The 144,179-nt window shown below is 36.1% G+C and overlaps 1 pseudogene; it reads right to left on the bottom strand.

The window, feature by feature from the left end:
- Nucleotides 1–97,344: 97,344 nt before the first annotated feature.
- Nucleotides 97,345–98,543, bottom strand: LOC105499287 (N-acetyllactosaminide beta-1,3-N-acetylglucosaminyltransferase 2-like; annotated as a pseudogene).
- Between the last annotated feature and the right edge of the window lie 45,636 nt (nucleotides 98,544–144,179).

The raw sequence follows: 144,179 nt of genomic DNA, 5'->3' as shown, positions 1-144,179 counted from the left end.
AGAAATTAAAGACACAAATAAATGGAAAGACACCCCATGAACATGGATTGGAAGATATAGTATTGTTAATATGCCCATACTGCCCAAAGTGAGCTACATATTCAATGCAATCCCTATCAAAATCTCCATGACAATTATTACAGACATAGAAAAAAGCAATGCTAAAATGTAAATGAAACCCAAAAAGACACCAAATAGTCAAAACTATATTGAGAAGGAAGATCAAAGAGGGAGACCAAACCACAGTTCCTGATTTTAAAACATATTACAAACCCACAGTAAGAAAAACAGTATGGTACTGGCATAAAGACAGACACAGAGGCCAATAAAACAGAATACAGAACCCACAAATAAAACTACACATATATGGTCCACTTGTCTTTAACTTCAGTGCCAAGGAAACACAATAGGGAAAGGACAGTCTCTTTAGCAAGTGGTTCTGAGAACACTGGGCTACCACATGCAAAAGAATAAAATTGTACCCATAGTTTCAGTCTGTACACAAAAATCAATTCAAAATATAGGTTTAAATGTAATAACTGAATCTGTAAAACTGCTAGGTGAAAATATAGGGGAAAAGCTTTCTGACACTGGATTGACAGTGATTTGTTAGATATGGCATCATGAGCACAGGAAACAAAAGCAAAAATCTAAATAAATGGGACTACATCAAACTAAAAATTTCTGAACAGAAAAGGAAACAATCAAAAGAATGAAAAGCCAAATTATAAAATGGAAGGCAATATTACAAACCATATGTATGATAAGGAGTTAATATTACAAATACATAAACAACACATACGACTTTATGGCACAAAAACAAATAAACTGATTTAAAATAGGCAAAGGACTTGAATTTGCATTTCCCCAAAGAAGACATACAAATGCATGACAGGTATATGGTACATGAAAAGATGCTCAATACCATTAAATGATCAGGGAAATGCAAATAAAAACCACAATAAGATATCACTTCCCACCTGTTAGTACGACCATTTAAAAAATAGAAATAAAGAAAACAGAAATGAAATGTTGATGAGGATGTGGAGAAATTGGAGCCCTTGCACACTGTTTGTTGGAATGTAAAATTGTGTAGTCACTACAGAAAACAGTATGGTGATTCCTCAAAGAATTAAAATTAGAATAAAGAGATGATCCAGTAACCTCACTTCTGGGTATATATCTAAAAGAATTGCAATCAAGTTCTTAGAGATATTTGCCCTGTAACAATTTGAAACAACCACAGGTTTTTTTGAGGTAATAATACAGTTGCAGAGTACATTAAAGCATTAATCACAATAGTCAAACAGTAAAACAACTTAAAAGTCCATTGATTGGTGAATAGACAAAGAAAATTTGATATATATGTACAATGGACTAGGCAGCCATAAAAAGAAGAAAACCTTGTCTTATATTACAACATGTATAAACCTTAAGGACATTAGGCTAAATAAAATAAGTCAGTCTCAAAAGGACAAGTACCACACGATTCCATTCATAATGAGATATATAATGTAGTAAAACTTATGACAGCAAAAAGTAGAATAGTGATTTGCAGAAGCTGGGGGAGGGGAAAATTGAGAGTTAGCGTCCAATGGATATCAAGTTTCAATCATGCAAGTTAAAAGAGTTCTAGGGAGCTTCTGTGAAACATCGTGTGAATAGTTATCAACACTTTACACTTAAAAATTTATGAAGAAGGTATATATTACTTTTATCACAACGGAAATGTCTACAAATAAAGACACAGAGGCAATAAATACAATTTAAAAGATTGAATTATATAGCCTACAGCTAATTAATCTTCCTTTCAAACATTCATGCAGTAAGTTTTGAAACTGAAACTATACAAAATCCAAAAGAAAATTTTGTTGAGTTCAAGAAAGTACAAAATGATCAAGCCATATTAAGTATCTCTCTCCAAAAAAAACTAATGAATAAAAGAAAAAAAATTTAAAAATGCAACGGCCGGGCGCGGTGGCTCAAGCCTGTAATCCCAGCACTTTGGGAGGCCAAGACGGGCGGATCACGAGGTCAGGAGATCGAGACCATCCTGGCTAACACGGTGAAACCCCGTCTCTACTACAAAACACACAAAAAAAACTAGCCGGGCAAGGTGGCGGGCGCCTGTAGTCCCAGCTACTCGGCAGGCTGAGGCAGGAGAATGGTGTGAACCCGGGAGGCGGAGCTTGCAGTGAGCTGAGATCCGGCCACTGCACTCCAGCCTGGGCGACAGAGCGAGACTCCATCTCAAAAAAAAAAAAATAAAAATAAAAATAAAAATAAAAAAAAAAAATAAAAATGCAACTACAACTAATCTAGAAAATCAGAATGCTATGAAGCAAAACGTATATGATAGATCCAAAGTGTTATTCAGAAGTATATTCATATATTTAAATGCATTAAATATTAAACAAAAAAGAATAAAGATAAATAAAATAACCCTTCACTGAGGAAGATAGAAAAACAAAATCATAGAAAGGTGTCAAACTCATTAATAAATCCAAATCCAGTTCTCCAAAAAGATGAGAGAAGAAAGGAGTAGAGGAAGGCAGAGAGGGAGGAAGAGGGGGAGGGAAGGAAGGAAGAGGAATGGAAGGGAAGAGAAGGGAACAAAAGGGAAGGGAAAGGAAGGGAAGGGAAGGGAAAGGAAGGAAAGGGAAGGGAGAAGGGGGAGAAGGTAGGGAGTGAGGGAAGGGGAGAGTAAAATAGATAATCTCTGGTAAATTCATTAGGAAAATATTAGATAATTTGCACACAGACAAAATCAGAAATGAGTAAAGGAGTTCATCAACTGACACAAAGAATATTAATAACTTCTAACAAACAAATTAGCTAATACTAATAATTTTGCGGGGGGCAGCAAGATGGCAGAATAGGAACAGCTCCAGCCTCCAGCTCCCAGTGCGAGCGACACAGAAGATGGGCGATTTCTGCATTTTCAACTGAGGTACCGGGTTCATCTCACTGGGGAGTGCTGCACAATCAGTGCTGGTGCAGTCTGATCAGTGAGAGCTGAAACAGGGCGAGGCATCGCCTCACCTGGGAAGCGCAAGGGGGGAGGTAATCCCTTTTCCTAGCCAAGGGAAACTGAGACACACAACACCTGGAAAATCGGGTAACTCCCACCCTAATACTGTGCTTTACTAAGGGTCTTAGCAAACGGCACACCAGGGGATTATATCGCACCCCTGGCCTGGAGGGTCCCACACCCACGGAGCCTCCCTCATTGCTAGCACAGCAGTCTGAGATCTAACTGCAAGGCAGCAGTGAGACTGGAGGAGGGGTGCCCACCATTGCTGAGGCTTAAGTAGGTAAACAAAGCCTCAGGGAAGCTTGAACTGGGTGGAGCCCACCACAGCTCCACTTCTGGGTGAAGTCTGACAGCTGTCTGACAGCTTTGAAGAGAGCAGTGGATCTCCCGGCATGGAGGTTGAGGTCTGAGAACGGACAGACTGCCTGCTCAAGTGGGTCCCTGACCCCTGAGTAGCCTCACTGGGAGACATCCCCCACTAGGTGCAGACTGACACTTCACACAGTGGGGTACACCCCTGAGATGAAGCTTCCAGAGCAAGAATCAGAGAGCAGCACTCGCTGTTCAGCAATATTCTATCTTCTGCAGCCTCTGCTGCTGATACCCAGGCAAACAGGGTCTGGAGGGAACCTCAAGCAATCTCTAACAGACCTACAGCTGAGGGTCCTGAATGTTAGAAGGAAAACTAAGAAACAGAATGGACACCCACACCAAAACCCCATCAGTACATCACCATCATCAAAGACCAAAGGCAGATAAAACAACAAAGATGGGGAAAAAGCAAGACAGAAAAGCTGGAAATTCAAAAAATAAGAGCACATTTCCCTCTCCAAAGGAATGCAGCTCATCACCAGCAATGGAACAAAGCTAGACAGAGAATGACTTTGACGAGTTGAGAGAAGAAGGCTTCAGTCGATCAAACTTCTCAGAGCTAAAGGAGGAATTACGTAACCAGCGCAAAGAAACTAAAAACCTTGAAAAAAGAATGAATGAATGGATAACTAGAATAATCAATGCAGAGAAGACCTTAAAAGAACTGATAGAGATGAAAACCATAACATGAGAACTACGTGACAAATGCACAAGCTTCAGTAACTGACTCGATCAACTGGAAGAAAGAGTATCAGCAATTGAAGATCAAATGAATGAAATGAAGTGAGAAGAGAAGTGTAGAGAAAAAAGAGGAAAAAGAAATGAACAAAGTCTCCAAGAAATATGGGATTATGTGAAAAGACCAAATCTACGTCTGATTGGTGTGCCTGAAAGTGATGGGGAAAATGGAACGAAGTTGGAAAACACTCTGCAGGATATCATCCAGGAGAACTTCCCCAACCTAGTAAGGCAGGCCAACACTCAAATTCAGGAAATACAGAGACCACCACAAAGATACTCCTCGAGAAGAGCAACTCCAAGACACATAATTGTCAGATTCACCAAAGTTGAAATGAAGGGAAAAATGTTAAGGGCAGCCAGAGAGAAAGGTTGGGTTACACACAAAGGGAAGCCCATCAGACTAACAGCAGATCTCTCGGCAGAAACTCTACAAGCCAGAAGAGAGTGGGGGCCAATATTCAATATTCTTAAAGAAAAGAAATTTCAACCCAGAATTTCATATCCAGCCAAACTAAGTTTCATAGTCTCCCAAAGTCTTAACTCATTTCAGCATTAACTCAAAAGTCCCAAGTCCAAAGTCTTATCTGGAGATGAATTCCTTCCACCTTTGAGCCTGTAAAATTAAAGCAAATTATTTACTCCCAAGATACAATGGGGATACAGGCATTGGAAAAATTCCCATTCTAAAAGGGAGAAATTAGCTAAAAGAAACCAGTAACATGCCCCAATCCAATCTACAACCCAGGAGGACAGTCATTAAATCTCACAGCTCGAAAATAATCTCCTTTGACTATGTTATCCCACATCCAGGGAACTCTGGTGTGAGTGGTGGGCTCCCAAGGTCTCTGGCAGCTCTGCCCCTATAGCTTTGCAGGGTACAAATACTGAGACTGCTTTCAGAGTTGAGTTTCTGCAGCTTTTCTAGATGGAGGATGTAAGCTGTTTATGTACCTACCATTCTGGGGTCTGGAAGACAGTGGGACACTTCTTACATCTTGACTAGGCAGTACCCCAGTGGGGAGTGTGTGTTGGGTCTTTAACCCCACATTTCTCCTTCATACTGCCCTAGTTGAAGCTCTCTGTGAGGACTCCACGCCTGCAGCAGGCTTCTGTCTGGGCACCTGGCTTTCTCATATATCATCTGAAATCTAGGTGGAGAGTGCTAAGCCTCCTAAACAGTTGCACTTTGCACACCTACAGGATTAACATCACATAGCAGCCACAAAGGCTCATGGCTTTTGACCTCTGTTACAGCATCCCGAGCTATATCTGAGGCCCTCTGAGCTGAGGTTGGAGTTGGAGCAGCCTGAATGCAGGGAGCAGTGTCCAGAGTCTGTGCAGAGCAATAGGGCCCAGGGCCTTGCCCACAAAACTATTCTTTTCTTCTAGTCCTCTGCACCTGTGGTGGGAAGGGCTGCCTTGAAGATCACTGAAATGTCTTCAGGGCCTTTTCTCATTGTCTTGGACAATAGCACTTGCCTCCCTCCAAATCACGCTAATATCTCTAGCAAGTTGTTGCTCCACAGCCCACTTGAATTCTGCTCTTGATAATGCTTTTTCTTTCTCTGCCATGTGGCAAAGTTGCAAATTTTCCAAACTTTTGCACTCTGCTTCTCTTTTAATTATACATTCCAACTTTAATTCATTTATTTGCTCCCACATTGGAGAATAGGTTGTTAGAAGCAGCCAGGCACAATCTTGAACACTTACCTGATTAGACATTTTTTCTGCCAGATAGCTTCAGTCATCATGCTTAAGTCCAAAGTTCTATGGAACACTAGGGCATGAACACAATAAAGCCAAGTTCTTTGCTAAGGCATACAAAGGGTGACCTTTGCTCCAGTTCCTAAAAACTGTCTTATTTTCATCTGAGACCTTGTCAGCCAGGACTTCACTGTGCATATCACTATCAGCATTTCGGTCACAACCATTTAACCAGTCTCTGAGAAGTTCCAAACTTTCCCTCATGTTTATGTCTTCTTCTGAGCCCTCCAAACTTTTCAAACCTCTGCTCATTACACAGTTCCAAAGTTATTTCCACATTTTCAGAAATCTTTATAGCAATACTCCATTCCCAGTACCAATTTTCTGTGTCAGACAATTTTTGCATTGCTGTAAAGGAATACCTGAGACTAGGTAATTTATAAAGAAAGGAAATTTATGATTTATAGCAGGTTGTATGGAAAGCATAAGGCCGTTATGTGCTCACCTTCTCAGGAAGCCTCAGGGAGCATTTATTCATGGCATAAGGCAAAGCAGGAGCAGGAAAATCACATGGTGAGAGCAGGAGCAAGTGGGTGGGGGTCCTACATGCTTTTAAACAGCAGATCTCATGATAACTCACTCAATATAATAAGAACAGCACCAAGCCATGAGGGATCCAATCCCATGACCCAAACACCTCCAACCAGGCCCCACTTCCAACATTGAGGGTTACATTTTAATGTGTGGGAGGACAAGTATCCAAACCATATAACTCAAATTCTACATTTCAGTTGGTTACGGGAGGTTTATAGGGCACTATTGTCACTCAGTGATTACACAATTTTATGACTTTATGGTTTTCAAATCCTATGACTTTGAAATCCTAAGGTAAAAGGACCTTCTGTATTCAACATTACATTAGCTCTGATTCTAACATGCTCTGATAGTATGGTGATCAGATTTTAACTCTTTCTGTGATCCATGACATTGGCTAGAACAGTGCTTTGAGGAAATAAACTGCTGGATGAATAAAAAGATGTACTTATTTGAATATGGAATAAACTATAGTCAAATAAAAAAGAGTAAAAAGAGGCAAGTAAATGACTGACTGGGAACAATATTTGCTGCAAAAAAGATATGCAAAAAGTGTTTCACTTGTTTCACTTACATTTTTTATCTTAGAATATGATTTTAAGAACAATTTAAATATAAAAATACTATCACCTCAGCTTATAAAAGAGTGAAAGACATGAACAAATAATTCACAAAGTTAGAAACACAATTTATTATCTCTAGTGTCCTAAATTTCTATAATGTGATTGCATTACTACATAACGTGATTTTAAATATTAAAATAAAGAAAAAACAACTGGAAGAACAAATATTAAATTACTGATTTGATGTATGGTTTAAGCTTCAAGGCTTTTGTTGCTGTTGTTGTTTGGGATCATGAATACATTTGTAGAATACCAAGTCTACCACAAAATAAATTTTTAATTATTTTCCCATTAACATATTATTCCCTTGCCAAATTATATCACTTGACATTTTTAAAAAAGTATTTACTTATAACTACACTGCATTTTAAAATATTTAAGTCTTTTTATAACATAAATATATACAATATCATGTTCTAAAAATGAATCGTGCATGAGGAATAAGGAAATAGGCAGTTCAAATAACAGGAATATCTACTCTGAGGGTACAACAGAAAAATAAATAATCAGGATTATCACTGCTATACTGAATCCCAAGTTTACTTTTAAACTCAGAAATCAAAGTGAAAATTGAGCTCTTGATCATTATCAGAAAGAAAGGACAGTTCATGGAATAGCCTCTCAAAGACATTCTTGATTGTGTTTTCTCAGTGGGACAAAATAAGTGATGTGGCAGACAATGCTGTCAAAAGTATTGCTACAGAAAATGCACTAAGTGGATAAACAGAGCTTTTATTTACATCAGGTTGGAGAAATGTTGGGAAGAAGGGTTACTGTTTTATTTTATCTGAAGAAAAGCTGAAATAATAACATACACTGTAGGCAACTCTGTGCAGAGTTGCAGCAATATGGTCAACATATGGGGGATTTCTGATGGTCTTCCTGAATTGATTTGACCTTAGACCCACTGAATACTGAGAAAACTAGATTGACTTAATGTCCTTTACAGAAGCATTACTTCTCTCCTGCAGCCTTCCACTTGATCTCCAGCAATTCATTATTTAAACATCTTAGTTTGTGACTGGGACACAGTGCTGGTTTCATCAAGTCATTGTGAGCCCCTTGTTATCCTCCCTCTACAACTCTCAACCTACTAATCAGCTGGATAAGCTACTGATCATCCTAGTACTCAGGATGCCTCTAACTGCAGGTGTTTCACTGATGACAGCTCTTCTTTCCCCATTTCTTACTCACCAGCTCTATTAGGACAGATGCCTACTAAAAATGTTCCAAAAATCAAAGAAATTAGCCATGTTAAACAGTATTTGCATTCCTTCTTATTAGTCTTCTTATTAGTCTATAGCAGCTCTCCAGAATGTTTTAGTTCAAAGTGTTATTCTCATTCACGTGCTTAAAGAAACTCTAGATCATGGAGAACACCCACACAGAGCCCAGCTCATCACTGGCCTATTAGGGATAGTACACAAACTGTAAGCTATGAAACTCTGTCTTGCTGAGGAACTTGAATGATGCAGGATGTGATCTAAAGGTGCACTTCAACATGACAAAAATACATTTTAAAATGTCATTGGCATATTATATCAACTACAACAATACACATATTTAGACTTCAAGATGTATGATGTACGTCTCAGGATTTCAATTTCAAGTCTTGGAGCCCCTTTCTAGTTCTTATGGAATAGTGTGGTTAGTCTCTCCAATTATCAGCTAAACTGACCTACCATCTTATTAAAGCCAGTAGCAATTCACAGCACTTTCTATTTGCTTAAACAAAACAAAACAAACTTACCAAAAGATTTATTGACTGGGCAAGACGATGTCAGCAATCTATTTGAACATGTCTGTCAAACCTATCACTGGAGCTAGCTATTTAATATCTAACTGTGTCCATCTATCTAATTTTCTGTCACTAATCTATTTTTTAAAAAGCAAAAAAGGCAGTTCTTCAAAATTAAATAAATGAGTGCTTTGCTTTCTGAATGCATGGCAAAAGATCATGCTTTCTTTTTATCCCTCACAGCACCTGGCATAGAACATGGCATGTAGCGAATTCTCAAAAATAAAGCCATACTATATTTTATATTGTCATAGTTTCAAAATGCATCAAATCATTTTCCAACTTTATCATTGTTGTTGCTATTTTTAGTAACAACATATTACAGTTAATTCCTATTTTATTCAAAGGGTAGAGGGGGTGATTAATTGCCCAAATTCAAATGACTGTCATGGCTGGATCATTAGACAGCCTGGATGAATATCATGACTGTCTGACTTCTAATGCAGTGTTCTCTTTAGAATAAAACCTCTTCAGCATTTTAAAAACCAACAATTCAAGCATTCATGTATAAAATAAATATTTATTGGGCACCTTCCATGCATGAGACAGTGAAGATGATACAAAGACAGATGTGAATGTGATGTTTGAATATTATTTATATTGCAAGCAGAGTATATATAATACCATATAACTTTGGAGGACAGTAGGGTGATAATGACTTTATACCAGTTCTCTGACTAAATTGCCTTTACTGACCATGGAATCAACAGGCAAAATTCTCATGAGAGTTGCTTTGTAGTCATTACTCTGTCCTGAGAACCTTAGAAAAGATCTTAGTCTTTCTTACAATCCAAGATCCAGATCCCACTCTTCCATTTCATCTCTACTTCTCAGCTGCTAGAACAACAAAGCCATGAATATTTGATTGTTTCTTAACAGCTTGAGTACTTTGCTATAAAATTTCTCAAGATTCAATGGCTTCACAAAAGGTAGATATATTTTCTTAACTAAAAGTGAATATACCCAAAAGAGGGCAGTTATTATCATGCATCCATACATATTCAGCATATGTAATAATATTTTTAAAGCCCAAGTTAAAACACAATTGTTCTCACCTTTTGAGGCCATGTTGAGGGAAAAAAAAACACATAAAGTTTACCATCTTGACCATTTTAAATATACAGTTCAGTGGTGTTAAGTATATTCATATTGCTATAAAACAGATCTCTAGAACTTTTTCATTTTGCAAATCTGAAACCCTATATTAATCAAACAACTGTCCTTTTTCTTCTCCCCAAAGGGAGAGGCAACCACTTTACTTTCTGTTTCTATGAATCTGACTACTTTAGATATCTCATATAAGTAGAATCATACAGTATTTTTCTTTGTGTGACAGGCTTATTTAATCGATCACAATATTCTCAAGGTTCATCTATATTCTAGTATCTGTCCATCTGTCAGGGTTTCTTTTCTTTTTGAGGTTGAATGATATCCCATTGTATGTACATACCACAATTTGTTTATCCATTCGCCCATGGATGGACACGTGGGTTGCTTACATATCGTTGCTTTTGTGAACAGTGCTGCTATGAACATGGGTACACAAATTTCTCTTTAATATCCTGCTTTCAATTCTTTTGATATAAACTCATAAGCAGGATTACTGTATCAAAGGATAGTTCCATTTTTTATTGTTTTAGGAACCTCCATAAGGTTTTCCATAGCAGTTGCACCATTTCACCCTTCCATCAACAGTGCATAAAGATTACAACTACTCCACACCCTCATCACTATTTGTTACTTTCTGGAATTTTTTAATAGTAGCCACCTTGATAGATGTGAGGTGATATCACATTGGTTTTGATTTGCATTTACTCCAGTGATGTTGAGGATCTTTTAATATGCTTATTGGTCATTTGCATATCATCCTTGGAGATATATTTATACAAGTCCTTTACACATTTAAAAATAAAGATATTTAAAATTTTTTGCTATTGAGTTGTAAGAGCTCTTTATATTCTGGATATTAATTTTTACCAGATTTATGATTTGCAAACATTTTCTCCCATTTTGTAGGTTGCTTTTTCAATCTGTTGATTGTTTCCTTTCCTATGCAGAATATTTTTAGTTTGAGGTAGTCCTACTTGTCTATTTTTGTTTTTGTTGCTTGTGCTTTTGGTATCATATCAAAGAAATCATTATCAAATCCAATGTTATGAAACTGTCTTCTATGTTTTCTTTTAGGAGTTTTGTAGTTTCAGATCTTACATTTAAGTATTTAATCCATTTTGAGTTAATTTTTATGTGTAAAAATAAGAGTCCAGCTGCATTCTTTAGCATGTGGATACCCAGTGTTTTCAACATCACTTTTTGAAGAGATTGTCATTTCTCCATTGACTGGTCTTGGTATCCTCATGGAAGATCATTTGTTTGTTGTCTATTTGATTCCCATGGCCTTGGCCTGGGTGGTATTCTCCTAGTGACACACCGTTTTGTTACTATAGCTTTGTTATATGTTTTGAAATTGCAAAGTGTGAGTCCTTTAACTTTGTTCATCTTTTTCAAAATTGTTTTGGTTCCTTGCGTTCCCTTGAGATTCCTCCTGAATGTCCATGGGAATTCTTTTCTCTTACCAAGAAAATAAATTAATTTGACATTATTTTTTTCTTTGAAGTAATCTATTTCATTTAATTTTTAGGGAATTTTAGACAGTGTCTTGTTCCTTGCCTAACTGACTATCCATTTATATGTTGTATATGAAACACTCCAGATTCTCTACCGTGCAGAATGTTTGCTTGTGAAGAAGAGCAATAGAGAAGCATAGATAATGCTTCATCAATGAGGCCTATAAAAATTGAGATTTTTACAAATTGCTGATCTCCCAAAATTTAGGACAGGGCTGGACATGTTGTAAATTGTCAAAATATATATCAAAAGAATAAATGAAGGCTGAAGACAACAATATGGTGTGAAAGATACTAACCTAGAAGTTACCAGATGCACCCTCCTATGTGTGTTTATTTATAAATTGTTATCAGCATAATCCATGTACATATTTTTTTTGAATATTTATAAAAGGCTTATAATAAAAAGCAATGTACCCTACTCCACCTCTCTCCATCCTGTATTCCCTCTCCCAGAGGGAACAACTGTCTATTCTTTTAGCTGTGTCTTCCGGCATGTATTACTATACTTCTTTTTTGTTTGGTTTATGCATATTTATCATTTAACTCACACAGTGGGACCCATATCAAAATTAAAGACTGCTTTTCCAAATTATTTCTTTAATAATTACATCTTTTTAGATTCAGGGGATACATGTGCAGGTTCATTACCTGGGTACATTGCATGATGCTGAGGATTGGGGTATAATTGATCCAGTCACCCAGGTAGTGAGCATATTACACAACAGTCAGTTTTTGAACCCCTGACTCCTCTTCTTCCTTTACACTCTGGCAATTCTCAGTGTCTATTGTTGCCAACTTTATGTCCGTAAGTACTTATTTTTACCTCCAACTTAAAGGTGGGAGCACAGGATATTTACTTTTCTGTTCCTGCATTAAACGGCCTAGGATAATGACTCTCAGCTGCATTCATGTTATTGTAAAGGACAATATTTCATTCATTTTTATGGCTACATGGTATTCCATGGTGTATTTACACCACATTTCTTTTATTCAGTTAACCATTGATGGGCAACTAGGTTGATTCCATGTCTTTGCAATTGTGAATAGGGCTGCAATGAACATGTGAGTTCATGTGTCTTTTTAGTAAAACAATTTGTTTTCTTTTATATGTAAACCCAGTAATGGGATTGCTTGATTGAATAGTAGTTCTGTTTTAGGTTCTTTGAGAAATTTTCAAACTGCTTTCCAAAGTGGTTGAACTAATATACATTCCCAACAATAGTGTATAACCATTCCGTTTTCTTCACAGCTTGGCTAGCATCTGTTATTTCTGGAATTTTTAGTAATAGCCATTCTGACTGGTGTGAGATGGTATGTCATCGTGGTTGTGATTTGTATTTCTCTGATGATGAGTGTTGTTTGTTGGCCACTTGTATTTTTTCTTTTGAGAAATGTGTGGTCATGTCTTTTGCCCATTTTTAATTTTTTTAATTCCTTGTTCAATTGTTTACATGACTTACAGATTCTGGATATTAGACCTTTGTCAGCTACATGGATTGCAAATATTGGATTGCAAATATTTTCTACCATTGTGTAGTTTGTCTGTTTACTCTTTTGGTAGTTTATTTTGCTGTGCAGAAAGTCTTTAGTTTAATTAGGTCCCAGTTGTCAAATTTTGCTTTTGTTGCAATTGTTTTTGAGGATGTAAGTGATAAATTGTTTCCCAAGACTAATATCCAGAATGGTGTCTCCTAGGTTTTCCTCCAGGATTCTTATAGTTTGAAGTTGTAATTTTAAATATTTGATCCACTTTGAGTTAATTTCTGTATATGGTTAAATTTCAATCTTCTGCATATGGCTAGCCAGCAATCCCAGAACCATTTATTGAATAGGGAGTGCTTTCCCCATTGCTTATTTGTGTTAACTTTGTGGAAGATCAGATGGCTGTAGTCATGTGGATTTATTTCTGGGTTCTGTATTCTGTTCCATTGGTCTATGTGTGTATTTTTGTAGCAGCACCATGCTCTTTTGGTTACTGTAGCCTTACAGTATAGTCTGAAGTCAGGTAATGTGAGGCCTCTGATTTCCTTCTTTTTCTTAGAATTGTTTTGGTTATTTGGGCTCTTTTTGGTTCCACATGAATTTTATAATAGTTTTTTTTTCGAGTTCTGAGAAAAATGATGTTGGTAGCTTGATAGACACAGTGTGAAATTTTTAGCTTGTTTTGGTCAGTATGGCCATTTTAATAATATTGATTCTTTCAATCCATGAAAATGGAACATTTTTCATTTGTTTGTATAATCTGGGACTATTTTCAGCAGTATTTTGTAGTTCTCCTTGTAGAAATCTTTCACCTCCTTGGTTAGATGTATTCCTATATATATATTTTGGCAGTTATTGTAAGTGGGAATGTATTCTTGATTTGGCTTTCAGCTTGAATGTTATTGGTTTATAAAAATAAACTGCTGAACTTTATATGTTGATTTTGTATCCTGACACTTTACTGAAGATATCTACCAGTTCCAGGATCCTTTCCATGGAGTCATTAGGGTTTTCTAGGTATAGGATTATATTGTCAGCAAAGAGACATGGCCTGACTTCTTTTTTTTTTCTATTTGGATTTTTTTTTCTCTCTCTCTTCTCTTGTTTGATTGTTCTAGCAAGGACTTCCAGTATTATGTTGAATAAGAGTCAGAGTGGGCATTCTTGTCTTGTGGGTTCTTGGGGGGGATGCTTCCATGTTTTGCCTATTTATTATGATGTTGACTGTGGGTCTGTCATAGATGGCTCTTATTATTTTGAGGTATGGTCCTTAAATGCTTAGTTTCTTGCGAGTTGTTATCATCAAGGAATGTTACACTTTTTTTCTTCAACTATTGAGATGATCATATTGTTTTTGTTTTTAATTCTATTTATGTACTGAATCATATTTAGTGATTTGCATATGTTGAACCAATCTTACATCCCAGGAATAAAGACTACTCGATCAAGTTAACTAACTATTTTATATGATGCTGGATTCAGTTAGTATTTTGTTAAGGATGTTTTTATCTACATTCAAAAGGAATATTGGCCTGTAGTTTTGTTTTGTTTTAATTTTGTTTTTCTCAGGTTTTGGTATCAGGGTGATGCTGGCTTCACAGAATGAGTAAGGGAAGAATCCACCTTCCCTGATTTTTTGGAATAGTTTCAGTAGTATTGGTACTAGTTCTTCTTCATATATCTTGTTGAATTTGGCTGCGAATGCATTTGTTCCTTGGCTTTTCTTGGTTGGTAGGATTTTTTTATGGCTCATTCAATTTTGGAACTCAAAATTATTCTGGTCAGGGTGTCAATTTCTTCCTAATTTTATCATGGGAGATTGTGCATTTCCAAAAATTTCTTCATTTTCTTTAGATTTTTCAGTTTGTGTGCATACAGGTGTTCACCATAGACTCTTAAGGATCTTTTGTATTTCTGTGGGAGCAGTGGTAATGACATACATCTTTGTCATATGTGCTTGTGCTTATTTGGATCTCTCTTTTTTCCTTTGTTAATCTAGCTAGTGGTATATTGGTCTTGTTTATCCTTTCAAAGAAACAACTTTTAGTTTTATTAACTCTTTGTATGGATTTACATGTCTCAATTTCATACAGGCCTGCTCTGATTTTAGTTATTTATTTTCTTCTGCTAGCTTTGGGGCTAGTTTACTCTTATTTCTCTAGTTCCTCTAGGTGTGTTTGATTGTTAATTTTTGAGATTTTCTAACTTTTTAAGATAGGTGAATAGTGCTATAAACTTTCCTCTTAACACTGCTTTTGCTGCATTCCTGAGGTTTGGGTAGGTTGTGTCTCTGTTTTTATTTATTTCAAATAATTTTCTGACTTCTTCCTTAATGTTATCGTTTACCTAAAAGTCATTCAGGAGAAAGTTGTTTAATTTCTGTGTAATTGTGTGGTTTTTGAGAGATCTTGTTAGTAGTGACTTTAATTTTATTCCACTGTGTTCCATGAGCATCATTGGAATTTTTTTTAAATTTATTGAGACTGACTTTCTGGCTGATAATGTGGTCGATCTTAGAGTATATTCTGTGTGCAGATGAGAAGAATGTGTATTATTTGGTTGTTGTGTGGAGTATTCTGTAGATATCTATTAAGTTCAATTGGTCAAGTGTCAAATTTAAATCCATTATTTCTTTTTAGTTTTCTGCCTTGATGCCTTAATGTCTAATGCTGTCAGTGGGGTGTTGAAGTCTCCCATTATTATTATGTGGTTACCTAAGTCTTTCTGTAGATCTCAAAGTATTGTTTTATGAATCTGAGTGTGCCAATGTTGGGTGCACATATATTTAGAATAGTTAAGTCTACTTGTTGAATTGAACCCTTTATCATTATGCGATGCCCTTTTTTGTCTTTTTATACTGTTGTTGTTTTGAAGTCTATTTCATCTGATATAAGAATATCTACTCTTGATGTTTTTGTGTTCCATTTGCATAATAATCCTTTATCCTACTCTTTACTTTGAGGCTATGGGTGTCATTACTACTGAGATAGGTCTCTTGAAGACAGCAGATGGATGGGTCTTTTTTTTTTAATCCAACTGGCCACTCTATGCTTTTTAAGTGGGATGTTTAGACAGTTTACATTCAAGGATATTGATATATGAGGTTTTGATTCTATCATAAAATTGTTAGCTGGTTGCTTTGTAGTTTCTATTGTGTGGTTGCTTTATAGAGTCTGTGAGCTATGTACTTAAGTGTGTTGTTGTGGTAGCAGGTATCATTTTTTTTCATTTCCATGTTTAGAACTTCCTTAAGGGTCTCTTGTAATGTTGGTTCAGTGACAATAAATTCCCTTAGTGCTTACTTGTTTGGAAAAAACTTTATCTCTCCTTTCGTTATAAAGCTTAGTTTGGCAGGACATGAGATTCTTGGTCGGAATTTCTTTTCTTTAAGAATTCTGAAAAGAAGCTACCAATCTCACCTGGTTTGTAAGGCTTCTGCTAAGAAGTATGCTTGTAGCCTGATGGGGTTCATTGTATATGTGATCTTACCTTATTCTCTAGTTGACTTTAAGATTTTGTCTTTAGCATTGACTTGAACAGTATATTAGTCTGTTCTCATGCTGCTAATAAAGACATACCTAAGACTGGGCAATTTATAAAGAAAAAGAAGTTAAATGGACTCACAGTTTCACATTGCTGCAGATGCCTCACAATTATGGCAGAAGGTAAAGGAGGAGTAAAGGCATGTCTTAAATGGTGGCAGGCAAGAGATAGTATGCAGGAGGACTACCCATTATAAAACCATCAGATTTCATTAGATTTATTCACTATCACGAGAACAACACAGGAAAAACCTGCCCCAATGATTCAATTACCTTCCACCAGGTCCTCACAAAACACATGGGGATTATGAGAGCTATAATTCAAGATGAGATGTGGGTGGGGATACAGCCAAACCATATCAAACAGTCTGTTGACTATATACAGACTGTTGTGTTGGTGATGTTCCTTTTGTAAAGTATCTTGCAATGGTTCTCTGGATTCGTTATATCAGGATGTCTACCTCTCTAGTGAGATAAGAATATTTTCTTGAATTATTCCCTCAAATATGATTTTCAGGTTGTCTTATTTTTTCCCATCTCCTTCAGAAATACCAATAGTTCATAAGTTTAATTATTTACATAATCCCATATTTCTCAAATACTTTATTTTTTAAATTCTCTTTTCTTTATTTTTGTCTGACTAGATTAATTTGAAAAACCAGTCTTCAAGCTCTGGAATTATTTTTCTGCTTGGTTCAGTCACTTGATAAAGATTTCAACTGTATTTTGAAATTCTTTAAGCGAGTTTTTTTTTTATTATTCCAGAATCTCTGACTGATTTCTTTTTAAGATGTTTACCTTTTCCTTCATTTTCCAGATTGCTTTAGAAGTGTCCTTGTTTTGATTTTCAAAATTGTCTTAGATCTCAATGAAATTCCTTGCAATTTACACTTTGAATTCTTTTTTAAAAATTTTTTATTTCAAGTGATTTTTGAGTACAGGTGGTTTTTAGTCAAATGGATAGGTTCTTTAGTGGTGATCACTGACATTTTAGTGTATCTGTCACCCAGGCAGTGTACACGGTACCCAATAGGCAGTTTTTTGGGGTTTTTTTTGAGAGTCTCACTCTGTCACCCAGGCTGGAGTGCAGTGGTGCGATCTTGGCTCACTGCAACCTCTCCCTCACGGGTTCAAGTGATTCGTCTGCCTCAGCCTCCTGAGTAGCTGGGATTACAGGTATGCACCACCACGTCTGGCTTATTTATTTATTTTTTTTTTGATTTTTAGTAAAGATGGGGTTTCACTATGTTGGTCAGGCTGGTTTCGAACTCCTGACCTCATGATCCGCCCGCATCGGCCTTCCAAAGTGCCAGGATTAAGGCGTGAGCCACCATGCCCGGCACCCATTATGTAGTCTTTTATCCCTCACCCCTCCCAACTTTTACCCCCCAAGCCCCTGGAGTCCATTATATTACTCTTATGCTTTTATGTCCTCATAGCTTAGCTCCCACTTGTAAGTGAGAAGATATGCTATTTGGTTGTCCATTCCCAAGTTACTTCACTTAGAATAATGACCTCCAATTCCATCCAAGTTGCTGCAAAAAAAAAATTATTTTGTTCCTTTTTATTGCTGAGTAGTATTTTATGGTGTATATACCACATTTTGTTTATCCATTTGTTGGTTGATGGGTACTTATGTTGTTTGCATATCTTTGCAATTGTGAATTGTGCTGGAATAAACATGCATGTGCATAAGTCTTTTTCATATAATGACTTTTCCTTTGGGTAGATATCCAGTAGTGGAATACGTGAATTGAATGGAAGTTCTACTTTTGGTTCTTTAAGGAATCTTCATTTTGTTTTCCGTAGTGGTTGTACTAATTTACATTCCCACTAGCAGTGTAAAAGTGTTCTCTTTTCACCACACCAACGTCAGCCTTTATTGTTTTTTTGACTTTTTAATTATGGCCATTCTTGCAGGAATATGGTGGTATCTCATTGTGGTTTTAATTTGCATTTCCCTGACGATTACTGATGTTGAGCATTTTTTCATATGTTTATTGGTTGTTTGTATATCTTCTTTTCAGAAATGTCTATTCATGTAGTTTACCCATTCTTTGATGAGATTTTTTTCTGATTTGTTTGAGTTCCTTGTAGATTCTGGATACAAATCCTCTGTCAGATGCACAGTTTGTGAATATTTTCTCCCACTCTGTGTGCTGTCTGTATACTCTACTGATTAATTCTTTTGCCATGCAGAAGCTTTTTTAGTTTAATTAGGTTCCATTTATTTATATATTTATTTATTTGCATTTGCTTTTGGGGTCTTAATCATGAATTCCTTGCCTAAGCTAATGTTCAGGAGAGTTTTTCCAATGCTATCTTCTAGAATTTTTATTGCTTCAGGTCTTAGATTTAAGTCTTTGAGGCATCTAGAGTTGATTTTTTTAATAAAGTGAGAGATGGAGATCTAGTTTTATTCTTCTAAATGTGACTTGCCAGTTTTCCCAGCACCATCGGTTTCTATATTGGTTAGGGACCTTTGCTGGAGAGCTGGTATTATCCTTTGGTCATGTCACTACATTCAGATTCTTTATGATGCCAGAATTCTTGTGCTAGTTCTTCCTCATCTGGAGATCCTAGCATTTGTGGGTTTTCTATATATTTTCATTCATGCCTAAATTTTTATTTTTATTTCTCTATAATATATATTTTTTTCTTTCCCTTCCTGTTTGCACTCCTCCCTGGGGGCTGTGACTCTAGAGAATTCTGGGTAGGGTCTTTTGGGTTTTCTTCTGTAGCCCTATGCACTTCTGGAGATGGGTTTTATACTGGGCTGTTCAATTCAACCTACAAGCCAGTAGATGGTGCTTATGGGTAAGAGCCAGTTTTGACCAATGTGGCTGCATGTATACTTGATCATTGTTTACCGGGAGAAGTTCTCTGTTGTCTCAGAGAATGAACTGATTCATGGTGTGGACAGTGGTCAGAGCCCCCTCCTCAGCCCTGGAGAGGTAGGGGGTAAGATGGACAGGGCAGGAAAAGACTGGGCAGGTCTAACTACAAATTCCAAGATGGCAGGAACAAGCACTGGTGCCAAGGGACAATCCAATGACCAGTCACCAAGTACCTAGATGTGTGCCTAATCATGGAGGTGGGAAACCTCCTTGGCCCCAAGTTCTCTGCACTGGAATAGGGGGCAGCCTAAACTCCTAATCCAGGAGAGTGAGTGCTTCAGAAGCCTGGAGATCTGCCTGGGCATGGAGCAGAGAGAGGCCCCCTGTACCCAGATATCTTCACAGGAGGGGTGGGGTTCAGGCTGCTGAACCAGACAAGCAGGTGCTCTGAATGCTTGGATATCTGAGTGGTTTGAAACAGAGAGGGCCCTCCTGCACCCAAATGTCTGGGCAGGAAAGGTGGGGCAGCTCAGGGAGTTAATCCAGCTGAGCAGACACTTTGAATGCCTGGAGAACTGCCTGGGCATGGAGTGGAGAGGGCCCCACTGCACCACTGTCTATGTGCAGGAAGAGTGGGGCAGCTCAGGCTGCTGAAAAAGGTGAGTGTGCGCTCTGAATGCCTGAAGGCCTGCCTAGACATAAAGCAGAATGGGACGCCTCTGCGCAGTATCTCTCCACAGGAAGGGTGGGGTGCCTCAGGCTTCTAGCTTCTAGTTCATGCAAGCAGGTGCTCCAAATGCCTGAAGATCTGTCTACATGTAGAGTAGAGAGAGCCCCACCACACCATGATCTATGCACAAGAAGTGTCGAGTGGCTCAGGATGATCCAGATGAGGGAGTGCTCTGAATACCTAGAGATCTACCTGGGCATGGAGTAGAGAGGACTTGTTGTACCACAATCCATGTCCATTATAGGTGAAGCAGCTCAGGCTGCTGTTCCAGGCAATCAGGCATTCTGAGTGCCTGAATTTTTGTTTGGGGGGTAGGGCAGATAGGGCCTTGCAGCATCACTATCTCAGGGAAGCAGACTAGGCACCTGGCAATGACACACACAGGCCAGTTCCAGGTCACCAGGCTGGCCCTGGCTGCAAGTCTCATCACCCAGGAGAAACTGTAGCTGTAGCAGCTCTCCTCCCACCCCAGGTAGGCAATGGGAGACAGTACAATTCCAGTGCCTACTGCTGAGGCACTTTCCATAGTTCTGGTTGTAGAGGCCCCTAACTCATTCAAAAGTAGAGACTCCAATGTCTGGCCTGAGACTAAAATGCTTGCACAGTCATGCTGCCAGGTCACCAAAGAATGGGTGATTTTGTATGTGCCTGGGTTAGAAATGGGATCCTGCTTTCCATCCTGGGTCAGGGAAAATGCCTGCAGCTATTACTGGCGTCTTTCCTTCAGAACATCTCCATGCCTCTCCTCAAACAAGCTCCAGGGTTTAGGAAGAACAACGTGCTCTCCCTCAGCCTGGGTTGCTCAGATCTCCAGTGGAAAGGTGAGTCACAGAGGGAGGCTCTCTGCCTCTGTTGTGTATTGGGACTTCACTCACTTTTACCAGCCAGGTACTGTCACAGGGCTGTTTGCCCATGTTCTCCTCCCCAGGATCTGAGTTGTCCTTCATGATGCTGGTGGACTCCCATTTTCCTTCCTGAATTAAAAGTCACATAATTGATCTTTATACACTATCTTGCTATTTTTAGCTGAGCCATGCTAAAAGTGTCTAATCTGCAATCTTTGAGAAAAACAAAATTATGCTTCTAAATACCATGCTCAAACTGTTATCTCTGGGCTTTTGGTTTTAAAAAATTATATATTGACTTTATTCAATGGAAGACAAAGATTTACATTCTTCACATCCTCTAATCACGTGTGAACACATATGCACGTATGAACCTATGCACACACATACACACTCACATACACTCTTCTCCTTCCCTGTGCTCTCAATAGATTTCCTGGTTAAAAATAATAATTAAAAAAACACTTTTCATTGTTTATATTACTATAAACAAGTATATATTAATAGAATTTTGCATTTCCTATTGTTATCTCTAGATTTAATACTTCCATTTATTTATTTGCAAGTTTTTTTACATACTTTTATCTAACTTATCTCCAAACTCTCCACCAGAGATGTAATTCTTTCAATTCTTTTAGCTCATTATGTCATTTATACATTTAATTACTTGTCTTAAAGGCAGTTTTTCAAGAATCTTTCATCCTCTGCTTCACTTTGGGCTGGAGGTTCAGTAAGTCTATTGCATAACCTATTTGTCTTTTATGTCTCCTTTAAACGTAATTCTAGGAATACCCATTCTTATTTTCTATGTTGGATTTTTTGTATCTTAGGTTTTACTCTTTTTAGATAATTCTCTCAGCTTCGGAGAAGGATCACAATCTCTAGCAGATTCCTGAGAATAGTATATGGGAGCCAAAAATGTGATACCTTGAATATCTGGGCACACTTTTCTTCTATTCTAACATTTGATTAATAGGTTAGGTATAAAATTCAAGTTACTTTTTTTTAATCCCTCAAAACTTTGAAGGCATTGGCCTGTTATTATATCATAACTTGCAATGTTTCCATAGACAAGTCTCAAAGTTACTTTCTAATGCTTCTGTTAAATTTTTAATTTCTATTGTCACATTTTGTGTATTTCAAGAACTCCTTTGAATCATCTTAATTTTTCCTTCTTATAGCCTTCTGTTCTTTTTTCCTATACTTGTAAGGATAGCAATAATGCTTTTTAAATAAGTGTTTTTTCTATGCTCTACATTGTCTCTCTCTTTTTGTTTTTAAATAAATTTCTGTTACCTTTTGTATTATTTTGTTCTGTGTTTCTTGCTACAGGTTTTCCTCACATATCTAGTGACTATGGCTCTACACTCACATTTAAGAGTGAGTGCATAAAATACTAATCAGAAATTTGTGCATAGATGATGCTTTGATGAATTAATAAATGGATGGCTTCATGTATGACAATATGATTGAGATATTTCTTTTGGGAATTCCCAAGAGTCAGCAACTGTATATTTCTTCTCTTAGGTTATTGAGTTTCTCCACGGTATAATCTTCTAATTCCTGGCCTGGATGGCATAAGCCTTTCTGCCAGAATTCTTGAGTCTTAATGGCGAAAAGGACTTGTGTCCTCATCATTTTTACCTAATTCCTCTGTAACCAATGTCTTTGCATTCTGCTGTACTAGGAATTCTCAAGTCCTGAGTCTCTCCAGTTCAAGTCTTGAGAGCAAGCCTTCATTCTTCTTGCAGTTTAGAAGAGGCAATCTTTCAAATATGTGGAGTAGGGAGGGTACCTGGGATCTATAGCCAATACTCCTCCCACATCAAATGTTCTTATTCCAATGCTTTGAGCATTTCTGTGGTTCTGTGGTCACACATTGCCTTTCTCCCACTGAATTGCTTTCATGCTACCCCATCACTTCCTGGCTTAAGTTTCAGCTTTCTCTGGTTTGCTAAATCATATGACTACCAGATTCACAAATTTTGCTGTTTCCGTCTTCTTTTCTGTTCTCATTTCCTAAGTGGTTTATGTCCTGTATGGTCTTTCGTCACTGCCATTTTAGTGAAGTGTGAGAAGGAAGCAGAGGTAAGTAGTTGACTACAACCCAGAAATGTTTACCAGACTCCAGGGTTTTTTTTTTTAGGAATTTTCTGCAGATTTCAGTATTTTATAGAAAATAATTTTCATCATGATACAAAAAACAAGGATTTTCAAATTTGGTAGAAGTGGGCCTATATATTATTTACAGAAACAGTTTGCTTTTCTTTGAATTTAACTTCTAATTTCATTTAGCCCAGGAAAAGTACCTACTTTATCATAATTAATGAAGTATCAGTTTCTATATCTATTAGTGATTCAACGAGAACAGCACACCTAGTTTTAGCTATCAAGCCTGTAAAAATAATTAGAATATGTTTTTGGTACTTAAAAACTCTACATATCTTATTTCAAAAAAATAAATACAATTTACATGACAATTTCTTTTAACCATATCTTGAATGTAAATGTTCATTTGATAGTTATTAATGTAAAATTACCAACTAAAAGTATGTGAAAGGGGCAGTATATTATTCTGTAACTGAAAATAGGGATGGGACCAAAAGTATGCTAGGTCCTTTCCAATAAAATGTTTTTCCTTACATCTTAAATGAATTGAGATATACATCTAGAACATTGTAAGAATTCAAAAAGCATTGGTACCCTCATGCTTTTCTTTTTCAATTATTTACATTTGCTTACTACTAACATTGCATTACACATTGTGCATATAGCGAATAAAAAGTATTTGATTTTGCTTATTCTTACCATCTGTTGTGTTCAAAATCACTTGAGCTTCATTAATTCATCACAAGTGATTTAAATGTATAAACCAGTTTATCTTCTGAAATACCTTAAGATAACAATTGAGTAGCAACCTATTATGCCATTTGTTCAAACATATCTCTGAAACAGTTTTTGCAAAAAAACTGTCTTTCGGGGTTAGCATTGATTTAAAGAGAAATGTGCAACTTATATTTCATCTTCATGCTGTATTCAAGTAAGAGGAGGGCTATATTAGCTGATGTATCCAACAGAGCAAAATATTGTATAAAATTCACATCACCACATTTCCCACTATGCATTGTGATAGTCCATTTATGGTAAATTGAACAAAATTATTCAATATTTAAAACCGACTACCATCACTTTTTAAAATAGTAAAATAATTTGGAAATGATGCGTTAATAGAGAACTCCATTTGGTTTCATGCTGTAGATATAAAACATACACACACACTCAATACATATATTAAAAACACATACACCCAAAATACATAACAAACATAGTAAGCCTTCTAATGCTACAAGATAGTCCTTGAACGTTATTAAACTCTGTAGTTCAAACAAATAAATGGCCATTCTAAGTTATGATGGTGATATCTGATTTGCATTACTCTATCTTCCCATTTAAATTTCTGTGAAAACACAGAGCACGGTGTAGAATTTAAACAGCCCTAAGAGTTACTTTTAGTAGATGAGCAAGACTAAGAGGCAAAAGGTCTTAGTATCTTAAGATGTTAAACATTTGTAATAGTGGCATGACCAAATAAGCGTAGATAAGAAAAGACTTGGCTTACTCTCATTCTATACTGCCACATTAGTGACTCAAAGATGGGTATATGGACTAGAAACTGTTGGCCACTCTCTACCATTCTATTAGCTTTTAAAGTCAGAGATGTTACCCCTAGAAGGTCCCCTTAAGTACTTCTTGTTAAGTTCCTTAAGGAAACTATAGTTTTTTGTGATGCAATAGTCCAATGGATGTAAGGGAATAACCAGTAACTAAAATTTGTTTCAAAAAGATTCTAATATGTGAGTCAAGAATATACATATATTTTTAAAAGTACCCCATAACTGAAAATAAGAACTCAAGGATAGGCTTGTGGTAATCATTCATAGTAATTAAACTTATAAAGACATATTTATATACTTATAAACAAAATTAATTACAAGAAATAAAGTGAATAATTAAGTAATAATTATAATTTAAATATATAATCATAAATTATATTGGCATACATTGGCAAGTGCTGAGAGAGTGTAGTAAAAATGCTAAATAATTCAACTTACATAAGAATAAATCAAATGTAATGTTCACCAATTTTATAATTATAAAAATATTGTTACAAATATAATTGTAAAACTTTGTAAAACAGAAAAAAGTAAAAGTAAGAAGTATTAAATTGGCCATTTTCTTAAGATAATACCATTATTTTTTAAAGAGGAAGCAACATCAAAAGTATTCTGATACATTGTTTGTGGAACATAAGTTGGTATAGGCTCTCTGGAAAGAAATTTGACAACATTATTAAGTAGGCATAAAAATCACTGTGTTGATTAACTCATTAATTCTACATCCCAGAAAATTTACTAAAAGTTCAAAAGTCGGAGCAATCACCTAGGATATATGTGCAATAATGTTCAATATGGCATTATTTATAATAAGATACAAGTGATCAAATAAAAACAACTTAAAGATGTAACAAAAAAGAACCAGATAAATAAACTATACTATGTATTTGTACTACAATATATTGTTTACATTAAAATTATTTTTCAAAAAATATCTAATGTCAAGGAAATTTTTATGATACAATTTTAAATTAAAAATAGATTACATATGATGTGACCTCAATTTATTGAAAGAAAAAAATGTATATAGCAAAAAATAATGAACAAAATGGTAAAGAGATACATTAAAGTATTATTAAATCTTACCAATATGTGGTGGTATTACAGGTGGTTTTCATTTTCTGCCTTATAACATTTTGTACATTCCAAATTATCTGTAAGTGAATATGTATTACTTTTAAAATCAGAAGAAATAAGCTAAGTGACCACAAACACTGATCTTTTATTAAAGATATATTACATGTATTCCAATGTTTCCTTGAAGCTAGTCCAACTGAAATAATCTAAAATCCACAAATGATTATTTTCACATATTATTGCATTACAAATGGTGACAACCATTCATCCTTATTAATTTTGTCACATTTAAAAAATAGAATCTTTAGGTGTCTTTCTACTGCTCTCATCTTATTCTGGCCTATCTTCTGTTATAAGTCAACTGGCAGGTGCTCTCTCATCAATAAAGCACTGCTTCTGAGATTGTAGGGGGAGGGAGACCAATAAATAAGGGTCATTAAATTTTCTTCCTAGGTTGTAGTAGCATATTCTCTTGAAATAAAACAGACTGGACTAGACAAGACTAGAATAAAATATAAAGTTGAGTATAAAAGAGCAGAATGGAATAGACTAGAAAAGGATATATCAGTAAGGGAATAATTGTTGCCAAAATCTTTATTTTAGCTATATATGTGCTGATGTACTGAGTCTTGAGTTCAGATTTATTTTTTCACATGGGTCATGATTTTTTTAAACATGGAGAAATGAGTTCTGTAGGATGAATATGGTTAACTATAATTTATTGTATATTTTCAAAAAGCTAGAAGATAGGATTTTGAATATCCACAACATAAAGAAATGATAAATGTTTCAGGTGATACATATGCTAATTATCCCGATTTGATCATTACATATTGTATACTCGTATCAAAATATCACTCTGTATCCCACAAATGTGTATAATTATTAGGTGTCAACTAAACTTAAAAGGAAAAAGTATATTTGAAAAAAAATGTTTGAAAGCCACTATACCAAAGGGTAATTTAAAAGCAGAAAAGATATTTTGGTAAACCTAACTAAAGTGTTCCTGCTACTTCTGCCATAAAATAAAAAAGATGTGGCCATTACATATTTGCTTGAGTTTCAAGAAATATGGCATTTCATTTCTTCCCTGTAGCTCACATTTCTATATGAAAACAAACATGACTGAGAATTCCAGCACTGGACCTTCAAAAAAATGTGTGCTGCACACCACATTTTATTGATCTCTTATTTCAAACTCCTCCACCAGCCAATGCCTTCATCTGCAAACCAACTACAGTTACAGGCTTGGATTCAGCAAAATAGGAAATTTACAAATGTATACTGAATTTGGAAACATATACATGGCAAATTGAGAATTCAGCCCACTAGGAGTAGACTATAAATACAAACATTCCCAACAGCAACTTTCAAATAAATAGGCTGCAAATTGGAAACATGAACACAGCAAACTTATGGACCTCAGATTGCAAATCATAACAGCAATTTCCTGAAAATAAGGCAGCCCTCTTTTCTTTTGTGTAGCATGTTAAGTATCTTTTATTTTTGGAATCCTGGAGAACTGAATAATGTTTATAGAACCTTGGGGGAGACAGTTTTATAGGTCTGGAATAAAAAAATAGATATATTTGTGACGCTTTTGTGAATAGGTTTACATTTAGCTACCTACCTTCTCTAGGCAGTTCTCCTTACACTCTTCTGTGCCTTTCGAGGTCATTCACATGACTGTGGAAGATAAAATAAAAATTAGAAAAAAAAAAAAAAGCTGACCGGGTGTGGTGGCTCATGCCTCTAATCCCAGCACTTTGGGAGGCTAAGGTGGGCGGATCACCTGAGGTTGGGAGTTTGAGACCAGCCTGACCAACATGGAGAAACCCCGTCTCTACTAAAAACAGAAAAAATTAGCTGGGCATGGTGGTGCATGCCTGTAATCCCAGCTACTCGGGAGGCTGAGGCAGGAGAATCGCTTGAACCCGGGAGGTGGAGATTGCGATAAGCCAAGATAGCACCATTGCACTCCAGCCTGGGCAACAAGAGCCAAACTCCATCTCAAACACACACACACACACACACACACACACACACACACACCCCAAACAAACAAACAAACAAACAAAAAACAGAAAAAAAGCTAACTGGCCTATTCTGTGGCTGTGACTGGAAAAGCCTTAAACTTTGGAATCAGATTCTGAAACTGTGGGTATGTTCCCTAACCTTGTTGAGTGTTAGCTTTCATGTTATTAAAGTAGGCAACAATATACCTACCTACCTGGCAGACTTGGCATGAAGATTAAATAAACGTGTATTAAGTATTCTCAGTATATATTAGTTATCATTATTATTTTTATTATGTTCTGAATTGTCTAACTAGACCATGGAAGAACTATACTGTGGTCATAGGCTTCTGCCTCATCCAACATTCTCACTATTTCAATCTTCCAAAAAAAAAAAAGGACAACTTTATTGAAACTGCAAAATGTTTCATTACGTCATTCCCAACTTTCATCTTTTCTGGTTTGTTTCCAAATGATTCTATAATTCAAATTTTCTCTTGTTGCATTATTTTCTTCTTTTGTTATGTAATGTCTATAATATCATCTATGTTCTGCAATTATGTCTCCATTCCTTTGCACTTCTCATTGTCTCAGTGAGACTTCTCCTTCTTTGCTTGGCTTTCCTTTAAGATAATAAGAATGTGACTATGAATTCATCTTATATCCCTGTTAAAGAGATTAAAGTGCTAAAAGTGACAGAGGGGACAAAAGCATCCCATGAAGAAATAATTGCATATAGAAAGAGCCTGTTTCAATTATCTATTGCTGTGTAACTAACCACTCCAAAATTTAGGGGATTAAACAGCAAGATAGACCCTCACTGATTCTGTAAGTTGGGAATTCTGGCAAGGCCCAGTTGGACAAGTTTTCTGTTTTTTGTTGGCCTCCATCAAAATTATTCATGTACTCAGATGGCAGATGGACTGGCCTAAAGGATCCAAGATGGCACCACTCACATGTCTGGTACCTTGGCAGAAACAGCTATAAGGCTAAGGTCAACAGCCACTTTCAACCAAAGCGCCTACACATGACCTCTGCATGTGGCTTAGGCTACATAACATGGGATCTTATAGTAGTCAGATCTCCTACATCACAGCTCGGGACTCTTAAGTGCAAGTGTTCCAGCAAACAAAGCAAAAGCCTCATTACCTTTTATGACCTAGCCTCAGAAGTCAGCAGGCACCACTTCCACTGCACTCTGTTGGTTGTTTAGAGCTGCAGAAAATTCAGCCATGATTTATAATACTCAAATAAAAGAAGAAAAAATCTTACATGTGGCTGATTGAAACAAAACAATAGAATATGAGAAAAGTAAATCACACTAAATGAAATAATTTCTACATTTAATTAACCATTTTCTAAACTATAGAATCTCTACACAGGCAGTGTGATGTAGTTTAAAGCTTTGTAATTAAAGTCAGAACATAATTTCATGTTCTGTCTGCACATCAGGCAAGTCATAACCTCTGGGACCCTCCAATGTTTCATCCATAGATGGAGATTTTAGAAAGTTTGCTTGGTTAACTCTGAAATACACACCAACTTCTTTGAAAACAGATGGCTATAAATATATGAGACAATGGGCTCTTCATAACAACTGCATTAAATGGATTTTTAATTATCACTTCTATTTTACAAAATACAAGAAACAGGGGTTAAAAAAGATTAAGTAATTTACTCAAAGTTACTTAAAGCAAGCAGAGCCAATATTCTATCCTAGATCTATGACTCCTAAGGCCTTTGAACACTATTTGACTGTACTATGCCTACTTCTTTTACCATTGTGATGATTCTGGATGTGATCATTGTAAGAAACTGGTTTGTAAACCATAAACTATTATATGAATGCAAAGTATCATTATTAGTATTGATTCCAACAACTGAGAGAGCTATAATTGCCTGTAGTAAGATTGATCATGCTTCACAATATAACCAATAAACTAGCTAAACCTCAAATTCTAATCCGCAAATGTTCGTACAAAGCATGACTGAAAACAAATGAAATCATATTGATCAGCTCTAAATATAATAGAACCTAATTATAACATTTGTCCTGTGGCAGCTGCTTTTATTTCCCTATTTCTTATCATATATCACACAGAGAAAAGTCCCTTTTTCTCGTGCCTGCCGTCATTTACCCTTAAGGAAAAAAAGACCTCTCTCTTCTCTCTTTCCTCAAACTTGAAAGATAAAACAAGATATAATGAAGAAGTCTGAAGAGCAGAGAATTAGTGAGTCTACTCCTTTTTCCTCCTTTTGTAAGACAGTTTGATTTGATACAATATGAGCCCAGAAAGATGGAGGATATTTCTTTTGGTGGGGTTCTGTCAATAGAAATTAGACAATCTAATTTAAGGAAAATAGGAAGGAAAAAATTCAAACTTACTGCTATTTTACTATCCAAAACCCAGTATGTAGAATGAATATCTTTGAACCATTGCTATGGAAAGTTTTCGAAATACTGAAGCTGTCCCTTTATCAGGCCTAGCATTTCCCCTAGAAGACAAATGGTAAAATATGAAGAGTAAAAACTGTTTTAATATCATTATAAAGTACAGATTTGTAATTCTATACATTCAAAATAGAAAATAAAAAATTAAACTTGAGGATTTAATCTGATTTATGCCTAATAATCTTTGCTCAATAGTGTGTTACCAACATCCAGCCATCTAAAAAAATCACATCTTTACCATTTTATTATTTACATAATCAAGTCTCTCTTCATCTTACAAGCCTACAGAAACCAGTACTGGTGGTTACAAGTTAAAGTGTCCACTCATTTTCTCTCATAACTTATCTCTGACCTTGTCAAATTTCCTCTCCAATAATATGCATCATATAAATGTACAGTGCTTAATATATAAAATGTCAGGCATACACATAGAACTTTATAGTTTCCTTAACACTTTCATATGTGCTGTTATATTTATAATTAAGCATATTTTAAATGGCCGTTTTTAAGTGGTCATCATTAAAACATAGAGTACCTACTTTGTACTTAGAAAAAGAAGTAAATTTTAGATCACTTACTTTTTGACACTTATCTTTGGTGACTAACACAAATATTTATTTAATTTATATCTGTAACAAATTTTTCAATTGCTTTAATCACTGTTCTCTGATCTATTATTTGTACCTCGCCAAGTTTTTTTAATCAATCAGCTTCTCTTTTTTTTGTACAAACAGTTTTATCTTTAAAAAATCATTTCATAGATCAAAATACCATAGGAACCAACATTTTAAGTCTTAGATGATTTTCATATATCATTTACTAGTGTTAAAAACAGATTTCTTACCTCTTTATTTGACTTCACATTGTCTGCGTCAGCTCTGCTCTCTCAATCAACGCTGCCAACTATAGAGGTCAGGAACAATAACATGTAATCTTTAGCTTTCCTGAAGCTGAATTTCCTATGTCTGACTATATTTAACCTTTTACTAGAGGCTTTGAAATGCGGTTAGCATAATAATTTGTTAGTTTACAAATAAAGGCATGTGGTCACTTTTTGGCATGTCATGAGTTGTTTTTGCTGAGAACAGGATGTGAGTACATTGGTGAGAGTAACTTAATTGTATTTGAATTTTTTCACATCCCATTGTGCCTAATACACCAATTGCCACATAATCAGTACTCAATACATGCCTGCTAAATTTTAATTATGTAAATAATGAAATAATTTAAGATTATAATTTGGATTTATTTTTTAAATGTTGAACTGAATTCCTGAACTAGTCAATGTTTGGAGCTTAGTCTGGAATTAAAGACCCCTAGATTGTTTCTAAAGCTCTCCCATAGAGTAATAATACACATTTGGCCATAATCAACCTTACCTATTACATCAGTGTTAGGCATTTAACGTTTAACTCTCTATCATAATTTCAGATCTTTGGTCAAGACCTGCTACCTAAGTGAAAACAATTTTTAATATAAGAGCAGGCTTAGTGGCAAACTTTCATTCACACCTTAAAGTGAATACCATTAAAATGTCAAAAACTGATTTATATGCTAAGTTTCCAGCACAGAACAAGTTTTCCAATGGCTCCAGAGTGCCCAGTTATGGAAAGAAACGGGGAAAAAGCATAAATACACGAACAACAACAAAAAAGCCTTACTCCTGCCAAACGACAAAAAAAGACACATGGAAAACTTGATATTAAAAAAACAACAACAAAAAGAATGGATAGGCTATAATACAGCAATTTTAAAAGGAAATTATTATAAGGCACTCAAGCAATTTAATGTAAAAAATTTCAAGAAAGTCAAAACTACTTCAAGTTGTTTTTTTATTTTTTATTTATTTTTTATTTTTTGGACGCACAAAACTCATAGGGCCTATAAAACAATAACACAATAAAAAAGTATCTAGGTAACAATATGATGAATAGAACACTCCCAAGTCACACCTCAATGTTTTATTATTATTATTATTATTATTATTAGACTTTAAGTTCTAGGATACACGTACAGAACGTGCAGGTTTGTTACATAGGTATACACATGCCATGGTGGTTTGCTGCACCCATCAACCCATCATCTACATTAGCTATTTCTCCTAATGCTATCCCTCCCCTAACCCCCCACCCCCCGACAGGCCCTGGTGTGTGATGTTCCCCTCCTTATGTCCATGAGTTCTCATTGCTCAGTTCCCACTGATGAGTGAGAACATTCAGTGTTTGGTTTTCTGTTCTTGGGTCAGTTTGCTGAGAATGATGGTTTCTAGCTTCATCCATGTCCCTGCAAAGGACATGAACTCATCCTTTTTTATGGCTGCATAATATTCCATGGTGTATATGTGCTACATTTTCTTTATTCGGTCTATCATTGATGGGCATCTGGGTTGGTTCCAAGTCTTTGCTATTGTGAACAGTGCTGCAGTAAACACATGCACGCATGTGTCTTTAAAAACAAGTTGGTACAAAAAGAGGAAATTCACTAGTCCTGCAATGTCTCAGAGATAACATGACTGTCAACTACTCCGAGAATTTATGTCACTTTTCAACAGATTGATTTTTGACTTGGATTGTTTTTCTGCAATTAAAAATCACAATTACCTTAAAATATTTCTACCCTACATGCAATGTTTAGCATTTAATAAAATGTAATGTTGAGAAGAGGGAAGCAGGGCAAGATGGTGGAATAGAACACTCCAGAGATCATCCCCCCTGCAAGGACACCAATCTAACAACTATCTATGTGGGGGGTGAGGGGGAACTTTCATAAGAACCAAAAATCGGATGAAACCTCATAGTACCTGGTTTTAAATTCCTTTCATTGAAAGAGGCACTGGATAGATAGAAAAAAATAGTTTTGAATTGCAAATATCACCACTTCCCCACCCACCTCAGGACCACTCCCCCCGACCCCCTGACAGTGATGGTGTGGTGCAGAGAGTGTCTCTGGATGCTGGGGGACAAAGACAATGGCAATTGTGAGGCACTGAACTCAGTGCTGTTCAGTTAGAGCAGAAAGCAAAACCAGATCAAATTCAGATGAGACCTGCTACAGAGGGAGCATTTAAACCAGCCTTAGTCAAAGGGGAATTTCTGATCCCAGTGGTCACAACTTGAGTTCCCACAAACCTTTCCACAAAGTGGTAAGCTGCTCTGAGTCTCTAAGTGAACTTGAAAGGCAGGCTAGGCCACAAGGACTGCAACTCGTAGGAAAGTCCTAGTGCTGAATTGGGCCCAGAGACAGTGGACTGGGGGGAGGGAGATGTGACCTACTGACATCCTGGATTGAGGCAGTCAAAAGAGTGCTGGCATCATCCTTCCCCTAACCCCAGTCTGCTCAGCTCACAGCTCCAAAAGAGACCCATTCCTTCTGCTTGAGGAGATAAGAAAAAAGAGACGGGAGGACTTTTTCTTGCATTTTGGATACCAGTACAGCCACAGCAGAATAGGGCACTGGTAGGACTTATGAGGTCTCTCTTGAAGGCCCTAGCTCCCAGATGACATTTCTAGACCAACCTGGGCCAAAAGGAAACCCGCTGCATTGAAGGAAAGGACTCAGTTCCGGCATCATGCATCACCTGCTAACTGAAGAGTCCGTGGGCCCAGAATAAACAGCAGTGATAACTAGGTACTATGTCAAGGACCTTGGGTGAGCCTCTGTCTGAGACCTGCTGGCTTCAGGTATCAGCATGGCCAAAGAAGGGTACAGCACCAAGTCGGTTAACGTGGTCCCTGATTCCAGGAATTGACTCTTAAATGACATCTCTGAACCTGCCCTGGGCCAGAGGCAAGCCCACTGCCCTGAAGAGTGAGTCCCAGGCCAGGTAGCATTCACCACAAGCTGACTTGAGAGATTTTGGTCCTTAACAATGCATCAGCAGTGGTCTGGCAGTATTCCTCATAGCCTGTGGTGGTGATGGCTATGAAGAGAGGTTCCTCTGCCTTTGGAAAAAGGAGAGAAGAGTAAGAGAAAGTGCATCCTGTGGTTTGAGTGCCACAGCTCAGCCATAGTACAAAAGAACACCAGGTAGAATTCTAGGTTTTTTTGATTCTAGTCTCTGACTCTTAAAGGGCACTTCTGGACCCATCCAGAGCCTGGGGGAACTTAAGATAAGGACATACATGTGGCTGATTTGGCCCCCTAATGATTGTAGAGCCCAAGGGCCTAGAGCAAGCACAGATTGTAGCCAGGGAGTGATTACAGCAGGCCTTAGGTGAGACCCAGTAATAGTGCTGGTGGCCACAGGGGTGCTTGTGTCACTCTACCCCAAGATTTAGGAGGTACAGAACAGAGAGACAGAAGCTATTTGTTTGAGAGAAAGTAAGGGAAGAGAGCAAGAGTCTCTGCCTGTTAATCCAGAGAATTCTCAAGAATCTTGTCCAATACCATCAAGTTGGTACCTCTACAAATCTTCAAGAACCACAGGTTTACTGGGCTTGGGGTGCCCCTTAAAGCAGATAGAGTTTTGATCACAACACCCAAGTCCTTCCAAATATCTGGAAAGTTTTCCCAAAAAGGATAACTACAAACAGGTCCAGGCATGAAGTTTAACATGAATACCTAAATCTTCAACCCCCAGACACTAAAGAACATCTGCTAGCATCAACACAATCCGGAAAAACCTGACCTCATCCAATGAACTAAATAAGGCACTAGGGACCAATCCTGGAGAAACAGAGACATGTGACATTTCAGACAGTGAATTCAAAATAGCTGTGTTGAGAAACTCAAAGAAATTCAAGATAACACAGAGAAGGAATTCAGAATTCTACCAGATACATTTAACAAAGAGGTTAAAATAATTAAAAAGAATAAAGCAAAAATTCTGGAGTTGAAAAATGCAATTGATATACTGAAAAATACATCAGAGTCTTCTCAGAGCAGAATGGATAAAGCAGAAAAATGAATTAGTGAGCTTGAAGACAGGCCATTTAAAAATACAGTCAGAGGAGACAAAAGAACAAAAATAAACATGAAGCACACCTACAGGATCTAGAACGTCATCTCAAAAGGGTAAATCTAAAAAATATTTTCCTTAAATATGAGGTAGAAACTTTATTCAAAAGGATAATAACAGAGATTTTTCACAACCTATTCACAACCTAGAGAAAGATATCAATATCCAAGTGCAAGAAGGTTATAGAACACAAAGCAGATTTAACCCACAGAAGAATAACTGAAGAAATTTATTAATCAGTCTCCCAATGGTATAGGATAAAGAAAGGATTTTAAAAGCAACAGAAGAAACAAATAAACAAATAGCATACAATGAAGTGTCAAAGCATCTTGCAGCAGATTTTTCAGTGGAAGACTTACAGACCAGGAGAGAGTGGAATGACATATTTAAAGTGCTGATGAAAAAAACCTTTTACCCTAGAATAGAGTATCTAGTGAAAATATCCTTGAAACATGAAGGAGAAATAAAGACCTTCTCAGACAAACAAAAGTTCAATTTCATCAACACTAGACCTGTCCTATGAGAAATGCTAACGGGAGTACTTAAATCAGAAAAAAAAAATTTTAATAAGCAATAAATTATCACCTGAAGGTAAAAAAAATTCATTGATAATAGTAAGTATACAGAAAAAGACACAATATCATAACATTTAACCGTGGTGTGTCAACTACTCTTATGCTTAGTAGAAAGAATAAATGATGAGTCAATCAAAAATAATAACTACAACTTTTCAAGACATACACAATACAGTATGATATAAAAAGAAACAACATACTAAAGGAAGGGCAAGAGGGCCCACTAGACACAGCCAGGTGGAACAGCTCCCACTGAGGGACTGCGACAACTAGCGTGCTTTTAACAGATCTTCAGAGTAAAGGTGCTAAGAGTGGAGGGAGGAAAGACACAGAAGCCGGACTGAAGAGAGAGAACGCAGGAAACACTGCATGGGGCTACTGTGCACTGGGACTTACTTTTGAACCACAACAGCTCCAGGAGTACGAGTGAGTTGAACTGTCAAGGACCAGCCAGCTCTCACCATGGGCCTCTGAAACCCTGACAGGAGGAGACCCCTCAACCTTCACAGACACGTGAGTTGTCAGAGAGAGCTGCTTAGAGAAGTGGTAAGGGCAGCAAGTCAGCTGATGTGGAGCCCAGAGGATTTCTTGCAGGAATGTCGGTAGCAGAGCATGGCCAGGAACAGTCATCCCCCTATTCTTGATTTGACCCCATAGAAGACTTTAGCCCTAGGGGAACTGTCAGACCTGATCTCTGCAGGGCAGGCTTACCCATCAGACATGGCTGGTCTGACTTGAGAGCCCCTTAGTCTGCTGGCCTCTCCTGGGGCCCCAGCCTGGCCCGCCTGCTTTCAAGGCAGTCTTGGATGCCATGAGGGCCTACGCCATATTTTCTGCACTGATAGATTCTGCCTGACCAGTGGAGAGCTCCAGTGAGGTGGTCTCTATGGCAACATGCCAGCCCACTTGCCCCCTCCCCATAATGCAGCTTTCCCAGGGCACATGGCAACTCCCCACATCACTATTCTGGTGTGTGTCTGCACTGGCGGGTTTTGCTTTCTTTGTCCCACTAGGATATGGGAGTGCAGTCCACATCCCATCCCCCACAACCACCATTACAGACAACGTCTTGGCAGGTACAGGGACAGCAAGCCCTGCCCCTGCTAGCACCGTCATTGAGCTAACACTGCACAGAGAACAGTAGATCCTACCCCACATTGAGTGATCACTCCTGCTTGTGGGGTAGACAAGGCACCCAGACCTGTGCTGACCAGCACTCCACCCCAAAATCACCACCACATCCAGCACAACCATGTACACAGTCTCAAGCAAGGGCCCCATGATCCCCACAGCTGCATTGCCTCCAACACTATAGTGAACACCTACAGGGAGGTAGGCACCCCAGCACCTGCTAGCACTCTGCTGAAGCTGCTGCACCTCACCACCTCTCCTCAGTGTTGTGGGTTGCAAACCTAAAGGAACCAGATAACAAAGTCAGAGTCCAATACAATTCCCCCAGAGTTAGAGCACATAGTCCAGGAGTTGGAAGCTGAGTGTTGGCCCCTGAAAATCTTCCAGAAACAAAGCCAGTCAGCTAAATCTACCTTATACCACAATCAAAACCTCGAGGTCATCAAATATGATAAAGGAAAAAAACATTCAAAGGTTGGCAAAGTCCAAAATTGAAGACAGAGAAGTCCACAAAAATGAGAAAGAAACAGTGCAAGAACCCTGAAACCTCAAAAAGCCAGAGTGCCTTTTTTCTCCAAATGACCCACTAACCATCCCCACCTTCCTGCCAACCCCCTACTACCCTTCCCAGCCTCTGATAATCATCCTTCTATTCTCTATGTCTATGGGCATTTTCTTTTTATTTTTAGACTCCCAAAATAATGAGAACATACAATATTTGTCTCCCTGTACCTGGCTTACTTCACTTAACAAAATAATCTCCAGTTCCATCCATGTTGTTGCAAATGACAGGATCTCATTCACTTTTGTGACTGAATATACTCTATTGTGTATAAGTACCATATATTCTTTATTCATACATCTCTTGATGGACATTTAGGTGGTTTCCAAATCATTGCTATTGTGAACAGTGCAGCAACAAACATGGGAGTGCCTTTGATATATTGATTGCCTTTCTTTTGGTTATATATCCAGCAGTGGAAATACTGTATCATATGGTAGCTCTAGTTTTAGTTTTTTTGAGCAACCTTCAAACTGTTCTCCATAGTCACTGTGCCAATTTACATTTACACCAACAGTATGTGGGTGTTTCCGTATCCTTGCCAGCATTTGTTATTGCCTGTCTTGTCGATGTAAGCCATTTTAACTGAGGTGAGGAGAAATCTCCTTGTAATTTTGATTTGCATTTCTCTGAGGATCAGTGATGCTAAGCACCTTTTCATATGCCCATTTGCTACTCTTATTTCTTCTTTGGAGAAATGTCTGTTCAAATCTTTGGCCCATATTTTAATCAAATTATTATATTTTTTCCTATGGAGTTGTTTGAGCTTCTTATATATTCTTATTAGTCCCTAGTCACATAAGTAGCATGCAAATATTTACTCCCATTCTGTAGGTTGTCTTTTCACTTTGTTGATTGTGTCTTTTGCTGTGCAGAAGGTTTTTTTAACTTGATGTGATTCCATTTGTCCTTTTTTTAAAAATTATTTCCTATGCTTCTGTAGTGTTTGTCAAGAAATTTTTGCCCCCATAAATGTCCTGGAGATTTTCCCCAATGTTTTCTTTCAGTAGTTTCATAGTTTGATGCCTTAGATGTAAGCGTTTGATCCATTTTGATTTGAATTTTGTGTAAGGCAAGAGATAGAGGTCTAGTTTCATTCTTCTGCATATGGGTATCCAGTTTTTCTAGCACCATTTATTTAAGAGACTGTTTTCCCCCAGTGTATGTTCTTAGAACCTTTGTAAAAAATGAGTTCACTTTAGGTGTATTTGTTTCTGGGTTCTCTACACTGTTCCATTGGTCTGTGTGTCTGGTTTTATGCCATTAACATGCTGCTTTGGTAACTATAGCTCTGTAGTATAATTTGAAGTCAGGTAATATGATTCCTCCAGTTTTGTTCTTTTTTCTCAAGATAGCTTTGGCTATTCGGGGCCTTTTGTGGTTTCATATACATTTCAGGATAGATTTTTCTGTTTCTGTAAAAAATGTCATTGATATTTTGATAGGGATTGTATTGAATCTGTAGTTTGCTTACAGTAGTATGGACATTTTAACAAGATTTATTCTTCCAATCCATGAACATGCAATATTTTCCATTTTTTGTCGTCCTCTTCAATTTCTTGCATTAGTGCTTATAGTTTAATTACAGAGATCTCTCACTTCTTTGGTTAATTCCAAGACATTTAATTTTGTTTGTAGTTACTGTAAATCAGATTAGTTTTTAAAACATTTCCTTTTCAGATTTTTTACTATTGGCATATAGAAATGCTACTGATTTTTGTATGTTAATTTTGTATCCTGCAACTACAATGAATTTGTTTATCAGGGAAGGAAAAAACACACCACAAATGTTTCTTCTCATTTACATTTAGGTCTCAGTAAAATAGTCTGCCATTCTGAAATTTGGTACTCTAAATATGTCCAGTGGGATTACTACTGGGTTTTGGTGTAGATTTCCTACTGTTGTACTGTTTTATTGTATCAATGACAGTATTTAAATATCTTAATTCCCTCTTCTAAGAAACTGAGCTGTGCTTTCAAAGGCTTTGATGAATATAACTGACCCTAGATCTAGCCCATGGTAATTTTGTTAAAAGTTTACCTTAAGAATGGACTACATTTTAGAGGGTCAGGCAAAATATATCAAGGGAAAATTGCAGAATTACAAGGAAGTATCATCTTGTGGAGTTTCGTACATACAATAAAAGTTATAAAAACACACTTTGACTAAGAGGAGAGAATAGCTTAATAGGCTGAACTTCTACGAAGATTTTAGTATCTTTCAGTGATAGAAAAAGAAGTTAGAAGCCAGGCATGGTGGCTCAGCCTGTAATCCCAGCACTTTGGGAGGCCAAGGAGGGCAGATCACGAGGTCAGGAGGTGGAGACCATCCTGGCTAACACGGTGAAACCCCGACTCTACTAAAAATACAAAAAATAATTAGCCGGGCATGGTGGCGGACACCTGTAGTCCCAGCTACTTGGGAGGCTGAGGCAGGAGAATGGCGTAAACCCGGGAGGCAGAGCTTGCAGTGAGCTGAGATCCGGCCACTGCACTCCAGCCTGGGCGACAGAGCGAGACTCTGTCTCAAAAAAAAAAAAAAAAAAAAAATCCAGTAAGGAAGACTTATTTGGGTCAATGTCACAATAATATCTGAGCTTGGTTTGGAAGGTTGGAAAATTTTTAATCTAGTAAAAGTCATATAGAAACATTTTTCTCATCAAAAATCAAAAAGATGGATAAATCAGTAAATTATTTATAGTGATAAATAGCCTAAGATGTGGGAGTAAACAATTGAATCAATTGTATCTTAACACATTAATGTGTTAAGAAACACATTAATATCATCTAAGACAGTAAAGTGTATATGTTTATATAGATGATAAAAGAGTTAATGACATGGTCCCTTAAATCAAGAAGATACGATTTTTATTCAGGAGACAAAATAAATAAAACTGGAACAAAACATAACACCAGACAGAATATGATCAAATATTAAACTCTATTGTCCAGTCAATACATGTTATAATAAATTCCTAAACATGCAAGTTTGAGGGCTGGAGTATTGAGGAGGTAAAACTCAAATTGACATTATTAAGATAGATATTTGCTTGATAAGAAAGGAAGGGGGAGAAGAAGAATGCTCTTCTCCATTTCACATCCCCCCACAATAGACACGCACACACACATACATACACAAATGGTCTTATATTTTGTTTTCATATTCTACAAAATTTGTATTAAGAGCATAGGGATAAATGAGAAACCAGACATATAAAAGATATTAATTTCTGATTCTCAAAGTAGCTTTTAGGACCTCTAAGTTCTTTGGGTAAGAAGAAAAGTGAGAGAAATGGAAGTCGGTGTGCTAACAAAGTTTAGTTGGTTTGTGACATAAGGCATAAAATACAACTTTACAACCTGGTTCATCAACACTGCAGGTACTGGATAAATTACTTACAAATATCCTTGCAGTTCTAATGGCAGAACTGTGGGTGTCTTCAACACAGGATTCTGTAATTACCTTTAAGACCAAGAGTACCTGTGAGTGACTGAACCAGTTTGGAGAAAATGCCTTCAAAATCTTAAACAACTACAAATTATTATTTCAAATATTTTGAAGACTCACACATATATGCAATTATGTATGCATATATTTATAATACAGTACTGAGTATATATACAACAATAATTATATATTCAGCAATAAATCCAAGTTTATCTATAACACACACCTACGTATGCATGTTATTTTCATTTTTGTATTTTTACACTTCAGAAATTTACCCATGAGCTGAATCAGAACTGTCAAAGCATAGTAATAAAAGCTATTTACAAGCAGCCTAATTACCATCTCTATCTAGGCCCCGAAACTTAAATCAGATGTAACAAAGACACATCATTTAATCTGATTAACACTAGCATCTATCACCAGAGCTCTTCTATTAAAAATCTCTGTCAGGCCTGTATTTGCCATTGTCAATAAGACTACATTGTTTGAATGTCATTTTATTTTTATTTTTAAAAAAATTGTATACCATTTAACATGTTTTATTTCAACAGACTACTAGATCTTTTAATACTTCTTAAAACTCAAAATAAATTATAAAAAACTTTGTATTTCATGTCATATTATATAAGGAAATCAAATTTGAAAGAATAATTCATGCTGTTTTAAATTTTTATATTACTTATACATTTTAATAGCCTATCAACTCTTAAGCATACTTTTTAAAAGTTTTATTATTTTATTTTATTTTTCCTTAAGTTATTGGAGTACAGGTGGTATTTGGTTACATGAGTAAGTTCTTTAGTGGTGATTTGTGAGATTTTGGTGCGCCCATTACCCAAGTAGTACACGCTGCACCATATTTGTTGTCTTTTATCCCTCGCCACTTTCTCATTCTTTCCCCCAAGTCCCCAACGTCCATTGTATCATTCTTATACCGTTGTGTCCTCATAGCTTAGCTCCCACACATCAGTCAAAACATATGATGTTTGGATTTCCATTCCTGAGTTATTTCACTTAGAATAATAGTCTTCAATCTAATCCAGGTCATTGAACATGATATTAATCCATTTCTTTTTATGGCTGAGTTGTATTCCATCATATATATATGATATAGATGATATATATAGATGATAAATATACAAAAAATACATATATAAATATATATTATATATTATATACACAAATATATATAATATAAATATATATACATATAAATATATACATAACTTTTTTTATCCACTCATTGATTGATGGGCATTTGGGTAGGTTCCACGATTTTGCCATTGTGAAGTATGCTGCTATAAACATGTGTGTGCAAGTATCTTTTTCAAATAATGACTTCTTTTCTTCCAGGAGTTGGATTGCTGGATCAAATGGTAGTTCTACTTTTAGTTCCTTAAGGAATCTCCACACCATTTTCCATAGCAGCTGTGCTAGTTTACATTCCCACCAGCAGTGTAGAAGTGTTCCCTGATCGCCGCATCCACACCAACATCTACTGTTTTTTGATTTTTTGATTATGGCCATTCTTGCAGGAGTAAGGCTGTACTGCATTGTGGATTTGATTTGCATTTCCCTGATCATTAGTGATGTTGAGCCTTTTGTCATATATTTCTTGGCCATTTGTATATCTTCTTTTGAGAACTGTCTATTCATGTCCTTAGCCCACTTTTTGGTGGAATTGTTTTTTTCTTGTTAATTTGTTTGAATTTGTTGTTGATTCTGGATATTAGTCCTTGGTCAGATGTATACATTGTGAAGATTTTCTCTCACTCTGTGGGTTGTCTGTTTATTCTGTTGGCTGTTCCTTTTGCCATGCAAAAGCTCTTTAGTTTAATTAGATCCCAGCTATTTATCTTCGTTTTTATTGCATTTGTTTTGGGGTTTTTGGGTCATGAAATCCTTGCTTAAGCCAATGTCTATAAGGGTTTTTCCAATGTTATCTTCTGGAATTTTTAGAGTTTTAGGTCTTAGTTTTAAGTCCTTAATCCATCTTGAGTTGATTTTTGTGTAAGGTGAGAGATGAGGATCCAGTTTCTTTCTCCTACATGTGGCTAGCTAATTGTCCCAGCACAATTTTTTAAGAATGGTCTCCTTTCCCCACTTGATGTTTTTGTTTGCTTTTCAAAGATCAGTTGGCTTTATTATTTGGGTTTATTTCTGGGTTCTCTATTCTGTCCCATTCAACGATGTGCTTATTTTTATAGCAGTACCACAGTTTTGGTGACTATTGCCTTATAGTATAGTTTGAAATCAGGTAGTGTGATGTCTCCAGATTTATTCTTTTTGCTTAGTCTTGCTTTAGTTATGCGGATTCTTCTTGGTTCCATGTGATTTTTAGAATGTTTTTTTCTAATTCTGTGAAGAGTGATGGTGGTATTTTGATGGGGATTGCACTGAATTTGCAGATTGCTTTTGGTAGTATGGTCATTTTCACAATATTGATTCTACCCATCCATGAGCATGGGATGTGTTTCCACTTGTTTGTGTCTTCTATGATTTCTTTCAGCAGTATTTTGCAGTTTTGCTTGTAGAGGTCTTTCAACTCCTTGCTTAGGTATATTCCTAAGTTGTTTTTTTTTTTTTTTTTTTTTTTTTTTGGCAGCAGGTGTAAAACGGGCTGAGTTATTGACTTGATTCTGTTTGGTTGCTGTTGGTATATAGAAGACCTACTGATCTGTGTACATTAATCTTGCATTCAGAAACTGCTGAATTATTTTATCAGTTTTAGGAGTTTTCTGGGGGAGTCATTAGGGTTTTCAAGATAAATGATCAGCAAACAGGGACAGTTTGACTTCCTCTTTACCAAATCGGATGCCCTTAATTTATTTCTCTTGTCAGATTGCTCTGGCTAGAACCTCCAGGGCTATGTTGAAAAGGAGTGGTGAGAGTGGGCATCCTTGTCTTGTTCCCATTCTCAGAAGGAATGCTTTCGACTTTTCCTCGTGCAGTATTATGTTGGCTGTGGGTTTGTCATAGAGGGCTTTAATTACATTAAGGTATGTCCCTTGTATGCCAATTTTGCTTAGAGTTTTAATCATAAAGCGATGCTGGATTTTGTCGAATGCTTTTTCTGCATCTATTGAGATGATCATGTGATTTTTAAGTCTCTTTATATGGTATATCACATTTATTGACTTATATACGTTAAACTATCCCTGCATCCCTGGTATGAAACTCACTTGATCATGGTGAATTAGCCTTTCTCTATGTTGTTGGATTCGGTTAGCTGGTATTTTGTTAAGGATTATAGCATCTATATTCATCAAGCATATCAATCTGTAGTTTTGTTTTTTGGTTGTGTCCTTTCCTGGTTTTGGTATTAGGGTGATGCTGGCTTCATATAATGAATTAGGGAGGGCTCCTTCTTTCTCTGTCTTGTGGAATAGTGTCAAAAGGATTGGTACCAGTTCTTTTTTGAATGTCTGGTAGAATTCTGCTGTGAATCCATCTGGTCCTGGACTTTTTTTTGTTGGTAATTTTTAAATTACCATTTCAATCTCACTGCTAGTTATTGGTCTGTTCAGAGTATCTAATTTTTCCTGATTTAAGCTAGGAGGATTATAATTTTCCAGGAATTTATCTATCTCTTCTAGGTTTTCTAGTTTATGTGTGCAAAGGTATACATAGTAGCCTTGAATGATCTTTTGTACTTCAGTGGTGTCAGTTGTAATATTTCCTGTTTCATTTCTCAGTGAGGTTCTTTGGATTTTCTCTTTTCTTTTATTGGTTAATCTTGCTAATGGTTTATCAAATTTATTTATCTTTTCAAAGAATCAGCTTTGTGTTTATCTTTTGTACTTTATTGTTTGTCTCAATTTCATTTAGTTCTGGTCTGATCTTGGTTATTTCCTTTCTTCTGCTGGGTTTGGGTTTGGTTTCTTCTTGTTTCTCTAGTTCCTTGAGGTGTGACCTTAGATTGTTTATTTGTGCTTTTTCAGACTTTTTGATGAAGGTGTTTGGGGTTATGAACTTTTCTTCTTAGCACCGCCTTAGCTGTATCCCAGAGGTTTTGATAGGTTGTGTCATTATTGTCATTCAGTTCAAAAAATTTTTAAATTTTCATCTTGATTTTTTTTTTACCTAATGCTCATTCAGGAGCAAGTTATTTACTTTCCATGTATTTGCATGGTTTTGAAGGGATCTTTTGGAGTTGATTTCCAATTTTATTCCACTGTAGTCTGAGAGAGTGCCTGATAGAATTTCAATTTTCATAAATTTATTAAGTCACCTTTTATGGCCTATCATATGGTCTATCTGGGAGAAAGTTCCATGCACTGTTGAATTATCTCAATAGACATGGAGAAGGCTTTTGATAAAATTCAACAGTCCTTTATACTAAAAACTCTCAACAAACTAGGTATTGATGGACCATACCTCAAAATAATAAGAGCCATGTGTGACAAACCCACAGCCAACATCATACCGAATGAGCAGAAGCCAGAAACATTCCCATTGAAAACTGGCATGAGTCAAGGGTGCACTCTCTTATCAATCTTATTCAATGTAGTATTGGATGTGCTGGCCAGAGTAATTAGGCAAGAGAAAGAAATAAAGGCATTAAAATAGTAGAAGAAGAAGTAATCTATCCCGTTTGCAGATGACATAATCCAATTATCTAGAAAACCCTGTAGTCTCAGCCCAAAAGATTCTTAAGCTGATAAACAACTTCAGCAATCTTGGGATAAAATATTACTGTGCAAAAATCACTGTCATTCTTATACAACAACAACAGTCAAGACAAGAGCCAAAGCAAGAATGCACCCCCATTCACAACTGTGGCAAAAAAAAAAAAAGTACCAAGAAATACAGCTAACCAGAAAGGTCAAATATCTCTACAAGCAGAACCACAAACCACTGTTAAAAGAAATCAGAGATGACAAAAACAAATGGAAAAACAGTTCATGCTCATGGAGAGGAATAATCAATATAGAGAAATAGGCCATACTGCCCAAATCAATTTATAGATTCAATGCTTTTACTATTAAGCTATCATTGACATTCTTCAAATAACTAGAAAAAGACTATTTTAAAATTCACATGGAACAAAAAATCCAAATAACCAAGGCAATTCTAAGAAAAAGAAAAGAGCTGGAGGCATCATGGTACCCAACTTTAAACTATACTAGAAGGCTACAGTAACCAAAACAGCATAGTACTGGTATAATATCAGACTCATAGAACAACGGATCAGAATAGAGAACCCAGATATAAGAGGGCGCACCTACAGCTATCTGATCTTTGACAAACCTGACAGAAACAAGCAATGGGAAAATGATTCCCTATTCAATACATGGTTTTGAAATAACTGGCTAGCCATATGCAGAAGATTGAAAGCGTGCCCCTTCCTTACACCATATACAAAAATTAACTCAAGATAAATTAAAAACTTAAACGTAAAACCCTGAACTATAAAAATCCTGGAAGACAACCGTGGCAACATCATTCAGGACAGAGGCATGGGCAAAGATTTCATGACAAAGACACCAAAAGAAATTGCAACACAAGCAAAAATTGACAAATGTGATATAATCAAGCTAAAGAGCTTTTGCACACAAAAAGAAAATATAAACAAACAACCTACAGAATGGGAGAAAATTTTCGCAAACTATGCCTCCAACCAAGGTCTAGTATTAAGCATCTATGAGGAACTTAAACAAATTTACAATAAAAAGCAAACAAACCCACTAAAAAGTAGGCAAAGGACATGAAAAAATATTCCTTAAAAGAAGACATTCATGTGGCCAACAAACACGAAGAAAAGCTCCACATCACTGATGATTAGAGAAATGCAAATCAAAACCACAATGAGATTCTCACACCAGTCAGAATGGCTATTATTAAAATGTCAAAAAAAAAAAAAAAAAAGAAAGAAAGAAACAGATGCTGGTGAGGTTGTGGAGAAAATGAACACTTTTACACTGTTGGTGGGAGTGTTGAATTAGTTCAAACTTTGTGGAAGACAGCGTGGTGATTCCTCAAATATCTATCAAGACAGAAATACCATTTGACCCAGCAATCCCATCATTGAGTATACACCCAAAGGAATATAAATCTCTCAATTTTAAAGACACATGCGTATGTATGTTCATTGCAGCATTATTCACAATAGCAAAGACACAAAATTTACCTAAATGTCCATCAATAAAAGTCCTTACTTATCACAAATACTATTAAGTGTAAATTGACTAAACTCTCCAATTAAAACAAATGGAGAGGCTGAACAAATTTTTTAAAAAAACAAGACCCATCTATTGCCTACAAGAAACACACTTCACATATAAAAACACACATAGACTGAAAATAAAGGGATGTAAAAAGATATTCCATGACAATGGAAACCATAAAAGAGAATGAGCAGATATACTTATATCAGTCCAAGTATATTTCAAGATAAAAACTATAAGAAGAGACAAAGAGAGTCACTATATAATGATAAAGGGGTCAATTCAGCAAGTGGATATTACAAGTGTAAATATAAATACACCCAACACTGGAGCACCAAGATATGTGAAGCAAATATTATTAGAAATAAAGAGATAGGCCCCAGTACAATAATAGCTGGAAACTTCAACACGCCACTTCAGGATTGGGCAGATCTTCCAGACAGAAAATCAACAACAAAAACAAAAATTCAGACTTAACCTTCACTATAAAACAAATGGATTCAATATGTTTTTGCAGAACATTTTATCCAAGTGCCAGAGAATACACATTTTTTTTTCCCTTGGCACACGGATCATTCTCAGGGACAGACCATATGTTATGTCAAAACACACATCTCAAAACAGTCCAAAAATTGAAATAATATCAAGCAACTTCTCTGAACACAATGGAATTAAACAAGAAATGAACAACAAAAGGAACTTTGGAGACTATAAAAATACATGGAAATTAAATAGTATGCTCCTGAATGATCAGTGGGTCGATGAAAAAATTAAGAAGAAAATTGAAAAATTTATTGAAACAAATGGTTTTATGGCCTATCATATGGTGTATCTTGGAGAAAGTTCCATTCACTGTTGAATAGAATATGTATTCTGCAGTTCTTGGATGAAATGTTCTGTATATATCTGTTTAGCCCATTTGTTCCAAGGTATAGTTTAAATCCATTGTTTGTTGTCTTTCTGTCTTGACGATCTGTCTAGTGCTGTCAGTGGAGTACTGAAGTCCCCCACTATTATTGTGTTGCTGTCTATTTCATTTCTTAGGTCTATTAATTGTTTTACAAATTTGGGCGCTCCAGTGTTTGGTGCGTATTTGGTCAGTATTGTAGTATTTTCCTATTGGACAAGGCCTTTTACCATTATGTAATGTCCCTCTTTGTCTCTTTCAGCTGCTGTTGCTTTAAAATTTGTTTTGTCTGATACTGGAATAGCTACCACTGCTTGCTTTTGGTGTCAATTTGCCTGAAATGCCTTTTCCCACCCCTTTACTTTAAGTTTATGTGAGTCCCTATGTGTTAGGTGAGTCTCCTGAAGGCAGCAGGTAGTTGGTTGGTGAGTTCTTATCCATTCTGCTACTGCATACCTTTTAAGTGGAGCATTTAGGCCATTTACAATCAATGTTAGTGTTGAAATATGAGGTACCATTGCATTCGTCATGCTCTTTGTTTTCTGTGTATATTTTTTGTTTTTGCTTTTTAACTTGTATTTTTCTTTTATAGGTCCTGTGAGATCTGTGCTTTAAAGAAGTTCTGTTTTGAAGTGTTTCCAGGATTTGTTTCAAGATTTAGAGTATCTTGTAGCAGTTCTTGTAGTGGTGGCTTGATAATGGCAAATTCTCTCAGCATTTGTTCATCTGAAAATGACTGTATCTTTCCTTCATATATGATGCTTAGTTTTGCTAGATATAAAATTCTTGGCTAATAATTGTTTTGCTTGAGGAGGCTGAAGATAGGGCCCCAATCCCTTCTAGCTTGTAGGGTTTCTGCTGAGAATTCTGCTGTTAATCTGATAAGTTTTCCTTTATAGGTTACCTGGTGCTTCTGTCTCACAACTCTTAAGATTCTTTCCTTTGTCCTAACTTTGTATAACCTGATGACAATGTGCCTAGGCGAAGATCTTTTTGTGATTAATTTCTCAGGTGTTCTTTATGCTTCATGTATTTGCATGTCTAGGTCTCTAGCAAGGCCAAGGAAGTTTTCCTCAATTATTCCAACTATGTTTTCCAAGCTTTTAGAATTGTCTTCTTCCTCAGGTACACCGATTATCCTTAGGTTTGGCTGTTTATCATAATCCCAGGCTTCTTGGAGGCTTTGTTCATATTTTCTTATTATTTTTCCTTGTCTTTGTTGGATTGAGTTAATTCAAAGACCTTGTCTTCGAACTCCGAATTTCTTTCTTCTACTTGTTCAATTCTATTGCTGAGACTTTCCAGAGAATTTCACATTTCTAAAAGTGTGTCCAAAGTTTCCTGAATTTTTTGTTTTTTCTTTAAGCTATCTATTTCCTTGAATATTTCTCCCTTCTCTTCTTGTATCATTTGTTGGATTTCCTTGCATTAGGCTTCACCTTTCTTTGGTCCCTCCCTGATTAGCTTAGTAACTAACCTCCTGAATTCTTTTTCAGGTAAATTGGGGATTACTTCTTGGTTTGGATCCATTGCTGGTGAACTAGTGTGATTTTTGGGGATGCTGATGAGCCTTGTTTTGTCATATTACCAGGGTTGGTTTCCTGGTTCCTTCTCATTTGGGTAGGCTCTGTCAGAGGGAGGATCGAGGGCTGAAGGCTGTTGTTCTTATTTTTTTGTACCACAGGATGTTCCCTTGATGTAGTACTTTCCCCCTTTTCCTGTGGATGTGGTTTCCTGTGAGCCAAAGTGCAGTGATTGTTGCCTCTCTTCTGGGTCTAACCACCCAGTGAGTGTACCCGGCTCCAGGCTGGTACTGGGGGTTGTCTGCACAGACTCCTGTGATGTGAATCATCTATGGGTCTCTCAGCCATGGATACCAGCGCCTGTTCTGGTGGAGGTGGTGGAGGGTGCAATGGACTCCATGGGGGTTCTTAGCTTTGGTGATTTAATGCTCTATTTTTGTGCTGGTTGGCCTCCTGCCAGGAGGTGGTGCTTTCCAGAAAGAATCAGCTGTAGTAGTGTGGAGAGGGACTGGGTGAGCAGGGCCCTAGAACTCCCAAGACTAGCTGCCCTTTGTCTTTCATTACCAAAGTAGGTAGGGAAGGACCATCAGGTGGAGACGGGGCTAGGTGTGTCTGAGCTCAGACTCTCCTTGGGTGGGTCTTGCTGCGGCAGCTGTGGGGAATAGGTCACTGGAGTTGTGTACCTAGGAGGATTATGGCTGCCTCTGCTGAGTCATGTAAGCTGTCAGGGAAGTGGGGGAAAGCCAGCGGTCACAGGCCTCACCCAGCTCCCATACAAACTGAAGGGCTGGTCTCACTCCCACCATGAGCCCCATAACAACCCTGAGTCTGTTTCTAGGTGGAGGGTGAGTCGGGTTTGAAAACTTGCCAGAGGCTTCCTGCCTCCCAGCTGCAAAAGAAAAGGGTTTTAGTTCTTCTCCCACCTGTGAAGACTGCAAGTCAGAGTCATGCCCTCCCCCAGATTCTGGCCAGGAGGCTTCATGCCCCATTCAAATTGTTACAAAGTTCAGCTAGAGAAGTCCTTCTCCCTGTGGAGTTCTACCCCCTGCTCCTCTGGCCACCATCCTGATAGATCCCTGTGGTGCCAAGCAGTAATGGTCTGCTTGGGGATCCAGCAAGCTCCCAGGGCCTTTCTGCTGCTTCCTCTACCCCTGCATTCACTCTTCTTGGCTCTCTAACTCGACTCAGCTCCAGATAAAGGTGGGAACTTCTCTCACAAACAGACCTTCAGGTTCTCCAGTAGGGTGTGTGTTCAGAAGAGGGGCTTCTCCCTTTCCTACTTCCAGAGGTGGAGCACTCACAGTATTTGGGGTATCTCCCAGGTCCTGCAGGAGCAGTCCACTTACTTCAGAGGGTCTGTGGGTCCTCTAAGGATTGCTGGTTTGTTCCTGCAGTCAATCTGGAGCTAAAATTCACAATGCAAGTTTCCGCATGATGCTTTGTCTGGAGCTCCAATTCCATCCTGCCTCCCATCCGCCATCGTGCCTGGTCTCCTCTGAATGTAATTTTAACTCTCTTTATATAAAATATCACAAACCAGACCTAATATTTCTCTCAAGACCTTTTCTCCATTCTAATATTTTCTTTATGGTTGGTGGCACTACAATTATTACAGTTCTATCAGTTTCATAAACTTTAAGTTATTTTGTATTTCTCTTTATTCTTAACTCCTTATATATCTTTAGTAACAAGACTTTTATGTCATTAAACTTTAGATTCACTGGAATTTCATATCACTTTTTTTGGTTCTTTTCTTTCCTCTCAGATATTTTCTTTTCATTCAATCTTCTAGACTTGTCTCTTTCTGACAGTCTATGGAACGCAAAGGTAAACAAGACTTTCAAAATTTCCTAAAAAGACTACCAGGAAAAAAACATGTGTGTATGAGTGAGTGTATGTGTGTGCCTGGAGATCTACTGAGTTTACTATCCTTCACTAATCAACTAGAAAATCTGAGCAAAAATATATGAACAATTATCTTTCAACTTAAACAACAAGAAGCATAGGACAATGACCTCTCAGAGCAGTGAAATCCATGAGGTGAACCTTATGATTATTTGAAGGCTATTTCCAGGCTGCAGCACACAGAGTGTGATATGGTTTGGCTGTGTCCCCACACAAATCTCATTAAATTTCCATGTGTTGTGCGAGGAACCCAGTGGGAGGTAACTGAATCCTGGAGGCAGGTCTTTCCCATGTTGTTCGCATGATACTGAATAAGTCTCATGAGATCTGATGGTTTTATAAGGGGAAGTTTCCCTGCACAAGCTTTCTCTTTGCCTGCTGCCATCCATGTAAGACATGACTTGCTCCTCCTTGCCTTCCACCACGATTGTGAGGTCTCCCCAACCATGTAGATGTATGTCCTTTAAACCTCTTTTTCTTTGTAATTTACCCAATCTTGGGTATGTCTTTATCAGCAGTGTTTAAATGGTCTAATACAGAGTGATAACCTTTACATAGCAAGGCAATTTCGCTGGGTTGATTAGAAGGATATTAGGGTTAAGAGAAGTCAAGATAGCTAGAATTTTAGGAATAGAGTACTTGAGAAAAGGAAACTGCACAGAGAGAGAGAGAGAGAGCACTTTGAAGACCTCCAGACGGGTCTCTGTGAGTCTTTGCCTTCATACTGCTTTGTGCATGCATAAGAAAAAAACTACTTCAGTCCAGAGAAAGAATTGTTGTAAAGTATTAGACTGAACCATTCTCAGAGCTCACACATAAGCTAAGGACAATATATGTTCAAAATCTTCAGAATTAGAAGATCTTGCAATCAGGTAGCATCAAGTAGAGTCTTTGGAAGGGGAAAGTCTTAGTATGGGGGCTAAATGAGCTCTGGAATGAAAGATGGAAATAATCTGCTTTAACAAAGATAAGAAGCACACCTCAAAATGATTAAACTAAACTCAAGGACTTTGCATACCAGACCAAAGTTCACCATTATTTAAAGAAATATAACAAAATCCAGCACCCAGCAATGTAAAGTTCACAATATCTGTCACCCAATTGAAAGTTAAAAAGCAGGAAAAAAAACCCAGAAAAGTCTGACCTATAACAAGGAGAAAAATCAATCAATATAAACAAACACAGAAATTATGGTGATTATAGAACTCTTCAATAAGAATATTAAAACAGCTAATATAAATATGATCCAAGTATTCAAGAAGACAGAGAAAAATGTGAGTATCATGAGGATAAATATTAAAGCTTTTTAAAGACATGAATAGAATAAAAATATAATATTTGAAATGAAAAGTACACTGGATAGAATTAAAAGCAGATGAAACAGTAGAATAAAATATAAGTGAACTTGAAGACATAGCAATAGAAATGGTCTGAAACAAAGCACAAAGACAAAATGACTGGGAAAATAATGAACAAAGCATTAGTTACCTATGGAACAATATCAAGTAGCCTAACATACATATCAGAGTCCCAAACAGAGGAAAGACAGTGAAGGTCAAAGAAATACTTGAAGAAAAATGGACAGTATTTTCCCAAATTTGATGAAAAATATAAATCTAAAGAGATCAATGGCTCAATGAAACACAAATATAAAAACCATGAATAAAACCACATCATGACACAGAACTGTCAACCAGTAATACTATACACAGCTAGTGGTTCTTCAGAAATGAAGAAGAAATAAAGACGTTCACATAAAAACAAAACTCCTAGACCTGCCTTACAAAAAATGCTAAAGGGAGTTATTTGAATTGAAATGAAAGGACACTAAGTAACAGCATAAAAACATGAAAGCATAAAGCTCACTGATAAAGGGAAATATATAATCAAATTTGGTATATTTCAATATAATAATGGTGGTACAAAATCACCAGTACATAAGCTAAAAAACGAAATTATTAAAAAGTCTAGTAAAACAATTTGTGAATGGATACATCCTATGGTTTGAATGATGGTGTCCTTCCCAAAATTTTTGTTGCAACTTTATCCCCAGTGCAACAGTATTAAGAGATATAGCCTTTGGTAGGTGCTATGGCCATGAGGGCTTTTCTCCTCACGAATGGGATTAACATTGTTGTAAAAGGGATCAAGATTGAAGAGAGAGTTCTCTTATTCTTCCACCTTCCTCCATGTGAGGATACCGTGACAATGTATCATCTTAGAAGCAGAGAGTACTCCTCACCACACACCAATACTAGTGCCTTAATCTTGGATTTCCCAGCCTCCAGAACTGTAAGAAATAAATTTCTGTTGTTTATATATTATTCAGTCTGTGGTATTTTGTAACAGCAGCAGAAAAAGACAAGACAATACATAATACGAAAAAGATGTAAAGTGTGATATTAATAGCATACTATGCAGAGAAGAGGGAAAAGTAAAAATGTACAGGATTTAAGTTAAGTTGTTGTCGGCTTAAAATAGAGTGTAACAACTATGAAATGTTGTATGTAAACCTCATGATAACCACAAAGGAAATACCTCTAGTAAATACACAAAAGACAGAGAAAAAAATCAAAGTATACCAATATAAAAATTATCAAACCACAAAGGAAGACAATGTACAAGAAAGAAAGGAATAAACTACCAAATCGTCAGAAAATAATTAACAAAATGGCAACAGTAAGTCCTCACTTATTAATAATTACTTCAAAGGTAAGTTGATTTAAAAAATGAGACCCAACAGTATGCTGTCTACAAAAGACTCATTTTAGCTTTAAGAATACACATAGTCTCAGGGACATTAGATGAATATCCCTTATGAACATCGATGCAAAAATCCTCAATAAAATACTGGCAAACCAAATCCAGCAGCACATCAAAAAGCTTATCCACTACGAACAAGTGGGCTTCATCCCTGGGATGCAAGGCTGGTTCAACATACGCGAATCAATAAATGTAATCGATTATATAAACAGAACCAAAGACAAAAACCACATGATTATCTCAATAGATGCAGAAAAGGCCTTTGACAAAATTCAACAGCCCTTCATGCTAAAAACTCTCAATAAACTAGGTATTGATGGGATGTTTCTAAAAATAATAAGAGCTATTTATGACAAACCCACAGCCAATATCATAATGAATGGGCAAACACTGGAGGCATTCCCTTTGAAAACTGGCACAAGACAGGGAAGCCCTCTCTCACCATTCCTATTCAACATAGTGTTGGAAGTTCTGGTCAGGGCAATCAGGCAGGAGAAAGAAATAAAGGGTATTCAGTTAGGAAAAGAGGAAGTCAAATTGTCCCTGTTTTCAGATGACATGATTATATATTTAGAAAAACCCATCATCTCAGCCCAAAATCTCCTTAAGCTGATAAGCAACTTCAGCAAAGTCTCAGGATACGAAATCAACGTGCAAAAATCACAAGCATTCCTATACACCAATAACAGACAAACAGAGCCAAATCATGAGTGAACTCCCATTCACAACTGCTTCAAAGAGAAGAAAATACCTAGGAATCTAACTTACAAGAAATAAAAGAGGACACAAACAAATGGAAGAACATTCCATGCTCACGGATAGGAAGAATCAACATCGAGAAAATGGCCATACTGCCCAAGGTAATTTATAGATTCAATGCCATTCCCATCAAGTTACCAATGACTTACTTCACAGAATTGGAAAAAAAGAATTTAAAGTTCATACGTAACCAAAAATGAGCCCACATTGTCAAGACAATCCTAAGCCAAAAGAACAAAGCTAGAGGCATCATGCTACCTGACTTCAAACTATACCACAAGGCTACAGTAAACAAAACAGCATGGTACTGGTACCAAAACAGACATACAGACCAATGAAACAGAACAGAGCCCTCAGAAATAATACCACACATCTACAACCATCTGACCTTTGACAAATCTGACAAAAACAAGAAACGGGGAAAGGATTCCCTATTTAATAAATGGTGCTGGGAAAACTGCCTAGCCATATGTAGAAAGCTGAAACTGGATCCCTTCCTTACAACTTATACAAAAATTAATTCAAGATGGATTAAAGACTCAAATGTTAGACCTAAAACCATAAAAACCCTAGAAGAAAACGTGGGCAATACCATTCAGGACATAGGCATGGGAAAGGATTTCATGTCTAAAAAACCAAAAGCAATGGCAACAAAAGCCAAAATTGACAAATTGGATCTAATTAAACTAAAGAGCTTCTGCACAGCAAAAGAAACCACCATCAGAGTGAACAGGCAATCTAAAGGATGGAAGAAAATTTTTACAATCTTGCTATCTGACAAAGGGCTAATATCCATAATCTACAAAGAAGTTAAACAAATCTACAAGAAAAAATCAAACAATCCCATCAAAAAGTGGGTGAAGGATATGAACAGACACTTCTCAAAAGAAGACATTTATGCAGCCAACAGACACATGAAAAAATGCTCATCATCACTCGCCATCAGAGAAATGCAAATCAAAACCACAATGAGATACCATCTCACACCAGTTAGAATGGCAATCATTAAAAAGTCAGGAAACAACAGGTGCTGGAGAGGATGTGGAGAAACAGGAACACTTTTACACTGTTGGTGGGACTGTAAACTAGTTCAACCATTGTGGAAAACAGTGTGGCGATTCCTCAAGGATCTAGAACTAGAAATACCATTTGACCCAGCCATCTCATTACTGGGGATATGCCCAAAGGGTTATAAATCATTCTGCTATAAAGACACATGCACATGTATGTTTATTGCAGCACTATTCACAATAGCAAAGACTTGGAACCAACCCAAATGTCCATCAATGATAGACTGGATTAAGAAAATGTGGCACATATACACCATGGAATTCTATGTAGCCATAAAAAAGGATGAGTTCATGTCCTTTGTAGGGACATGGATGAAGCAGGAAACCATCATTTTGAGCAAACTATCACAAGGACAGAAAACCAAACACCACATGTTCTCACTCATAGGTGGGAATTGAACAATGAGAACACTTGGACACAGGGTGGGGAACATCACACACTGGGGCCTGTTGTGGGGTAGGGGGAGGGGAGAGGGATAGCATTAGGAGATATACCTAATGTAAATGATGAGTTAATAGATTCAGCACACCAACATGGCACAAGTATACATATGTAACAAACCTGCATGTTGTGCACATGTACCCTGGAACTTAAAGTATAATTTTTAAAAAGCAAGGAAAAAAAAGAATACACATAGTCTCCAAGTGAAGGGATAAAAAAAGATATTGCAAGAAAATGAAACAGAGATAAGAGATGGCTACACTTATATCTGACAAAACAGACTTTCAGTCAAAATCTATGAAAAAATACCAAAACATCACTATAAATGATAAAGTGGTCAGTTCACCAAGAGGATATAACAATTGTAAATATATTTCCATTCAACATTGGAGCACCTGAATATATAAAATAAATATTAAAGGTGACTACAGTACTCCACTTTCAGCAAATGATAGATTATCCACACAAAAAATCAATAAGCAATCAGTGGACATGAATAACACTACAGATGAAATGAAACTAATGAACTTAAAGAACATTCCATCCAACAGGAGCAGAAAACACATTCTTCTCAAGTGCACATAAAATATTCTACAGGATCAAATGTTAGGCTATAAAAAAGTCTTAACAAATTTAAGAAGATTGAAATTATTATATCAAGCATCTTTTCTGAATAACAGGAGAAATTTTGAAAAATTCACAAGTATGTGAAAATTATATAACACATCCCTGAACAACAAATTTTTCAGAGAAGAAATCAGAAAGGGAAATAAAAAATAATCTTGAGACAAATACAAAAATACAATACACTAAACCTTGCCAGATGCAGCAAAAGCAGTTCTAAGAGGGACTTTTTAGTGATAAATGCCTACATTAAGAAAAGAATTGTGGTATAACTCTACAATAAAACGCTATTCAGCAGTTAAAAGAGCTTGACTACTGACACATGCTATAACATAGATTAACCTCAATAGGACCATGGTGTGCGAAATAAGGCAGACACAAAAGCCTATATACTGTATAAATTCTCCTAAATTAAATTCTTTAAAAAATACATAGTGACAAAAAGTGGGTCTACAATTGTAAGGCACACAGCTTTAGGGAAGATATTGACTGCAAAGGAGCACAAGAGAACTTTTGACATAATAGAAATGTGATGCAAAATCACTGTATATGATTGTAAGATTTTATGAAGCTATATACTTATAATTAATGTTATTATATGTGGTGGTACGTAATACAATAAATTTGAAATTCTGAAAATTAAAAAAAAAACAAGTCAGGATGGAAAGAATGATACAGTAATATCTAACAGTTTTTTAAATTATCTCATCTATGCTAGATATCATGCCAGATATTCTAAGTATATTATTCTATTACATATCCACAATAGCCCTGCAAGAGAGAAGTAATACTATTTTATTTACAGGTAAAAATAAGAATTTATAGAAATTAAATAATAACACTAAGCCATACATTCCATAATCTTTAGAGCCAGAATTTGCACACAGATTTGTTTGCTACCAAAGATCATGCTATTCATATTTTACTAGTACATCTCTAAGTATAAATTAAGAACAATAATAAAGTATACTGTATTATAAAGTAAAACAAGAAAAGAAAAATATCTAGTCAAACAAAAGAAACCAAAAAAAAAAAAGGTTTAATAAAATGAATACATAAAATTATCAGAAAGCTCACCTTACATTTAGGCCCTTTTATCTATCACAATTAAGTCCAAAAGCAACTTACTTATTACCAAGATTTGTAAGATAAAATCTACACAAATGCATGAACTTGTCTTTATATGTGTTAGTATTTTGCAAAATGTAATATAGATTCTCAGTAAACATTGAAGATCGGTAATATTGCAACAATAAAAACTAAGGATATATATGAGGAAAAAATTCTGCCAGCAAATGAAGACATTTTCAAAATAAATTATGAATAAAACTAGCAAACACTTCAATTTCTTTTCTAATTATGTCCTTAGACAGGAAAATGAATTTTAAATGTAGGTGATTGAGAATAAATGAAATCTCTTACATAAACAACTATTAGCAAAAAGCTAAAGTCCTTGGAATATCTGAACTTGCATAACTGAACTAGTCCTGTCTGAATACTCATTGGGTGGTGAGATAATTGATTAACATAGTTATTCAACCATTTATACTCATTTGATAAGGCTCCAGAAGGGTATAAAAATAAATTTGTGGTAGTCTTAAAACAGAATATCACTAAAAATAATGATGGGGGAATTGACAAGTTTCTTTAAGATTCCTCTGCTATTCTAATGTCCTCCCCATTCCAATTTCATAGATTATGGGAGACAAAAAGAGAGTTTGCAGGATCATCAGAAGATACTAACCATGAATTGGAATGAAGAGAACAACAAAATACAGAAGTAGGGCTGAAAGACCTTGACTACAGATATCCAAAACAATCCAAGAGACTACTTACAAAGGCATACCACAATGAGGATTTCTCTGGACATGTCCACATATAAAGAGGCACTTCCTCAATATGTGGAATTGAGTCCCAAGAGCAACAAGCACCTCATTACTTCTTAAGATTCTTGATAGCAGATTCACATTAGCTTCCCATGTGAATTGTATTGGTACAATAATGTATGTCAAACCAAGCTCTAATATATACCCTCTAGGGTCTTTTCAATTTTTGATTTTTTTTATTCCTCTCTTTCTTCCTCAACATATACACCCTGGGGAAACAAATTAGGTTATGAGTGTGTTTCTGAGCTAGATCTTTACAACAAAGAAATGGTTATTAACTTTTAATCAAAACCCAATAATTGTGAATGGCATCCCAGTAGCTATAAGGATAATTTGAGTTAGTATATTGATGGAATATAACTCAGTCATGCATTGCTTAACAATGAGGATACGTTCTGAGAAGTATGTCGTTAAGTGATTTCACTGTTGTGCAAATATCATAGAGTGTACTTACACGAAACTAGATGATACAACCTACTACACACCTAGGATATATGGTATAGCCTATTGCTCCTAGGCGACATACCTGTACAGCATGTGACTGTACTGAATAACAGAGGCAAAAGTAACACAATAGTATTTGTGTGTCCAAACATATCTAAATATAGAAAAGGTATAGTAAAGATATGGTATAAAAGATAAAAACTGATACACCTGTATAAAGCACTTACCAGAATAGGAGCTTGCAGAATGAAAGTTGCTCCGGGTAAGTCAGTGAGTGAGTGGTGAGTGAATGTGAAGGGCTATGACATCACTGTACAGTACTGCAGAATTTATAAACACTGTACACTTAGGCTACTAAATTTATTTAAAAATTAAGTGATTGTGCTATAGTGTTATGATAGCTACAACATAACTAGGCAGTAGGGCAGTAGAAATTCCCCAGCTCCATTATAATCTTAGGGGACTACTGTCCTATATGTGGCCCACTGACATTAAGGACTATATTTATAATCAAGATTTTGTTTAAAAATTAAGTATATTCAAGGAACACATATTCCCTCTCAACCAAAATCCAACAGAAATCCATCTTTAAAAACCTGAATCTATTGTATTTAAGGGGAAAAGTAAGTTCTGCTGCTGGAAGACAAAAGACAGTAACTGGAACCATAATTATAAAGCCCAGCCAGCTTTGCACCACAATTAGACCCCTGAGTCCCAAGAGATCTAGCTGAAGCCTTCTAAATGTTTATCAAGATACAACTATGTTTGACGGATTTATGTCCTAGTAAATTCTAAATCTAACTAGATTTATCTAGGAATTAGATCTAAAACTAATAAAAGATAATGTTCCTTAGAGGATTAAGACAGTGTTTCTTTCCTCATGAATTTTGATAGTTTGGTCAAGTTAGCACTCACACTAAGATGTTCCAGGTTTACACCTCAGGAAAGGAGCAGTTGATTATTTTCCATAGAGCGGTCACTTTAGGCCTCCTGGGAAAATGCAATATTTTACTAATATTCATAATGTAGTAGAAGATGTATTTTAATTTTAAACTATTCCTTGAGATGATTAGACAAAACTATTTTTAAGTTCACATTTGGGTAAAAAGACAAAAATAAGATAAAGAGCTTCATAAACTCTAAGATACTATATAGGTGAAAATTGTAGTCACTGTTTATTGTTTTTGACACGTTTACTGGTAAACGACCATATCTATGCAATCTTTTTCCCTACCTCCTCCTCAGAACAAAACAGGTTCCATATAGAATTTTAATACTTAAACACTGCAGTATGCTTTTATTGGATTGACTGTGTTTAACTATATTAACTGCTCTATACCCTAAGGCACAAGCACCTAATTTATTTTAAAAATTACTTAAGTATAAGTAATAGGTAGGTAGTCACAATAATAAAAATCAAATAAGTAAATTTAATTAATCAACATACACTTTAAATTAAAATATATGGGCATGTTACTTATAAAAAAAATTGTAACACAAATGATAAATCCTTGAGGTGGTGGTGGATATCCCATTTACCCTGATGTGATTATTACACATTGCATGCCAATATCAAAATATCTCATATACTCCATAAATATATACACCTACTATGTACCCCTAAAATTTAAAAATTTTAAAAAGGAAAGGATTTTATATTTCATGTGATTAATATTTAGATTCTATTCTTGAGTTCTGCATAGTGTAAGTAAGCTCATCTGTTAACGGTCAACTGTTCTATTACAGAAGATATCCCTGTTAGTGACTAATTATTGCACTGACCATATGTAGTAACTGGTTTAGCATTTCAAACACTTGGAAAAAAAGTTTGTTTTTTGTTATAGCACTCTCACAGGATGTAGTATTTCCCTCGTTCAGTCTAATTTTCAGGTTATTTCAAATTACAATTTTACAGAAGTATATCCTATGTCTGGGTTCAGAGACGGTCAGCCAATCATTTTGCAGTAATAGTTTCTTGGCATGATTTTTGGTCACAAAGGATATTTGTTTCATGTGACTTTAAATGAAATAAAACAACTTCAAGGTCTAGAGTGCAGGTTTCTTTCCATAATATAGCATGACACTGGTCTTCATGCTAAAGGAAGTTGGTGGCAGTACCTAGCAGGGACCAAAAGAAATATGTGCTGTAGGACAAACTTACCTATACATTAGTGCCACATAGTACTGCACACCTATATCACCACCACCCAGAAGGAATAACTGGAAACTCTGAGGGTGGAAACGGAAAAAGGGACAGAGAATTGTGTGTTAATATAGAACAATAACACAGAAAGTAGTAAGATTATACAGATAGTTGTTTTGGTCACCTTAGGTCACTTACAACGACCTCATATACATGTCTGTAGCTGTGTCAGAAGAAAAATAAGAATTGCACTACAGCCACGAAGAACAAAAAGCATAATTTTCTCTACTCAGTGCTTTTGAGTAGTGCTGTATCCCCAGGCTTCCCTGTTTTATTTATTTATTTATTTATTTATTTATTTATTTACTTACTTATTTATTTATTTATTGCAGGGCTGAATAAGTTTTTCCTAACAGCAGCAGATTTTTTCATGAACCACTAGATGCTAAATTGTGGGCAGCTTCTTATAACTACCCAGGTCATACAGGGCTAGCTGTGTGCTGGGTCAACAAGCAAGGTTGTGTTCAGCTCAGTGAGTGGCTACATGGTAGTGTCATAAATCAGGAGTTCTGGGGCATTCTGCTAGAGTCAATATGATCTCTTGCAACTGAGGTCTATTCCCATTCAGATACAGACTAAACTGTGATAAGTCACAGATCCCCAAAATATCACGAGAACTGTACAAACAATCTTTCATTTCTAACCTCATTTTCTGGTAGAGTTTTCTTTGAACTCTTTGCTCATTACTAAAGTAAGGGCTTTTAAACTGGAAAGTGGTCAATACTTTGGATCCTGGGGTGTACTTGCAAGACTGAGAGAATTCAGAATATATATTTTAAAATTTTTCAGAACATTTTCTACCCCAAGATCCTTTACTTAAAAGAAGGCAATCCCTCCAAAAATAAGCTACCCACTCATAGTATCCTTTCAGCTTATTCAAATGGTATAATTTTGAAATATTCAACAAATAAATGATGGCTACTATTTTTTAGTATACTGTCACAGTTAGCTAGGACTGTGTCATCAACAAATCCCAGCCTCATCTCTTCTTCTAATTTTCCAAGTAGTACTTTGCTTTGGAAATTAAGATCAGAGTTAAAAGAGGTCTAGAAAGCAACACAGTTCACCCAACATTTGTATATGGGAACACCTTAAAGACATTTTTTGGTGTTTGGAAAGGCTAACACTTGGAAAACATTAAAACATTAGTAAGGGAGTGGTGGCATAAATTCATTACAAGCACACTTTACTCTTACTATGTTTCTACTGGATATAGTCTTTGAAAAATATAAATATAGTTTTTTTATAAATACAAAACTCACTCTTCACACAGATTAGCAAGTACTATAGCTTTGATTCAGCAAGTTTTATATTTCAGTAGAAAGAAGCCATCACAGGTAAAGTTTCACCTGCCTAACAACACTAAGAAATCTTGCAAGATGACACAAAAGTATAATAGAAACTCTATCTTAATGCTTTCTGGCTTGAATGTGTACGCATTTTTCTTTCTCTATAAAGAATGTCATCTTACTTTTGTGCTGCTCCAAATGTGTCTTTGTAATTTCCTTATACACATGACAAAACTTATCATCATCTGTTGGGCCTAGAGGACACATCAACAACTGAAGAATATATAAATATACTTATAAAAGTACATCAAAATATACATGTATAAGCATATTCATTGCAGTATTATTCATAATGACAAGCCATCTAAGTATTTATCAACAGTGGAATCATTAAATACGTTACGATATGGATCTATGTCTTTGTTATGGTTTGGATCTATGTCTCACCAAATTTCATGTTGAATTGTAGTCCCCAGTATTAGAGGTGGGGCCTGGTGGTAGGTAGTTGGATCATGAGGGTGAACTTCTCATGAATGGTTTAGGACTATCCCTTTGGTGCTGTTTTTGTGAGATCAGTTTGTAAAGTAAAATGATAATCAGCTATTAAATACAAATATATGTATATACTGATATAGAACAATTTTCAAGATAATTTTGATACCTTGTGCAATGTGAAAATCAGTATGTAAAATGCCATATATAGTTTTGTAAAAAGTTAAAAAATATTATATACACAAAATTTTCTCATCATATGTTTGTAATGCTTTAAAAAATAATTCTATCTGAACAGACTTTTCTCAAAAGAAAACATACAATTGGCCAAAAAAATATGAAAAAAATGCTCAACATCAGTAGTCATCAGGGAAAACGCATATCAAAATCACAATGAGATATCATTTTACCCCAGTTAGAATGTCTATATCCAAAAAGATTTAAAAATAACAAATGCTGGGAAGGATGTAGAGGAGGAACCTCATATACTGTTGGTGGGAATGCGAATTAGCACAGGCAACATAGAAAACAGTAGAAAGAGTCTTCAAAAAATTAAAAATAGAACTACCATATAATCCAGCAATCCCATTACTGGGCATTTATCCAAAGGCAAAGAAAACTATGTATCAAAGAGATACCTATACCCCCATGTTTATTGCAGCACTATTCCCAATAACCAGAATATAGAATCAACCTGATTGTCTATCAATGGGTGAATGGATAAAGAAAATTTGGTATGTATACATAATGGAATACTACTCAGCCATAAATAGAATGAAATCCTGTCATTCACAGCAACCTGTATGAGCCCAGAGGACATTATATTAAGTGAAATAAGTAAGGCACAGTAAGATAAATAGCACCTGTTTTCACTCATATGTAGAAGCTAAAAAAAGTTGATCTCATAGAGTAGAATTATGGTTGCTAGAGGCTTGGAAAGAGAGAGGGAGGGAGAAAAGACAGAGATTGGTTAATGGATACAAAATTACTCTAAATAGGAGAAATAAATTCTAGCTTTGGATAACACTGTAGGGTGGCTAGGTCAACTATAATTTACTGTACTTTTTCAAAACCCTAGGAGAGACGATTTTGAATGATATATACTTTAAAAAGTGATAAAGGTTTGGGGTAATTGTTAATTACCCTGATTTGATCATTACACATTGTATACATGTATTGAAATATCACACTGTACCCCATAAATGTGTACAATTATGAATTACATATTAATCATGTGTCAATTAAAAATAAATAAATGACACTGTATTAAGATAAGCTATATGGGCAATTAAATTATAAAGTTTTTTTCTTTACAATTTTATATGTTAAAAATAACATTGATAATTGATATTTTAAAATACATTAACAGTCACTGAGGAGTCTCACTAGGCCAGAAATCCAGTGTACCAGATTATAGGGATTTCCGTTTAGGAAACTTGAATGTATCTGCAAGTCATAAACAGTTAAATACATTTCCTGGATTTTCTGAACAAGTCCCAGAAAGACTCCTTCAGCAGTCTCCAAAGGCTAGCTGTTAGTGGGTAGAAAAGATGGTGCAGATCTCATCCTGACTCAGCACATGCTAAGAGCTAAACTGTCTGTCAAAAGGAATTCTTTATAGAATAAAATTTAAAAGCTTAGACTTAAAGTGTACACTAATGACCTGGTAATTGTCTTAATGACTTTTCAATGAAGTGTGAAATTCTCTGTTAACATGTCAACAGAGTGTGAAATATTTTACAAGCATGGCTTTATTATAAAACTGTGTACCTGCTGTGTAGTCTACTAGTAATCCTTGTTGCTTATCCAGTAAATATTTCTGGTTATATTCTGAGCACTTAGTCAATTAACATTTATATTGGCTGGTAATCTTTTTTCCATTTTTTCATTTGACTGTTTGTACTGTTTGTCTATTTGTTTAATCTGGGGACCAGAGAAGACTCCCTAGTTTTCTTTGATGACAAACATCTCACTTGAGTGATTTCAAGAGAAAAAACCGGTTTCAGGTACAGAAAGATTAAAATGCTTAACCAAGTTATCCAGTAATGATACTGAGATAATACATCAGACTTCCTGACCTCCATTCTTGCACACATATCATGACTTCATTCTACATATCATAGGATAAAGTAAAATTAATAAAACAAAAAATGCACATTTTATTTTTAAATTATGCAATTAAAACATGAAGAAAATTGAATAAATGATAAAATATTATTTGCTGCCACAGTGTGAGGATTTTGCATGATACTTCTTTGGTAAATGGAATTTTAGCAGAAGTGATAACATGCAAGTTGACAGAAGATCTTTTACATGCAATCACATTGTTTGATTTTCTCTCCCCTGCCCTCCACTATGAGACTAGCATGTCCAAGATAGGAGCTATTTTTCAGCTGGTGTTCTAGAAAGAGAAGACATAAGGAGCATAGGTTCAAACACTCATGGACTTGCAAAGGAGAAATAAATATTTTGTGCTGTAAGCCACTGAAATTTGGGGGTGTGGTTAACCCCAGAAAAAAACTATTTGCTTACTATTGTTTTAGATGGTCAAAGTTTGTTTAGTTTTATGCCTATGTTTATTATTCCCTTATAACTGTTTCTTTGATACTTGTCCTTCCTTCTGGGATCACTTTCCCTCATAAAGACAAGCCCGTAGAAGTTCCCTTAGGGAAAAAGAGTTATTAGTAAACTTCAAATCTTATGTTTGTTGGAATATACCTCTATTCTGCTACAATGTTTCAGAGATTCTTTTGCTTAGGTATAAAATTCTAAGTCGACAGTTATATATTGTCTTGACTCTTAACTCTTTAGATATTATTGCACTGCTTTCTAGCTTACAGTGCTGCTATCAAGAAGTCATCTGACAATCTTATTGCCCTAACTTTTTTTTTTTTTTTTTTTTTGCCTCCCTGGCTTCTTCATTGTTTTCCTTAGTATCCTGAAGTTTCAGTATCAAATGTCAAATTGTGGATTTCTCTTCATTTATTCTTCTTGGAATCCATTAGCCTTTTTGAAACTTTGAAACTGAAGATTCACAGTTCTTATCAATTCTAAAAAATGATCAATTATTTTTCAAATATTGCCTCTCCCCAACTTATCTATTATCTTTTTCTGTTTCTCAAATTAGATGTGTATTGAATCTTCTCACTCTAGCATTTATGACCCTTAATCTCTCTTTCATATTTCCATCATTTTTTCTATCTACTGCATTGTCTCATGATTTTCATATCTAATCTGCAGCTTTTTATAGTTTCTGTGCCTAATCAGTGATTTAACTAGTTCATTGAATTTCTAATTTCATATGTACATATATACATGGGTGTATTTCTGGAGTCCTATCTCGTTCTTCAAATCTGCGTAGTCATTTTTCTAAAGTCACCTACTCCTTTGTTATACGCTTAATACTTCCTTTTATTTCTTTAAAAATAATAAGCGGATATGTTGTTTATTCTATATATGTTAACTTCGATAGACGCAGTTTTTCTAAATCTGCATGACATGATTTATTTTCATCAAGTTCTTTTTAAATTTATTTTTTATATTTATAGATTTACGGGGTACGAGTGCAGTTTTGTTACATGAATACACTGCATAGTAGCGAAGTCTGGGCCTTTAATATACCCATCACTTGAATAGTGAACATTGTACCCAATAGATAAATTTTCAACCCTTACACCCCTCCCTTGTTCCTATGTTTTGGAGTCTCTAATGTCCATTATTTTACTCTGTATTTTCACGTATACCCATTGTCTATCTCCCATGTATAAGTGAGAACATGCACATTTTAACCCAAATTATATTTCCAGAAATCAGAAGCTCCAGAGACAAATGCATGCTCCACTGCTTCCTTTCCTCTCTAAAACTGTATTTTCTCATCTAGCCTTAACAGATTTCACTTACTTTCTGATCCATCAACCATGTATTTACAAATGAATTTTATCTACCTTCCATAAATTTTAGATGTTCTACACCAAGAATCTTCCCTGTGTATCTGATAAGCCATATTTAGAGAATAAAAAGACAATAACATTTGTCTTAATATTAAAAATTTCTATATTCCTGGGTTAAACCTCACTTAGGATATGTTTTTAAATATATTAATGGAGCTAGATTACTAATATTTTACTAAAAGGTCTGCATCTGTTTTCATAAACTAGGTTGGTCTCATTTTGGCTTTTATCTGTAGGTTATAATAGTTTCATAAATGAGTCGTAAAAAGTTCCTTCTTTTTTTTACATGCTTTAAAACCATGTTCAGAAGATAAGAATTAAATGTTCATTAAAACTTTGGTAGGCCTCGAGGGTTTTCTTTGGAGAGTTTCTGATGACTCTCTCATGGATTCACTCGGTTCCTATTTTTTCTTGATTTGGTTTCAAAATATAAAATATTCTATACATTTGTACATTTTGTGTATATTTTCAAATAAACCGGCAAAAACTTCCCATAGCATTATCCTCTTATTTTAAACATCTGTGATTTATTTATACCTATGTTTCTTAATTATTTTTATACCGCTCTTCAGTGACTTCTCTTTTTTCTTCATCAATATTTCAAAATGTCTATTTTACTACTATTTTATTTTGCTCATCCTCTTTTTTTTTTTTTTTTTTTGAGACGGAGTCTCGCTGTGTCTCCCAGGCTGGAGTGCAGTGGCGTGATCTCGGCTCACTGCAAGCTCCGCCTCCCGGGTTCACGCCATTCTCCCGCCTCAGCCTCCCAAGTAGCTGAGACTACAGGCGCCCGCCACCACGCCCGGCTAGTTTTTTGTATTTTTAGTAGAGACGGGGTTTCACCATGTTAGCCAGGATAGTCTCGATCTCCTGACCTCGTGATCCACCCGCCTCGGCCTCCCAAAGTGCTGGGATTACAGGCTTGAGCCACCGCGCCCGGCCGCTCATCCTCTTTTTAATTTGTATTAATCACATTCTAAATTCTTGCTCTGTCATCATTTTAGTCCTTTTTCTTTCAGTTTATTTTCATACTGTTTTTCTAACCTCTTGAATTGCATGATTAATTCTCTGATTTAACACTTACTTTCTGTTGCATACACTTAAAGTTATCCACTCCCTTTTGAGTACAGTTTTCATTTCCACAAAGTTAGATGTCGAGTATTATTATTGTTTTAAAATTACATTTTTCTTATTCCTTATAGGATATTTCCTTTCACCCATGAATTATTTAGAAGTGTTTTCTTTTCAAATGAGTAACAGTAAGCTGGTCATATTTTTATTTTTGATTTCAAATGTAAGTGCATTATGGTCAGAGAATACATTTGTTGTGCGTTGAGACTTGATATGGCCTAATATTTGGTCAATATTTATAAAAGTTCCATGTGTGTTTGAAAATAATGTATATTTCCTAATTGCTGGATATAGGATTATATGTATATGCATTAAATAAAACTCTTTAAAATGTGGTTAAGATTTGGTTGATTCAATGTTTTTAAAATACTTGATCATTCAATTAGAGAAGAACATTACAATATTTTGTGATGGTAATGGATTTGTCAACTTCTTCTTGTAGCTTTATCATAATTTTAAAAATATTTTCCATCCATTTGTTTTCAACCTTTCAACGGTTTTAAAGTTTTAGTGTGTCATTTATAAACAGTATATAACTGGATACTGTTTCTTTATCCACCTGATGATCTGTCTTATATCTGTATAAATGCATTTATACATATTCAATAATGACATATTTTGATTTATTTTTCCAACTTGATTTTGTAATTTTTATTTTTCATGCTATCCTTTTTATTGTTGTTTTCCTCCTTTATGCCTTCTATTGAATTGATCAAGCTTTGTTCAGGCCCTTTTTTCTCTTCCCTTAGTTTATAGCCATTTAATAAGCTTCTGAATTTTTTGTGATTAATCTAAAATTTTTAACAGTCATATTTTACCTTAAATATTTAAAGCTAATGCACACCTTTAAGTTCCTCCAAAATAATAGATACCTTTTAGAACTATTTGATTCTATTAAGCACCCTTCTATCCTTAATCCATTCTAGTTTTTCTCTCCTTATGGAGCTATTAGGTATGTTATAATTTTCCCATCTATTTTCCATATCTCTTCAACTTCTTTCATATATTTCATATTTTCATGTCTCTGTGATGCACTGTGGGTCATTTTCTATTATCCACCTTCTGATTAAATAGTTTTCTATTTAGCTTTTTCTATTTTGCTTGTCCACTGAATCTCATTTTTTTAACATTCTATGTAGTATTTTATTTCAAATTTAACTATTATTTTTTCACAATGTTTTCTTCTTTCCATGTGGTTTCTTTTTAATTTTTTTATTAACCTGCACTTAATTTATGTTTTTTCAGATGACCTATTATCTCATGTTCTGTGCTTATCCTCCTAATTTGTTGTGACTGCTGACTTTAACTGAAGATATGTTATTGCTCTGTGTGTATTGTCATTTTTTGTTTCCTTGTTTTGAGCTCATTTTCAGCAGGGATAATTTTTCTATAGAAAATTCATGGGAAATGAGTGTTGCTTCTTCTTCCATATGTCCTTGAGATATGTCTGACCTGAGATTTATCTCTACGTATTTTTTTTAAAATTTTGGTGACTCTCTAACTTTATGGAAACAGTACGTTCGCTCTTTAGTAGTGTATGTAGTTAGCATATGCAGATCATCTTTATAGTTTCAGTTTGTCAGTGTATAGTACATTTTTCCACCAAGAGTCTAAGGTAAGGTAAGGCAAGTAATTTTGCACTCTCTCAGGAGCATTGGGAAAAACGTTTCTAGTTTCCCTGTCACTTACAGTACAACTCTTCAAAATTCAGTTTTATTCAGGAGTCTTGGGTCCAAGCGCTCACCTCATGGAGGATTAAGGCTTAATTTTCTGTCCATGCATGATATAAAAACCCAAGCCCTTAATGTTAGCACTTCTAAGCTTGACTAGCAACCCTCTTGTATGCTTCCTAAGTCAATGTCTTTCCTCTGCCTTTGAATCTTCTAAGACACAAATACATTTATGTCTAACATTTCCTTTTTTTTTTTTTTTCAGGGGCAGAATATGACCCGATTATATTTCCCTCTGTTGTTTCTCTATGCCTTTCAGTAAGACTCAACTTAACCTGCTTCTTAAATTGGTCCATTTTCTTTTCTAACATATACAGAACTGGTATTTTTTTATTGAATTTAGGCGTTCTCTTTTCTGTTGTTTTCTATTTGATTTCTGGTACAAATATTTGTTTTAATAACATATTCATCTAGATTTCATTTTTCACATAGTGAAAGATATGAAATCAACAAAAGTTGGGCCTGTCAAATGCATCTACTCTTTAGACAAATCATGTCCACTTCCACCTTCTACACTTAAATAACAGTACTCAAGAGACGTTCTCCCATCAGATCAATGTCTAACCCAGGTCTGAACTTGAACTATCATTATCCTATTTCAATCCCCTTTAACATGTCTCATTTTTTATATACATTTCTTTTGAGTCCTAATTCATTAAATTTCTCAAGCTTCTTCTCTTGGAATACATGTTATAACTAAATTTTTACCTCAAATAAGTGTGCTGCCTTGAAACTCCACTAATGATTCTTTAATACTATTTTACACAGATCTTTCTACTTTTGTCTCATCAAAAATGTCCAGATTTTCTGTAATCACTTGGTGTAGCTGTCCTTAACTGTAAATTGCTTTCCCCAATTACTCTTCCCACCTTCCACCCAGATTCTTTATCTGCAACCTTTCAATAATCTCCTGGATTCTGGCCACCTACTGGGGAATCACACCTGATTGTTGTCTGAAAACATTCATCTTTTCCTCTACTAGATTTTACTGGGATCTAGTCACTCTTTCTGGTCTGGTTAAAACTTGGGTACTTTCTACTTCAGAAATTTGCTGTGCAGAGAAGTTAGATATGAAGCAATCTTTATTTCCCTCTTATATCATTTTATTCTGGCCATTGAGAATTCAGTTTTCCTTTCACAAAAATAGGGTCTGTTATGCTATGAGCTTTATCTACCTTCTAAGTAAATCTTTTACTTATTTTTATTCTTCTATTGCCCTTATTCTGTTATTAAAATTCAAGCACACTTTTCAAATCACTCTAAATACTTCTTGATTTCCTAAACAACTCTAATTCCTATAGACACAATCCCAGGAATGAGCTTTATTAGTTTCCCTCATATATTTTTATTTTTAATCATTTCATTAATTTGTTTCTCTAGCTCAAACTATGATGGCATGCTTTCTTTTTAATTCACTTGTTGGTTTAGTAAAAAAACCTACCACTTTTCTTCAGGTAAAGTCTCAAGTTGTGTCTGTAATCTAAAGTCATAATTTAAATGTAAGAAAATAATACATCTAGACTCAACGTAAGACAATTTGATGGGAAGATAGCAATTGAGTTTTAGTGTGGGCCCAATATATGAATTCAAGGTTACCACTATCACACTTTCCTTCTTAACCCCACGTACAGAAAACAATTTGGAGAAGTCAGTGTGGCACTCTAGCCTCCATGAGTTTGGTACTAGCACCTTAAAGTTAGAATAAAACACACTAGTCTTCTGAAATGCATATGCATTTAATATACTTGTTTGTAAAGAGCTGAGAAACAATGCAATAGAAGTCGAAAATCTTTGTCTAAACAAATGATATCCAGAAAGACTCTCTTTTACTTTGAATTCTTGATTCAGCTGTTCTTTCTTACTAAGGCCTCTGCAATACTCATGCATCTGCTGAAGATCACATGAAGCCCCATACATGTGCTCTAGCCAATGTTTGCATACTTCAGAGTCAAATAGGCATAGACTGCAAAGCTCCCACCATTGCCATTTGACCAAGACCATCTGTAGTATACCATATCAGACTAAATCTCCCTGGCCTGCTTCTTGGTTGAGGCTTGTGGCTGGCCTCACATTGCTGCCAACACCTGACTTTGTGGAAATGCTTGATTTTCCTTAAGGTGGAAAAGACTCACTTTTCACTCAAGGCTGCTATTTTAATAAAAAGCATATCTTGCATCTGGATAAAGCTGCCTAAACTGTGGTGACTCATGGAATTCAACATGCATTTTTGCTTAACAAATTATTCTTGGATTTTTGGCTTAAATTCAGTCCATTTATTATATTACAGTTTCTGCTTAGCAGGAACCCAGGCATGGCTTGAGTGGGTCATCTGTCTCAGGGTGTCCCACAAAAATGCAATCAAGATGCTGAATGAAGCTGTGGTCTCATCTGAAAGTTTAACTAAGGAAGCATCCATTTCCATGTTCTCTCATATAGTCATTGGCATCATTCAGTTCTTTGTCAGCTGTTGGAATCAAGGCTTCAGTTACTTGCTGATTGTTAAATGAAAGTTTCCCTCAATTTCTTGCCATGTGGACCTCCCCAACATGGGAGCTTGCTTCTCAAAACATGCAAGACAACAACCAATAGGGAAAATGCTAGCAAAATGAAAGCCACATGCTTTTGTAACCTAATCACAGAAATGACGTCCTATCACTTTTTCTATATCTATAATTGCTAGGTGCAGCTCAAAATCATGCAATGAGGGAATACGCAAGGGTATGAATATTAGAAGGTGGGGATCATTAAAAAGGTGCCCCAATAAAAGCCATTACAAGCTGCCAAAGTAAAATGTCCAGTCGACACACTGAAGTTCAAAGCCAAAGTTGTCTACCTTGGTTATAAATATGTTATTTTGGTCGACAATTCTGTTGTCCCAAAATTTCTCTGGGATCTCAGTCTAACACACCAAAATTGGGGTTGAAGAAAGCTCTAGTTTGCATTTTTCTGTCCACAATCTGAACATGTGAAGAGAAATGATTGTAAGACAGATAGCACTCAAAATGTTACTTTTGTTACTATTACAGCTTATATTGAAAAATGTAGCTTATATCTGTCATCAAGTTGATTTCCTATTATTGAATTAGACAAGTTTCTCTACCCAGTCTTGGTGCTGTTACACTAGCATACATTTCCCTCACAGGAGCAGGCCCCTTTAGAATATTTGAAGGATGAGAGTAGAAAACCTGCTCTCTGTAGATATGTTCACTTCTAAGAAAATAATAGAGGAAATGCTAGGGATGTAAAGGCTCTGTTTATTCAAACTTAACAGTAAAATTAAGCTAATCTTCCTTTCCTGAAAAGGAGTAAGAAGTTTTCTTCACTATGAAGCTTTCTTCATTGTAACGGAAAGTTTAAGAAATAAAGTTTTTCCACTTCACAACAGTAGACAAAAGGAAGAATTATTTTACAACTTAGGCTAAAATTTTCTGTTAATTTGTGCCACACCTTTACATTCTGTGACTAAAGATAGAAAATGAAAAACTTTCTTAATCAAAGAAAAACAAAAGTTTTTTGAAAAAATCACTGGGACCTAGAACAATAGATTAAAAGTCAAGAAACACATGGTCTATTCCAACACCATGCACAAGTTAATACACTGCCAAAGTTTCAGATTCCTCAATATAAGGGTAGGTATGAACTCATTTATAGGGATACAAATGATTTACATTAGATAAGTGATTCTCAGTGGGGAAGAGGAGGCATTACTTTCTAGGTAGGGAAGTGACTTCTTTTTCCCATAATATGATAAATTGGATATCCTGAACAATCTTCCCTGTGAAAATCAACAGAAAACCAGAATAGGCTTGCAGTCACTTATTTTAAAAATAATGCAAGATAAATGCCTTTCCACAATAAAACTCCAAGGTTTGATGACTTCCCTGACAAGTTCTATCAGATGATAAAGTACCAAATAATTATAATATCAGATAAGCTTTTCCACAACAGCAAAAAGAAGGAAAACTCCACAACAAATGTTATAACCTAGGTGGACCTGGATATCAAAGTAAAGACAGTTTGAAAAAGAAAAGGTAGAAGCCCATTTTACTTATTTATATAATGGGAAAATCTTAAAATATTAGCCAAACAAAACAGTAATACAATTTTAAAAATGATACATTATGACCATGTTAGATTTATTCTCAGATCAAAAGATTGGGTGAATATTAGAAACTCTATTGATCAATATAGTAAGATGTAATATGTTTCATTACATTATAACATTTATGAAGAAAATAATATGAATATATCAACATGTGACTAAAACTGAAGAACATTCAACAGCTGTTCACAAAAAAATTAGGGTAGAAATAGAAAGAAACATTTTTAACTGATGAAAATATCTATAATAACTAAGCTTAGAACAAACTTAAGAGTGGAACATTATACTCTTAAATATCAGGATCAAAACAATAATTCCTAGTATTAATATTTCTATTCAGCATTTTACTGGAAGTCCTAGCAAGTGCACTAAACATTTTAAAACAAATTAGAGGAGGGGTGGGGCAAAAATGCAGAATAGAAAGCTCCACCAATCATTCCCTCTCCACCCCTTGGTAGGTAGATCAACTTCATATCACTGAAAGAGACACTGAAGTGGTGAGAAAAAGTCTTAAATTACTGGCTACACACTCCCCCATTATCCAGAAGTGGTGGCATGGTGCAGAGACCATTTCTGAATGCTAGAGGAGAGAGAACATACCAATTGTGAGGCACTGAACTCAGTGGAGACCTTGTTATAGCAGAAAGTAAAACTGGACCAAACTCAGCTGACACCCATTCCAAATTGAGTGCTCACAAGTCTTGACATCACGGGCTAAAGTGCTTCAGGGCCTCATATAAACTTGACAGGCAGTCTATACCATGAGGGCTACAACACCTAAGGGAGTCCTAGTCTTGAAATGGACCCAGAGCCAGTGGATTTGGGGGGTTTGTGTACTACTGAGACACTATCTGGGATGGCTAAGAGAGTGCTGCCATCACTCTTCCCCAAACCCCAGGATGCATAACTCATGACTCCAAGAGACCCCTTCTTTCTGCTTGAGGAAAAGAGATGAAAGAGTGGGGAGAACTTTGTCTCGTATCTTGGATATCAGCTCAGCCACAACAGGATAGGGCACCCATCAGAGTCATGAGATTCCCTTTCCAGACTCTAGTCCCTGGATGATATTTCTAGACACACCCTAGGCCAAAAAAGAACCCACTGCCTTGGAAGGAAGAACTCAGTCCTGGCATAATTCATCACCTGCTAATCGAAGCGTCCTTGAGTCCTGAATAACCAGCAGTGATACCCAGGTACAATGTTGAGGGCCTTGGGTGAGCCTCTGAGTCTTGGTGGCTTCAGATGAGGCTCAGCGCATTTCCAGCTATAATGGCTACAGGGTAAGACTCCTTTCACTTGAAAAAAAGTTCAGGGAAAAGTAAAGAGGACTTTGTCTTGCACGTTAGGTACCAGGTCAGCCACATGGTGGTAGAGTACCAAACAGGCACTTGGGGTCCCCAGTTCCGGGACTTGGCTCTTGGATGGCATTTCTGGACATGCCCTCAGCCAGAAGGGAGCCCATTTCCCTAAAAGATGAGACTCAGGCCTGGCAGCATTCACCACAAGTTGACTGAAGAGCCCTTGGGACATAAGGGGAGATTGGCAGTAGTCTTGCAGTACTCCCTGTGGGTGTAAGGTGGCAACGGCCATGGGGTAAGGATCCTCTGCCTTTGGAAAGGGGAAAGAGAAATAGGAAGGACTGTATCTTGTTGTTTGAGTGTCAATCAGCCACAATACAATAGAACACAGGTTAGATTTCTAAGGTTTATGACTTTAGTCCCTGGTTTCTGGACAGTACCTCTTGACCATCCTAAGGCCTCGTGGAATTTGTTGCCCTGAAGGGAAGGACATAGGCCTGACTAGCTTTGCCACCTGCTAACTGTAGAGTCCCAGAAGTTTGAACAAATGAGCAGTAGCGAGGGAGTGATTACAGCAGGTCTCAGGTGAGACTCAGTGCTGTGCTGGTTTCAGGTCTGACCCAGCACAATCCTACGGGTGGTAGTCACAGAGGTGCTTGTGTCATCCCACTCATAACTCCAGGCAACTCGGTACAGGGAAAGAAACTTTGATTGTTTGGCAGAAAGTAAGGGAAGAGAACAAACATCTCTCCTGTGTAATCCAGAGAATTCTTCAAGAACTTGTTCAAGACTATCAAGGTGGTACATCTAAGAATCTGGAAGAACCACAGCATTACTGGACTTGGGGTCCCCACTAAAACAGAAACAGCTTAAATCACAAAACCTAAGTCCTTTTGAATATCTGGAAAGTGTTCCCAAGAAGAATGGGTGCAAACAAGCTCAAACTGAGAAGACAACAATAAATACCTAACTCTTTGATGCCCAGACACAGATGAATGTCTAAAAGGATAAAAATGATCCAGGAAAATATTTCCTCGCCAAATGAATTAAATAAGGCATGAGGGACCAACCATGAAGAAACAGATATGTTGCTTTTCAGACAGAGAAAGCTATTCAAAATAGCTGGGTTGAGGAAACTCTAGGAAATTCAAGATAACACAGAGAAAGAATTCAGAATTCTATCAGATAAATTTAACAAATATATTGAAATAACTGCAAACAATCAAGCAACAATTCGGGACTGAAAAAAAAATGCAGTTAGCATACTGAAGAATAAATTCAGAATCTTTTAACAGCAGAACCAATCAACCAGAAGAAAGAATTAGTAAGCTTGAAGACAGGCAAATTGAAAATACACAGTCAGAGGAGACAAAAGAAAATAAGGAAAAACAATAAAGCACAACTATAGGATCTAAAAGAAAATAGGCTCAAAATAGCAAATCTAATAGTTACTAGCTTTAAAATGGAAGTAAAGGGAGACATAGGTGTCGAAAGTTTACTCAAAGGGATAATAACAGAGAACGTCCCAAACCTAGAGAAAGATATTAATACCCAAGTATATGAAGGTTATAGAACACCAAACAGATTTAACCCAAAGACTACTCCAAGGCATTTAATAATCAAACTCACGATGGTCAAGGATAAAGAAGGGATCCTAAAAGCAGCAAGATAAAATAAACGAATAACATACAATGGAGCTCCAATGTGTCTGGCAGCAAACATTTCAGTGAAAACCTTACAGCCCAGGAGACAGTGGCATGACATATTTAAAGTGCTGAAGTGATATGGTTTGGCAGTGTCCCTACCTAAATCTCAGTTTGAATTATAGTTCCCATAATCCCCACATGTCGTGGGAGGGACCCAGTGGGAGGTAATTTAATCATGGGGGAGGTTACCCTCATGCTGTTCCCATGACAGTGACTGAGTTCTCATGAGGTCTGATGGTTTTATAAGGGGCTATTTTTCCCTTTTGCTTGCCATTTTTGCTTGCTGCCACCATGCGAAGAAGGATGTGTTTGCTTCCCCTTCCACCATGATTGTAGGTTTCCTGAGGCCTCCCCAGTCATACTGAAATGTGAGTCAATTAAACCTCTTTTCTTTATAAATTACCCACTTTGCGGTATGTCTTTATTAGCAGTATGAGAATGAACTAAAAGAGTAAATTGGTGCCAAGAGTGAGATGCTGCTATAAGAATGCCCCAAAATGTGGAAGTGACTTTGGAACTGGGTAACAGGCAGAGATTGGAACAGTTTACAGGACACACAAAACAGACAGGAAAATGTGGGAAAGTCTGGAAGTTCCTAGAGACTTGTCCCAGCAGTAACCCATGGAACTTCCCTAACATCTGCCATACTTCTCCTCACATAACAAAAACCGAATGATTTGACCAAAATGATGACAGTGATTTGGACAATGAAGTCCATGCTGAGGTGGCCTCAGATAGAGATGAGGAACGTGTTGGAAACTGGAGTAAAGTCACTCTTGCTATGCAGAGACTGGCAGCATTTTGCCCCTGCCCTACAGATCTGTGGAACTTTTAGCTTGAGAGAGATGATTTAGAGTATCTGGCAGAAGAGATTTCTTAGTGACAAAGCATTCAAGAGGAAACAGAGCATAAAGGTTTGGAAAATTTGCAGCCTAATGATGCAATAGAAAAGAAAAATCTATTTTCTGGGGAGAAATTCAAAGCAGCTGCAGAAATTTGTGTAAGTAACTAGGAGCCAAACGTTAATCACCAAGACAATGGGGAAAATGTCTCCAGGACATGTCAGAGACCTTCGTGGCAGCCCCTCCCATCAGAGGTCTGGAGGCCTAGGAGAGAAAAATAGTTCCCTGGGCCAAACCCAGGGTCCCCCTGCTCTCTGCAGCCTTGAGACATGGTGCCCTGTGTCCCAGCCACTGCAGCTCCAGCCATGGCTAAAAGGGGCCAACATACAGCTTGGGCCATTTTGTCAGAGTGTACAAGTCCCAAGCCTTGGCAGCTTCCACATGGTGTTGAGCCTGCAGGTGCACAGAAGTCAAAAATCGAGGTTTGGAAACCTCTGCTTAGATTTCAGAGGATGTACAGAAACGACTGGATGTCCAGGTAGAAGTTTGCTAAAGGGGCAGAGCTCTCATGGAGAGTCACTGCTAGGGCAGTACAGAAAGGAAATGTGGGGTCAGAGCCCCCACACAGAGTTAACACTGGGGCATTGACTAGTGGAGCTGAGAGAAGAGGTCCACCGTCCTCCAGACCCCAGAATGGTAAATTCAGCAACAGCTTGTACCGTGTGCCTGGAAAAGCCACAGACACTCAAAGCCAGCCCATGAAAGCAGCCAGAAGGGGAGCTGTACCCTGCAATGCCACAGGGGTGGAGCTGTCCAAGGCCATGGGAGCCCACCTCTTGCATCAGTGTGACCTGGATGTGAGACATGGAGTCAAAGAAGATCATTTAAAAACTTTAGGACTTAATGACTGCTCTATTGAATTTCCAATTTGCATGGGGCAAGCTGGCCCTTTGTTTTAGCCAATTTCTCTGATTTGGAATGTGCATATTTACCCAATGCACGTACCCACACTGTATCTAGGAAGTGACTAATTTGCTTTTGATTTTACAGGCTCATAGGTGGAAGGGACTTGCCGTGTCTCAGATGAGACTTTGGACTTGGACTTTCAAGTTAATGACAGAATAAGTTAAGACTTTGGGGGACTGTTGGAAGGACATGATTGTGTTTTGAAATGTGAGGACATGAGATTTGGAAGGTACCAGGGGTGGAATCATATAGTTTGACCGTGTCTCCACCCAAATCTCATCTTGAATTGTAGTTTCCATAATCCCCATGTGTTGTGGGAGGGACCTAGTGAGGGGTAATTTAATCATTGGGTTGGTTTCCCTCACACCATTCTCATGATAGTAAGTGAGTTCTCACAAGAGCTGATGGTTTTATAAGGGGCTTTCCCCACTTTTGCTATCCGTTTCTCCTTGCAGCCACCATGTGAAGAAGGACATGCTTGTTTCTACTTCCACCATGATTGTAAGTTTCATGATGCCTCCCCAGTCATGCTGAACTATGAGACAATTAAACCTCTTTCCTTTGTAAATCACCCAGTCTTGGGTATGTCTTTATTAGCAGAATGAGAACAGACTAACACATGAAGAGAACAAACTTTTACCCTAGAATGGTATAATAGTATATGTACTAAAAATATCCTTCACACATAAAGGAGAAATACTTTTCCAGGCAAATAAAAGCTGAGGGATTTCACTAATATTAGGCTCATCCTACAAGAAATGCTAAACGGAGTACTTCAACCAGAAAAAAGTACATTAATAAGCAATAAATAAATGATCACCTGAAGGTACAAAACTTACTGGTAATAGTAAGTACACAGAAAAACACAGACCATTATAACACTGTAACTGCAGTATGTAAACTACCTTTATCCTAAGAAGAAAGAATTAACAATAAACCAATAAAAAATAATAACTACAATAACTTTTCAAGACACTACAGTGTACTACAGTACACTAAGTGTACTAAGTACAGTAGTGTACTACAGTACACTAAGATATAAATAGAAACAATGCAAAGTAAAAAAGTGGGGGGACAAATTTAAGGCATAGAGTATTAGTTTTCTTTTTGTGTGTCTGTGTGTTTGTTTATGCAAACAGTGTTAAGTTGTTATCAGCTTAAAATAATTGGTTATAAAATAGCATTTGCAAGATACACAAAAATAAAAAGCAATAAACTAAATCATATAACCAGAGAAAAACACCTTTACTAAAGGAAGACAGGAAGGGAAGAAAGAAGGAAGAGAAGACCACAAAATGAGTAGAAAGAAAATGGCAGGAGTAAGTTCTTACTTGTCCGTAATAACATTGAATGCCAATGGACTAAATTCTCCTATCAAAAGACATAGACTGGCTGAATGGATGAAACAAACAAGACCCATTTATGAAACAAACAAGACCCATTTATCTATTGCCTACAAGAAACACACTTCAAGTATAAAGACACACATAGACTGAAAACAAAGGGATGAAAATAGATATTCCATGCCAATGGAAACCAAAAAAGAACAGGAATAGCTATGTCTAATCTATATCAGACAAAATAGATATTAAGACAAAAACTATAAAAACAGACAGAGAAGGTCACTATATTTGATAAAGGGGTCAATTCAGCAAGAAGATATAGCAATTTTAAATATATATACACCCAACACTGGAGCACCGATATATAAAGCAAATATTACAGCCAAAGAAAGTGACAGATTCTAATATAATAATAATTAGAGATTTCAACACCCTGCTTTCAGCATAGAACAGCTCTTCTGGACAGAAAATTAACAAGGAAGCACAGGCCTTAATCTGCCCTGTAGACCAAATGGATCTAATAGATATTTACAGAAGATTTTATCCAATGGCTGCAGAATACACATTCTTTTTCTCAGCACATGAATCATTCTTAAGGACAGACCATATGTTATGTCTCAAAACAAGTCTTATGACATTCAAAAAAAATGAAATAATATATAGCATCTCCTGTGACCAAAATGGAGTAAAACTATAAAGCAATAATTAGATGAATTTTGAAAATTATACAAATACATGCAAAATAAACATTATGCTCCTAAATGACCAGCAGGTCAATGAGGAATTTAAGGAAGTAATTGAGAAATTTCTTGAAACAAATGATAGTGGAAACATGGCATACCAAAACCTATGGGATATAGCAAAAGTAGTATTATGAGGGAAGTTTATAGCTATAAGTGTCTACATCTAAAAAGAGGAAAACTTCAAATAAGCAACCTAGTAATGCATCTTAAAGGACTAGAAAAGCAAAAGCAAACCAAACGCAAAATTAGTTGATGAAAAAATAATAAAGATAAAAAAATGAAATTGAAATGAAAAAAGTACAAAATATTAATGAAACAAAAGCTGACTTTTTGAAAAGTTAAACAAAATGAACAAACATTTATCTAGACTAAGAAAAAAGAGAGATAATCCAAATGAATAAAACCAGAGATGAAAAAGGACCCATTACAACTGATATGGCAGAAATTCAAAGAATCATTACTGGCTACTATGAGCAACTATATGCCAATAAATTGGAAAATCTAGGAGAAATGGACAAATTCTTTGAGACATATGACCTGCAAAGATTAAAATGGGAAGACATTCAAAACCCGAGCAGAGTAATAACACATAACAACATCAAAGCCAAAATAAAAATTTTCCCAGTAAAGAAAAATTAAAGACCAGATGACTTAATTGCTGAATTCTACCAAACATTTAAAGAAGAACTAATACCAATACTCAAAGTACTCTGAAATATATAGGAGAAAATACTTGCAAACTCATTCTATGAGGCCAGTATTAACCGAATACCAAAACATATATTTGAAAAACAGGGAAATATCCCTAATGAATATTGATGTTAAAATGCTCAACAAAATATTAGCAAACCAAAGTCATCAATACATTAGAAAGATCATTCAATTAATGCTGAAAAAGCACTTGATAAAATTCAACATACTTTCATGATTAAAAACCCTACAAAAATGCGGCTAGAAGAAACATACCTCAACATAATAACAGCCATATAGGACACAACAGGTATCATACTGAATGGGAAAAAACTGAAATCCTTTCCTCTAAGATCTGACAAATGACAAGGATGCCCATTTTCACCTCTGTTATTCAACATAGTATTGGAAAGCCTAGCTAGAGCCATCAAACAAGAAAAAAATAAAGGGCATCCAAATTGGAATTTAAGAGTCAGATTATCCTTTTTTACAGATGATATGATCTTACATTTGGAAAAACCTAAACACTCAACAAAATAAGTTGTAGAACTGATAAATTCAGTAAAGTTATAAGATACAAAGTCAACATACAAAAATCAGTAGCATTCTATATGCCAATAGGAAACAACTTGAAAAAGAAATCAAACAAGTTATCCCATTTACAAGAGCCACAAATAAAGTTAAATACCTAGGAAATTAACTTAGCCAAAAAACTGAAAAAATCACTATAATAAAAACTATAAACCACTGATGAAAGAAATTGAAAGGGACACAAAAAAATTAAAAGATATTGCATGTTCACAAACTGGAGGAAACAATATTGTTAAAATGTCCATCCTACCCAAAGCAATTTACAGAGTCAATGCAATTTCTATCAAAATAACAATGAAATTCTTTACAGAAATAGAAAAACCTATCCTGTAATTTATATGGAATTATAAAAGACCAAGAATAGCCAACGTTATGCTAAACAAAAGGAAAACTGGAAGAATTGCATTAGTTGACTTCAAATTACACTACAAATTTATAGTAACTAAAACAGCATGGTACTGGCATAAAATCAGACACATAGACCACTGGAACAGAATAGAGAACCTAGAAACAAATCCAAACACCTAGAGTGAACTCATTTTTGAAAAAGGTGCCAAGGCCATAAATATATACACCTACTATGTATCCACAAAAATTAAAATTAAAAAATTAACAAACATAAACACTGGGAAAAGACAGTCTCTTTAATAAATGGTTGGTGCTAGGAAAACTGTATATCCATATGCAGAAGAAAGAAACTAGATCTCTACCCTTTGCCATATATACAAATCAAATCAAAATGGATTAAAGGTTTAAATCTAAGACCTCAAACTATAAAACTACTACAAGAAAACATTAGAGAAATTCTCTAGGACTTTGGAGTGAGCAAAGATTCATTGAGTAATATTCTACAACAACAGGAAACCAAAGCAAACATGAACAAATGGGATCAAACCAAGTAAAAGAGCTTCTGCACAGCAGAAGAAACAATAAAAAAAATGAAGAGACAACCAACAGAATGGGAAAAAATATTTGCAATCTTCCCACCTGACAAGGGATTAATAACCAGAATCTTTAAGGAGCTCAAACAACTCTGTAGGAAAAAATCTAATAATTTGATCAAAAAATGGTCAAAAGATTTGAATAGACATTGCTCAAAAGAAGACATACAAATGGCAAATAGACATATGAAAAGTTGCTCAACATCATTAATCATCAGAGAAATGCAAATCAAAACTACAGTGAGATACCATCTCACCTAGTTAACATGGCTTATATCCAAATGAGAGGCAATAAGAAATGCTGGTAATGGTGTGGAGAAAAGGTAACCCTTGTAGACTGTTGGTGGGAATGTAAATTAGCACAACCACTATGAAGAATTTTAGAGGTTCCTCAAGAAACTAAAAATAGAGCTATGACACAATCCAGCAATTCCACTGCTGGGTATATACCCCCCAAAGAAGAAATCAGTATATCGAAGAGATATCTGCACTCCCATGTTTGTTGCAGCACTGTTAACAATAGCTAAGATTTGGAAACTAACTGTTTGTCCATCAACAGATGAATGGAAAAAGAAAATGTGGTACTTTTACACAGTGGAGTACTATTGAGCCATCAAAAAGAATGAAATTCATGAAAACATGAATGGAACTGGAGGTTATTATGTTAAATTAAATAAGCCAGGCACAGAAAGAAAAACATAACATGTGCCCACTTATTTGTGACATCTAAAAATCAAAACAATTTTATCCCTGGATATAGAGAGTAGAAGAATGGTTATCAGATTCTGCAAAGGGTAATGGGGGGTTGGGGGGCAGATTTAGGTGATTAATGTGTACCTTAAAAATCATTTAAATGAATAAATAAGGCCTAGTATTTGATAGCACAACAGAGTGATTATAGTCAATAATAATTTAATTGTACATTTAAAAATAACTACATGAGTAGAATTAGGTTGTTCATAACACAAAGGATAAATGCTTGAGGGGATGGGTACTCCATTTTCCATGACATGATTATTACACATTGCACATGTGTATTAAAACCTCTTATGTACCCCAGAAATATACACACCTTCTATGTAATCCCCGCAAATTTTTAAATTTCAAAAAGTTACATTATTTTAAAAATGTAAAAAGTTACATTATCATTTTAAAGTTACATTAAAAGTGTAGAGATTGGAAAGCAAGAAACAAAACTCTTATTATTTGCTTACATGAAAAACAGAAGAATATATAAATTATCACAGTGAAATAATTCTCCTGTATTTTACATGTAAATCAATATGTACACTTATATTTTATATACCATCAACAGTTGGAAAATGTTATTTCTAAAGCTATAATTGCAATAATAACAAAAACAAAAACCACAGCAATAATAATGTACCTAGAAATAAATATAATAAAATAGATTTTAAATTTAAGTAAAATATTAACATTTGTTGAAATTTATTTCTAGCATTAATAAATTGAAATGCATACCAAATTCATATATAGAAATACTTGATATTATAAAAATGTAATTTGTCCCAAAATTGATCTATGGATTCAATATGATTTGCTCAGAAAACTTGAGTTGTTCTAAAATGTTTATGGAAGAATATAGGACACACAATAGCCAAGTCAATTTTAATAAAGCAAATACAAGTTGGCAATGCCCTATCAGATATTATTATAAATCTACAATAATTTAGGTGGTTAATTGATAATCCAGTATATAATTAGAAAGAGTACACTGTCCCAAAACATATGCATGCATATACACAAGCTTTAGGAGACAGCATTAGAGATCAGTGGAAAAATCATTTTTCAAGATTGAGTCAGCTCCCAGTCACATGAAGTCAATTTGGTGGGTCATAAAAAAATTAAAAAATATGCAAAAGGTTACCAATAGAGGAAACTAAATAAAATGTATTTGGAATCTCTCTGTATTATTTTTTAAAACTGTATTTGAATCTACAATTATCTCACCAAAAAAAAATTAAAAATAGAATATAAAACAACGTAGTTTACCACACATAAATGATATTTAATTTAAAAATAAATTTGAGCCTGTATATGTATAAATGAGAATTAGTGCTGGATTACAATGAGAAATGCATTACTTACTATAATATGAGCCATGGACAAAAACTTGGAAATGGCTAGACATGTAATAAGTTTTCTGAGACAAGTGTTAATATTGAAAAAATAATAAAAAATAGATTTTTACTTCACATCATACACAAAATTAATTCCAGATATGTTAAGAACTTAAATATAGAGGCAAAACTTTTTTTAATTTTAGAAGAAAATATACGAGAAATTTTAAACAGAAGCAAAAAAGCTACAAGCTATAAAAAAATTTAATTCAATTAAAATTTAAACTTTTCTTCTCAGAAGATATCAAAAAGGAAGGGATAAGACTGGAAAAAAATAATCTATTTATAAATTATATGATGAATAATTACAATCCAACATCTCTCTCTCTCCTGAAAATCAATAAAGATAAGCAACTAAACAGAAAATTGCAACAAAATATATAAACAGATTTTTTTTAAAGAATAAACACTAACAACATGGATGAATCTTATAGGATAAAGTTGTTTTTTTTTTTTTTTTCCATTTCCAATTTTCATTTAAAGTTCAGGGGTATATGTGCAGGATGGGCATTTGTTACATAGGTAAACGTGCGTCCTGGTGATTTCCTGCACAGATGATCCCATCACCCAGGTATTAATCCCAGCAGCCACCCTCCAGAGTCTCTCCCTCCTCCCACCCGCTGCCCTCCAACAAGCCTCACTGTGTGTTGTTCCACCCCATGTGTCCATGTGTTCTCACCATTTAGCTCCCATTTATAAGTGAGAACATGTGGTATTTGGTTTTCTGTTCCTGTGTTAGTTTGCTATGGATAATGGCCTCCAACTCCATCCATGTCCCCGCAAAGCACAAGATCTCATTCCCTTTTATGGTTACTTAGCATTCCATGATGTATATGTACCACATTTTCTTTATCCAGTTTATCAGTGATAGGCATTTTGGTTGATTCCATGTCTTTGCTATTGGGAATAATGCTGCAATGAATATACACATGCATGTGTCTTTATAATAGAACAATCTATATTCCCTTGGGTATATATCCAGCAATGGGATTGCTGGGTCAAATGGTATTTGTGCTTCTCCATCTTTAAGGAATCACCACACTGTCTTCCACAATGGTTGAACTAATTTAACACTCCCAGCAACAGTGTAAAACTAAATAATATATTGTTTAGGAATACATGCAAGTGTGACATTTTACATACAGAATCAAGGAAACTATAAACACAAAATTCAAAACAGTGATTTCTTTGGACTTGAAAGAGGGAAATGCAATTCAGTAGGAAGAGATAGGAGGCTTCAATTGTTTTTATAATTTCCTCTTTCTGAGTGAACAGTTTTTACTTTACAATTATTCTTTAAACTGTACATATATGGATAACATGGTATGTACATAGGTTATATATTTTATTAAAATGTTACAAATATATATAATGTATGAGATAAATGCATAGATTAGAAAGCTCCCCCAATTTGTCCCCCCATAATTAGTCATTAGGAGAGATAAAAATTTTAGTTTTAATAAATGGTGGACAAAACCTCACAAAATGCATATAAAAGGTAAAGTACTGTGCTGCTATAACTAGGGAGCTTTTTAATAGTCTTAAAACACAAGTAAAATATTGTTCATGACCCTGGGAAATGTGGGAGATGTTTTAGGTCAGACTCATGTTGGAATTGCTTTCTCCATCAAAACTCAGTAGGATAGAACTTTTCCCATATCTACAAGGCAACTGAGATATACATAAGGCAGAAAAAAAGATATGTAGCATTAAAAATAGTGAACACATCAGACAGCCGTAAAATCACATCAAAGAAGCAGAAAAACTGTTCTGGTATTAGGGAGGTACATGCTACCTATGAATGCTTAATATCTCCTTGAGGAAAAAAAAAATAGAATAGAAAGCCCACTTTTATTCCTTAGAAATAGAATAGAAATTCTATTTCTACTTTTTAGAAATAGAATTAATAAACATGCAACATTTTTAAGGGAAAAGTCTGTGCAAATAAAAAAAGAGAGGCAGAATTATCTGTGCTTTATATTAATACTTTGTTATAATTAACAGGTTAGGCTAATAAATCTGGCAAGGAACTCAAAAGGAAAAGCACTGAAGTATATTCAAGGATTACAAATTCAAGATCTAAAATTGATCCATAACATAAACTTTTCTTGGCCTCACATGTCTAGAAGGTGCTCCAATCACTAATGAAGAGAAATAATTCTGTACAAAAAATAATATTATGTACTACTTGTAGATTTCCACACATATGTAATGATGTATGCATGTGAATATTCATTTTAACTTGAATTCAGTACATTATATAATGCTCTAACTTTATATTGTGGATTTCATGATTTTTAATTTTTTTTCACTTTTTAAAAAAATACAGTGACTTTATTTCCACTATTTTATAGTCCTCAGTGTTGCAGCTTATAAGAATCTTCATCTATTTGTCTACAAATAATAGACAAAGAGCCAAATCATGGGTGAACTCCCATTCACAATTGCTACCAAAAGAATAAAATACCTAGGAATATAACTTACGAGGGATGTGAAGGACCTCTTCAAGAAGAACTACAAACTACTACTCAAGGAAATAAGAGAGGACACAAACAAATGGAAGAATATTCCATGCTCATGGATAGGAAGAATCAATATGGTGAAAACAGACATACTGCCCAAAGTAATTTATAGATTCAATCGTATACCGATCAAGCCACCACTGACTTTCCCACAGAATTAGAGAAAACTACTTTAAATTTCATATGGAACCAACAAAGAGCCCGTATAGCCAAGAAAATCTTAAGCAAAAAGAACAAAGCTGGAGGCATCACACTATGTGACTTCAAACTATACTACAAGGCTACAGTAACCAAAACAGCATGGTACTGGTACGAAAATAGATATATAGACCAATGGAACAGAACAGAGGCCTCAGAAATAATGCCACACATCTACAATCATCTGATCTTTGAAAAATCTGACAAAAACAAGCAATGGGGAAAGGATTTTCTATTTAATAAATGATGTTGAGAAAACTGGCGAGCCATATGCAGAAAAGTGAAAAAAGACCCCTTCCTTACACCTTATACAAAAAAAAAATTAACTCAAGATGGATTAAAGACTTAAACGTAAGACCTAAAACCATAAAAACCCTAGAAGAAAACCTAGGCAATACTGTTCAGGACATAGGCATGGGCAAAGACTTCATGACTAAAACACCCAAAGCAATGGCGACAAAAGACAAGATTGACAAATGGGATCTAATTAAACTAAAGAGCTTTTGCACGGCAAAAGAAACTATCATCAGAGTGAATAGGAAAACTACAGAATGGGAGAAAATTTTTGCAATCTATCCATCTGACAAAGGGCTAATATCCAGAATCTACAAAGAACTTACACAAATTTACAAGAAAAAAAAAAACAACCCCATCAAAAAGTGGGAGAAGGATATGAACAGATACGTCTCAAAAAAAAGATATTTATGAAGCCAATAAACATATGGAAAAAAACCTCATCATCACTGGTCATTAAAGAAATGCAAATCAAAACCACAATGAGATGCCATTTCACGCACCAGTTGGAATGGTGGTCATTAAAAAGTCAGGAAACAACAGATGCTGGAGGGGATGTGGAGAAATAGGAATGCTTTTACACTATTGGTGGGAGTGTAAATTAGTTCAACCATTGTGGAAGACAGTGTGGTGATTCCTCAATGATCTAGAGCCAGAAATACCATTTGACCCAGCAATGCCATTACTGGGTATATACCCAAATGATTATAAATCATTCTACTATAAAGACACATGCACACGTATGTTTATTGCAACACTGTGCACAATAGCAAAGACTAGGAATGAACCCAAATGCCCATTAATTATAGGCTGGATAAAGAAAATGTGGTACACATACACCATGGAATACTATGCAGTCATAAAAAAGGATGAGTTCCTGTCCTTTGCAGAGACATGGATGAAGCTGAAAACCGTTATTCTCAGCAAACTAACACAGAAAGAGAAAACCAAACACCACATGTTCTCACTTATAAGTGGGACTTGAACAAAGAGAACACATGGAAACAGGGAAGGGAACATCACACACCAGGGCCTGTCAGGGGGTGGAGGTCTAGGGGAGGGATTGCATTAGGAGAAATACCTAATGTAGATTATGGTTTGATGGGTGCAGCAAACCACCATGGCATGTTTATACCTATGTAACAAACCTGCACATTCTACAAATGTATCCCAGAACAAAAAATATGATAATAATAAAATAATTTTTTTAAAAAGAATCCTCATCTATAAACACAAAAATATTTCAAGAAAGTATGTTACAAAATAGTACATACAAGCAATAATTTGACAGAATCTTATTAATTCTAGTAATTCATACCCCCAAAAATGGATTTTAAAGTTCAAAAATAATATTTTGCCTTATTTAACATGTTACAACTTATCATTTAAAATATTATTATTTAGTTAAATATTTCATCAATGACACTGTATAGATAAAGTATTACACAAAATATATTGTAGAAAATGTTTTGGTCTTTGATCTGAACAATAAATAAAAACATAGGCACTTCTACACAGAGACAGGGAAGCAATCACTAGTCAGAACAATAATCTTGTATAAGCAACATATGAAAATATGACAATGATAAATCCTGGCATTTTAAACTGACAAACACTTATGTGAAAGTCTGCAACTTCAATATTTTCACTCAAGTTCAAAAGTTACATGTTTTCCTGGCCCATACTGAAACTTCACGAACACAATATGGTTGCCAGGGGCATTTCAATCTTCAGTTGGCCCTTGAAGAATCATACACATTATTTTCAAATAGTAAAATGAAATAACAATTATGATACCACCTAGTAAATCAAATATATATAAGAAAAAATAAACTCTCTTTCTCATTGTTACCATGAGACCACAACAATATAAATTAAATGAGTGATTCTTATTTTGTAAAATTAACTAACATAAGAAACTACCATTGGGGTGGCAGAAAATTTCAAGAGAAGTCAATTTTTCTAGACAATTTTTAAAAATCAGCCAAATCTCAGAAGAACAAATAATTCAATTTCACAAAAACCTCCAAATCACAAATAACAAAGTCATTATAACCAATAGGTTTATAAAAACCTGAATTACAGATAAATCAATCTTTATTATGGGTAGTAGGAGGTATTATTGGGTATTGGGTAGTATGATGTAGGAGGGCAAACCAAAAATAACAAAATGGTCAAATTACAGAAACACGATTTCATATGAAAAGAGGGGATAAATTAATAAATAATGACCACCAGCTGGTAGGAAGGATCAGAATCAATCATCCTACCATATCATCCATAAAAAAAATACATATTTTTGCTTTCCCTCTTCACATAAATATGAAATTGAAGGGTTTAGAGGCTCTCAAATGGATACTACTCATAAAGCAATTTTAATGATTTAACATAGAAATTATGGTAGGTGGGGGAGAGGCCAAGATGGCCCCCAGGAAAGAGCTGTGGTAGAAGGCTCCCACCAAGAAGAAAAAATGGTGAATGAATTTTGCACTGGCAACTGAGGTATCTAGTTTCTCTCATTGGGACAGACTAGTCAGTTGGCACAGCCCATGGAGAGCAAAGAAAAGCAGGGTGAAACAATGGCCCAACTGGGAGTCACATGGGGCAAAGGGAGCTCCCACCCCCAGCCAAAAAGGTAGTGAGTGATTGTGTTAACTCGCCCTTGAAATCACGCTTTATCCATGGATCTGTGCAGCCTGCAGATCAGGAGACAACCCTTGTGAGCCCATGCCACCAGGGCCTTGAGTCCCAAGCACAGAGCCGTGCAGATTCTCTGCAGCCACTCAGCTGGAAACTGCCTACGACTACCAAGTTTCTGGAGGAAGGGGTGGCTATCATCATTGCAGATGCCTGCTATCTAACACAACTGAGCTCCTGGAGGGAGGGGTGGCAGCTATCACCTCAGCTCCAGTCTGCTGTTTTTCCTCTGCCAGTGCTGGGGAGACTGTGTGGTTTGGAACCAGGAGGAATTCCCCACAGTGCAGCACAGCAGCTATGGCTAATTGTGGCCAGACTGCCTCTTTATGCTGGACCTTGACTCATCCCTCCTCACTGGGTGGGGCCTTCTTTGGGAATCTCATCAACTCTAGCCAGGGGTTTACAGACAGAACTCTAATCTCCTTGGGACAGAGCTCCTGGGGGGAGTGGTGGTCATGGTCTCCATGGATCAGTGAATTTAGTCTTTACCCCTGTTTGCACTGAAGAATCCAGACAGTCCAGATAAGTGGGATTCCCCCCAGTGCAGTGCATCCCCTCAGCAAAGGGGCAGCCTGAGTACTTCATTAAGTGGGCCCCTGATCCTGTGCCTCCTGACTGTGTCAGACCCCCAGCAGGGGTTGCCAGACACCTTACATAGGAGCATCCCTGCAGGCATCAGGTTGATGCCCCTCTGGGACGGAGCTCCCAGAGGAAGGAACAGGCAGCCATCTTTCTTGTTCTGCAGCCTCTACTAGTGATCCCTCCAGGTGTGGAAGGGACCCAGGCAAAATACAGTCTGGAGTGGACCCCCAGAAAACCACAGCAGCCCAACAGAAAAGGGGCCTGACTGTTAAAAGAAAGACAAATGAACAGAAAGCAACAACAGCAACAGCATCAAAAAAGAAGTCCCCACAAAAACTCCATCCAGAGGTCAGCAGCCTCAAAGATTGAAGCTACATAAATTCATGAAGATAAGAAAGAACCACTGAAAAAATGCTGAAAACTCAAAAAGAGCGCCTCTTCTCCTGCAAATGATTGCAACACCTCTCCAGCAAGGCTATAGAACTGGGCTGAGGCTGAGATAGATGAATTGACAGAACAGGCTTCAGAAGGTGGGTAATAACAAATTTTGCTGAGCTAAAAAAGCATGTTCTAATCCAATGCAAAGAAGCTAAAAACCATGATAAAACATCACAGGAGCTGTAACCCAGAATAACAAGTTTAGAGAGGAAAATAAATGACCTACTGAAGATGAAAAACACAACATGAGAACTTCACAATGCAACCACAAGTATGAATAACTGAATAGACCCACCAGAAGAAAGAATTTCAGAGCCAGGAGACTATCTCGCTGAAAGAAGACAGGCAGCAAGATTAGAAGATAAAGAATCAAAAGGAATAAACAAAACCTTCAAGAACTATGGCATTATGTAAAAACAAACAAACAAACAAAAAAAACTTATGACTGATTGTGGGTACCTGAAAGAGACAGGGAGAATAGAACCAAGTTGGAAAACATATTTTTAGGATATCATCCAGGAGAACTTCCTCAACCTAGCAAGACAGGCCAACATTCCAATTTTTCAGGAAATCCAGAGAATTCCAGTAAGATACTTCATAAAAAGATCAACCCTAAGGCACTTAATCATCAGATTCTCCAAAGTCAAAATGAAGAAAAACATGTTAAGGGCAGCCAGAAAGAAAGGCCAGGTCATGTACAAAAGGAAGCCCATCAGACTAACAGAAGACTTTTCAGCGGAAACCCTACAAGCCAGAAGAGTTTGGGGACCAAAATTCAACATTCTTAAAGAAAAGAATTTTCATCCCAGGATTTCATATTCAGCCAAACTAAGCCTCTTAAGGGAAGGAGAAATAAGATCCTTTTCAGACAAGCAAATGCTGAGGAAATTTGTCACTCCTGGGCCTGCCTTGCTAGAGCTCCTCAAGGAAACACTAAATATGGAAAGGAAAAACCATTACCAGCCACTTCAGAAACAAACCGAAGTACAAAGACCAATGACAATCAAGTCTGAAAAAAAAAAAAAAAAAACACTAGCATTATGATGACAGGATCAAATTCACACATAACAATAGTTACCTGAAATGTAAATTGGCTAAACATGCCAATTTAAAGACACAGAATGACAAGCTGGATAAAAAGTCAAAACCCATCGGTGTACTGTATTCAAGAGACCCATCTCACATGCAAAAACACACATAGGCTCAAAATAAAGGAATAGAGGAAAATTTATCAAGCAAATGAAAAGCAGAAAAATGCAGGGGTTGCAATCCTAGTTTCTGACAAAACAGACTTTAAACCAACAAAGATCAAAACAGACAAAGAAGAGCATTACATAACGGTAAAGGGTTCAATTCAACAAGAAGACTTAACCATCCTAAATATACATGCACCCAATATGGGAGCACTCAGATTCATAAAATAAGTTCTTAGAGACCTACTAAGAGACTTAGACTCCCACACAATAATAGTGGGAGACTTTAACACCCCACTGTCAATATTAGACAGATCATCGAGACAGAAAATTAACAAGGATATTCAGGACTTGGACTCAGCTCTGAATCAAGTGGACCTGATAGATATCTACAGAATTCTTCACTTAAAAATAACAGAATATACATTCTTCTCAGTGCCACATGGCATTTATTCTAAAATCAATCACATAATTGGAAGTAAACACTCCTCAGCAAATGCAAATGAACTGAAATCAAAACAGTTTCTCAGACCACAGTACGATCAAATTAGAACTCAAGATTAAGAAATTCACTCAAAAACACAAAACTACATGGAAATTTAACAATCCACTCCTGAATGACTGCTGGGCAAATAACAAAATTAAGGCACAAATCAAGAAGTTCTTTGGAACCAATGAGCGCAAAGAGACAACGTGCCAGAATCTCTGACACTCACCTAAGGCAGCGTTAAGAGGGAAATTTATAGCACTAAATGCCCACATTAAAAAGCTAGAAAGATCTCAAATTGACACCTAATACCACAACAAAAAGAACTAGAGAGCCAAGAGCAAACAAATCCCAAAGTTAGCAGAAGAATAGAAATCGCCAAGATCAGACCAGAACTGAAGGAGACAGAGAAAAAAACAATGAACACAGGAGCTAGGTTTTTGGAAAAAAATAAAACAGACCACTAGCTAAACTAATAAAGAAGAAAAGAGAGAAGAATCAAATAGAAACAATAAAAAATGATAAAAGGTATATAATCACTGATGCCACAGAAATACAAACAACCATCAGAGAATACTATAAACGCCTCTATGCAAATAAACTAAAAAATCCAGAAGAAATAGATAAATTCCTGGACACATATACCCTCCCTAGATTGAACAAGGAAGAAGTTGAATCCCTGAATAGACCAATAACAAGTTCTAAAATTTAGGCAGTAATAAATAGCCTACCAACCAAAAAAATCCCAGAACCAGATGGATTTACAGCTGAATTCTACCAGAGGTACAAAGAAGAGCTGGTACCACTTCTTCTGAAACTATTCCAAACAAATGAAAAGGAACAGACTCCTCTCTAACTCATTTTATGAGGCCAGCATCATCCTGATACCAAAACCTATCAGAGATACAACAAAAAAAGAAAACTTCAGGCCAATATCCCTGATAAAATCAATGAAATAATCCTTAATAAAATACCAGCAGACCAAATCGAGCAGCACATCAAAAAGCTTATCCAACACAATCGAGTCAACTTCATCCCAAGGATACAAGGCTGGTTCAACATATGGAAATCAACCAACGTAATTCAATATATAAACAGTACCAAAGACAAAAACCACATGACTATCTCAAGAGATGCAGAAAAAGCATTCAATAAAATTTAACATCCCTTCTTGTTAAAAACTCTCAATAAACTAGGTATTGATGGAATATACCTCAAAAGAATAAGAGCCATTTATGACATACAGCCAATATCATACTGAATGGGCAAAAGCTGGAAGCATTCCCCTTGAAAACCAGCACAAGACAGGGATGCCCTCTCTCACCACTCCTATTCAACATAGTATTGGAAATTCTGGCCAGGGTAATCAGGCAAGAGAAAGAAAGAAAGGACATTCAAATAGGAAGAGAGAAAGTCAAACTGTCTCTGTTTGCAGATGACATAATCCTATATCTAGAAAACCCCATTGTCTCAACCCAAATGGTTCTTAAGGTGATAAGAAACTTCAGCAAAGTCTCAGGATACAAAATCAATGTGCAAAATTCACAAGCATTCCTATATGGCAATAATAGACAAACAGAGAACCAAATCATGAATGAACTCCCATTCACAATTGCTACAAAGAGAACAACACAACTAGAAATATGCTAACAAGGGAAGTGAAGGACCTCTTCAGTGAGAACTACAAACCACTGCTCAAGAAAATCAGAGATGACACAAACAATGGAAAAACATTCCATGCTCATGGATAAAAAGAATCAATATTGTGAAAATGGTCATACTGCCCAAAGTAATTTATAGATTCAATGCTATTCCCATTAAACTATCATTGACATTCTTCACAGAATTAGAAAAACTACTTTAAAATTCATATGGAACCAAAGAAGAGCTCATATAGTCAAGACAGTCCTAAGCAAAAGAACAAAGCTGGAGGCATCACACCACCAGACTTGAAAATATACTACAAGGTTGCAGTAACCAAAACAGCATGGTACTGGTACAAAAACAGACACATAGACCAAAGAAATGGAATAGAGATCTGAGAAACAAGACCGCACATCTACAACCATCTGATCTTTGACAACGCTGACAAAAACAAGCAATGAAGAAAGAATTCCCACCATTAATAAATGGTGCTGGGAGAACTGGCTAGCCATATGCAGAAAATTGAAACTGGACCCCTTCCTTACACCTTATACAAAAATTAACTGAAGAGGGATTAAAGACTTAAATAACAAAAACCTTACAAAGCAAATCTAGGTAATACCATTCAGGACATAGGCACAGGCAAAGATTTCCTGATAAAAACATCAAAAGCAATTGCCACAAAAGCTAATATTGAAAAATAGGATCTAATTAAAGTAAAGAGCTTCTGCACACAAAAGAACCTATCAACAGAGTAAACAGACAACCTACACAATGGGAGAAAAATTTTGTAATATATCCATTTGACAAGGGGCTAATATCCAGAATCTGCAAGAAACTTAAACAAATTTACAAGACAAAAAAACAAACAACTCATTAAAAAGTGGGCAAAGAACATGAACACACATTTCTCAGGAGAAGACATTCATGAGGCCAACAAGCATGAAAAAAAGCTCCACATCACTGATCATTACAGAAATGCAAATCAAAACCACAGTGAGATACCATCTCATGCCAGTCAGAATGATGATTATTAAAAAGTCAAGAAACAACAGATGCTCGTGAGGCTGAGGAGAAAGAGGAACACATTTACACTACGGTAGGAAAGTAAATTAGTTCAACCATTGTGGAAGACAGTGGGGCAATTCCTCAAAGACCTAGAGGCAGAAATATCATTTGACCCAGCAATCCCATTACTGGGGATACACCCAAAGGAACACTACTCATTCTATTATAAAGATACATGCACATGTATGTTGATTTCAGCCCTATTCGCAATAGCAAAGACATGGAATCAACCCAAATGTCCATCAATGATAAACTGGATAAAGAAAATTTGGTACATATACACCATATAATACTATGCCGCCATAAAAATGAATGAGATCATACCCTTTACAGGAACATGCATGGAGTTCAAAGCCATTATTCTCTGCAAACTAAGGCACGAACAGAAAACCAAACACCACATGTTCTCACTTGTAAGTGGGAGCTGAAGAATGAGAAAACATGGACACAGGGAGGGGAACAACACACACTGGGGCTTGTGGAGGGGGAGGGGGAAGAAGAGCACCAGGAAAAATAGCTAATGAGTGCTAAGCTTAATATCTAGGTGATGGGTTGACAGGTGCAGCAAACCACCATGGCAAACGTTTACCTATGTAACAAACCTGCATGTCATGCACATGTATCCCAGAATTTAAAAAAAAAAAAACAAAAAACCTAAATTTAATTTTTAAAAAATATTGTAATGTGAGAACACAACATGGGAACTACTCAAAAGACACCTTTCTATGCAAAATTTAGTTTGGATATATTTTAGCATTTTAAATAAACATTTTGCAACCAAGACCAAATATCAATCATCTCTTTAGGTTTTCTACTATGTACTAACATCAGATCTATGTGGGAACAAATGTTTTCTTGTTTGTCTCCTTCATATCCAATGTCCTGAAGCCTTTGTGTTTCTCTGGAACAAGGCTAAGTTTTTGAAGGCACATTCCAGTATAAAAATCATCAATAGGTTAGAGATGGACCCAGTCATGATATGGTACAGCCTCAGAGCCAGGTGGCTGGACTAGAGGAATCCGCCCACCCCCTTGCATAGCGTGAGTAGAGGACAGAGTAAAGGACTTCTAGAATGTAGTATTTCAGCTTCGTATCCCCATGAGGTCCAGCATTGTGGATCACATCACCTATAAACAGATCTTTGGCTTTTTTTCTTGGATAAGCTATTCACGTAATTCAGTATGTGATGGGTGTTCACAAAAACATCATCTTTGTCTTTGAAAACAAACTGAGTGTCTTGGCAGGAAGTACTTACCCAGAGAGAAACAATACTTCTTTCAGAGACAAGTTGAAGAAAGTGCCTCTATAGCTCCGCATAAAAACGTCTTGGTGCTTCTCATTCTCAAATTTCAGCATATCACAAAAGTCCGGGTGGTTGACCTCTGGGGGTATCTGGCCCAGCAAGAAAACTTACATCACCCTTTGGTTTCCCACGTTGCTTTCTGTGACCCAGGAATCCGGAATCACTTGCCTTCTGGCAAAATGCGGAGTGAGGTATGTAATCACCATAAATAAGAAGTGCTTCTTTGCACATTTATCTGGCTGATCTATAAGCAGTGAATCATTGCGGCATCTCAAATACATCAGAAAGTCTTCAAATCTGTCTGGGAAATTGTTAAAATCTGTAACCACTGACGTGACCCTCAAGTCAGGTTCACTGTAATTCATATGACATATACTGGAAAACCGGTACACTTCCCCATCTGGTTGGCCAACGTACTCAGGATGGGATTGTATCACTTGTTCAGCTTTTCTTGTTCTCTGTTCCAGTTTGCCTCCAGAGGTGTAGCAATCTTCCAAAACTTCTCTTTAGGTATTATTATTAACCCACCTTACATTTATTATTATTATTGGCTACTGCTTTTGGAGGCTTCCACAATCAAATAAACGAAGACATTTGCCATCATCAGGTTATCCAACAACTTTATTCTTCAACGTCCAACACTCATTTCTCATATCTTGTCCAAGACTAGTTCCAGCTCGGTGGGGCAGGGGCACGGGGCAGGGGCACGGGGCGGGGGTGGGAAATCACTGCCATACCCATTTTTCCCACGCTGCTCCATGCTGCTCAGCCCTGAGAAGGCCACAGCTCAGCCTCTATGGGCGGTCAGGCAGTGGGGACAGCTCTAGTTCACCTCACCTTGCCTCCAGCACTCGCCACTGCAGCCGATGTGCCTCAGTCCGGGTTCCATCTTCAGCTCCTAGCACAGGTGCCACTGCCACCCTGGGGTGCCTCGCCCGGCCCCCTTACTTTTTCTTTTCTTTTTTTTTTTTTAACTGTTTAAAATAAAGTACTGGTTAACAACCCTACTAGGTACATTGGTACACGGAATAGACATTCTCTTCGAGAATGGGAACAACAACAACAATTCTTAGAAGTGATAACTTTATGCCACGAGACACAAAAATTCCCCCAAGAAAAGTCTCAATCAATAGCCTAATCTTCCATCCTAAAAGCCTAGGAGAAGAAAAAACCCAGAGCAAGCACAAGGAAGAAAATAATAAACATTAGCGTGTAAATAAATGGAACAGAGACTAAAAATAGATAAAATCAATGAAAACAAAGGTTATAGTTTTGAAAAGCTCAACAAAATTTACAAACATTTAGCTACACTGACCAAGAAAAAGAGAGAGAAGATTCAATTACTAGAATCAGAAATAAAAGAGGGGACATGACTACCAACATTATGAAATAAAAAGCATTGGCTGGGCACAGTGGCTCACGCCTGTAATCCCAGCAATTTAGGAGGCCGAGGCAGGCGGATCACTCGAGGTCAAGAGTTCGAGACGCCTGACCAACATAGCAAAACTCCGTCTCTACTAAATATACAAAACTTAGCCGGGCGTGGTGGCACAGACCTGTAATCCCAGCTACTTGGGAGGCTGAGGCACAAGAATCGCTTGAACCCAGAAGTAGAAGTTGTAGTGAGCTGAGATTGCGCTACTGCCCTCCAGTCTGGGCAACAAAGCAAGACTCTGCCAGGAAAAATAAAATAAAATAAAGAAAAAGAAATAAAATACAATGAGCAATTGTATACCAACAAATCAATAAATTAGATAATTTATGTGAAATGGATACATTTTCCAGAAAGACACAAACATACAAAACGGACTCAAGAAGATATATATTTTTTAAATCCAAATAGAAATACAACAAATAAAGAGATCAAATCAGTAATGAAACAACTGCCTAAAAAAAAAAAAAATCCCATGCCAATATTTCACTCGTAATTTCTTCAAACATGTAAAGGATTAACACCAATGCTTCTCAAACTTCTCCAAAGGGTAGAATAGGAGGAAACACTTTTCAATTCACTTTATCAGGCCAGTATTACCCAAATACCAAGACCAGACAAACATTATACACACACAAGCTAAATACTAATATCCCTTATGAATATAGATGCAAAAATCTTCGACAAAATATTAGCAAACCAAACCCAACACGTAAAAATAATTATACAAGACTGTACAATATAACCAAGTGAAATTTATCCCAGGAATTGAAAGCTGATAACATTTGTAGACCAATCAATATAACATACTGTTTCAGTCTGTGCTGCTATAACAAAATACCACAGGCTGCGTAACTTATAAAAAACAAAAAATATATATTTTTTTTCATAGTTCTGAAGGCTGCCAGGTACAAAATCAAGGTGCCAGCATTTAGTATTTGATGAGGACTGCTGTCTGGTTCCAAGATGGTGCCTTGTTGCTGCATCCTTCAGAGGAAATGAATACTGTATCTTCTCATGGCAGAAGGGAGGGAAGGGACTGAAGGGCAGGAGAGTGTCTCCTTCAAACCTGAGTGTTTTATAAGGCTGCTAATCTTATTCATGAGGGTGGAGTCCTCATGACTTAATCACCTCCCATAAGCCTCACTAATTAATATTGCTACATTGGGAATAAAGTTTCAACATGAATTTCGGAGGAGACACCATCTTTCAAACCAGAGTGTGCACCGTGTTTATAGAATAAAAAGCAAAACCACACGATCATCTCACCAGATGCAGAAAAAGCATCTGACAAAATCCAGTGCCTTTACATGAAAAAAAAAAAAAAAAATTCAATGCACTAGGAACAGAAGAGGACATCCAGAACTTGATACAAGGAATCTATGGAAGTCCCACAGCTAACATACTTAATGATTAAAGACTGGAAGCGTTTGCCCTAAGATAAAGTATAAGATAAGGCCATCAATGGATGAATGAATAACGGAAATGTAGTATATATACACAGTGGAATACTATTCTGCCATAAAAACAGGAAGGAAATCCTGCCATTTGCAACAACATAGACGAACCTGAAAGACATTATGTTAACTGAAATAAGCCAGGCAGAGAAAGACAAATATGACATGATCTCATTCATATGTGGAAACTAAAAAAGTTGATTTTATAGAACTTGAGAGTAGAATGGTGGTTACCAGATAGGGAGAGTTGGGGGAGGAGGTTGAGGTGATGTCAGTCAAAGGATTAAAAATTATATTTAGATAGGAGGAATAAGTTCAAGAGATTAATTGTGCTACATGGTAACAATAGTCAATACAATATAACTCCAGCATTGGAAAAACGTTAAGAGAGTTAATGTTAAGTGTTCTCATCACAAAAATAACTTGTGAAGTAATTTCCACATTAATTAACTAGATTTAGTCATTCGAGAATGTATATATTCCTCAAAACATCACTCGTACATAATAAATACATGCATTTTTTTCTGTCATTTAAAAGAGAAAAAAAAAGAACAAGACAAGAATGTCCACTTTTACCACTGCTACTCAACATTGGACTGAAGGTTATAGCCAAGCAATTAGATAAAAAAATGAAATTAAAAGTATCCAATTGGAAAAGAAGTAAAACTATCTCTATTTACAAATGACATGATCTTATATATTGAAAATCCTAAGAAATCCATTAAAAATATAAGCTAATAGGCAAGTTCAGCAAAGATTTTGTATACAAGATGAATATAAAAATTCAAATTTTTATCTATGCAGTAACAATGAGCAATCTGAAAATGAAATTAAGAAACAATTATACTTGTGATAGCATCAGAACAATAAAATACTTAGGAATGAGCTTAACAAAACCAGAACAAGATTTGTTTGCTTACAACCATAAAACATCATTGTGTGGATGACGGAACAAATATATACAACAAAGTAGGGTGGAAAAGATCGTAGTGCACAAAATAATACAAATGAGATAAAGAAGTTCCTTTAGTTACCTGTATGCCTGGGTCAGTCACCACCTAGCCCTGCTCTATTCTATTTCTTATCATTTCAGTTTTCTATACTTCCATTCATACATTCACTTTTCTATTCATGTAACAAATGTTTCTTGAATGCCTACTATATACCAAACATTATTCTAAGCATCAGTTTTATATTGGTGAATAAAACAAAGGTCCTTACTCCTATGAAGATTACTTTCTAGTGGTGGAAGAGAGACAGAAAACAATAAGCATCATAAGTACATTACACAGGTGGTAGAAAGTAATAAGTGCTAAGGAAAAAGAAGAAAAATTAAATGTAAAAGAAACTGGTAATGTGGGGTAAGGGCTAGGTAGATGGGTTGGTGAGTTAGATGACATTTAAATAAAGACTTACAGGAGGTGAAGAAGTTGGTCCTGTAGATATGGGTGGGGGTGGAGATGGAGAGGTTTTCAGACAGATGCAACAGCCAGTACAAAGTCCTTAATGAAGGAATATGCCTAGAATACTCAAGGAGTACCAAGGATGAAAATGTGGGTGGAGTGAAATGACTTGAAATAAAGAGAACAAATAGTAGGAGATTAAGATAGAGACATAACATAAGGGTCGTAAAGACTGTATAGGACCTTGTACTTATTGGTATGACTTTGTTATAAACTGTAAGTGAAATGCAAATCCATTGGAGAATGTTGATCAAAGGAGTAATGCAATATAACTTAACTTTTTAAAGAATGACAATTCATAATGTGTTAAGAATAGACTGTGGGTCAAGAATGAAAGCAGAGAGGTAAGTTAGATACTAGTGACAATAACACAAATGAGAAATTGTACCTTAGATTAGAGTTACAGCACTGGATATGGTGAGAAGTGGACAAATTTAAATCAGTGCTATTTGCTGATGGATTAGATGTAGGGTATGAAGGAACACTTCCAAATTCATTTTGTGAGGCCAGCACAACCATGATACCAAAACCACACAAAGACAAAACAAGTTAAGAAAATTACAGATCAATAACCCTGATGAACATAGGTGCCAAAATCATCCACAAAACACTTGCAAATTGAAATCAATAGCACATTTAAATTATTACATACTATGACCAAGTGGGGTTTATCCCTGGGAAGCTAGGACGGTTTAAAATTTGCAAACTAATAAATGTGATACACCACATTAACAGAATTAATAAAAAGCATATTATCCTCTCAATCATTGCAGAAAAAGTGTTTGAAAAAATTCAACACCCTTTGATGATAAAAAATGCTCTGGAACCTATTAATAGGTATAGGCACCTCAACATAATAAAGATCATATATGACAAGCCTACAGCTAACATAATACTCAATGTTAAAAATAAACTGAAAGGTTTTCCTCTAAGATCAAGAACAAGACAAGCTAGAATAGGCAAATCTACACACAGAAAGCAGATTAATTTTTGCCAGGGGCTGGGTGGGGGGACTGTAGGAAGATGGTGAGTGACTGATAACGAGTATGGGGATTTTAGGGGGAGTGTGATAAAAATGTAAAATTGATTGTGATGATGGTTACAGAACTCTGCGAATATATAAAAAACCACTGTATTGTACATTTTAAATGGGTGAATTTTGTGGTAATCACCTCACACATGTTAGCACAACCAGTATCCCATTATCTAGAAAGACAGAAAGAGACAGAGGGAGGGAGGGAGGAGGGAGAGAGAGAGGGGGGGAGAGAGAGAGAGAGAGAGAGAGAGAGAGAGAGAGAGAGAGAGGTATAGGAGAAAATGCGGAGAAATTCAAACTTTTTCACACTGTTGGTGGGAAAGCAAAATGCTGCTGCCACTATACAAAACAGTATGGAGCTTCCTCAAAATATTAAAAATATAATAATCAGATGATCCAACCATCCCACTTCTGAGTACATATCCAAAAGAACTGAAATGAAGATCTCAAACAGATATTTGCACTCCTGTGTTTATTGTAGCATTATTCACAACAGCCAAGATATGCAAAGAATCTAAATATTCATCAACAAATAAGTGAATAAAGAAAATATGGTAAAGACACACAATGGAATACTATTCAGGCTTATAAAAGAAGGAAGTTCTGCCATTTGCAACAACATAGATGAATCTGGAGGAGATTATGCTAAGAGAAATAAGCCAGTCAGAGAAGGGCATATACTGCATGGTTCCACTCATACGAGATATTTAAAATATTCAAACTCATAAAAGCAGAGTAGAATGGTGGATGTCAGGAGCTTGTGGGGAAGACAAAATGAGATTTTGCTCAATGAGCATAAAGTTTCTGTTATGCTGAATGAGTAAGTTCTAGAGATCTGCTGTATAACATAGCACCTATAGAAAACAACACAATATTGCACACTTAAAATTTTGTTGAGTGTAGATCTCATATTTAGTGTTCTTACCACACTCATACACACAAAGGACACTAGAAAACTTTTGGAGGGGATGGATACATTTATTATTTTGATTGTGGTGATGGTATCATTGGTGTATGCATATGTCCAAACTCATGAAATTATATACATTAGACACATGCAGTTTTTTTTATATCAACTATACTTCAATAAATCTGCTTCTAAAAAGGGAGGAATCAAAGATTGCCTGCTATTTCTGGCCTGATAAGCTAGAAGGATGGATGTTCATGAAACTATCTATTGTATTATTTCAAGAAATCTCCCTTTTATCTAAAATAAACCTTACTCTCCTTTGCCTATGTCACATGTTACAGGATGGACTATTTTAAGTTCCACCAATCTGGAAAATGAACAAGGGAGTGAAGACTCTTCCATCTAAGAATTCCTTGCATTTACCTCATTCCCAACAGATTCCTCACTTCTCTAACCTCCTGAATAGAATGGGGTTCACATCAATTAGATAATTTGAGAGACTCGCCATATCAACTAAGCAAAGAGTTTAAACGTGTTGGAGACCCGATTCCACCAAATCGAAGAGAATCACACATCTGTTTACATTGAGAAAGCCTCCTACTGCTGATGCTTCCGGAGACTTTTCCTTCAGAGGACATGGACCAAGAAAAGCAGTGGAACAGAAGCAGTGTCCAAAATGTGCTGTGTCCCTTAGGCATTTACCAGCCTGAATGAAATAGAAACAGCAAAAGAAAAATGCCTCTACGTTTCAGAAAATTGTATTTCATTCCAGTGTAAGGGCCAGATTGTAGTCTCTTCCACTGCTTTATTTCCAAAGATCTAAATGATAAGACAGGAGTAGTTCTTTAATGTTTAACAAATGTCCATGTTTCAAGTCTAAGCATAATAACAAGCTCTCTCCAAAATGCAAAATTTATGTAATTATAACTTCTTTGGAAAGAATAATTAAGAAAATTCAAGACATTATATTAGCAACTCTTTCATAATAGGGGAAAAAGAAATATAAGGAAAAAAGGCAGAAATTATTGAACTTTTTTTTTAAAAAAAGGACAAATGTAGAGGGTTTTCAAAGTAACGTTAACAATATTGCCCTTTATTTAACATAATGCATTGCTATTTCAAAAGGCATTTATGATTGTGCTATTATCTGAAAAAAGAAGAAACTGAGGCTCTAAGAAGTTATATGACTCTCCTGCTTGAGGTCATTCAACTAGATAGCAATCAAAAAATGACAAGAATCTAAGCCCTAAAAATTGTGCTTACAGTTTTTTGCTACTATATCAATGTTACCTTTCAATTTTAAAACTAAAACGAATGAGGAAAGCAGGTAGAAGAAGAGGGCTTTCCTTCTCCTTAATGGTATCAAAAGGAAATTATGTAGGTTTCAAGTTATTGCATGACTATACATAATAAAATTCAGTTACCTGTGGAGTTACTTATGATTGACAACCAATTCGTCAATTAATGAAAACAGAGGTAATATTCTAGCAAAGGAACATGGTTTCTAGAAAAGTCAATAGGTTACTGTAGCATCTTAGACTGGGAACAGAGGTGCGGAAATATCTAAACTGCAGACACTTTGGAAAACAGTACAATGTTCACAGGCCTGAAAATGGTATGGTAGTTTTAACTATCAGAATCAATCTGATCTGGTGGATCCTGCTAGTGATTGATAGCCACTGTAACTCTTCTCACAAAGTACCAGTTTTGGGGAGATGTAAAACACAATGCCTGGCATTGATTTAGCAGAAAAATATGCCTTTCTTTTGCTGAGCACAGCTATCTTAGGTACACTGCTGACATCAAAAGCAATTGCAAAGTCATCATGATAATTTGCATGAGTGCTTATCTTTAGAGATGTTTTGAGAACATCAGTGGGTGGGAAGTGACTTCATTTACCCTACACGATAACTAAGAGAAAGGGGGCTTTTAGGTATCTAAGATTTTCAAATATTGTATAGATATAAGAGACAGATACCAAATAAATATTTGAATTTGGGGGTTTCAATAAGTTCATAGAAAAGGGGAATTAAAAGGTAAAAATACAAACTATAAGCTTTATTTTTCAACATAAAGTTCATCAAGTTCAAGATACTTTTGTAAATAACACCAGCCATTTAGTTCATCTCTAAAAGCTGAGGGTCCTGGGAATCTAACCATGTTAATGTGATCTTATTTACATTATTAACTGAAGAAATATGGGTTCCTTTTATAGACTTTTAAAATATTTAATATTAGGAAACAAATGAAGTCAGAAGAAGACAAATTATGACTTTAAGGTGGATGCGTAATGACTTCCCATCAAAACTCTACCAAAATTGCCATTGCTGGATGAGAGAAATGAGCAGGATCATTGTACTGGTGGAAAAGGACTCTCTGGTGAAGCTTTCCTGGGCATTTTTCTGCTAAAGATTTAAATAACTTTCTCAAAATACTCTCATAATAAGCAGATGTTATTATTTGACCAGCCACAATGTCAACAAGCAAAATGACTTGACCATACCCAAAAAACTGTTGCTACAACCTTTGCTCTTCACGGTCCACTTTTGATTTGAGTGAATCACTTCCACCTCTTGGTAGCCATGGCTTTAATTAGGCCTCATTGTCAGGATCATACTGGTAAAGCCATGTTTCATCTCCTGTTACAATTCTTTGAAGAAATGCTTCAGGATTTTGATCTTACTTGTTTAAAATGTCTATTTAAAGCTCTGCTCTTCTCCTCAGCTATGCTGGGTGCAACAGTTTTGGCACCCATCAAGCAGAAGGTTTGTTCAACTTTAATTTTTCACTCAGAATTGTGAGAACTGAATCATGTGAGATGTCTGTGGCACTGGCTATTGTTTCTGCTATTAGTTGTTGATTCACTTCAATTAGGGCATGTGGAAGATGAGTGTTTTCCTCACAAAATTTGTAAAGTTAGTTGGCAAATTTATGTGGATGGTCTGCTGCGGCAGGCTTCCTGGTCAACATTACACTGTTCCTTCCTAATATGAGTTATCTATTTGTAAACTGCTGATTTCTTTGGGAGATTGTCTCCATAAACTTTTCATAAAGCATCAATAATTTTGCCATTCTTCCACCCAACTTTCACCATAAATTTCATGTTTGCTCTTGCTTCAATTTTAGTAGAATTCATGTTACTCTAATACGGTCTCTTTTCAAATTGCATTATCCTTCTTAATGCCTCAAACTAGGTACTATTCAAAAATATTCTAACTAGTCAGTACAAGTTAATTTTTGTGCATAAATATTTTAAAATCCAAGCATAGTTTTTTTCTATAATACGCATTTTCCATGAAGTTTTTGAACACCCCTTGTATCACAGTAGACTTCCACTGCATTAGTTTCGGCAGGCTCTCCTTTATAAGAAAACAATACAACTGAGTCTATCAGTAAAGCAGATTTTTTTTTCAATTAAAAGAGAGACAGTTCCCTCATCCATCCACATTGCCTCCCAGATCCCCCTTAAAATTATAATACATATTTTTTACAGAGTTGGCTGAGATTACAGGTATAGTCTACGGCCAGGGAACAAAATAGGGCTAATTGCACTGTGAAGGGAGCAAACACTTGGCATCAGCTTTACTAATGATGTATCAATAGGGTTATGTGTCCACACTTAAGATAAAGCATAAGTTCAAACCCATCAAGGATATCATTTAACTATAAGGAGAATAGATTCCTACCAGCTGTTGATACTTTGTTTCAAATGCCTAAAAAAAATTTTTTGACGACTTTTTCCTAAATTCTTTGTGATACCTCCTCCAAAAAGAAAATGATGTCAGTTAGAAGTAAGATTCTAAGTTGACCAATGTAAGACTTTCTGATCTTTAAAAAAAATAAGAAAGACTTTTGAGAGTTTAGAATCCTAGAAAAGTTTATGGAAAATTATTCTGAATTCCCTTCTGAGATAATGTGAGCATGTCTTGGTTTAAGGCAATGTTTTTGACAAAATTTCCTTTCAAGATCCGTTCCAGTACTATAAATCCATCATTCTACTTGACATAATATCAATATTCTATATAATGGGGTTATGGTTTTGACTCTACAAACTCTCATCAAAGTGACAACAAGCATGGCTTTTGAAAAATGAAATTTTTTAATGCAGAACATTTGATTTTGACAAAGTAAATTATATATATTCCCATATTAGCCCATCTGCTTCATATGCAGAAAAATTCTATTCCTTGACCACTGGCAATTCCTAGAAAAGGAGACACTTGAAGAAATCAAGAAGGTCACAAAGCTATAAGAAATGTAAGAAAATGTACTTCTAGGTCACAGTAAGCCTTGGGGTTTACTGCTCCAGACAGGTAGCTGGGTGTGGAAACGTGAAGTTCTACATACATGAGCAAAGTAAGACTGTCAGATAGCATTAGAATTAAGTGAAAATAAAGAAACAGAGTTTTACCCTTTTCATGAAAGAAAAAAACATCCATCTTGTTTTTTAAATAGTATTTCCATTGAAAGCATTTGAAATCCCACCTAATTTAAGCCTCAAATGAAACTGAGACGTTTGCCTTTTGTCAAGTTCAGAAATGCATTGTCTTCTCAAAGGCACAATAACAAGGAGACAGGATAGAATCTCTTTCTCTTTTAAAACTATGTAAATTGAGAATAAACAATTTTTTAAAATTATTGTGCTGCTTTTGGGCTGTGAATAATTTTCTTACAACTGTTGAGCCATCTGTTAAACAGAGAGGTCTTGCTTGTTCAAAACGATAAACTTAATTTTTAAAAATTCCAACAGACAGGTTTTGTTTGAACCCTCCAAGCAACAAATACTCCAATACATAAAAGTCCATGGTATTCACGGGCCGATTAAGTAGAAAGGAAAATAAGCTATCTTTTGAAAATTATATTAAACACTGCTTTCCATACAGAAAGGACAACACAATCACACCTCTGAGGTCTTTCAGCTGAACCATCTATGGCCAAGTAAGGGACTGTTATGTTTTGTTGCTCCTCTTGACCTTGAAAGACTAGTCCTTAAATGAAGGAACCCAGTGGGACTATACAATCAATGGCATAATTCCTAGATACACAGCCTTCTGACCATCAAATTCTTTATGTAGCTATCCCAATTTCAACACAACACACTACCCTCTTGTTACTAGCTCAATGTGTACTAAAATAAGACTATTTTCATTTATTTTTAGTGCATTACTTTTGACTCTCCAGTTTTTGTCACTTTCAGGGTCATCCATTGCTGTAGAAATAGTGCATAACTATGGCACAGTTACATTCAAAACTATAAGATGTTTAGTGTCTTAGTTCTATGCATTATTACATTGTTCATTACAAAATAAAATATAATTCTAGTTGACTCAATAGTATCTGGTGAGCAGCTACAATTTCCTAGCTAACCATGTACTCTATTCTTAAATAAAATGACATATACTCTACTTAATTCAGAGCCCATCTTTTATAGTCCTTTGAGTTTCAAATTAATGAGATTTAACGATATTTATCTATTATCAGTCAATATGGTGATTAGCATTATGTTAAAAAGAAGCCAGTCCTATAATCAAGCTGTCCATCTAAAGAAGAGCAAATTTGTTATATATTAGCAAGAAAACATCAGCTGCCTTCATTAGATTAGAGACAGAAATGGTCAGGGCTAAAAACAATACAAGGAAGTAAAATGCATTCCCACAGAAATACGTACTTTTCCAACAACAACTATATTTTCTATCTTGATCATTGTGCCCTCCTATGCTTCTCAAACTTACAATGAATCAGGTTAAGGAGACAGAGAGTATCAGAAGGAGAGCATCAGAAATCCGGGGTCTGGTGAAGGGGACGGGAGATAGAGAAGAACAAAATTACCTGGTGACCATCCAGCAGGCCCGAGACAAAAACTCCTTGTCTGAGAAATTTAGAAGTAATTAGACTTACCTATTATCTAAAGTCACCTAGTTTCAGGACTGTTTTCAACTTAAAATTTATAGGTAACTAGAATTTATATACATCTCCAGAATGCATGCATGCCAGAAACACACTGTGTAACCCTTGCTAATATCAAGGCACCAAAATGTCTACAAATGTAATCATTTATCTTGCAAATTACCCTTCGGCTCCTACTTAAGGGTCCATAAATACCCCCAAGGAAAAATCCACAGTGGTGCTCTCAGTCCTCTTGCTGAGGCACCCCGCTGCACTCCTGCAGTGTTCTATTTCTTTAATAAAACTTCCCTTTTACAAATCTATACTGTTATTAAGTTCTTCTTACCAACCCGGAAGTCAACTACTTCCCTATGCTGGGGCTCTGACAGCAGTATAAAATCATAGAAGGCAACTAGGACAATTTCCACTGAAGCGTTTTTAGAGAAAAGTAATAGGCTTTTGTTGGCTCGTTGAAGTATGACATTTTTTAAGTTCTCAGGCTAACAAGCATTTGAGAGTACAACTAAGAATTTGTTAGCAGAGTGGACACATTTATGATTCCCATATTTCATAATCAATGAATAACATGATGGCATCAGATAGAGAACTACTGAAGGGCATTTTTATTTTTTTTTCTTTGAGATAGAGTCTCATTCTGTCACCCAGGCTGCAGTGCAGTGGCACAATCTCAGTTCACTGCAACCTCCACCTCCTGATTCTCCTGCCTCATCCTCCTGAGTAGCTGGGATTACAGGCATGTGCCGTCACTCGTGGCTAATTTTTTGTATTTTTGGTAGAGATAGGGTTTAACCATGTTGGCCACGCTGGTCTCAAACTCCTAACCTCAAGTGATGTGCCTGCCTCAGCCTCCCAAAGTGCTGGGGTGACAGGCATGAGCCCCCGCGCCTGGCCAAAATTTTTTTTGTTCCACCTTGTTTTCATTTCAGGATCCCTGCCACCAACTTGGTGACTTGAGTCACAGTAGGTGCTCAGAAAATGGTTGTTGAATGAATAGATTAAAAGCATAGAAAAGAAAATCAATGATGATGGTAAGAGATGGGAAAAATAGGAAAGAAAGATAGAAACCCCAGTTTATTTTGGCCCATCAAAGAAAAATGAAATAAGCCACATGGACCTTCATACCTCCTGAACAGTGTCACAGTATTTTACCGTCATCCTGTAACCACCCAATAGGTTCACCTTGCCTGCTGCCTAGACAGAGCCCATTTATCAAGACAGGGGAATTGCAATAGAGAAGGAGTAATTCTAGTGGAGGCAGCTGAGGGGTAAAATGGACTCTGTGAGAGTCCTTTGCTTTGGTTGCTTAATGCACTATTTTTGTCCTGGTTGGCCTCCTGCCAGGAGGTGGTGCTTTCAAGAGACCATCAGCTGTGGTAGTGGAAGAACAGGTGGTGGGCAGGGCCCTCGAACTCCCAAGAATGTATGCACTTTGTCTTCAGTTACCAGAGTGGTTAGGGAATGACCACTAGGCGGGGGCAGGGCTAGGCGTGTCTGGGCTCAGACTCCCCTTTGGTGGGTCTTACTGCTGCTGCTGTGGGGGATGGGGTGTGGTTTCCAGGTCAATGGAGTTATGTTCCTAGGAGGATTATGGCTGCCTCCACTGTGCCATGCAAGTTGTCAGGGAAGTGGGGGAAAGGAATCAATCTCAGGCCTCACTCAGCTCCCATGCAACCTAAAGTGCTGGTCTCACTCCCACCGTGCCCCCCATCCCCCAGCCCCTGCAACAGCCCAATTCTGTTTCCAGGAAGTGGGCAAGCAGGGCTGAGAACTTGCCCGACGCTACCCACCTTCCAGCTGCAAAAGCAAGAAGGGCTTTCATTCTTCCCCAACCTGTAGAGTCTGCACACCAGGTTCATGCCTTCCCCCAAGCTCTGACCAGGAGACTTCTCGATCACTTCAAATTGTTACAAAGCACAGCTGGAGGTTTCCTTCTCCCTGTGGCCTTTTCCCAGTGCCTCTGGCCTCCTACCTCCCCAAGGACCCCTGTGAGGTAGGGCAGAAATGGCTTGCTAGGGGCGCCAGCAAGCCCACAGGGATTTTCCCACTGCTTCCTCTACCCCTGTGTTTCACTTGGCTCTCTAAATTGACTCCGATCCAGGTAAGGTCAGAATCTTCTGTAATCTAGACCCTCAGGCTCCCTACTGGGGGTGTGTGGTCTGAGGTGGACAATCTCTCTTTCCCACCTCCACAGTTTGGACACTCACAATACTTGGGGTGTCTCCCAAGTCCTACAGGAGCAATCCACTTCCTTCACAGGGTCTGTGGGTTCTTTTGGCTGTCCTAATGTATTCCTGCAGTTGTTCTGGAGCAAAAGTTCACAGTGCGAGCCTCCACATGCTGCTCTGTCCGTCCCAGTGGGAGCTGTAATCTAGTGCTGCCTCCCATCTGCCATGAGCCTCTGTCACTGTTTGCTGATGATATGACTGTTTACCTAGAAAACCATGAAGACTCCTCCAGAAAGCTCCTAGAACTGATAAAATAATTCAGCAAAATTTCCAAATACAAAATTAATGTACACAAATCAGCAGCTCTTCTATACAACAGCTCCCACTTATACCAAGCTCCCACTTATAAGCTCCCACTTATACCAAGTAGAGAATCAAATCAAGAACTCAACCCCTTTTACAATAGCTGGGGAAAAAAAGATACTTAGGAATATTAGGAATATACCTAACCAAGGAGGTGAAAGACCTCTACAAGGAAAACTACAAAACACTGCTGAAAGAAATCAGATGACACAAACAAATGGAAACACATCCCAAGCTCATGTATAGGTAGAATCAGTATTGTGAAAATGACCATACTGCCAAAAGCAATCTACAAGTTCAAACAATTGTCATCAAAATATCATCATCAGTCTTCACCTAATTAGAAAAAAACAATTCTAAAATTTATATGGAACCAAAGAAGAGCCAACATAGCCAAAGTGAGACTAAACAAAAAGAACAAATCTGGGGGCATCACATTACCCGATTTCAAAGTATACTATAAGGCCATAGTCACCAAAACAGCATGATACTGGTATAAAAATAGGCACCTAGACCAATGGAACAGAATAGAGAACCCAGAAATAAATCCAAATACTTACAGCCAACAGATGTTTGACAAAGCAAACATAAATATAAAGTAGGAAAAGGACACCCTATTCAACAAATGGTGCTGGAATAATTGGCTAGCCACATGTAGGAGAATGAAACTGGATCCTCATCTCTCACCTTATACAAAAATCAACTCAAAATAGATTAAGGAATTTAAGCCATGAAACTATAAAAACTCTAGAAGATAACATTGGGAAAACCTTTCTAGACATTGGCTTAGGCACTGACTTAATGACCAAGAACCCAAAAGCAAATGCAATAAAAACAAAGATAAATAGTTGGGACTTAATTAAACTAAAGAGCTTTTGCGCATCAAAAGGAACAGTCAGCAGAGTAAACAGACAACCCACAGAGTGGGAGAAAATCTTCACAATCTATATGTCTGATAAAAGACTAATATCCAAAATTTACAACAAACTCAAACAAATTACAAAGAAAAAACAAACAATTCCATCTAAAAGCGGGCTAAAGGCATGAATAAACAATTTTCAAACGAAGATACACAAATGACCAACAAGCATATGGAAAAATGCTCAACATCACTAATGATCAGGGAAATGCAAATCAAAACCACAATGTGATACTACCTTACTCCTGCGAGAATGGCCATAATCAAAAAGTAAAAAAATAATAGATTTTGGCATGGATGCGGTGGACAGGGAACATTTCTACACTGCTGGAGGGAATGTAAACTAGTACAACTACTATGGAAAACAGTGTGGAGATTCCTTAAAGAACTAAAAGTAGAACTACCATTTGATCCATCAATCCCACCACTGGGTATCTACTCAGAGGAAAAGAAGTCATTATACAAAAAAGACACTTGCACACACGTTTGTAGCAGCACAATTCACAAATGCAAAAACGTAGAACCAAACTAAATGCCCATCAGTCAACAAGTGGGTAAAGAAACTGTGATATATATATATATATATATATATATGATGGAATATCACTCAGCCATATAACAGGATGAATTACTGGCATTTGCAGTGACCTGGATGAGATTGGAGACTATTATTCTAATGACTTCATTCTAAATGAAGTCACTCAGGAATGGAAATCCAAACATCATATGTTCGCATTCATAAGTGGGAGTTAAGCCATGAGGATGCAAAGGCATAAGAATGACACAATGGACTCTGGGGACTCAGGAGGAAAGGGTGGGAAGGGGGTGAGGGATAAAAGACCACAAATTGGGTGCAGTGTATACTGCTTGGGTGAAGGGCGCACCAAAATCTCACAAATCACCACTAAAGATCTTACTCATGTAACCAAACACCACGTGTTCCCTAATAACCTACAGAAATAAATTTAAAAATTTTCATTAAGAAAAGGAGAAAGAGTAATACACTGAGAGCCAGCTGTGGGGGAGACTGGTGTTTTACTATTACTCAAATCCGTCTCCCTGAACATTCAGGGATCAGAGTTTTTAAGGACAACTTGGTGGGTTGGGGAAAGCCACTGAGCTGGGAGTACTGATTGGTTAGGTCAGAGATGGGACTTGAAGCTATCTTCTTGTGCTGAGTCAGTGCCTGGGTGGGGCCCACAAGACCAGCTGAGCCAGTTTATTGATCTTGGTGGTGATAGCAGATTCATCAAGTGCAGGGTCTGCAAAATATCTCAAGCACTGATCTTAGGAGAAGTTTAGGAAGGGTCAGAATCTTGTAGCCTCCACCTGTATGACTCCTAAACCACAATTTCTAATCTTGTGGCTAATTTGTTAGTCCTACAAAGGCTGTCTAGTCCCCAGGCAAGAAGGAGGTTGTTTGGGGAAAGGGCTGTTATCGTCTTTGTTTTAAAGTAAAACTAAGTTCCTCCCAAAGTTAGTTCAGCCTATGCCCATGAATGAACAAGGACAACTTGGAGATTAGAAGCAAGATAGAGTGGGTTAAGTCAGATCTCTTTCACTGTCTCAGTTACAAATGTGCAATGGTGGTTTCAATCCCCAAATGATTTTCAACTGAAAAGTAAATCATTTTTCCTTCCCTCAATGTGTATAAACAGTACTCAAGGGATATTCTAATTCCCTCATAAAATATTAGTTTTTATCAATTATAATAAATGTCTGTTGTTTAGAATTTATTCCCAGTAATCCATTAAAATTTCTAATCTTCCCTATGTGTTAGTCTTAAAGATTAAATTCAGTGAAAGAATGATAAGGAATCTGCATTTCCAATTTAACTTTTTCAATTGAAATTGGGATTCAGACTTTTGGTAAAAAGCAAAGCTCACTGACCATTTCACCATTCTGACAGGCAGTAGCTATCTTCTGTGAACCAATGTCTCAACTAGCCTGACGTATTCTCTGTAAAAAGCCCATTGTACCTTCAGTAAACAGTTTATAAATTGGAAAACATAAATCTTCAATAGTGAATCTGGCTCCAGCCTTCCTAGAACCAAAAGAAAAATAAAATGTGAATGTGTCTATGTGCTTACATTTTGAATTAAAAACACCTCCCTTTAAATTATGCCTATTGAAGTTATAGTTAGCCAATTTTTCTACATATGCTAAGTGTATTTATGATTATTTTCCTTAAGAATATATAAAAAGTATCAGGGTAAGAGAAACCTGCAAACATTACAGATATATAAGGAAGCATGATCTGTGAATTTGTTGCAAACCATATTTTCATCAAAGCATTTGACCAGAGCAAGACATCAAGCTTTGCCTTATGTCAATAGTTTTTAAAGCCAGTAATCTAAAACAAACAAAAAAGTTGTAGAAGTATTAAATAAGGAAACTGAGAGGAGATGTTCAATGGCCTCAAAGCATAATAATTAAGAACACACCTTGAATAAAACAATCCTGAGCCAGAATATCAAATATGACATTGACTAGGTTTAAAATTAAAACAAGGTATCTACTTTTATGTCCTTTCTATCTCCATTAGTAAGCTGGGGACAGTGATGCCTACTTTGCAATTTAAGATATGTATGTATATAGAAAGAAGCAGATAGAGATATATAGATACATATCACAAAGTGATTGGCACCCCGTGGATGTTCAATTAATATTAGTTATCACTACTACTACTACTATGACTACTATTACTGCTATTGTTATTACCACAGCCTGTTTGTTATACCTGGTAGAGAATAAGTAGCATAGAAAGTAAATGGTATGTCCAAAAGGAGCAGTTAATAAATTTGAGTCTATGCACATTCAATCCTTGTGTTTAACCACTTGATTTATTTCTCTAATTTAACTGATTATATTTTAATATCTTATGCTGCTATACTCCTTTATAATTTTCACAGGGCTTCCAAAAACTCCTGTCTTATTCTGTTTGTATTTCTATAAAAGAACACCCAAGGCTGGGTAATTTGTAAAGAAAATACATTTATTTGGCTCACAGTTCTGCAGGCTGCGTAAGCAGCACAGCACCAGCATCTGCATCTATTAAGGGCCTCAGACTGCTTTTCCTCTTAGCAGAAGTCAAAGGGGAGCAGGCAAAGGGAAGATGCCCTGTGCAGAGTTCATATGGTGAGAGAGGAAATGAGAGAGAAGAAAGAGAAGGGTCAAGACCTTTTTAACAACCAGGTCTCATGGGAACTAAGAGTGATAACTGAAGGAGGGCACCAAGTCATTCATTAGGGCTCTGCCCCCATGACCTAAATATTTCCCATTAGGTCCCACCTCTAACAGTGGGGATCAAATGGGGTTAAATAGCCAAATCATAGCACACCAATTGCTATTTGAATTATTTTCAACAATTTTTTGGTCTATTCTATCATCCTGACCAAATATTATTCTGAGGCAACTGCAGTATTATACGTAGCATTCTCAAATTATGAAATAACAGAGATGGAAAATTATTTAGGTTGGTGGCTCATTTGACATCAAAAGAAAGCAAGGCCTAGGAAGGTTGAAATAGCTTGCACAAAGCTACTTAGAAATAAATGAAATTCTAAAACTTTTGTAACAAATAAAACTATTAACAAAAGATATCATAAGAAAATATTCAAAGTTCAACCAGTAGACCAACCATTATAAATGATATTTAATTCAAAAACAAATTCAAAACAACAAAAAAATGTGGGCAGTTTCTCAGCTCATGTTTGCTATGCAATGTGGACCTGAGACTAAGTATGTCAATATCCACAGCACAAGCACAGCATCACCCTAGAACACAGATGGGTACATTCTGTGTCAATTGTACAAATGTTTCCAGAGCCACATTTTGAGCTATGTTTAAAGTCATTGATGATCTTTAAATTTTGCACACTGCATTACAGGATGTAGAGAGATATTTCATAAACATCTGACTTATTTTGACTTTCGATGCTGATGTAATTACATTTTGAGGAGAGTTTCTTATTCCTATAGTATAGCACCAGGAATAGAAATGCCAACCAATAATTCTTTTTTGGGGCATGACTTTATAATAGAGCACTCTTCAATTTTTTTTTAGTGGTCTGATCCTTTCAGTGATACAAAATATTCATGACATGTTTACCTCATTCTCTTTGATTTACCCCCAGGAAAAAAATCACCAGAACTGATACAAAGCTATCATTCTTTTCATATTCAGTTTTTAAAATTGTAAGTTAAATATTATTCACGACAGAAACCAATGTAGATAACATTACCACATTATATATATAAACATTTAAGTGATTAATTCATAGACTACCTAAATACTCTTAAATATTAAAATTCACATAGTAGAATATTTACAGTTTTCACTTCACACCAAGCACTAGGTTTAGCATTGTAATATTGTTATTATGATTAATCCTAATGATCACTCTCTTAGACAAGTGGGTTTTTTTAATTATATCTTGACATTTTACAAACAAACTGAAAGTTTAAGTAATTTGATCACAGTCACACAATAGGAATGTGAACCAAGTTTGGACTGACTCTAAATTTTATTCTCTTTTCACTATAGTATGCTTCCCCTGTAAAAAACACACTCAAATATTGTTTATAAAAATTTAAGAAAAGCAAATGCTTCTCAGGATTGGCCCAGATCCAATATCAAATAAAAGTAAAATTTTGCCCTGGTACACACTCTCATTATGGCCAGAACACTCCTCCATCCTGTTCTCTCTGTAGATACCACAGAATATTTGGTGGTTGTATACATAGCAGAGGCAGCAGTCACAGGAGGGGCACTGGAGATTGTCCATCCCTGGCAAGGATGAACAATAAAATACCAGTAAAAGGCAAAGTCAGTTGCATTGTATAGTAGTTCTACACTTCTCTTATACAGGCTTTCCTTTACCACTCCCATACATTGCATTTTTACTTTATTTCTTTTCTCTTCCTCATTTGCCTGCTCAAACACAGCACATTTACCAGTGAACTCTCTCCAAAGAGAAGTAGAAAGCATTGAGATAAACACATAAAACCATAGTAAAATACGAACTACATTCTCTACTCTCATTTTATCCTGATATTTTACTATCCAATAGTGACTGGTATATGTCTTTCTGATTCAGTTTCTAATATACATGAAATCCCAATTGCATGAAGAAAAATATCTTTGGAATAATCTCAGCAAATGTTCTCCAAGCTCCTAGTAGGGTACCAGGTACACAGTGGGTCCTCAATAAACATATATTCATAAAGACAGTGATGATGCATATGATAATTTTGAAGGACTTGTTACATTTCAAGAGAGCTGTAGTTTATGACACTAGAGTACCATTTAAGTTATCTCAGTGACTACTAATCAGTTTCTCCTATTAAAAGCATATTATTTATTAAGATAAAGTTAATATAAGAACCTTTAAAATGCTACTTTGCATATTTAGATTTTCTTGGTGTTTAAAACTCTACTTTAGCTTTACCTCTAAGGAGTCTAAAATCTGTAATGACAGCTGGCACAGGATTTCAGAGAAGATGAATAAAATGAGAATGTTCCCAGCATGTTAGACTTTTCACCAAAATTAATGTCAACAATTAGCCAAAATTGTGACACATATCAGAACACACATCTGATGATTCACAGGGAAATTAGCACCACTCAAGATTTCCTTGAGCAACAATTCCTGTCACCCAGCCCCAAACAGTACACACCAGTGTGTACTCTGACACCCTGGGAAAGCACTAATAGCATCTGGGACCTCTCCAGCATCATATATTAGGACAAAGGCAGGCCCCAATGAGCTAGCCTCCAAGAATATACCTGGGTTGCTTATTAATAACATTCTCCACTTCCAACATATATTTATGATACTTAGGGTCTCTTAAGTTCCCCACTTAAGTAATTTTGGAATTTACTCTTAAAGAAAAACATTTAACACTAATTTAAATCAATGTGCAATTAGATTATATGATCTGTCCAGAAAGTGAAAAAAAATCATTATTGGCAATAGTTTTTGGCTGGGCTTAAGAAAGGAATATGTTGACATTTGCACATACATAAATGCATAATATTAAATTGTTATGATTCAGATTCACTGATCAGGAAAGGCTACGAGTAAAAAGAACTTCTGATGAGTCAATGTCAGCTCTATTTCATCTCGTATTCTGGAGAATGGGACTTCACTAAGAATATAAACCTTCTCCAAGCTAAAGAGCTCTTTCATGACTCTCAAAAGTAAGCTGGGATTCTTTCAAGATCAAACATTATCCTAAAATCTTCACAACTTCGTGAACCTAAAAATGGCATGAAAAAATTTTTTTCTTTCCAGTCTTTTTACAACGCTGAAATTCCAGAAAAATATTAAATATGATATTAAACATTCATAAAATATGTAAAGATATTCTATTGTTGAGGTTGAGGTTGAAAAGAAATGGAAATAGTTCTCTTATCACTAGCAAATAAACAGCACTGCTCTAATGTAATTAATACAGGCATTAAAATATTTGCTACTTTAATAGGTAAAAAGCAATATGCTAGTTAAATGAATTTTGACACTCATACATAGTATTAAGTGATGCTTTTATAATATTTGCAAAACCTTAAATTGGAGCATTTTTTTCTCTAAAATGTAGATGTCCTTGCATTATAGCTTTTCACAGAAACCCTGTTATTTATGAGCATCTGGTTACCTTCTCCCATCTCTATAGTCTGCCTGGACTTGGCATAATTGTGATATGAACATAGATGGCAGATGCCTTGACTTTTGATGTAGTTAATCATGACTGGAGGCATTCCAAGACATTGCTCCTGAAGAAATGTGGCAGTGTGTGGGCTCTTGTGTAATGGTAAACAAAGCAATGAAGTTCCTGCACGGTTTCTCTGCTATTGAAGATTTTGGGGTATATTTTCCCTGCCTTTAATTGATATTAAGTAGACCTCTTTTGACAATATTGAGAGAAAGTAAAAGCTGTCTTCTGCATACTATGTTTAATGCTGCTCAATAGTTAATCATAGAAAATCAATTGCCTATATTTTACACCTGATTGTAGAAATTTATTTGGTGGAATTCTTTTGCATGGGAAATGTTGATAAATCATCAGCTCAACAAGTATCTGTTCTCTTGTTTCTGACAGTTTGAAAAACTTAACAAATTAGAAAATAGAGGAAAATATGGTGAGTTTGCTTCCCAAAATTAAAATAAGAAAATCGATCAATTTCAGAGTATTCTTGTTTATGTAAAATCTCATTTTCTTTCAACAATTTTATTTAACCAGTTAAAATATTTATTCTTTCTCCCAACGTAATCATTCTCTCCACTAACTGGCAGAACACAGTACCATCAATGCAGCCAAAAACAGAGCTTTTACTCTGACTTTCAGGCTTTTTTGTGGAAGTTAGCAACATTCAATGTCAAATTGATAATAGAATAGAAGAGAATGGAAGATTGTAACACCAAAGCCAGAGACGGTATTCTTAGTAGAATGAATTCAAAAAGCAAATGTGTACTGAACAAAGTGGAGACATTCCTCCTAAATCATTGTCGTTGATAGGCATTATTTCAAGCTTAGCCTTTTCATACAGCAATCATCGTGCAAGTTGCCTTTTGGAGCATTCCTTATCTCATACAAAGCTGTGTGAATTCAAAGACTGAAACAAAAAACAAAACAAAACAAAACAAAACAAATGGCCCAGAACAACTAATGTAAAATAGAAGATCAGCATGCAGAGGTACCACTTCAGTGTGGAAGCATCTTAAAAAGAAGTGTCAGAAGCCCAGAAATGAATAACAAATATTCTTCAGTGAATCTGGCCATCAAACCAGGAGTTGTCAAGTTCAAACGATTTCATATTTTTCAAAAACTGTAGCAATTTGCCCTGATATTAAATCGTTAATTGATTTGGAAATTTTCATTCTTCCAGGTTGCATCTCTCTTTCCATGTGATGTACAGCCTTTGTGTGTTTACTTTTTTCATTTTTAATAAATGCTCTGATACAAAAACAATACAAAAAACGTATTGTGTCCATTGATCTTTGCTGCACCAGCCTAATATTTCTTTCTATTCTTTAAATATTGAGTGTTTTTAGTGCTCTCCTCCTGCTTGTCACTTTGCTTCCTCCTAGAAGGAACTCATTTCTCTGTCATCTTCTCCAGTTGCTTGTTCAACATTTGCTAACATTTTTCTCTTTGAAAGATATAGCCACCTTCAGGATTCAAATTAAAGGCAGCATCACTTAAAGAATAGCCAATCTTGAAGGCTATGACCTACACATTTTCGCCTGGTAAATTCCGGAGTATAAATTCATATATCTACAAATGCATTTAGTAATTTATATAGTCTTATCTTCTGAAATATAACTTTATACATTGCTTTGAATTTAGGGCAGAGTTTGTATATGTACAGAGAGCTGAAGTGCAGAATTGGCATGCCTGGCATAGCAATAGATGACACAACTTCACTACAGACAACAATATTGCACAGGATAGATGGTCTCTTTTCACTTCTCAAACTAATTAATTCACAAACCTTCTAATTGTCTTTCAAGAAACAAATGGTTATAAAACAATGTCTTTTGCTTAATTTTCTCATAATAAAATATATTATCTAATTAGAAACATTTTCTCCTATATCTATTTTCTTGAAATTTGAACTTTCTTCACATGGTGCACTTGCAAGAAAATGAAACAATAAAGCAATTAAGTGGGGAAGAACTATGAATTCTAATATTGCTATATTATTATGTATTACATAGCTCTTTATTCACTAGCTTCCCTGAAATCTGGCTAAGAACCAAGAACTAATGCCATCCCACTATTGAGAGGAAGTGGAACACAAGTTTCATTCCCTCTGACCTGGCCTATTCACTAAACTGTACCCCTGCAGTGGGAATTAGAATGTATTCCCCATCCTGCCCGCCACTACACACACATATATCAAGCATGAGTAGCTGTTTTTCTCCCCTCCATGACACTAAACTTATATTTAATTAGGTCTGCCACATATTGAGAGAAAGATTGTTTGGTTTTGAAATTGGACTTGCCTTTACCAAATATGTCAGTAGTTCATCTCTGTTTCTGAAATTGGATTTGCATAGCTCCCCCTTTGTTACCATTAAATTAAACTGCTAAGACATAACACATATTGAATTCTGTTCAGAGACATTCTGTCATTACTAAAGTGTGATCCTCTCTTTAAAAGGTAAAAGAAATCATATGCATGAGTGTGTACATGCGAACAAAATGTGTGTGGGAGTAAAATGTGAACTGCAGAGGTTGTCTGCCAGCAGCCCATTAATTGAAGCTTCCTTGTTTTTCCAAATTTGAAATAATTCCCATCTGCCTTGGCTTACTCTGAGCATGAAATCCAAGTCCCTTAGCAGGAGATCGGGGAAGCTGCAGACTAGATCATTGAGGCAGTTTAAGATGTTAGTTTTGCCCCATGGGGAATATGAAACAGGTTTCAAAGTACTCTGCAATGCTTGCTTGTCCCTGAAACAACATGCAATTGCAGATAAGATGATAATCTGCTGCACTGATTACCAACTACACATTTGCACACGTGGGCTTGTTATGTGCAAATATTTTCTTTCAGAAACAGTGCAAGTGCACTGTAGCCTTGTAGCCTTTTGTTACCCTGACTAAAAGTACCATTAAGTTCTGTGCTGCTGTTATGATTTAATTCCTGTACATAGCAGTCTGTCACCTCCATTCATATAGAGTTCCTCAATTTTATATTCCCAGGGCTATCTTATAAAATTGCACCACCCCTCCCTTCAGCCACCCATTTGCTTTTCCTTGATAGAAAGATGGGATCTCACTCCTGAGTCAGCGGTTTTTTTAATTATTATTTACCCCACTGCACGTTCAGGTTTTCCGTAATAATAGCTCTTCAATTGCCATACACAGAGTAAATCAGTACTTTCTGCTCATTTCTTTTTGGGGTCCTATCTCTGTTTATAACTTTTCTAAACTTAATGCAAACAGATAATGATGTACCATCATTTTATTGCTCATCACAGGTGAGTTTTCAGGACCTCTGGTCTTTCAACTTTCTCTTTTCATCAGCATACTCCAAATCCTCTTCCATTCAAATTTTTTTATTTCATAGTCTTTTGCCTATATAAGTTTATTTTGAAATATCACACCATATCGACTATATATCTATTTAAAACTAGGTTCTACTTTTGATCACTCATGTTTATCAAAACGTGTCGTATGTATTTCTCTCATATTCTGCAACTTTTCATCTTGAACTAATTGGTCAATTTATTCAACCAATATGGTTTTCTGTGAAGAATACTGCCTCAGAAACTATTATCTTAAAAAATGAAGCCCATCCCGTAACATGCCCAGAAATTGTCAGAAGTCATGCACAACTGGACTTCTGTCTGAGACGGAATCTGCTGCTAAAGGACATCCATGGAATTAGGAAGAGGAGTATCCTGAAAATTACAGCGAATGGTTAATTGAAAGAAAGACAGATTGGTAAGCCATCTGTGGCCTGACTAGCTTTGGGAAGAAACTAGATCAGCTGGCTATCTGTCGTTGCTCTAATTTATAATTCCCAGCAAATAATCACACTGCCATTTCCCGGCCTGTTCTCATGTCTCTGCCACCTAATAACTGTACATCCATAGACAAGTAACTTAACCCAAATATTCCCTGTGCCTCTTTATTTTTGTAAATAAAACGCTGATAATGGTCATTCCTACCTCACAATGTCATGTGAGGGTTTACTGAGATAAAATGTGGCACAACTCTAAAAACAATGAATAATGTACCTGACAAAATGTCTATCACAGTGTTAAATACTAGGTTGTCATACTGTCTTGGTTACTCTTACTACCTAATATTTAATGTGAAGTAGTCTGTTAATCTTGTGGCATTTGAATTTTTGCTTTACTGGATATTATATTTTTGTTAATAAATTATTTCTTCTCCAATTAAAATCAAGATAGGCATCTTCCTAAATCACACACCTTGGCAGGCTTCACTTTTTATTCACAAATCTTATGCATAGATGCTTATACAAAATATTAGTACTTTATGTACAAGTTCAACACTTATGCCTATCACCCACCAAGATATGAAGAATTCAGTCAATAATTAAAATTGAAAGCCTATGTTTCTCCTTTGTATGTGTGGGAAGAGGGTAGTTTTCATCCAGACAATTCAAATCAGTCTCCTTATTTATACTAAATATAAGCCACTCTTTTTACCTGTGAATATCAAGCAGACCATACAGATTTCCAATCAGAGAAAGAAGTACTAAGCCTGTTTCAGTGTACAAGATTTTTTTCAGTCCCTTTCTGCAGTCTATTCCACTGTTTATCATATTCTGTTCTCTCTCATTTGACCAGTCAGACATTGAATGTAACACCGCTGCTTGTTTCACCATATCTGAAAACCAAAAAACCAAACACAAACCAGGCATGTCTCTTGTAGATGACTATTTAGCATCATCTAGTAGAGAGAGGCACCTAAGCTAACAAATAGCCGCCATCTTTATGCACAGCAAACAATGACTATCTCTTACTCATTTACCATCCAATTCCATAAACGATGTTAGGCTTGCGATGCATGCTACAATGAGATCATTTAAATATAGAAAGAATGTACCTACCACCTCCCTTCAAAGACTAGCCCAATAACCACATCATCTAATCCAGCTGCTGTTTTCTGTTCATGAGTTATTTAAAAAGAAAACTCCAGCACGATATAAAACATGCTTTAATCACTATACCTAATTATCAAGAACAGTAAATAATTTTCACATTAATTGACTTCAACATAGCAAAGTTAATAATTAATAATTACAGATTGAAATTCCAGCATTATATTGTCAAACAGGACAAAGGCCCAGAAACTGTCACCTTACCTACCACTGATTTTACCCACATTTCCCATGGGTGTTTTGGAAAAAATGTCTGTCACTAGACATCACCTGTTTAAGGTGAGATTTCACTGGGCTTTAAGCTAATGCTTGTAATATATTCTGAATTAACTGGATGAATAGCATTAAATATTAATAAAATATTACAGTTTAGTTGTCTTAATCTTATTAATCATTCCTTCCATAACTCATTCTGTCTGCCTGTCTCTCTACTCGACTCTTGTTTTTTTTCGTTTGTTTGTTTTGGTTTTTTTTTTGAGACAGATTCTCACTCTTGTTGCCCAGGCTGGAGTGCAGTGGCGCGATCTCGGCTCACTACAACCTCTGCCTCCCGGGTTCCAGTGATTCTCCTGCCTCAGCCTTCTGAGTAGCTGGGATTACAGGTGCCTGTCACCATGCCAGGCTAATTTTTGTATTTTTAGTAGAGACGGGGTTTCACCATGTTGGCCAGGATGGTTTCGAACTCCCAAAGTCAGGTGATTCACTTGCCTCGGGCTCCCAAAGTGCTGAGATTACAGACATGAGACACCACGCCCAGCCCTGACTCTCATTTTTACTCTTACTACATCTCCTTTTTTTCTTAAGAATCAGAAAACACTTTTATTTGGAATTTACTGAATGTTTCTGTTTTATGTCTTAAAGGACAAGCTGTTCTATAGACTGCATTAACTAATCCAAAGGGTTCAATGACTACATTTGGAGCTTTCTCCATGTAACTTAAAGAACTAACCCAGGAACAGGCTTTGAGCAGGAACTTCAAGAGTTAGATAGTTGTACTACTTTTTCAAAATGTAGGTTCTATTGTGATATGCCCCTCATTTCTCAGTGAGATGGAATTTTTAAAAGCTTAATGTAATATAGGTGTACTTTTAACATAAAAACTTTTATTTGTCTAACTACCCTAGTTGGCCTTCAATTCTAGCTGGTTGATGATCTGTACATAAACAGCTGGAAAAAGAAATAGGCTACATTTTACTCAGATTTACTCTATCCCACAACACAATTATAATTGAGCTTATTCTAAATCATTTTTCAATTATAATTTAATTTTTCAATCTTTTTTTTTTTTTTTTGGAGACACAGTCTCGCTCTGTCACCCAGGCTGGAGTGCAATGGCACGATCTCGGCTCACTGCAACCTCCGCCTCCCGGGTTCAAGTGATTCTCCTGCGTCAGCCTCCTGAGTAGCTAGGATCACAGGCACATGCCATCACGCCTGGCTAAGTTTTGTATTTTCAGTAGAGACAGGGTTTCACCATGTTGGTCAGGCTGGTCTCGATCTCCTGACCTCGGGATCCACCTGCCTCAGCCTTCCAAAGTGCTGGGATTACGGGAGTGAGCCACCACGCGCAGCCTCAATCATAATTTAAAAATAGAGACTGGCATGAGGAGATTTGATAGTCTCCTAATTGTAAGCCCCCTTGGCTTGGAAGTAGTGTCAAGTCTTTAATGATCAAACACTTGGAAATATAATGATATTATACTTTACTGTCACCAATTGGACATCTGTATCTTTCTCTTATATTTTTCAGGTCTGTTTTTCCTGAATAAAGCCTTGGCATTGTACAACAATGACTTTTTCTCAATCACTTTCAGTTCAATAGGTTTCTTTCACTGTTTTCTTTATTTCCTTTCATATAAATTCCAGTAGAAGAGTATGAGAAATCTATTACATAAAACCAAGTTTTTAATGTTTCTGTTCAAAATTTTTGAAAACTTCAGAATTGAAGGGGGATGGGGGAATGAGTAATGTTACTTTAGGAGGCCTAAGGCCTAAGATATATAGAAACAATATAAGCTAGCTTGAGGAAGTTGTTGTAGTATATCGGCTATTTTTTATAAAGGAGTGCAGAGTGAAGATGAGAGAAGCTTAATAACCCATGCTTCAATGTTGGAAGGAGGAAATAAGTGAACTGACAGCATAAATATTAAGAAAATTGACAATAATCTCAGACTTTTGAAACTGAAGGAACTCATCATGGAGTGATGCCTGATCAATGGCTATCCTATTACAATAAACTTTCCTTCATTTTTACATTCCAGCTGACATAATTTATAAAACAGGCCCTGCTGAGGGGAGATAGGGTTAGATAAGGTCACTGCTAAAAGCAATTAGAATTAACAATAATCAAAAGTTTGACAATTGAATCATGATGCCAGAAAATTCAGAACCAGAAACAGAAGAGTGACTTATAGGGGCTAGACAGTCTGCAACTCACAGCTACTTTCAAATGCCGAGAAGCTTGATGGAAGGCTTGCATGCTTTGGATGACATCAGAATTAAAAGGTTGCATGTAAGTATCAGAACATAAAGCGAAGCCCCTCCTTTTTAGATAAGGAAACTGAAATCCGTTGAGAAAAAGTCATTTCTGCAGGTGATTCAATTAGCTACTGGCAAAACCAAGATAAGAACTCTCTCCTGACTCTCGATCTAGTACTCTTTCTATACTACACAGGAAATAAAAAAGTTGAAGTTAGGCAGAATTCATTCATTTTTTCCAGGTGGTATTATTTGTTCAAATTATACTTTGCTGTTACTTGTAATAGCAATAAGCAAATAGTTGATTAGTATTTAATCTGCATTAGGGTGGTGTGATAGTTAATATTAGGTATCAACTTGATTCGATTGAGAAATGCCTGGATGACTGATGAAGTATTGTTTCTGGGCGTGTCTGTGAGGGTGTTTGCAGTAGAAACTGACATGTGAGTCAGTGGACTGGGAGAGCAAGATGCACTCTACATGCGGGTGGGCACCATCCAATCAGCTTCAAGGTCAGCTAGAACAAAATAGGTGGAAGAAGTGGGTATTCAGCTTGCTGAGCTCCCTCTCCCTCTTTCTTCCACAGCTAGATGCCTTTTCTCCTCCTGCTCGTAGACATCAGACTCCAGATTCCCAGATTCTTTGGCTTTTGGAACTAGCATCAGTGGCCTTCGATGGGTTCTCAGGTCCTTGGCCTCAGACTGGGGTCTGCATTGTCAGCTTCCCTGGTTGTGAGGCTTTTGAACTTGGACTGAGCCATGCTACTGGCTTTTCTAATTTCCCAGCTTGCAGATGGCCTGTAGTGGGACTTTGCCTTTTTAATTGTATGAGTCATTTCCCCCTAATAACCTCCTTTTCTCACACACACACACACACACACACACACACACACAGAGAGAGAGAGAGAGAGAGAGAAAGAGAGAGAGAGAAAGAGAGAGAGAATGAGAGCTATATAGGAGATATATGTGTGTGTGTGTGTGTGTGTGTGTGTGTGTGTGTGTGTGTGTGTGTGTGTGTGTGTGTATCTCCTATAGGTTCTGTCCCTCTGGAGAACCCTGACTACTACACTACTACAGGTGGGGAAAAAGAGAGGTCAATGTTACATAATTGAAAAAGCACTAAACTAGAGTCAGGGAAACCTAAGTTCTAGTTCCAGGTATTTACACAAACTAGCAGTGTGACCTTAGAAAAACTACTTAACCTCACTAGATACAACCTTCCAAATTACAAACCAAGAGGCTTGAACTAAACAGTATCTGTGATAGTTAGTTTTGGGTTTCTCAATGTCAGGAACTACATCCTTTATTTCTGACATATGCCTTCTCCTTCCTTCCGTAGTAGTGCCTAGTTTGGGGCTCTGTTTTCACTGGTTACTTAGTCAATGACAGAAATAAGGATTAACAGTTACCATAAGATGTCAAAGGATGCAGCTAATCAAGAAATCCACTGATTCCAAAGGTAGGTAATTTGAGGTCTAAAATAATACGTAAATGCCTTATGTTCAACAAGTACAGGAGAAAAGATTGAAGCTTTGCCAAGGAGGGTGTTCTTTCAACACATCCCTGCTTCTGATCCTTTATCTTCAGCATTCTCTGTATTGGTCAAGAATGTCTGGTTTCAGGTGTCCAGAATCCTACTTGAGAAAGCTTGAGCAGAAAGCGGGGTTTGTTTGTTCCTTTAACTGGGAAGTCTAGGAGTGAAGTTCACCTCCAATATGACTATATAAAGGACACAAACAACATTAGGGCCCTTCCATCTCTACTTTCTGCTTGTTGCTACATACTGGAATACCTGGCCATTTTCACAGACCAGGTCTTCCAAATATGAAGGATGTGGACACCAGTATTTCAGGCCTCCCATACTCACTATTTGCAATCTGAGAGACAAAAAGGCCATACTACCAGCATCAGTGAGAAAAATCCCTGGGGAAGACTTTGATTGGCTCAGTTGGAATCACTTTCATCTCGTGTATAGTTATCATGGCCAATGGCCAGTAAGATAGAATATTGTTATTGTCATACCCTGGCTACATGAGGAAATTGCTTTTGTTTCTTTAAGCCTTGGTTTTATTTTTTTAATTATATAATGAACTTCATTGCTCTTACCACCCAACCTGAGAACTAGAACAATGACAGTAATGTACATCCACTTTTGTGCTTCTCTACTAGTTCATCTCCTACTTCCCTCTACCTAGGAAGACACTACTTGATTTTTATTTTATCATTTCCTTATGTTTTCAAATAAGTTTTATCTCATACTTATATATTACATATTACAGGATTATACCATTAATGAGATCAAACCTCTCTATATACATTTATTAGCCATATGTATTTTTATCATATGTGAGATGACTTTTATTGACTTTGCCCATTTTTCTGTTTGTGTTCTTTGTTGTTTTTGTATTGATTGATCTATGGGGGTTTTATTTACATTGTGAATAGCAGGTCTATGGTGTTGCAAATGTCTTCTCTCAGTTAGTAGATTGTCTTTTCACTATATTTAAGGTATATGTTAATGAAAGTTCATTGTTAATATATTTAAAATAATCATTATTTTACTTTATGGTTAGTATTTTACATGTTTTCATTAAAAAGTCTTTCATCTTCCTTAAGGTGATAGTTAAAGTTCACACAAATAGTACTAATGTTTGCTTTTGGCATCAAACCGCTTAATTCACATGGAGTTTATTTTTTGTATATAGTTTGAGGTAGAGATTTATTTTATTTTTTCCATATGGATACCTCCAGATCTATTTATTGAATACTTCATCCTTTCATCACAGATCTTCCCCAACATCAGTGTTAAATTGCAAAGTTTCCAATATGTATGATATACCTAGTATTTAACTACTTGCCAATAAATAATTTGAAAACTTTCCTCCAGACATATAAAAGCTGGATTCACTTTCTATATATGAGGCACTTGCAATAAATGAGAACATTTCAACAGTTCATTCAAGTGAAAAAAGAAAGGTTCTGTATGTAGTTTCCACCCCATCATTTATCAGGCAGGTTTGTGCTTCATAGGGTAAAGTCATGTGAAAGGAGTGATCGAGACAGTGAATTTTATTTGTGTTTGTGCTGCTAACCATAGTCAGTTTATGAAATATTTGGAAGAAGATGAACAGGATAAGATATTTAATTTTGTTGAATGCTGTATGGCTAGGTCATAAAACTTGCTTAAGAAATTCACTGAGTATGGACTTTTGGAATTAAAAGAGCTCTAATGGGCTAAAATGTTTGGCCCCCCACAGTTCATAGTATTGTACTTTTTCACTGATGTGACAAGATATCTGACCACACTGAACTTGAAACTTCAGGGAAAAACAACGCACTGCTGATACATTCAAGGAAGTGTGTATTTGAACTTAAACTGACCATGAATTTAGCAAATATTATCAGAAGATTGTATGCATTTAATATTACAGAACGGCACTAAACTCATTTTTTAAATGTAGAGCTATTTGTAGAAAGAAAGTTGCAATTTTGAAAGAGAGTCAGGAGTTTTAATAAATATAGATCATGCTTCAAATTTCTTTAGCTAAGAAAGAAAATAAAGTTAAAAGACAAATGCAGAAAGGTATGTATAGCATATATTTGCAATTCATGGTATACAACATGTTCATATTTTAATATACTAAGACCACCTATATATCAACATAAAACATCAATAGAAAAAAATGGACAAAAGATATGAAAGGGCAATTCACAGCAGAAGAAATACAAATGGCAAACAAACATGAAAGTATATTTAATCTTACTAGTAAGAAAAGAAAGCTTTTAAAATATGAAGTGCCATTTTCTCCAATTGGAATAGCTAAAATTTAAAGGTTGACAAATTCCAGTGTAGCTGAGAGTAGAGATAAATAGGACCTCTTATGAATCATTGATAGGAGTGGAAAGTAGTATAACCTTTAAATAAGGCAGTTTTGTCAATACTTACAATGCATATACAGTCTGACTCAATAATCCCATTGAGAGACAATTCTCCCCTCCATGGGTCTCTTGCATTACTACCCATCTTGACAGCGAGGCACTGACAATTCTTTGCTCTTGACTACCTTTCCAAGGATGTTTATGTAGTGGAAGATGGAGGTATTGCCTCCCTCCAGTATAAAGGGACAGATTTTCTTACAACTTGAGATGATAGAGATAGTGTCTCACCTAAGAGCAAAGAGGAAGCATGGTTGGCCAGGGAATTTTATGTCTTCTACCAACATCCATGAAACTGTGGCAGGTTAACATGTTTCCTTTGCAAATAAGGCAAAATCTCAGATTCTTCACCCATATTGCTAGGTATTACTTTGAGAACTTTATCTTGATATGGTACTAGCACAATAATTCAAAGATAATTGCAAAAATGTGTTTATGGCACTAATACTTACATTGCAGAAAAACTGAAAACAACCTAAATGTCCATGAAAACTGCTCATTAAATAAGTCATTACCTGCCAATGATAGAATACTGTGAAGCCATAAAAAAAGAATGTATAGTCCTATAATTATTCAACATGATAGATATCTGTGACAAGATAATATTGACTATAAAAGCAAGTTATTGAACAGTGTAGTATAGTTCTATTTTTGTTAGTAAATTAATTTCTTTCTGGCTTGCTCTCTCTCTTTCACACAGACACACACACAAACACACACACACACACACGTCCCACACGCATTTCAAGATAGATATTTACCAATATGTTAGTAGTGGTTAACTCAGAATAGTGGATTATAGAATGATTTTAAGTTTTTCTGCTTATCTATATTTTCTGATTTTCCTAAAATTATCATATGTTATTTGTACATTTAAAAAATAAATGATTCATGCTAAAAAAAATTCTGCAGCTGCCTTTGGAATTCATATCTCAGGAAGTATCTGAATTATCACACATCTGACCCATTAGTGAAGCTCATTTCAAAGAGGAACTGATTGAGCTGAAAGCAAACTACACCCACTACATAGGCATAATATCTGTCAAATTTTGGAGAGGAAAATATAATTGCAAAAATAATTCTAAAACTTCTGGCTATGTGACCAAACTCTGAACTACGTCTGGGTCCATCTGGCTCTGTGAAAGCATATTTTCCCTTACGTAACTTCTGAAATCACTATTAAGACATGGAAAGCTGGAGTTAGTGCTTTGAGTAAATTTACCCTTGGTTCCAGAGCAAGTCTTCTGATCATAGCAATATTCTCATTGATTTGTAACTGTGCATTTTGTATAAACACAGTTTTTAAAAAATAATTTAACTGATATTTATCACGGCTTAAATGCATGTTTTAAAATATGGAAGGTTATACTTCACCATGATCTTTATATACAAATTACATAAATATGTCTTTCTTTTTTCCTCACTTAAAATCCTCAAGCTCACAAAAGTAATAGAATATATAAATATACTACTCTCTAGCACTATCAAAATGGTTGCAGTTTTTCAAACTTAACATTCTATTTCATACTTCCTTTTCTGTTCTCATGTTATTCCTTTTGCTGAGAGCCCCTCCACCCTTTTTAACCTAGATAACTGGTTAATGTTTAAGACTCAGTTTAGCCATCATCCCTTCCAAGAAATTCACCTCAAATTCCAACATGTGATCTGCTTTCCTCACTGATACCATGACATCCATCATATATTTGTGTTTATTCTTGAACAAACATTTATATACAAAACAATGTGCTTGATGATCAGGATATAAGTGAGCAACATTAGGCACGACTCTTACCTTCATGGGATTTATGGTTTATCTTGTCAGTTACCACATTAAAATAAAATTCACTATTTTATCTTTCCACCCTTTCTAAGTTATAAGCTCCTTAATACCAAGGCCTGTGTATATTCATATTAGTCCCCTTAGGGACTAGCACTGTCCTGAAATATAATAGGCACACAACTTGCGTTTGTTGATCTAAACTGTCTGATTATTCCAAAGATAAAAATGTCATTTTTCCAAATTATCAGTGCCTTGACTCTCTTATGTGATCTGTCCCTACTCTCTGCTACTGATTTTTATAAGGACAAGAGATCCTATCCCATTAGGATAAGTGGGGAGTGGGAGATGTTAGAGGAAAAGAAGGTATAACTCAGAAATAAAAAGAGGTTGACTCAAAACTGTAGCACGTTTTCTACTTGCTCTTCCTGCATTCTCACCACATTAACTCTATACTATCATGTATTCTCAAATCATGTCTTCTCTCACATAGATGAATTAAAGAAAACTGTGTGTGTGTGTGTGTGTGTGTGTGTGTGTGAGAGAGAGAGAGAGAGAGAGATTGGACATCTTCCTAAATTCTGATGTAGATGAGACTTACATATTAATCAATGAGTCAGCATTAAGTAGCACTCCTAACACACCTGAGAAGCCAAAAATGATACATGCACCCAATCCACTTAATGAAATTGTGTCAATGTTAGGATCAATTTCGCATTTTCACTTGACTTCCATTGTCCTCAAAACTCAGTTTCAATCCATTCACCTGCCTTTTTATGTTCCAAATGACTGGCTTCCACATTATCACACATGAGAGCTCTTGGGATGCTATTTTACCAATTCACTTTTGAAAACTAAAATAGCAATGGCTAAGGTAGCCAATGAAAGATAATACTGTATGTTACCTAGTAGTAGTAGATGCAGTAAGATCCAGGAAGTTTTCACCATATGTTAGAGTGACAAAAACGCAAGGAGCTGTTCTGACCTACTGACATGACAATTATTTAGATATAATTGTTCAGATGATTTAAAGAACTAATACCCTGAGTAGACCTTTATTATTTAACCCCTCCATACCCCATTCCTTGCTTCACCCAGCTCCCTCTCCTGCTCCCTATTGCTTACCCTCACCCTCCCCCTCTCCCAACACACACGCACATGCACACGCACAGACACACATTTTCACAATCTACAAATATTTGTCTACTCAAGAAGATAGTGTGGCTCCTGTATTTATCTTCACCTGCTTCTTCTCTATTATTTGCATAATAAAAGATAAATGTTTAATGTTTTTTAAAAAGTGTTTCTTGTCCATTTTACTTTAGTGTTAATCACGTTTTTCACTTTCCTCATGTGTTATGAAGGAAAAACAAGCTCCCTCCTCCAAATTGTAGCCACTATTGTTTCTCAGCCTTTTGGCTGAAATCATGTGCAAATTGTACCACCTACAAGATTATCTTTGCCACAACAGGTAAGCGCCTTTAAATTCTATTTTTGCACCAATTAGTTCTTATAATAAATAGAGGTGACTCAGTCTCTGTAATGGGAATAAAGTAACTCTATTATGCCCTATAGCTATGCATCTTTATTTTAAAGAGCTGAAATTAAAATAAAGTACAGTTAACTAAATTGTATTTCAATCTCATAATTATTAGAACTTTAATCAAATTACTCGGTCATTTTTTCTCTCTTTGCCAATATTGTAAAAGCTATTTTGTAGACTATGTTTCAGCCTACTTTCTAGCAACTTAAAGAAAAGATGAAATAGGTACTTGTCCTCTGGAAGCTCTGTAACTACCCATGTATATTTTTTATGCTATGCAAAAATAAGCTCATTTTTCTATGAATGGGCTATTTAAATGCAGGCAGATTTGACATTTTAAGATTGTCATCAATTCTGAGACATGTTACTTTCCTTGTTCCTTTAAGAAACCAATTTCATTCAAGGTCCTTTTCCCCCTAGAATTTGGGACGGGGGTTTCAGATGAATGCTATCAAAGGCACGATTAAATAGGATTGTATCAAGCTGACCAAGGTTCATGCTAGGAACCATTTCAGATATTGTCTAACATTGAAAATACAATTCTTCAATTATACTTCCCAGATAAAATTAAATTACCTTGAATACGTGGTATAGTTGGCTTACTCCTGATAATGCAATGCTAAATGATGAAATCCATCTTTAGAGCAAAGTGGATCTGATAAAAAATTTAATGCATCATAAAAAGGAAGAAAGGTACATGAAAAACAAAAGACCCAGGAACTAGTAAAATGTGATCTCTCAAACAGTTTGCCATATAAAGAACATCATTTACCCCTTCTATGTTGATGGATGTAATTACGTGCTGACTTGTTGAATTTATCTTTCACTTACCTATTATTAATATAACAAACATTTATTTGGGCTGACTCTTTGCTACTTTTAAGGCTTTCAGGTCTCTGAAGTATTATTCTCTTCATGCCTACTGAAGTTTAATGAATTTTGAGTACCTCACTTATTGTAGGTAGGCTCTGAATGGATTCATATTTTGCTTTGTTATTAGATTTCCATGAGGTGGGGTTGATTTCAACAATTCAGTGTCAACATTCTGAATCATCATTTTATTTAGTTATTTATTTATTTTTTGGAGACAGAGTCTCACTCTGTCGCCCAGGCTGTAGCGCAGTGGCGCGATCTCGGCTCACTGCAACCTCCACCTCCCGGGTTCAAGCAATTCTCCTGTCTCAGCCTCCCGAGTAGCTCAGACTACAAGCGTACGCCACCACACCTGGCTAATTTTTTGTATTTTAGTAGAGACGAGGTTTCACCATGTTGCCCAGGCTGGTTTCAATTCCTGAGCGCAAGCAATCCACCTGCCTCAGCCTACCAAAGTGCTGGGATTACAGGCGTGAGCCACCGCACCCAGCCTGAATCATCATTTTTAAAATAACAAAAAGTAGCACAAATCCACTGAAAAAAATTTAGAAAATACAGAAAATCTAAAAGGGAAAAAAAACTAAAATAAAATCACTTGAAATCTCACCATGAATTCATTAAATAAACATTGTTAAAAATTGTGTGTCTTTAGTATTTTCTATACATGTATGTGTGCATAAATATCATAAAATCACTGTCAAATTCTTTGTTTTATATCCTGCTTTACCTAAAATTAAATTATATACATTTCTCATGTCATTAAATATTATTTTAATACATGCTTCTCGATGGTGTCAATATTCCATCATTTGAATGCATCATAATTTATTTAAATAATCCCTCATCTTTGAATATTTAGACTAATTTCAAATGCTTGTTATAAATAATGCTGTGGTCAGCATCCTTTTAAATATGTCTTTCTATGCATCTCTGATTGTCTCTTTAGAATAAATTCCAATCAATGGAATTACTAGGTCACAGAGTATAAAGCCACTTAAGAATTTTTTTATACATTTTGCCAAGTTTTCCTCAAGATGATTTATACTGTTTTACACTCCATTATCAGTGTATATGAGGGCCAATTTCACAATACTCTTTCCAGAATTGGCTATATTTTCAAAATCATTTTCTAGTGTGATAGGAGAAAAACTGTATCTTATTATTTAATTTGAATTATTTTATTATTTTAATGTTAAACCCTCTTCATAGAGTAATTGATATTATTATAAATTTTCTGTTTATGCCTCTCATTCAATTTTCTTATAAGGCATTTCACATTTTCTAATTGACTTGCATGTGATCTTCATATACTGACGACATTAACCTTGTATGTGTTATTTGTTTTCTAATTATTTTCACTGCCTGCCATTTTTCTTTTAGAATTATTTGTTGTTTTTTAGAGTTGTCTATTCAAATTCAAAAATTGTTTTAATTTTTCTTATATAGTTTCTGCCTTAGATGTCATACTGAGAAAGTCCTTCCATAGTCCCCAAATTATATAAATATTCACCCATATTTCATGGTTTAGCGTGTGTATATACACACACTCACACAAATATGTAGACATATCTTCATAAATGGTATGAAACTACTGTGTTTGTGGTAACATTATCTTTGCTAAAGTTATGCATCAGAGTTATGCTTGGTTTGAAAATAGACTTTGTGTCTATTTTTGAAGAGTTTACTTTCTGGTAATATAATTAAGAAAATATGAAAATTTGCAATCCTTGAAGATTGAAAACCAATCAAGCATAAGATCATTTGAAATATTATTTTTCAGGCAATTCCCTTAAACTTGTTTTTTCCCAACTTCCTTCATGGTTATTGGTCTATCTCATTTTTTCTGTTCTGAAATCAATTATAACAATTTATATTTTTGTAGAAAATTGCCCATTTCATCTTAACAATCAAATTAGAAATCACATTTTTAACAGATGATATACACATAGAATAAGATTTAAAGAAATTTAAACTTTTACCTAAGATTCCTTTCTCAGTAATTATGAACCAATATACTAATTATTAATCTTGGTTCACTTTTTCCCTAACCTCAGGATTAATGAGAATACTGATTAATTGAGGATCAAAAATTTTCTGCTGCAACATTACAACTCTTTGTCCCGTTTAAAATGAAAGTTCTTGCAAATATCACTTGATATGTTTTCCTAAAGTATAACTGTCTTTAACAAAAGATCAAACTGCTTCCAAATCTTATCAAAGAGGAGGCATGAAGTTATCTTTCCAGCATCCTCAATTATTATTATTAATTACTATAATTTTCCTCTATCATTGTAAAAGTCTGTGTAAATCTCTTTGCTTGCATGGCATTCTTTCATTCAAAGGATTGTTTCCCTTCCTCAGTAGTAATTATTTACCCTTTGAAAAATATTTTATTTATACTTATATATTCTGAATCAAACTATTTCCTACCAACATAATGCACAATATCACAAACATAAAACTTCAGACTATGTTCTAAAAAGTTTGACGTTCAAAACCAAGTTTACCGTAGCTTACTTTAAAAATCACATTTATACACAACTTAAATTTTGAAATCTTGTCAGACCTATAATAGTTTCAACACAGCATGTTGAAAGACAAGAGCATGAACAAGAAATTTCAGGGCACCCAGGAAGCGTAGGTACAACTTAATATCCTTCTAAATATACTTAATATCCTTCTAAAGGTACACCTGTCTATCCTTCTAAATCAAATAAAGCACACATATTTATCTGTTCACTCTTCCTCGATACAGTGGGAGATACTTTACGAGTAGAGATAAGCAATATCTCCAGTATTTAGCTATGCTTATCTTTTCACTTAAGGATAGAAGATGAGAGTGAATTGGCTGTGAAAGCAAATACTGTTTCATTAGGTTCTGCAAGATTGCTAAAAGTCACCTGAATAAGTGAGGGCACTACAATTAAAGCACCAAATCTTCTATGATCTTTGACCAGTAGTATTTTTTTTTTGAACAGTGTGTTATCACAGTGTAAAATATGAGTTAATCTTGATCAAAAAGCACTCACTAATGATACAAAAGTTCTGACACATCACGTATGGGATCTTCTAATAGGTACATCACATGAGTTCAAAATGGAGCTTGTTGGTGGTGAAAATAGGATTAACAGAACGCAGCAACACTCAACAGAACTGAGATGTTTAGCTACTGTAAAGATCTAAACCATCACTGATGCTTTAGTTCCAGTATTTATTCCACAGTCCAGAGAAGATATGGTTCTAATTTATGAGTAAGTTGTGGTGACCATGAGGCTATATAGTAACTTTGGAGTCAGTCCAGAGGATTCCCTGAGTCCTCCAAACCTAGTGTTTGCTTGCACTGATTCTTATGTGCCACAACCTGTCTCCAGGAATCTAAAACTACAACATCCAGAAGAAAGTCAAGTTGAACAAGAAACTATGGATCTTCTTTACTCTAGGCCAACAATGGTAGACAGAGGCAAATCCATTTCACAGATATTTGCTGAGTACCTATGATGTCCAGGCACTGTTCTAGCACTGTAGACAAAAGATATAAACAAAACAGGCAAGATCCTTGGCCTATGAAACTTACATTCTGATTCTGCACTGATGCTCTATAACTGAAAAAAAAATAGGTAGAAAATATCACAGCAAATATTATCATTTCATTGTTTATTTGTTTTCTGAGAAGACAGCCCTTCTGAAATGCAATTTAAAGATGGGAAGACATGATATAATCAGCAAAAAAAAAAGGGCAATTTCAAAGATCTGAGACAATTTAAATAGAAGGCTCTTTTTGGGGAAAAAAAAAAGTAAAGGGCGTGAATGGAAAGAAGCTGTTTCATAGGAGAAAAATAAAATAATGTGGAATATAGTAGAAGAAATAAAAGTCTGTGTCAATTTTCTAAAGCTAATTAGTATTATAATTATTGAGCACCTATTCTGTGCCAGGCACTATGTTAAGGATTCACCAGTAAACAAAACATACTTTGCTGTCTCTAGTCTGTAATCAACATGAAGTATGTTGAGCATAATGATGGAGGTGATGGGGCCTATGGGAGTATACATTAGATTTTGAACAAGTCTGAAGGGTAAAGGGAACCTTTTTGAGAAAGTGATATCTATCTGAGATTTGAAGAATGGGTTGGGCAAGGAGAGAAGGTGTAAGAGTGTTTCAAGCTGAATGTATAGCAACTGTGAAGGCCTAAACTAAGAGAAAGGGCACGGCATGTTCCAGGGACAGAAAGATCAGAGTGCCTGGAGGTTGGAAAACCAGATTGTGCAGAGACTCTAAAAATAAGGTGATGATTTTGGATGTTATCTACTGAAGGGAATTAGTCATGTGAATGTTATTGCATTTACATTTTTTGAAAGATCTTTCTCTCTAGTGTGAAGAATGGACTGGAAAAGAAAATATGATAGAAGCTCTGAGAAGACCCACTTTTAATTTCCATATCAAAGAACATCATATCTGAATTCTCTAATATTGGTGGAAAGGAGAACATTAATGGAATTTAGAATTATGAGAGTTACATCAAAGTTGCTTTAGATAACCTCCCCACCCCTGTGATTCTTGAAGGGTAAGACTGGGATACACCTGGAGCTCTCTCTCCTATATCGGATTTGAGGGTTCTTGTTCCTGGGACCCAACTCCTTAATCCAAAATACATTAATCTACTTCTGAACTAAGAAATTGAGGAGACAGGATGTAAGTCACTGTCAAAATTTATTAATTCATTCAATGAATAAAGGTGTCGTTCCAGGTATTAAAAATATACCTGTGAAAAAGGCAACAAGGTCCCACTTTCCCTGGGCTTATATTGTAGTGAGGGGAGACAAATAAAAAATATACAATTCCAGACAGAGATAAGTGCTATGTGTATAGTCCTAAGAAGTTAACAGAAAATTGCAAAATGGGCTTAGCTGGCAGGAACAGAAACAGGGGCAGAGGGGAGTAAATGTTCTGAGAAATGAGGCCAACCATAAATGGCTCACTAGCACCCAAGCATCCTATTACAAGCACCCAGCTCACAGCCCACCTGCACCCAAGCAGCCTGTCTTCAAGCGTTCAGCCTAAGCAGGACGACCTTATAAAACTCCCCTCCACCCCCTGCCTCTTGGCAGACAGCCTTCTTTATTCTGTCTTGCCCTTTGCTCCCTTGCAATGTATCTCCTCCTTTCCTCTAAATAAATTTGCCTTTCTAAACTCATTACTGTCTTGGTAAATCCCTTTACCATCCATGCACCACCTTCAGATAGTCATTGACCATGACATTATGAAGAAGTACTTAATATGAAGAAATAAGCAATAGAGAGTGACTGCCAATGATAGACGGGATTGGATAAACACGCGTTTAGATTCGGTGATCAGGAAAGGAATCTCTATAGCAATAATACTGGAGCTGTGATCTAGATTAAAAGAACATTATCCTAGATCAGAGGGCATAGTTGTTTAGGGAGGAAGAATGAAAAGTGAAAGGATCCCTAGGAGAGAATAAGTTTGATGTGTTTAGGGTCAGAAAAGTCAACATGGCAGTAGCTTTACAAGGAGAAAAATGGCAGTGTATGAGGTTAAAGACGTATATAGTGGGAACCAGATAATGTCAGATAATGTAAGGCATTATAGGTAATTGTAAGTATTGGGGGCCAATTATAAGTATGAGGGGAGGGCCGGGAGCGATGGCTCAAGCCTGTAATCCCAGCACTTTGGGAGGTCGAGACGGGCGGATCACGAGGTCAGGAGATCGAGACCATCCTGGCTAACACGGGGAAACCCCGTGTCTACTAAAAAATACAAAAAACTAGCCGGGCGCGGTGGCGGGCGCCTGTAGTCCCAGCTACTCGGGAGGCTGAGCCAGGAGAATGGCGTGAACCCGGGAGGCGGAGCTTGCAGTGAGCTGAGATCCGGCCACTGCACTCCAGCCTGGGCGACAGAGCGAGACTCCGTCTCAAAAAAAAAAAAAAAAAAAAAAAAAAAAAATGATGGGAAACCCCAACAACTCAATACTAATTAAGCACGATCCTAAATGTACAGATTACATCCACCTAGTAGAGCATCATCCACTCTTACTTGGAATATCTAGCTGCATACCTGTATCTAGGCAAATTAAGGTCTCTATGAACAATAAAGAGATCAATTATTGCCACTTGGGAGTTTAATTTAGCAATAGTAAGAAGTGTCTAATAGAGTTTGGACTGAACTTACATTGACTTCACATAAACTCAAAGAGTAATCAGAGAGTAGCTATATATACACCATCATTTAATAGCCTCAACTTATGGCTTGGAAATACTTAACAGGCTTCACTTCAGGAAATCCTTGAGAATAAGCACCAGTAGAGTGAGCAATGGCATTTGTCTATCAAATGGTGAAATTTCAAAATTATCAAGAATCGGTCTTTAAATTGTTTCCAGATTTTTGGGCATAAAATTATGACTGTTCAATATGTTTTCTGTAGAAAGATAAGACAGCCTATGAGTTTTCATAGCAGACGTAAATATTATCAAACAATGAATTCTTAAGAGCTTATTTTACTTCTGAATCAATAAGAAAAAGAACTCTTTCCTTTTGGTTAAAATGAGTTTGTGACAATAAGCGTATATATTAAATCATTTTCTTTCTTAAGAGTAATAATAGAGTGAGTAAGCCATAATAGAAACAAGCAAAAAGCAGCATTTCTTGCAGTTGGAATTGTCATGACTCTATCTTACATTCTTCAGAAAGTTCACTTCTGTTTAGTCAGTCATTTAAATTCTCTTTTCCTTACTTGTCTTGATTATTTTCCATAATGATTATTTTTCATGTGACTGTTAAGCTTCTGCATTGTGACAGTCTAAACTAGTGTTTTGATAGTTCCCCCTTTGAAAGAAGGCAAAAAGAAGACAACTGTCAAATATATGACAGGAGCAATACAAACTGGGGATACTGTGCCCCATTAAACCCAGAACAGGTTCCATCATTAGTACCTGATTACGAGTTAATAAGAACTTTTGAAACAACTCATTTGGTAGGCTTTGGGACTGCTTAAACTAGGAGGTTTTAGTTTGTCCAATATATGAGCATATTGGGTACTCAACAAATGCTTGAGTATATAAGCACAAATATGTGCTTATATAAAATAATTAAGCAATAGGAGATTAAGGCAAATGAGGTTCAACAATGTTAACCAATTTGTCAAATTTTCACAATTAGTACACTTTGGAGCTATAATTTCAGCCCAAGCCTAACTCCAAAATGCATGCTATCTCCAGTACATCACTGATTATCAAATGAGTAAGTGAATAAATGAAAAAAACAGAATTTCATAAATGAAAGAATATTTATGACTAGAAATAAAGTATTTTCTTTTATAAGTAAAGTTCAGGTGCTCTATTTGACAAACTTAGACATTGAATATATCACAAGTTAAGCATACAAATTACAAGCATTACCTTAAATTATAAAAATCTCTTGCTCATAACTAAATTTCTGTCAAAAATCAACTTATGATTCCATCATTTTTATATCCAAATTAAAAAGAAATATAGAAACAGTGCCAAACAGAGTTTCTATTTCTTCCTGATTTAATCTAGCAGGGTTGTATATTTTGAGAAATTTATCCACCTCTTCTAGACTTCTAGATTTTCTAGTTTGTGCATGTAAAGGTGTTCATGGGAGCCTCGAATGATCTTTTGTATTTCTGTGGTATAAATTTTAATAATTTGTTTTATTTGTAATTGAGTTTATTTGAATCTTCTCTCTTCTTTTCTTGGATAATCTCGCTAATGGTGTATCCATTTTGTTTACCTTTTCAAAGAACCAGCTTTTTGTTTTCTTTATCTTTTGTATTGTTTTTGTTTATTTGTTTGTTTCAATTCCATTTAATTCTGCTCTGATCTTTGTCATTTATTTTCTTCTTCTAGATTTGAGTTTGGTTTGTTCTTGTTTCTCTAGTTCCTTGATGTGTGACATTAGGTTGTCTATTTGTGCTCTTTCGGACATTTGGATTTAGGCATTTAATGCTATGAACTTTCCTCTTGACACCATTTTTGCTGTATCCCAGAGGTTTTGATAGGTTGTGTCACTATTATTGTTCCCCTCAAAGAATTTTTTTAAATTTCCATCTTGATTTCGTTTGTAACCCAAATCATTCAAGAACAGGTTATTTTATTTCCATGTATTTGTATAGTTTTGAGGGTTTCTTTTGGAGTTAATTTCCAGTTTTATTCCACTGTGGAATAAACTAACACTTGATATAATTTCCAGTTTTATTCCATTGTGGTCTGAAATGATACTTGATATAATTTTGATTTTCTTAAATGTATTGAGACTTGTTTTGTGGCCTATCATATTGTATATCTTGAAGGATGTTCCGAGTGCTAATGAAAAGAACGTATATTCTGCACTTGTTGGGTAGAATGT

This window comes from Macaca nemestrina, chromosome X (genome assembly GCF_043159975.1).
Source record: "Macaca nemestrina isolate mMacNem1 chromosome X, mMacNem.hap1, whole genome shotgun sequence".
NCBI lineage: Eukaryota > Metazoa > Chordata > Mammalia > Primates > Cercopithecidae > Macaca > Macaca nemestrina.
This window is presented reverse-complemented; position numbering and strand designations above follow the sequence as displayed.